Here is a 144179-nt window from a genome sequence, read left to right on the forward strand (position 1 = left end):
TCGTTGCTTCTGCTCAGGGTTGTACAGTTATACAGGGCGGGCACAGTAGAGCAAAAAAAATTGACTTTTTTAAGCCCAGATTTGTTCAACTGAGTTTGTACCGTGGGCAGCAGGGAGGAGCACATGACCCAGAAACCCAGAAGATGGCAATAAAGAGCTCCTTATAATAGAACATCAGACCCGGGAAGTTTTCAAGAAAGAGGTGTATCATGTTCTAAGTGGGTTAGTGGGTACAATTACTGGGGGGCATGCTTGCAGAGTTTATGTTTATTCGAAATTCCTTGTTCATTTTTAAATACAAGGCAATTTTTGCATTTTGCTAATGTTATACCCACACTTGACAAATATGAAACATGAAAGGCTTCATGTGCTAATACTGGAGCAAAGAGGAGCAAAACTATGTGTGACTTGTAGTCTTTAAAATGCCATACAGAAAGAGCTTGTACCTTTTTGCACTTCTATAACAGAGCCCTGCAGCAATATGATTGTAGCACTTGCTCTGGTGCGTGAGGTTTAAGGTGGAGAATGCTCTGCCACAATGGAGTTCAGATCCTAACACCTGCCCTGACCAGGATTAAAGTACAAAGCTCTCTGTGTTTATAGGGGTTTGAAGTCCAACTAATGGAATAGCACACAACTGAACCCATACAAGTGTCTTGCCCTTGAGTCCTTGCCATACATTCACAAATGATGCCATTTTATGCAAATGATCGGACTGAGTCAGGTGTAATCACTTTGGAATTCGGGGAAAAATTACGCATTGCTGGTAAAAATATGACATATTGTGCTAATATATTTGTAGTTTTCCCTCCTTTCATACATGAGCCCATAAATGTTCTAATGCTAAGGTCTATGTCAGTGAGATAAAATACTGTATGTGCCATATAATAATTTGGATCTTATTATGTGATTCATGGATAATTCTTTTATTTACCTAGCATTTTATACAGAGAATAAGACCTACATAGCAACCATTTTTGTTTCACTTGGGGTACTGTATAATAAAGGAGCAGATGATTATGAAAACACAAGAATGAAAACAAATGTAGATTAAAGGGATCATTTGCAGGGTCATCTCTAGGGCTGCTGCCGCCTGCTTTTTGCTGTCCCTGGTAACTGGTCACTCATCTTATTTACTTTACCTCATGGCAGAGGAGGCCCTGGTCATTTACATCTGGAAAGACCATTCTTAGCATCCTGCCTTCTCTGAGCTCATTTTCATCCTTTATAACAAATGGAAAGTGAGAATGTTGGATACTGTAGGTAAGAGTAAGGGCAAACAGGTAAGGAAAGGTACAGGAAGTAGTAACAGTCCTGAGAGTGATGGCGACAGGTAACATACAGTAACAGAATGAATGGGAATGATGCAGACACTGGATAGATGACTAGGTGAGTGGGCTACAAATAGATAGGAAGATAGGAAGTTATTTTTTCAAATTTTAGTGAAGAAGCACCAGAGTATGAAAATGTACCCGTTGTGAAGTGAATGAACACAGGTGATTGTTTACGTCAGCACAGGCACGTCCATGTAATGTCAATTATTGGTCACACATCTTGAAGTATATTTGGCAGTGTTCCTTCAGGGCAGCAATCAGTTTTTACATGGCTACAATTGTATTTGGGACCTAAAAAACCAATATTCAGTATTTTTCAGCTGCTCCTAGTGGGCCCACATTTCTGATGGTGGCAGCGACTGCCTCTGCTGTGACCCCTCACAGTTGGTACAGTCCAGGTTGATGGTTTCAAAATTTGAACTTGCTCAGGACTTTAACCTGATGCCCAGCACTTCTACAGTGCAAAATACATAAGAGAGAAAACAAATGTACAGCATTTTAAAAGTGTAAGTTTTACCACAGAACTTGACCATTGCCCTTGCACATTATTAATGACAAACTTCAAGGAGTATTGTGCATGTAATGTGAATAATACTCAAAAAAAACAAATTGATGGGATTCTTATAGACACAAACAGAGGAAATATTACATACACGGTTACATAGTTATATTGGATTGTCAAGTTAAGCCCTTCCAAATGAACCCCAGTGCATATATTTACATATACAGGTATGGCACCTGTTATCCAGAATGCTCAGAACCCTGGGTTTTCTGGATAACAGATCTTTTGGGAATTTGGATCTCCATACCTTGAGTCTGCTAACATACCTCCCAACATTCTGGAAATAAAGAGGGACAAAAATGTTGGCGCGCATAGCAACATTTCTTGACCACGCCCATTTTTGTGGCCACACCCCCTAATTACCATGATCATTTTACACAATTTGGCAGCTTATGAAAGTTTGAACATATTTCTGTGTTTTTTTCAGTTATTAAAGTTTTGCTAATGAAGGTGAATTGCCCTTTAGGCCGCGAGTCTAACTTTTCCCAAGGGACCTGTTATCTTATATTGTTACAATTACTTACTTACAAAAGTATCTTATCTGCTGCTGTGGCTGTTCTGAGCTCTCTGCCAAAAGCCAATTAAGTTAGAAACATTGTTTCTTTTTCTGGCTGTTCAGTGCAGAGAAAAACGGGACTTTCCAGTATGAAGGAGGGACTGCAGGTTGAGATTTGGGTTTGGGATCCATTATCCAGAAACCTGTCTTCCAGAAAGCTCCAAATCACGGGAAGGTCATCTTCTATAGGCTCCATTTAAATCAAATAATATACATTTTAAAAAAATATTTCACTATTCTCTGTAATAATAAAACAGTACCTTTTACTTGATCCCAACTAAGATATAATTAGTACTTATTGCATACAAAGTCATTCTATTGGGTTTAGATATTGAAATGATGTTTAGCACATACCTCCCAACTGTCCCATTTTTAGAGGGACAATCCCGATTTTGACAGCTCAACCCACAGTCCAGAATTGTTACTGAAATGACCCGACTTTATCCTTGATCTCCTGCACTGAACGGCCAGAAAAAGATACAATGTTTCTAACTTAATTGGCTTTTGGCAGAGAGCCCAGAATAGATACTTAGATACTTAACAATTTAAGATAAGCAGGTCTCTTGGGGAAACTATGATTGGCAGCTTAAAGAGAAATTCACCTTCATTAGCAAAACTGTAATAACACACTGTAAAAAAACACAGAAATGTATTCAAGCTTTCATACATAACCTGCCAAATTTTGTAAAATGGTAATTAGGGAATGTAGCTACCAAAATGGGCGTGGTCAAACAATTTTGAAGCGTTTTGTGCAGCAAATCTTTTTGTCTTTATCTATTTTCAAAATGTTGGGAGGTATGACAATGGCATGTCAGTTTGCTGGTACTAAAGGTAATTAGGGCTGCCGCTGGGACCAGAGGGGGCCTAGTACAGCTCTCAGTCCACCACTGGTTTGTGGCTCGTGGTTAGGGAACCCTGTGCTAAATAAACATTTAAACAACGAAACACCAGTAGGATTGTATTGCCCTCAATGTGGATTCATGGTGGAGTTTAGTTACGGTCAGGTACAAGCTACTGTTTTATTATTGCAGGAAAAAAGAAAATCATTAAAAGAATTTGAATTATTTCAAACGTCAACTTTTCCATGAATTGGTCGATTTCAGATTAAGAAAATCTGCTTTTTTTTTGTGAAACCCCTTATTATTCAACGGTGCAATGACTTTTTTGCTTTACATTTCCAGGAAACTTCCCTGATTAGTTGGCTTCATTGGTCTATCCTGTGTGTCACATTTTTGTATCTTTTCAAAGTCTCTCTAGTTAGGTTTCACCTCAAGGTTATTCACCTGTTGAATACCAATAGCTCTTTAGTTATTCCCGTAATAAACCGGAGAACTGAACGTTCTAAAAATGTTTAATTAACATATAAATATGCCCAAAGAAGAATACAGGTATGGGATCTGTTATCCAGAATGCTCAGGGAATCCAAATAATGGATCTTTCCATAAATTGGATCTTTATATCTTTAGTCTACTAAAAAATCATTTTAACATTTAAATAAATCCAATAGGCTTGTTTTGCCTCCAAAAATGATTTTATGTGTCAGTTTGGATCAAAGTATAAGGTACTGTTTTATCATTACAGCAAAAAAGAAATAATTTTTAAAAATCTGAATTATGTGGATAAAATGGGAGTCAATGGGAGATAACCTTCCCGTAATTCGGCGCTTTCTTGATAACAGATCCCATACCTGTATTTTAATTAAAATTATGAGTTAATGAATAAACAAAGTTTATACCTCAACTGGAAGAGCAGTTTTCCTTGAATTATGTGAAAGTGAGTGTAGGACTGGCCAGACCGGGAGTGACTTTGATCTTTAAATTTGAGCTTTAGTTATACAGCAATGAAGATATGGGATCCCCTCTCTGGAAACCTATTATCCAGAAAGCTTAGATTTATGGGAAGGCCATCTCTCTTAGACTATTTCAATTTTTTTAAAATGATTTCCTTTTTCACTGTAATAATAAAACAAATGAACTGATCAGGCCCTCCTCGTGGTGCCCAGCATTCAACCAGAGCTTGCCCTCTTGCCAATATACTGACTTCCTTTATAAGAGCATTTCCATTAGACTTTGCTGATCTTGTACATTCATTGTGATACATCTCTTATATTGCTGAGAACTGATGTTTATAGGATTTACTTGACACATTGGGGCCGATTCACTAACTTCGAGTGAAGGATTCGAAGTAAAAAAACTTCGAATTTCGAAGGTTTTTTTGGGCTACTTCGACCATCTAATGGGCTACTTCGACCTTCGACTACGACTTTGAATCGAAGGAGTCGAACTAAAAATCGTTCGACTATTCGACCATTCGATAGTCGAAGTACTGTCTCTTTAAAAAAATCTTCGACCCCCTAGTTCGCCATCTAAAAGCTACCGAAGTCAATGTTAGCCTATGGGGAAGGTCCCCATAGGCTTGCCTAACTTTTTTTGATCGAAGGATATTCCTTCGATCGTTGGATTTAAATCCTTCGAATCGTTCGATTCGAAGGATTTAATCGTTCGATTCGAAGGATTTAATCGTTCGATCGAAGGAATAATCCTTCGATCGTACAATCGCAGTATTTGCGCTAAATCCTTCGACTTCGATATTCGAAGTCGAAGGATTTCAATTCCTAGTCGAATATCGAAGGTTAATTAACCCTCGATATTCGACCCTTAGTGAATCAGCCCCATTATGTGACTGGTTAAACTGGAAAAATGCCCTTTGCCATCTATTTCATTATCTCTGAAAAGAAACATATTGGGAAATGTGTACTGTGAGCTTTAGACTTTGCTTTGACAACCTTACCTGTTTTCACAGTTATGTAACTAAGAATAAAGCCATTTTATTGGTGCTTGATGTAGAACCCTATCTGACTTTTAAACTGCTGTCTTAAAAACAGATTTCAACAATGAAGCCCAAAAACTGAAACAAACAGAGGCTTTCTGAAACAGATTGTGAAACAAGATGCAATCCAAAGTTTGATTTATTTGGCTTATTGTTAACATCCCCTACATGCCATGTTGTTGTGTGTGTTGTTTCCTTTTTAAATGTCTGCATTAAATACCATGTGGGTCTGTAATGATTTTAGGGTTATTTACAAATTTAGTGCCATGTGAAAAGTGCATCAAGTGCCAGAAAGAGGTTGTTTGCCTTTAAACTAACTTTTAGGGGCAGATTTACTAAGCTTGAGTGAATAATTCGAATAAAAAAATATTCAAAATATGAATAGGAGAGGCCTAAATAGAAAGATGAATACTAAAAAATAGTAATAACTATACATGTGTAGCTTTACAGAGCATTTGTTTTTTAAATGGGGTCAGTGACCCCCATTTGAAAGCTGGAAAGAGTCGAAAGAAGAATAATTAAAAATCTATAAAAAAGAAAAAATGAAGGTTAATTGAAAAGTTGCTTAGAATTGGCTTTTCTATGATATACTAAAAGTTAACTTAAAGGTGAATCACCCCTTTAAATGAATCGCGTGCAGTATGTTTGTAAATAGCCCTTTAAATGTTTGTGCATATGTTGAAACATTTTTCATTATTTATAATGTGAATAAGATTCATTCACAATATTATTTAATAACACACACAACAAGAGTAATTTACAAATACAGCCACAAGTGTGGTTGACCCAAATGTTTCAAACATTTGTACTGCCTCTTCTCTTAAGCAGTTTATTGCCAATAGATTAGCCACAATGGTGCAAGCTATAACACTGTATTTATTGTAAATGTAAAATGCTTTACCACAGGGGTCCCCAACATTTTTTGGCCCAGGGACCAGTGGACCGGGGTGGGGGGTCAGGAGGGGGTCGGGGGGTTGGGAAGGGGGCAGGAGAGGTCAGAATCCATTTCTGGAGCAACAACGTCTAATTCTGTAGCGCCGGCGTCCAATTTGCCTGCGCCGGCGTGCAATTTGGTGCACTGTGTTAATTGTCCCCTAGGCTCGGCGGCCCAGTTCAAGACTGTCCGTGGCCCGGTACTGGTCTGTGGCCCAGCGGTTGGGGGACCCCTGCTTTACCATACCCGAGTAAACAGTTCCAGAAGCGCTCTGTTTGTTTAGGATACAAGTTGCCATATAAGCTTGGTGTAACATCTTGTCTGAGTCTCTCCCTGCTCACTCATAGCTCTGGGCTCAGATTACAGCAGGGAGGGGAGTAGGGAGGGGGAAAAGGGAGGAAGAGAGGAGCAAACTGAGCATGCTCAAGCCCGTGGAGGTTTATGCTGGAAACAGGAAGTCTGATACAGAAGCCCATGTGTACACTATAGAAGGAAAGAAATGCTGTTTCTTTTGAGGACTCAGATCAGCGTTACTTTTTTGAGGGTTTTGTATTTATATAGATTTTTCTGATAAAGCTTAATTAAATTTAGCCTTTCCTCCTCCTTTAAATTGAGTAAATGTACACCTTCTAATGCTGGGGGACCCTAGAGCTACTGCCACCCTGAATGTGCCAGTAATTCCAGCTGGGTGTGTGAACAGAGAAAGCAGATGTGTGCTGAAAGAATCACATGCTAAAGCTGTTTTAACACTGCACTACTGAAGTTAACACTTTGAAAGTGCTAGCCAAAACATGCGTCTGATTTGCACTCCCATTGATTATTGTGTTCATTTTGAAGTCCAAGGAAAATGTGCAACAACTCATGGCCACACTTATGTTGGAATTCTGGGGAAAATGCTACAAATAGTACCTCAATATTGTACTGTATATACTGCACTAGCTTCATAAATTACCCTTGATGTATTTTGTGATTAAAAAAATAATGTTCCAGCAAGTAAATTGCACCCATTGATGCATCACATTTTCACCTCACCCTGGAGCAGAGCAAGAGCACTCTAGTGCTTTGTGTTATTTGCACAAATGCAAGTGAATCTGGTGCGGAGCATAGTGTACTTCAGCACAAGGGAGACCTGTACTTCTTGCTTGAGCAAGTGGTGTGTATATGTTTTCTTTCTAGACCTGTGGAATAGCATATTAGAGAGAAGCCAAACAAATGTTGCCCTTCCATGATTGGCACAAGTTGCTTGCCAATCACTGTCAGAGTCAAAGATTTGTGACTGGTCCATTTAGTAAATGGGTTTGATGACTGAGATAAGAATGGTATTAGGCATTAAGCAGGGGAGTTTTGTGGCATTCTGTAAAACCTGGTCACCCCAAATTTGACTGCCATACCCTGCAAACCGACCTTACCCCTTTTGTTCAATTTGTTAATGGTACTACTTCACTCTCCAACAATAGATGGACTTCCTGCGGGGGGTAGATAGCTATGTCCTGTCCCTAAACAAGTGCCACCTGTGTAGAGGTACGTACTTTGCCTCACAAAACATTCAACCCTGGATTTAGGTGTTTAATTTCATTTAAGTGTTTAATTTAATTTAAATTTAAAGTATTTTTTTCAGAGAATTTTGTAGTGTATAGTCTTTGACACATCTTTGACACATCCTCAATTGAGTACCAAATTATTCTTTGATGCTTTTGGGAGATGCAAGGCCAAACACATAAAAATAGATTACATCTGGTACTGTGTGGATGCACCATATGTATAAAAGAAATAGCAATAAATATAATTGTCAAGTAATGTTAATCAAGTACATGTATGGCACCTGTTATCCAGAATGCTTTGGACCTGTGGGTTTCTGGATAAGGGAACTTTACGTAATTTGGAGCTCCATACCTTAAGTCTACTAAAAAAATTTTTTTAAACATTAAATAAACCAAACAGGCTGGGTTTACCTTCAATAAGGTTCAATTATTTCTTAGTTGGAATCAAGTGCAAGGTTCTGTTTTAGTATTACAGAAAAAAAAAATCATTTTTTAAAAATGTTTATTATTTGATTATAATGGAGTCAATGGGAGATGCCAATCCCTTAATTTCTAGAGAATGGATCCCATACCTGTACAAAGTTTTCACTAGGATTAAGCGCCCATAACAACCAGCAGATATCGTTCACTGATTACCTAATTAAAAGAACACGTGTATTTGCTTATTTTAACCAGATTCCCTTAAGGATAAAATTTAATTTTAGGTCAGATTGGTGCAGTCATAGAGGTAATTGTATGTTTGTGTGCTTCTAGTGAATAAAGATTGAAACAAGCTGATTTATCAGAACAGGGTGGTCTACAGTTGGAAAGGTAGTCGCTGGGAATAAATCAGCTTCTCTCAGTGTCGGACTGGGACACCAGGGGCCCACCAAAAGACCTTAGATCAGGGGCCCACTCTCAGTACTATTATAATTCCTCTCATCAAACAAACTCTATTCTGCTAATCTCTTTTCTTTACATGCTATAATCTGTTATCCAATCTATTTAGTCTCTTTGTTCTCATGGAAATAGGGAGTCTCTGCTCCTGATTCCCTCCCCATCCAAAGCAACGTGAGTCATTGATAAGGACATGCTGTGGTCGTTAGACTTCAGAAGACACGTCAGGAACGCCACGCAGTAAAGGGAAAGTCCACAGTGCTGCTTTATGGTCAGAAGCCTGCTATAAATAACAAGAGGTGGCACAAGCATCTATCTCACATACAGATACCAAGTGACCAGGTAAGAAGGGGACTGGTAGATTCAGCTCTTAATGGGTTGTTGTTCAATGTTACTGGCAATCATAATGTAAAACATTTATTTGTTGCCATATTTAAGTCTTTACAAAACTTTAACATGACCAATGGAGTTACAATTGCAAGGCTACGTTTGGGGCTCACGTTGCTCATTTTACAATTATAATTTATACAAAATTGGATGTCATGTTTCAGTTTAAAATGTGTATATTTGAGGTTAGGAACCTGTTGTTTTTTCATCTTTCAATAGACTTAAGCACTAGGCAACTAAGTAATGGAAGTAATAGTTTGCCAAAAGATACAGGCTGGCTTTTCCTGGTCCAGAGGAAACTATGTTTTTTTTTATTATTGTGATATTTACATACAATTACATATCTATATATATGTTTGTAGGTGTGTGTTCAGCTCTATTTATCTATAGTACTGGCCCAGTCTTACAAAAACCCTCTTAAGGTAAAACCTTCACTCCACTTTTTACACAGAATGATAAATAGACCCCCTTTTAACTTCTTGCTGATTGGCTGCTTTTGGTCACTGCACTTGGGCAAACTTAGGGGTCTATTTATCAGTGTGTGTAAAAAGTGTTGTGCAACATTACCAGTGATGTTGCTCATTTCAACCAATCAGTTCTTTGTTTTTGTTTTCTAAATGTTGAAATCTAATTGCTGATAGGTTGCTCCGGGCAACATCACCGGTAATGCTTCACTCCATTTTTTACACAGAATGATAATAGGCCCCCTTTTGTCTTTTAAGCCCAATATAGGGAAAATATACACCACTGCGTATTTTCTATATATATATATATATATATATATATATATATATATATATATATATGCACAATATGCACATGTCACTTTTGGATAAATTGAAGTACATGTTACTGTATGTAAGTAAATGTTGTTGGCATAAATAGGAACATCTCATTTGAGTATAGGTTATAGACTTTACTTGATAAATTATTTATTTTTTTAACGATTGAGAATTATTGGCATGCATTTTATTATTGTAATGTTTTAAAAAATGTATATTATATTAAATTAGTTTCCTTCACTCCTGTTTCAAAACTTTGTATAAAACCAAATAGATTAGGTAATGTATATGTAATAAAAGTGCATCAGTTGTGATGATTTCGTTATGGTGATCATTGACCCTTACTTTCTTTCCCTTTTCCATATTTTACTTAATAGATCTGACCTACCCAAGGACTCAATATGCTGTTGAAGGTGGCAACCCTCGCTTTGGTTTTATGTGCCATCACAGGTATGTAATGGGGTAGAAATATAAACAAAGGCAGATGATAGATGATAGATGAACATGAACTGCAGAAATGAAATACATTTGAGAACCAAATGCACTGAACAAATGGTGTTGCATGTCATCTTCTCACTACTTTTCTCTCTTCTTAGGCTCTCAAGCTGATGTTAGAACGGTCCAAGTGGCCAATGGTTTTTGGGACTATGTCTCCCAGCTGCAAAGTAGCACCAAGGATACGGTGGAGCAGATCCAGCAGTCGGATATCAGCAAACAACTTAAGTAAGTGAATAATCCTGAGAGTTACAGTTAGTATAAGAGAAAGACAGGGACTAGACTATAACATGGACTATAAGCATTAAGATCCAGTTTCTGTTTAATGTTCACTAGTGCATACAGTTAGGGTTTTATTTATGTATGGCAGATATACTACAGCATTTGTATGGATTTTGTCTAATGTGTATATCATATTGGGAAGGATTTTCAGGATGTGAAGCCTCCCGCATGGGTAATTAATCCATTAGCTGGTGTTAAAAAAACGGCACAAGGGTCTTCATGTTTACTTTGATACATTAGTTTCCCTTTAAGTTTTATTTTGTAGTGAACCTGCTAGGTGGTCATTTCAGTTAATTTTGGGATATTCAGTGGGTTAGACCCATGGTTTAAACTGGATTAAAATATTGATTATGATTTATATTTAGAAGTATGACCCATATGTACTCTTCCATGGTCATTAACTCAATTCACACTTTGATGGGTGTCATAGGGTGAAGAGGTTTCTTTGTTATTAGTGATCCCCTTAATTGCTATAGAGTGCTAGATGATAGTCTAAAGACATCTCAGCATAGATAACTTCCACGTTTTCTTATTGTTCCTTCATGTAAATTTAATACCCTGTTAGCTGAATGTATTTCTTTCTTGACCCTTGCCTTGTTGCCTATTCATTCACTAACCCCATTTTCGTCTTAAAGTGGATCAGCTCCCCACCTCATCGGCAATGTATTTCATTGACCTTGCCCATTGACCTAATAATACCACTATTATAAATGTAATCTCAGTAGATTAAAATTTTTGCAATCTTATGTTAGTGAGTAATATTTTTCTTGTCCAGAACTGGCTCTAACCCACGTGATAGACATAAGCACATATTACATACTTCTGGCTCTATGTAATAGATGTTTAAATAGCTCGCTACCAAAGGTGTCAGTAATTGATTTCTCTCTCTTTACATTTGCAGTGTTCTCATACAGGAAAATATGAAAAGTGTGAACCTTTATGCTGGAGAACTACAAAGCCAACTCATTCCTCTTGCAAAACAGATCCATGACCAGCTCACACAAGATTCAGAGAAACTTCGAGAGCAGATACAACAAGAGCTGGAGAAACTCAGGGTGAAGATTTCTCCTTATGCAGATGAAGTACACAAACAAGTGAGCAAGAATTTGGAGGAGCTGCAGCTCAAACTGACTCCTTATGCAGAGGAGCTGAAAAGCCAACTAGAGAAGAATACTAACACAATCAGTCAGCAGCTTAGGTCTGTTGTACAAGAAATGGATGCTAAGATAAGAGAGAATGCAGGAAATTTGCAAGAGTCTTTGGCTCCATATTCAGAAAAACTCCAGAACAAAATAGATGAGAGTGTAGATCAACTTAGAAAACAACTTAACCCTTACACTGATGAGGTGAGAGAGAAGATTGGCCATCAAGTACAAAAGTTACGTGAGAGCCTGAGTCCTTATGCAGAGGAGATGCAGGAGACTTTAGCCAAGCAGATAGAGAGCATGGAATTCCAAATGAGAAAGAGTGTTGATCAAGTGGACACCCAAATAAGAGAGTTCACAGAGCAGTTAAAAGATCAATTAAGCCCCTATGCAGATGAGCTGAAAGTGAAACTCCAAGTAAATGCTAGGGATGCAAAGCAGACACTTGAGCCATATCTCACTGAGATCAGCCAGCAGATGGACCAGAAGATTGCAGAATTTAAAGTTAGCATTACTCCCTATGGAGATGCTCTCAACAAAGCCCTAGTGCAGAGGGTAGAAGACATGAAGCAGAAATTAGGAAAATACACAGTGACTGTGCAAGATCAAATGGAATACCTAGAAAAAGATATTAGCGAAAAGCTTAGCGACTTCGTTAATAAAGGTCTATCTACTGAAAACACTTTATAGGCCCAAACTATTATCAGTCCATTACAACTTGCACCACCTGCATGTCATATCAATCTAAAAAAAACTGAATCCAGCTAGGAATCCCCACACCAAATGTGACTGCCAGCATACTGAAAAGAAAGTAAAAAGAAAATATAAAAGCTAGGAGAATGTGCACTGTAACAAGTTTTGTAATAATAAAGATTTGTGTCTGTTGGGACTGTTAACTAATGTTTCATTTTCGGAATAGGTTTATGTTAAAATTATACAATTGCCAACACTAAAAGGTGCCATTTTATTTCTAATTCCGCTGTACTTGTTTCTTTATCATTATGTCTGGTATGAAGCTCCAACAACATATAGCCATGTAATGTTTACCTTTCTTTCCAGAGTTGATATGCATGCAATTCATGAATGTGTCTCAATAAAATGCAACTCAGCAATGCAAAATGAGGACTCATTATTTGTCTGGTACACATGTTTAATATGGGTGAGGGTCACAAATGGGGTATGTAATAAAAGGCACTAAGTTTACCCAGTAGTAGTAACCCACAGCAACCAATCAGCAGGCAGAATTCACTGGTCGTCTGTTTAAAAGCAATCTTATTTGTTGCTATTTGTTACTGCTACTGGGCAAACGTAAAGCCTTTTATTACATATGGGCAAACAGTTTTACTTTTTGTATGACAGATTGTTTACTAGGTACAATCTAACTGGGTAAAAGTACTCTTTTTAGCTATAATAAAAGAAATAAACTGTAATTGCAGATCAAATGTAGTGCTGTCAATAACTGGGTCTCAAGCACTTGTTATCTAGACCTAAGCCCCTTTGAATAATAATTTTCGTTTTGCTGAAGAGAAAGACTGGTGTCTGAAATAAGCATCAGTGTTGCAACAATATCTATACTAATAAATTACCCTAAACCCTGCTAAAGTTAGATTTCAGGTGTGATGTGTCAAATGTATATTTGCAGTATGGCCAATCCCAACTCAAAGTCTAGATTTTGATCAGATCTGCTACAGCATATTTTTTTGCCCTGTGCTGTTCCCTCCAATATAACCAGAACTGTTTTAAGTGGGCCCAGAGGTGATTTCGCCCTCAATGGCACCCTGTTGTAGCCTGTCTCATCCACACTGCTAAGTTTCTCAACTTCTCATATCAGGAGCACCTCTAAATGGGCCCAGGGAAAAGATCTCATTGATGGGCACTGGGCACCCACATTTTACCCAAGAAATTGTAGTAGAAGTATCTTGCTGTGGACCCAGTAACGTCTCCACTTTAATACTCCCTTTGTACTGTCACAGAAATACAGTGAGAATACAGTTGTGCAGAAGACAGGCACATTGATAAACTATTATTTGGCATGAGGTGAAAATTGTATTCCTTTTTTAAAGCAAAGCTGTGAGAATAGTATTCAGCTGCACAGAAACGTATCTCCATAATATTCAAGTAATCAGTAATAAAAAAATATTCTTTTATTATTAGCCATGGATGAGGCAGGTAAATATTAAACGGATCATTTATGAAGTGCAAGTGCCATCAACCTAAAATGGACACAAATGTTGCTCATGTTGACATTTGGCCAACTATTGCCAATTACGGTAGGGGGCAGGTCAGACTGGGGAAATACATTTCTCCACTGCTCCCGAAGATCCCGTCTTGGAAGAGGCATGGGGCAAATTCGCTAAAGGACGAATTTTCACCATCGAACGTTTCGCATGTGCCAGGCCCCTCAAATGTCTGGGGAAAAATGTTAACACAAAAAAAGTTTAATAGTTAGGACTTTTGCAGGCAATCTTGATTAAAAAAAAGTCGCCAGCGTTTTTATAACTTTAATGCATTTTTGACAGACAGGATATAATGTAACTGACATGAGATTGAGGAACATGTAGCTTCATTTTAGCAGTTCGCCTGGTCTGAGGTGGTGAAGGAAACTCTGACGAAAGAGGTAACATTCAGTAAAATTTGCATCTTAGTGAATTTACGGAGTTACGCCTGTTCGCTAGAGCGAAAAGTCACCTTTCAATAGAGTGCAAACGAATGCTAGCGATGGTCCCCTTTGCTACAGAATTGTTGCCTACACCTGTTAGTAAATTGGCGATGTCCCTGCGAAATGTCACTAGCCACTTTGCCCTTTAGTGAATCTGCCCCATGTACAGAAGAAGGGTACAGAGTGAAAAGATGCATGTGCGGGTCCTGCAATGGCAACATTTTGTGGGTTGGGGTTGGGTGCAGGTTTAGGTTTTGCAGGTTACTACTGACTCGCACATCACTAGTTCCCACAACAGGTAGAAGCAATAGGTGGAGCAGACTTGTGCCACATGAATCACAAGTCAGAAGTGACATAATCCTGACTCTGCAAATATCAGCACAGCTTGTATCACATTTATTAGCACACCCATGTAGAATTATGTATTCTTTGACGTATAGGATACAATTGCAATTTATTGTATTTTTGGTAGAGATGTTTACAAATAAAATATAATAATACCATATTTTGTTTAATGTTAACCTAACATACGCACAGGATTATGCACGGTGTACGATTGTGCTTGCTCCTGTACATTTCATTATAGTAACTTTCTCTAAACTGGCACACTGGAGGTGCTCTGGCATGCTACCACATTTTTGTATAGTTGCCTATGCTTTATTAAAGTAGATTATGAGACTATTTATTATGACATTTTGCATGACACATGAATATCAAGTATACAGTATATTATATGGACTCTCATACATGAATAAATCCAGGAGACATGATTAATAGGTTGAAGCATTAGTAGGAATGGATTTTCAGCATATTTCACCAGGTATTATGTCTAAAAATAATCTATCCAATAAGGTTCAAGAGGGTGTTTTTGACAAAGGTCTGTCTTTCACTACAATCTTCAAGCATAGCATTTTCCATAGATTAATATGGCAGTGGTTAAAAGTAGGAAGAGGCGTTTATGACCTTATTGCAGTGGCAGTCGAAATGCTTTGTATGACATTAAACCTAAAGTAGATATTTAACTAGTCTGAGAGGTGTCTATAACCAGAACAAAGAAAAAGGGAACCATGCTTTTGTTTTTTAAAGCAAAATGCTATGTACTTTAGAACCTACAGCCTCTAATTCTAGGTAACTTATCTTCCAATTATTTTCCCATAATAGACAGTAATAAGGCAAAGTTCACCATGTGCAAAGCAAATCCATTATCTGCTATTTACCTTACTATTCTGGAGCCATTATATCAAACAGGTAGTTCTAAAGATATTAGAGGCTTTTATAGATATAAGAAATATGGTAGCTTAATAGGTGTCTGTTTTATGGAATAGGTCCATATTAATGAGCAAAATTATTGTCATCATAGCTTTTCCTTACATAGATGTAATTTATTTGGTTCAGCAGACATTGTAACATTTAGGGGGATATTTATCAAAGGTCGAGTTGTGTTTTTCCTGAAAAATTCGAGTTTTCGAGGGTAGTTTCAATAAAAACTCAAATTTTACGGGTTAAAAAAAACCTCAAATTTTTCGAGATTTATTATGCCCCAAAGCTGGAAATAGCTCAAATCCGAAAATAAACCTATCGAGGTCATGTAGAAGTCAATGGCAGAGGTCCCTTGAACCATTTAAAGAAGTTTGTATCCTTCATGATAAATGTGTGTGATTCAAGTTTTTTCCATCAATAACTCAATCAATTTGAATAATCTATTCCCCCCCCCATGATTGCACTGATTCGAGTTTGTTTACATTTACGTTTTTTTATAAATAAGCAAACATTCGAGTTGTGAGTTTATTCGAGGTATAAAAAACCTTTGAAACCTCACAAACTCGACCTTTGATAAATAACCCCCTTAATCGGACCGCGTCTATTTTGCTGATTGCCCAAATGTAAAAAGGAAGTATGGTTCTGTACATAGTTACATAGTTAAGTTGGGTTGAAGAAAGACCAAAGTCTATCAAGTTCAATACTTTAAAATGAAACCCAGCATCCATACATACAGACAATGACCCCTCCATACACTCACATAAGCTATATATGCAAATATCTATACTAATTGTAGATTTTAGCATCACTATAGCATATGATATGATGTCTGTCCAAGAAATCATCCAAGCCCCTCTTAAAGACATTAATAGAATCAGCCATCCCAACATCTACCAGCAGTGCATTCCACAACCTCACTGTCCTCACTGTGAAGAACCAACTATGCGGAAAAGTTCTGTTGCTGTAGTCTGAAGGGGTGGCCTCTGGTACGGTGATCCTCTTTATGGGTAAAAAGATCCCCTGCTGTTTGTCTATAATGTCCTCTAATGTACTTGTAAAGTGTAATCATGTCCCCTTTCAAGAGTCATTGCAAGAGAAAAAAAACCCAACCTTGACAGTCTATCCACATAATTTAAGTCTTGCATCCCTCTAACCAGTTTAGTTGCACTTAGTCTCTGCACTCTCTCCAACTCATTTATATCCCTCTTAAGGACTGGAGTCCAAAACTGCACTGCATACTCCAGATGAGGCCTCACCAGGGACCTATAAAGAGGCAAAATTATGTTTTCATCCCTTAAGTTAATGCCCTTTTTATGCAAGACAGAAATGTATTTGCTTTAGTGACCACAAAATGACACTGCCTGGGATGAGACAACTTGTTATCTACAAAAACCCCTAGAACCTTCTCAGTTAAAGGAGAAGCAAACCCTTAAAGTTAAAAAACCCTTACCCCCCTACCCTACATAGACCCCCCTCCCTCTTTACTTACCCCTCGGTGCAGATTCTCACGGGTGCCATCTTCTTCTCTTTGGTAATCTTCGGGAAGTAAGTGCCATATTGGCGCATGCGCAGTTGGTGAAATTTTCTGTTTCGCGACAACTGCGCATGCACCAAAACTCATTGAAATTGCCGGGAGAAGACCCGAAGATTACCAAAGCAGCTGAGGATGGCGCCCTTGAACTCCGCTGGACAGAATTTGCACCAATAACAGCTGGTAGATATAGGAATAACACTTAGGGGCCGATTCACTAACTTCGAGTGAAGGATTCGAAGGTAAAAAACTTCGAATTTCGAAGTTTTTTTTGGGCTACTTCGACCATCGAATGGGCTACTTCGACTTCAAATCAAAGGATTCGTAGTAAAAAAAGTACTGTCTCTTTAAAAAAGACTTTGACCCCCTAGTTCGCCATCTAAAAGCTACCGAAGTCAATGTTAGCCTATGGGGAAGGTCCCCATAGGCTTGGCTAACTTTTTTTGAGCGAAGGATATTCCTTCGATTGTTGGATTAAAATCCTTCGAATCGGCCCCATAATAGTAAAAATCAAAGTCCCAATGTGACTCCTTCAGTTACATTGCCTATCTGAAAGTGGTTCCTTCATGAAGTGCTGACTCTTTCTGAAAGCACAGGATCAGGCACAATGACATGAGATAGCTGTCTACATACCAATGTTACAACTAAAAAAAATATATACTTGTTGGTTCAGGATTATAATTTTATATGGAAGAGTGAATTATTTGCAGTGTAAACAGTGTAATTTAGAAATAAAAACTACACCATAAAAATCATGACAGAATCCATTTAACTTGAAAAATACATCGCTGAGAAATGAGAGTAAAATAAACCAAACATTATGTTTAATATATGAATAGTAAATACAATAAGAAGGGGGATTTGGAACCTTGGACATCAGAGGCAAGTACATTGGTTGGTGGAAAGAAGGAGAAGTCTGAGTCACTTTTTTCTCCTGTTTAGACCAATGAACCGAAGGTTTCCTTCTCTCGGGACTGCACCCGACCCGATGGCGGCGCCCATGTTGAACACATGGGTGCAGCGTCGCTGCATGATGACGTCATCACTAGTGCCGGGATTTTGTCATAAAAGGGCGCCCTGGACATTGAAACCCTGCCCAATTATAGGTTTCTTTTACTATAAAACCTGGGTGTGTTTTTGCTATTGCTATCCTGATCCCTGCCTGAAACTCTGACTTTGAACCTGATCTGCCTCCTGCAACTTTGCCTGGACTTTGACTATTCTCTTGTTTAACCCTTTGGATACCACGATCTTGGACGCTAGTTCCTGGCTTCCTCCTAAATCCGAACTACTCCCTTAGGAAGCCACTAGGCCCCCTGACACCTTCTTACTAGACCTAGTTCAGTAAGTGTATGTACAGGTGGCTTGTAGAAAAGTGCTCATAGGCACAAAGTCATGTGTTTTCTGTACTTTTCAACAGGATTCAGATTAGGCCAAATCCAAGTGCTTGGTCAAACTGAAACATTCAAATCATGAGACTTTTCTGCACACAAACAAGGAAATTTTATGGTTTTTTCCACGGGGGTTCTTTTGAACCATTCCTTTGGCAAAATCCTTCATGAAAGATTAAGGGATTTGGTGAATCCCAAAATAGTGTATTCGGTGCATCCTTAAATGAGATGATCCTTAAATGATTAAGCACCTCCTATACAGACACAACGCCATATGTTTTCTGTACTTTTACATAACAATTTGCCAGGCAGAACACAGCCTCACAACTGCCACTGTGAAAAAACATTAGCATTGTTTTAGATAAAAATATTTATAATACATCCAGGATTTGGTTTGGGATACTGCCCTTTTCAACAGGATTCGGATTAGACCAAATCCAAGTTGTTATGTTTTGGTAGCCGAAGATTAGTATAACAGTGCTTTATTAGCAGACTCATGCAGCCATTACACAACAGTAACTTCCAACTCTATCACTCTTAAGCAGTATTGATAGTACTATCTATACACAATATAACTCATGTGCACAGTAACACCTGCAGGCCATTTGAATAAAGACCACACAAGTGGTTGACAGAACCGAATCCTTAAAATCATGAGACTTTTCGTCACATAAACAAGGAAATTGCATGTTTTTTCCATGTAGTGTATTCATAGTTACATAGTTACATAGTTAAATTGGGTTGAAAAAAGACAAAGTCCATCAAGTTCAACCCCTCCAAATGAAAACCCAGCATCCATACACACACCCCTCCCTACTTTTAATTAAGTTCTATATACCCATACCTATACTAACTATAGAGCTTAGTATCACAATAGCCTTTGATATTATGTCTGTCCAAAAAATCATCCAAGCCATTCTTAAAGGCATTAACTGAATCAGCCATCACAACATCACCCGGTGCATCCTTCAATGAGATGCACTGATTTACAAGCACCTCCTATTCAGGAAAAATGCAACTTTTTGTGCCTTGTTGTATTCATTTTATTAATTTAGTTGCAGGACTGTACATTGTGCACTTTTTCTAGCTCATTAAAGGACAAGAAAAGGCAAAAAAATAAAATCCCATTTTTACTTTCTTTAATGAAAAAGAAATCTATTTCCAATATACTTTAATTAAAAAATGTGTACAGTTTTTTTATAAGAAACCTGACTGTATGCAGTCCCTAACTGCTGGGCAGGGAAACAATCATACTTATGAACAGCAGGGGGAGCCCCCGCTTACTTCCCAGCCACGCAGAACTCAAGCAGCTTTGTTTGTTTCCCTGTAGAGCAGTCTGCGACTGTGTAGAGATTTGTATTGGATTTTATTTTTGCCTTTACATCCCCTTCACAGTTTGCAACTCCAGATGCAGGGACAAAGATCATGGAGCCAGATTTAAACAGATAAACTGGGATTCCCTTTTTATAGGATACTTTTCTGCAGCTACTGGTTATGGAGAGTTGGATAAAGTTTATATTAAAAGACATGTAAACCATATAAACCCTTACCATGTCTTTTGGTTGGGCACAGTTTCCCTACACTAAATACATCATTGTCTCTGTATTGGGTCAGGTAGTATCTGTATCCCCTCCGTTAGCCTGCACTGTAGTGTTTTCCTGAATGCAAGATGTGCTTCAACCAGGCGGCCATTTCATCATTTATATTTGCATATCCAGCCAGGCCTGATGACCTTGCTCAGAAGTTTTTTTTTGGAAATGTAACTTTATAAGCAAGTATGTGTAATCCCACTCACTCCTACATGTAATCCCACTCACTCATATGCATAATCCTGATCACTCATCTGCATAATCCCACGCATACTTGTAATCCCACTCATGTGTACATGTAATCCCACTCACTCATATGCATAATCCCAATCATACTTATAAATATACATACTCATATGCATAATCCCACTCACTCATATGCATAATCCGACTCATACTAACAATCCCACTCACTCATATGCATAATCCCACTCACTCATATGCATAATCCAACTCATACTCATAATCCCACTCACTACATGTAATATGCATATGAGTGGGGTTATGCATGAGTGAGTGGGAGTGAGCAGGATTATGCATGAGTGAGTGGGATTATGCATGAGTGAGCGGAATTATGCATGAGTGAGTGGTATTATGCATGAGTGAGCAGGATTATGCATGAGTGAGTGGGATTATGCATGAATTAGTGGGATTATGCATGAGTGAGTGAGTGGGATTATGCATGATTGAGATTATGTAATATGCATGAGTGAGCGGGATTATGCATGAGTGAGTGGGAGTGGGTGGAATTATGCATGAGTGAGTGGGATTATGCATGAGTGAGTGGAATCATACATATTCCAACTCATACTCATAACCCCACTCACTCATATGCATAATCGCACTCATACTCATAATACCACGCAATCATATGCATAATCCCATTCATACTCATAATCTCACTCACTCATACATGTAATATGCATATAAGTAGGGTTATGCATGAGTGAGTGGGAGTGAGCAGGATTATGCATGAGTGAGTGGGATTATGCATGAGTGAGTGGGATTATGCATGAGTGAGTGAGTGGGATTATGCATGAGTGAGCGAGATTATGTAATATGCATATGAGTGGGGTTATGCACGAGTGAGAGGGATTATGCATGAGTGAGTGGGATTATGCATGAGTAAGTGGGAGTGGGTGGAATTATGCATGACTGAGTGGGATTATGCATGAGTGAGGGGGAGTTGGTGGAATTATGCATGAGTGAGTGGGATTATGCATGAGTGAGTGGGATCATACATCCTTACTGTTAACCTTTCAACAACCAGAGTGGCAGATTTCAAAGAGGCCGTTCACTGGTTACATTTTTATTGGGGGGGGTTTACATGTCCTTTAAACAATACAAAAACTATAAAATCCACATTAGACTACATGACAACACAGGACCCAGTGCAGTCTGCATATTCTGATCAGTCTTGCTGTATTGGCTTCTGGCAGATATTATTTGACTTGTGCTCTTTCGATAATTTATGACGATTCCTAAGCAACCCAGACCACACTGAGTCTTGTCTTGCAAAGATATTTAACAAAGTTACAAGATGACAGCCCCCTGTGGCCAACTTTGAAAGCATAAATCATTTGTTTGGTGCAGTAAATTCATGCTTATGTTTAGTATACAAAATACAGCATTTCTAGCATTATTCTATTTTAGACTTTGTCCTTTAAGTTATTCCTATGGACTGGTTCCAAAAATTGCATTGCATACTCTAGGTTAGGGATCCCCAACCTTTTGAATCCATGAGCAACATTCAGCAGTAAAAGGAGTTGGGGAGCAACACAAGCATGAAAAATGTGGTGCCAAATAAGTGCTGTGATTGGCCATTTAGTAGTCCCTATGTGGATTATCAACCTACATTGAGGCTCTGTTTGGCAGTACACCTGGTTTTTATACAACCAAAACTTGCCTCCAAACCAGGAATTGAAAAATAAGCTCCTGCTTTGAGGCCACTGGGAGCAACATCCAAGGGGTTGGAGAGCAACATGTTGCTCACGAGCTACAGGTTGAGGATCACTGCTCTAGGTGAAGTCTTACTAAGTGAAGTTTTTCTAGAGTACTAAATTATGCATCAATGGCAGTTTTATACATGGCAGTACTTTATTAGGTTTATTAGACAGTGACTGACACTGAATGAGTTGCAAAGTCTGTTATCATCAGGTGAGCACAAACCTGGTCCTGGTGGCAATGGAATTTGATTAATCATTTGATACATATCCAGACAAAAGGTTATTGGTTAAATTAAGCAATATTGGCTTAGAACATACTGTTTCTACTTGAATAAAGAACTGTCTGAAAGGCATATCACAAAGAGTGGTGATAACTGAAAATGTAAATGACTCCATCAGGGTGAAAATAACCACAATGTCGGCATATTATTGATATTTTGTATATACAATAGAGAAAGGAAATATTGCACATTTGTTAAAGGGTGGTTCACCATTAAGTTAACATTACAGAATGGCTAATTCTAAGCAACTTTTTAATTGATCTTCATTATATATTTTTTTTATAGTTTTTGTAGTGTTTGCCTTACCTGACACTTTCCGATTGGGTCATTGACTCTGCAAGGCTACACATTAAACAAAATCGAAATTTTTCTTATTTTTTAAATTTGAAAAGTCTGACCAAACTAGAATCCACAATTTGACCTTATTTATTATAAAAAAAAGTTCAATTTAATTGGTTTGTGTAAAAACTGGATAAAATTGAGCGAAAACCAGGCTTTTCCCTGAAACGCCCTAATTTTTCATTTTTTTGCCCAAAAAGGTCGGTTTTTCAGGTTAATTCCAGCGCAGACCACAGAAAATTCAAACAATTGTGTGTTTTCAACCTAATTTAGTTAGACAAGAATGGAGTGTAACTGTTTGCTCTTCCTACAACAGCTTGGATTGTTTTTGGAGCTAGTATGAAATGATTTACTATAAATTCAGGGTGACCCACGTGGCAAGGTGATAACATTGAAAAGATCATCTTACCCATTTTACCCAGGTGATTGTCATAAAAAAAACCTGGAAGCAGCTAATGCAAACCATATAGTTTAAATATGTAATTTATAAGTCACTGCAGTCCCAATTGACATTTAAATCTGATCAGGAAAGATACCTTGAGATCTACATTGTAAATTAGCAATGTAAAATTTCCTAATACTGAGAAAAACTATTATCTGAATGCAATGCCCAGGGCAGAACACTTCACACCTAAGCTATACTATAGACTTTTGCATTGTAAGGAAAGCAAGGAATTCTGAGGTTTTAGGAGAAGTTCTGCATGTCTGTTTCTTATTGTGATAACAAGAACTGCTGTTACATGGCCGTAATATGGTAAATCTCTTTTAACAACATCAGTAATTCAGGAGGACCCTTCTTTGAAAGCATTATTAAAAGAGTCTTGTAGGATGTTGGGACTCTATCAGGAAAGGCAGAGTTGATAACAGGAGGATCTGTAAGCCCTGAAAGGTTAGAAATGAATGCAAAATGAAGAGTCAATATATGAACACATAGTGGCACATTCAATTAAAATATTAAGACATGCCATATGCTTAGCACTATCAAACAGCCCATGCCATATTACAGACTGATGTCATTTGAAGTTTGTACTTACTGGCATCCAAAACAACACATTCAAATGTGATGTTATCATTTATGATGAATATATGAAATTATGCAACAAACATAAAAATACTTTGCCACTAGTTCAACAATCAGCTGGCAGCCCCCCTAGTAATATGAGTCATTGACAAGGACTTGCAGAAGCAATTAGACCTGACACGTCACTAACTCCATGCTGGAGAGTGAAAGTCCAGGATGCAGAGCAGGGACACTATAAATAACAGTAAGTGACACAAGCATCTCCCATCCAGATACCACAGGACCAGGTAAGAAAGGATGATAACCTTTTACTGCAACTAATTTTATACGGGTTGTATTAACTTTAATGAAAATATGGGCCATTCTTATTAAAAAGGGGACCTGTAACCCTAAGAAATAATTCCAAATTATTTTTGAATGCAGGCAACACTGTCATGGGGGGACGGTGGTCCAGATGTGCAATGTGTTTAAAACATGGCAGTTTCTGTTTTTTTGCATTCTGCATCCTACCCCTCCATCAGTAAATGACCCCAATGGGGACTGCCTTGTGGATATGCTTCCGTTAAATATGATTCCATTTTAAAGGGATTCTGTCAATATGTCTGTCAAACATGTTTTTTTTTACAAAATGTATCAGTTAATAGGGCTCTTTCAGCAGAATCCTGCACTGAGTATAAAAGATTGTTTTATTTTTAATTTTGAAATTTGACATGGAGATCAGGCACAGTGGCTGAGATGGCTGCCTACACACCTAGGGACAGATTTATCAAAGGTTGAATGAAAAATTAGAATTTTTAAATTAGAATTTTGAGTTTATTTTAGTGTAATTCGACTAGGGAATAGTCCAAATTCTATTTAAGTTTATCATGTACAGTCTCTGTAAAAATTCACCATCTAAAACATGCTGAATTGGTGTTTTAGCCTATGGGGGACCTCCTACAATCAATTTGGAGTCGTCTGGTGGACTTTTGAAAAAAACATTTTTTTATTGGGTTAAGGAAGGATAAGGAAGCAACATCAAATGGAAACAAATAAGGCATACTGTTTTCTGGGCTTTAGGAATTGCATTAAAATTAAATACAGTTAGTTTAGCCATACTTTAGATTATCTGGTCAGCATTCTAAAGGACAGGATTCAGGCAAAGTGCTGCATTTTTAGCAGATTCTTACAGGAAACACCCATACTAGTCAGGGAATTTCTGATTCCACTATATCTCCAAAGAGAGAATAATCACCCTGGAGGATTTCCCCTTTAATAAATATATGGCAGATTTAGTAAAAACAAAATTGTCCACTTTGGAGTTTTTTGAGGGAAATAATCATGCAATAAACCAGTTAGAGTTGGTGTAAACTGAAGATGAATGTTGCTTTGCTAACATAGATCGAAGGCAATAATTATTATTCCAAGAGGAAGGCAAGTTAGGTCAATACTTTTAATACAAACAGCCTAAGGTATGCTATGAGTATCACTGTGATATATGCTATGAGTTTAAACCTCTTTTTCCTCATAGGTGTGATCTTTCCAGAGACTCATCATGTTGGTGAAGGTTGCAGGGCTTGCTCTGGTTCTATGTGCTATCACAGGTATGCAATGTGCAGATACATCACCTGGATAAAACCACATGGGGATAAAGCAGAATGAGAGACATGAGACAATAGATAGTGGAACAAAATGTGAGAATAGGCAAGATGAACTAGATAGAGGAAACCTGAGAGAAGGGACAGTGGTAATGAAGAAGATGAAGTTTAAAATCAAATAGAGAATAATCCTTGTACTGCACCAACTGCATAAAGATAGTTATAGGTTTTAATTGATATATTTTTAAATTCTCATGCTAATATACATTGCACAAATGGTATTGTATGTCACCCTCTCACCGCTTTCTTTTCTTAGGATCCCAAGCTGATGTCAGAACAGACCAAGTGGTCAATGCTTTCTGGGACTATGTCTCCCAGCTGCACAGCAGCACCAAGGATACGGTGGAGCAGGTCCAGCAGTCGGATATCACCAAACAACTTCAGTAAGTGAACGGGTCCATGAGAAATCAGAGAACACACATACTACCACTGTTTTAGTAAAGACAGTAATGTTGAATTGATAACTTGCTGATATTATCATTTGTGAAAATCGCATTAATTATGGCATTTTTTTTTGCTCCTCCAAATTCTTTAAGAATTATATTTTATGAAAAATAAATAAAAACGTATGATAAAAAAAAAAAATCATGAGGGAATGTTTGTGTTCTCTATAATTTCCACATGAAGCAAGAGCTGTATTTGCCTTTGTACATATACATTTGCTATGTGGCATAAAAATATATTGGGGGAATGTAACAAAAGTCGCAAAAAGAATAACAAATTTGCACAAATAAGAACAAAAATTTGCATTTCACAATGTAATATTCTTCCTGAAACTTAAGAAGTTTTGTTACATTCACTTTGGGCAGATTTATCAAGGGTGGAAGTGAAATCGAGGGAATTTGAAATTCAAAGTCATTTTTGGATACTTCGACCATCGAATAGGCTACTACGACTTCGACTTTGAAAATCGTTCAACTATTCCACCATTCCATAATCGAAGTACTGTCTATTTAAAAAAACTTTGACTACAATACTTCGCCAACTTAAACCTGCCGAATTGCTGTTTAGCTTATGGGGGACCTCAGTGTGTTTTGCTAAGTTTTTTTAAGGACAGGATTTTTTGGAAAAATCGTTCGATTCGAAGTACGATTGGAGTACGATCGTATGATTGCACTACGATCGTACGATGTATAAAATCCTCCGACTTCGATTGTTGGAGGATTCTTTTCGATGGTCAAATTTCAAAGTTTTTTCTACTTCGAAATTCGACCCTTGATAAATCTGCCCCTAAGCATTGGCACAAACTATAAAAACTTCCACTGTTGGAAGAGGTCGCTAAACAGGTTCCAGGTGTTCCATTACAGACTTTTATTACATTCCCCCATCGGTGTATTATCTAAGATATAATTAAAATGTTTGCAGCTGAGGTATATATGTATTTTTTATCGATATAGTGATAATTATTTACATAAATCTGTACAGTAGAACAATAAAATATTAGAACAAACAGGGGTCATTACAATAATAAATACAAATAAACACTTACATGTTACAGTATGTATTACAATTACAGTTACATTAAAGATTAATGGGGGAATGTAATAAAAGTTGGTAATAAAACTTCTTACTGAAAAAGTTGTTATGTTTGCTTTCAAACATTACGACCCCTTCAAGCACTTATAAATAGTGTGCAATGTGCAATTAAAATTCACAATGCAATAACAGTTTAAGAAAGAATCTTACATTGCAAAATGGGAATTATTCTTATTTGTGCAAATTATTTTTCTGTTTGCACCTTTTATTACATTTACATTACATTGCCCTAAGAGACAAGAGTAAGGAGATCCCTGCCTGTAGAGCTTACACTCTAAGTTGCTGTGCAGGTATGGAAACCATTATCTTAAACCCCATTTCCAGAAAGTTCAGTATTAAGGGAAGGCTGCCTCCCATAGACTCCATTTTATCCAAATAATTTACATTTTTTGTTCATTAATTGAACTGAATAGTGTCCTTAAGACATTATTAACATGTATCTATAGAGCGCCAATATATTTTGCAGTGCTGACATATGGAAGATATAGCCAAATCATACCCCGGGAACATATAGTCCTTGTTTTGTGAGCTATGAACCTCCAAAACAGATAAAGGGGAAATTCCTGGGTCAGTTTGCAACCAGCAAATGCTTATAACCAAGCAAGTGACATAAAAAGTAATATATTCTGGAAACTATCTTGGTACTATCATGGTAATAAACATATATCAGTATATTATTTCCAAACTAACCCAAATATTTGAAGCAATGAAACATGTATAACAAGGAGGATTGTTAGCTACTTTGGGAGTAGAAGTGGTACACAGTGGTGTAATGACCTATACAGCATCGTAGCCTCAGCCCCTCCCATACCTAAATAGCGGCACAGTGAGGGCCAGGAGGTGCAGCACAAGCAGATCAATATAATTTTGTTTTGTGGGGGGGGGAGGGCCCAAGTTACAACACTGATACTGTACATTTCTTTGGATTCAGTGACTAAAGACACCAAAAAGTCACCCGAAATATTTTTTGATTTGATTTGTGTTGTATGCTGGGCTGTCTCTCTGTCTGTTTATCTATCTGCAGATGTTAAAATAAGTATTTTATACATTTTATCTTATGTTCTTCACAGTGATCTTATTCAGGAAAATCTTAAAAGTATGAACCTTTATGCAGAAGAACTGCAAAGTCAGCTCATTCCTTTTGCAGAGCAGATCCATGAACAACTGACACAAGATTCAGAGAAACTTCAAGAGCAGTTCCAAAAAGAGCTTGAGGAGCTCAGAATTAAGCTTTCTCCGTATGCAGATGAAGTCCATAAACAACTGAGCAAGAATGCAGAGGAGCTGAAGCTCAAACTGACTCCATATACTGAGGAACTGCAAAACCACTTGGAGAAAAATACCAAAATAGTCAGCCAGCAGTTAAGGTCTGTCATCCAAGAACTGCATAATAAAATAAGAGAGAATGCAGATAACCTGGAGGTTTCCCTGGCCCCATATTCACAAGAGCTACAGAACAGAATTGATGAAAGTGTGGACCAACTTAGAAAACAACTCATTCCTTACACCAATGAAGTAAGAGAGAAGATTGAGAGCCAAGTACTCAAGTTAAGCGAGAGCCTGAGCCCTTATGCAGAGGAGATGCAGGCGAATTTAGACAGACAGATGGAGAGAATGAAATTCCAAATGAGAAAGAGTGTTGATCAGATGGACAACAAAGTAAGAGAGTTCACAGAACAGCTAAAAGGACAACTGACTCCTTATGCAGATGAGTTGAAAGAAAAACTTGAAGGAAATGTTAAGGATGTACAGAAGACAATTGAGCCATATCTCACAGAGATGAGCGAGCAAATGGACCAGAAGATATCAGAATTCAAAAATGCCATTACTCCCTATGGAGAAGCACTCAATAAGGTGCTGGTGCAGAAGGTAGACGACATAAGGGAGAAGCTGGGCACCTACACAGTGACTGTGCAAGATCAACTTGAGTACTTGGAAAGTGACATCCAAATAAAAGTTCATGATTTTCTCAATAAAGGTATGCCCACAAAGATATGAAATCCATGCATCTGAAATGTAACATTAAATCAAAGATTAAAATTAAAGATTGCACAGATTAGAATTAAACTTAAATTCTTCATACAAACAAAAGAAATTTCATATCTAGCTTCAATTTGCATGGGCCATATATAAAACAAATGTACCTGTCAAGATCATGGCTTTTGTCAAGACTGAAAAGGAAAGCAGCAGACCAGTGTTTCATGGCACATACTTCCTACTTTTCTGTGTCCATTGATTCTTTATTGAAGGTAAAGGAACTTTTCCATGGACATTTCTTCTCAGGGTGAAATAATTAGAAAAGCAGTATTTCTGTTGTTTTTTCAAAGTGTTTATCTCACTTTCGTAACATCTAAAGGTGGCCATACACGGATAGATGTCGCCAAACGAGCGGATCTCCCTCCGATATGCCCACCTTGAGGTGGGCAATATCGGGCTGATCCGATCGTGGGCCCTAGGGCCCAACGATCGGATCCTAGCGTTCGCCAAACGGGCGGTCGGATCGCGGGACCGCATCAACGAACAGATGCGGCCGCGATCCGACGGGATTTTTAATCCCATCCGATCGAGATCTGGCCGACTTTCGGCCAGATCTCGATCGGGGAAGCCCGTCGGGGGCCCCCATACACGGGCCAATAAGCTGCCGACACGGTCTGTCTGCAGCTTTTATCGGCCCGTGTATGGCCACCTTAAGGTTTTGTCTCTTGCATTACCAACAATTGTAAACTGAATTGTCAGCTGTTTTTGCTCTGTTATTATTGTGTGCTATTGTTTTTTACAGAATGGCCTATAATCCCTATCTTTTAAAAACTGTAACTGTAAATGGCTGCAGAATCTTTTATGATTTCTTCTCAATAAACCTCAGTTGATTTCAGAAAGTGTTTTCATTTTTCTGTGGCTAGTTTAGCTATACTATACATAGACAAAGCAGTATATTATTTAGAAATATTATCCGAAAAAGGAATCAATTGTTTATTTTAAATATGTAAATACATTTATGCAATATAGTAGGTTTAAACCAGGTGAACTGATAAGATGAAACTACATCCTCCTCAATCTTATGTCAGTGACATCATTTCCTGTATACTGGCATTTTTTCATATTTTAAAGTGGGTTTTGCCTCCCAAAGTTCTAACTCTTAAAGATTTTTGTTTTAACATTTTTTTCCCAACCATTTGAGGGGCATGTCACATTTGTTTTAGGGTGGGCTCATGTCTATGGCATTAGAGGATCTGTTTAATTATGCTTCCTTGGTCATGTGTAATAATAAGTGGCCACTTCAAGCATTTGCACCAGCATCTCTAATAAAGACATATATATGACCTATATGTATCCGCCCTATTCAAATTGACCTAAGCGTAAGAGACAGAAATAAAAGCTATCAAAAGTTTGCTATGAAATGCTCGCTCTGACGAATTAACGACAGCGATACTTCGCCAGTGTTCGGCTACAGAAATGCAAGTTTGCATTTTAGTGAATTAGCGTAATGAATTTACGCTTGGCGAAGTAGCAGGAAGTGTAGCGGAAGCTTTTTTGCTGCCAAAAAATCACCCTTTTTCCCATTAAAGTGGACCTCTCACCCAGAGACAAAAATCTGTATAATAAAAGTCCTTTTCAAATTAAACATGAAATCCAATTTCTATTTTTTATTAAAGCATTCATAGCTGTTGCAAGCTCATTTAAAAATCTCAGCTGTCAATCAAATATTGTCTGCCCTTCCGCTTACACAATTAAACGGTGAAGAGAACGGGCGAATGTGGGGAGTGCAGTGACATCTAGGAAGTGCTGAATGGAAAGTGAAAGTAATTGTCTGCGGGGCAGACAATTACTTTCACTTTCCATTCAGCACTTCCTAGATGTCGCTGCACTCCCCACATTCCCCCGTTCTCTTCACTGTTTAATTGTTTAAGCAGGGCATGGGGATGGACATCGGGTCCTCCATTCTGGTGCATAAACAAGATTTTAAGATGATGCAAGGCTTGCCTTAATAACAGTGCCCACAAAATGGCTGCTGCCTGCTTGCTATCATTTTGAAATCCCAGACTGAAGGAAACAAGATTCAAATAATTTATATAGTGTAATTAAAGTTCATTTTGCTTGACTAATGTGATAAAATCAGATTTTGAGTAATTCTTTTGGGTGAAGGGTCCCCTTTAAGGTGAGATATACTATAATAAAAATGCAGTGTTTAGTTTGTATCATGGTCCTCAAAAAGCTCCAGTAGGACATACAGTAAGGGGGTTATTTATCAAAGTCCGAATTTATCTAAATTTTTTCTGCTTCAAACTCCGATCAAATCCGCTCAGGATTTTACTCTTATTTATTATTACATTTTCCAGAAAATTTGCTTTGCGGGTAAAAGTCAGATTTTTGCATATTTTTCTGATTTTTTCATCCGATTTTTCAGTAATCTTCAACCAAAAAATGCGAAAACTTTGGGGTATTGCCCGAAACCCAGCGCACATCAAAAAATCATTATGACTTCTCCCATTGACTTATATGCAACCTCGATAGGTCTGAGATGCTGGATTTTTAGATTCTGACTTTTCCATCGGGGTTCAATAAATTCCGAAAAATTTGTGATTTTTTAAAAGTCCAACTTTATAAAAAAAATCACGAATTTTTCGTGATTTTTGCATTTGGAGTTTAGTAAATAACCCCCTATATATGTGAATAGTTACCATGAAACAAATCTTAAAATGAATCTTAAAATAATCTTAAAATTGTAGTATACACACAAAGCAAATAGCATTTTTGAAAGTGATAAAACGTTGCAAAAGAAACACTTTTGCAGATGCAGAGATTGGAAGTGGGTAAAAAGCAACAGTGAAGCCCGGTCTGTTTTAAAGAGATACTGACACCAGAAATTAAACCTTTTTTTACATCTACCATAAAACTGACTTTGCATGCTACTTATAATTTTGCCATAAAGTATTTGCCCAATGCATGCAATGCAATCAGCATGACCTATAGGTAACTTTTAATGTACATTCATATTTTAAAAAGTAATTTTTTAGTGCATCTGCATATGCTCCAGCTGTCCTTATTCACTTGCATCGTATTAACCCCTGTAACATAATTGTTCTGTTACCAGTATAGTTGCATCTTTACTTGAAAGATAAGAACCTAAAAGGTCCTTTTAAGCACATATAAGTTTAACCCTCAGCTGTATCAGATTTATACAAAACAACCTGCTTATCTTGTTTTGCCTAATTTCTTTATGTATTTTCCTTTCAAGGCTTCATTATGTTGGATATTAGTGAATCCATTGGCATTAACTACTTTGCCTGATGAAACAAAGAGAAATGTCCCAACATTAATATTCTTCACAGCACAAACTGTAGAAGCCTTGATAGACTGCCCAACAATTGCATTATTATATTCCATTCCATACTAGATCCCAAACCTGAACCCCAAATTTGAGATACATTTTTAAGGCTATAGGCACCTGAAATGCCTCTAATAACCTTAATACCTAATCATACCTCCCATTAATAAGCAACCTTTTTTATTTGCCAGCACTATCAAATAAGTGGGCCTGTCATAAGGCATTGTGTGATCAATACTACCTGTAACAGAAACCTCAGTACCCCACCTTTTCCTGTCATCAGTACCTCTAACATTTCTTGTGTCACATTGCATGCCCCTGACAGCCTTGCCTGTAGAACTCAGGCTTCACTTTTGTTGCCAAGACCCCATTTTGTGCCTTTGCTCCCGTTGTGTGGAAACACTGCGACTATATAAAGTTTCTGTCATATTCCTGTTTTAAGGCACTCACTTCTTTTCCCCCTGCATTCCTTTTCCATACTCTCCATGTAGACTTGTTTGGTGCCCACTAGAGCTGTACCTTTCCTCTCCCTGCAGGCACTTATGTGGCTGTAATCTTTGCAATGATGCTCTTTCACCTACTTCTGGGCCTATTGACTGGTAATGGACTAAGTCACTCCAAAGGCCAAGCCCTGCATATGCACATGACATTCAGAGAGGGAAGGCGATGAAGGAAGAGAATATGAAAGAAAGAAAGAGGAGGATTTGGCAATTTGAAGTGAATATGAAAACAAAATCATGGCCACTCTTTTGTGGCCAGTACAGATACTTCAGACTAGTAACTTTCCAAATTTTAGAGCAAAGTCATGTTTTTAGCTGAGCATATACAGTCATTATTTTTTTTTTTAAACATTATTTTATTTGAATTTTAACAGACAAAAAAAAAAAAAATACATAACACAATACATTACATCCTCCTGTACTCGGTAGTGCGCATAGAAGTTGAAGGAGCTTCCCACTATACATTTCACAACCCTTGTGTATGCATCCAATCCCGTGAACCCTTCCGTGTTATTAATATTAACCCATCCTCGGGTACGTTACCCATAGGCTACTGTGTGTAGCTACATATATTACCCCCCTATGCGATTCATTATACATGTGCTGTCGCATTAACTCATGTCTGTGTCCTACCTCCCCCTTAAACCAGAACAATATAATGTGAATAAGTTGTAATACCAATCCCATTAGGTTATACCCTTACCAAAACAATCCCAGTGTTTCCCACTCGATCATATCTGTGTCCTATCTCCCCCTTAACCACAGCAATACCATATAATAATTCTCAATATCCTTCCCATTCGTTTATACCCTTATCAACACCAATCCCAGTGTTACCCCTCACCCAATACCATTACCCCTTGAATGATCAACTCTATTATAGTGTGGTTCCTACCAACCTCTCATATTCACTACCACCAGAAGGAAAAAGGAAAAGAGAGAGAAAAAAAAAAAAAAAAAAAAAAGGGGAGGGGGAGGGGGAGGGGGGGAAGGAGAAAGACACAACACAAAACCTGGTTCACAAATACAAATTCAAATTCAGTTATCCACCAGAGTACTGATTGATTAATTCGCTTAAATCATTTAAATGTTATCATAATTCACAGCATGTTATACCCAGCGTCCAACCTGAGTTTAGCTAGATTATAGATATAACTTTCTACAATTTTCCCAAACCGTTTATCTTCAGCCATGGATTCCATATTTTCTCAAATTTCTCCGGGCACCCTCGGGCCCGATAAGTAAGCTTAATAGAGGGAAGTATTTTATTAACTAGAGTAACCCATTGAGTAATGGTCGGATTGTTCTTACCCATCCAATTCATTATCACTAATTTCTTGGCATAAAACAGTATAACCCGCATGAGTGCTCTAGTTTTGTTTAAAGGTACTAAATCATCTACCAGTCCCAGTAAACAGGTTCCTGGGGAATAACCACAGGGAAGTGCTAAGTTGTCACCCAAATATCCAATCACTTCCCTCCAAAACCTTTGCACTGGAGGACAGTACCATGCCATATGCAAAAAAGATGCGTCTGGCTCCTGACATCTTGGACAATTTGCTTCAGTTTCTCTACCCATTTTCTGCCTCTTTATAGGAGTTATATACAACTGTTGAATGAACTTATATTGAACAAGTACAGTCATTATTAGGTGGAAAATTGCTGTGGCAATTATTTAGGGGCATGAAACGCGTCAGTGGTGATCACCATGCACTGTACCAAAGCTGACAAATTTTAAATGGAACTAATAAAGTAATACATTTTATAAATTGGAAATCGTGTTGAATATATCCGTATTTGTGATGCAGATTTATTTCGGTATTTCGAGTTTTCAAATTCATTGTTTTGGTCAAAATTCAGATCTTCGGGTTAAAAAAGAAATCATGAATTTTTCCAGATGTATTATACCCCGACCCAGGAAATAGCTTGCATCCGAAAATACAGTACACCGTTTAAACCCTGTTGAGGTCATGTAGGAGTCAATGGCAAAGATCCCTTGAACTATTTGTAGATGTTTATAGTCTTCATGGTTTGATTTTTTCGGGAGGGTTTTGCCCCAAAATTCGATCAATTTGATCAATCCGAGTTGTTAAACCTGAATTAGCTGATTTGAGTTTTTTCCATTCGAGTTTTTTTTAATTAGAAACCATTCGAGTTGTGAGTTCATTCAAGGTGTATAAAATTCGAAAATTCGTCCTTTGATAAATAATACATTACTGGGTTCATATTAGGCTTACAAACAGGGGCGTAACTATAGAGGAAGCAGACCCTGCGGCTGCAGGGGGGCCCAGGAGGTATAGGGGCCCCATGAGGACCTAATTCATATACAATTTCAATAAATATTGGAGAAACAAGTCAACCTCTAAACATTTTGGGGGCCTGAAAAATAATTTGCTGTGGGGCCCAGTAATATCTAGGTACGCCACTGCTTACAAAGTATTGCTACATACCATTATATAGCCGCTAAGTATTTGTAATATAATTAAAAGTTTGGTCACCCCTTAAAGGGGATCCGTCACCCAAAAAATTATTCAGAATTCTATTTTATCACATTAGTCAAGCAAAATGAACTTTAATTACAAATACCTATATAAATTATTTGAATCTTGTTTACCAGTCTGGGAATTCATAATTATAGCAAGCAGGCAGGCGCCATTTTGTGGACACTGTTATTAAGGCAAGCCTTGCATCATCTCAAAATACAATTACTGTATTTTTATAACTATAATCAAGTTCAACTCTATCTTTATTAATAAAAACATCAAGTTCCCATGATAACAAGTTAAATTTTAGCACAAAGTTGGAGGTCTTTTGTTTATGATTAGGTATTATTGACCAAACTAACAAGGTTCAGCATTTTACTTCTTTGGTGACGTTATGAAGGTCCAAAATTCAAAACAAATGTTAAGAGAGTGGCTGATAAAGCTAAGGTTATCTTCACTGAGCAATAAATCACACATTATGTGGTTCATTAGCTACGGTAATATGGAAGATTAATTGAAAGGAAAACACAATCTCTACACTTCTTCTATTTTTCAATTATCTTAAAGCTAAAAGCTAGAACCAGGGGCGTAACTACAGAGGTAGCAGAACCTGTGGCAGCAGGGGGCCCAAGAGGTATAGGGGCCCCACGATGCGCTAAATAATGGATAATTTCAACAAATATTGGTAAAAAACAAATCAATTATTATGGTTGTTAAGATATTTGAGTGGGTATGCGTTAAGGCCCAGGGATCCACTCAATCTAAGTACACATCACTATATTCCCGAGGTGCAATAGGAAGGGACGCAATGTTTCATAGTAATAGTGTAGCGAGATAGAACCCTGGAGCCCGAAAAGCAGGGAGACAATTGACAAATTAAATTAAACGATGAATTATGAGACAAATTATTTATATTTAGGCAATTAGGTGAAGGGAATCTAGATTGCTGGACCTGTAGTAAATGGGGTGGAAAATTTTGAGTAGCCCACTATTAAACATTTGCTCAGAGATTGACACATTAACAACTAGGTTTATATAGTTTATGTTTAGGTGTTACGATATTGATTAATTCAAGATTGCTATTTTGTATCTTGTTTTTAAACTTATGTACTTATCGATGAACTGTAGAAATATGGAGTTTTATTAATGTCCGAAAGTAGGCATGCACTCACAGGTCTTATGCAAAAAGAAAATAGTGTTTATTCAGCAAAAAAAATTTATTTTTTATTTTTATTAATAGGTATGTATTGAAAGATATATGTTTGTATGTTGTATGTATTCACAATGATAAAGGTGGTCGCTTCACTATGACGGTGATAACACTTCATGGGGAATGCTGCTGTTTTCCCGCCATAACATAGATTTAAGGCATGTTCACTGTTGATTTGGCACTTTGAGAAAAACCTAGGTTTTGGCTGAAACACCTTTTGCTCTACAACAAAGTCCTGTAAATCTTCTGCCTCTCTTACCAGTTTAGTTGCACTTAGTCTTTGCACTCTCTCCAGCTCATTTATATCCTTCTTAAGGACTGGAGCTGAAAACTGCACTGCATACTCCAGATGAGGCCTTACCGGGGTCCCATAAAGAGGCAAAATGAAGTTTTTATCGCTTGAGTTAATGCCCTTTTTAATGCAAGACAGAACTTTATTTGCTTTAGTAGCCACAGAATGACAGTGCCTGGAGTTAGACAACCTGTTATCTATAAACAGATCTATAAACTAGATCCTTCTCAGTTAAGGAAACCCCAAACACTGGCATTTAGTGTATAACTTGCATTTATATTATTTTTGACAAAGTACATAACCTTGCATTAAAATTCCAATTTATATATATATCCTAGAATGATGTGCGATTAGGTATGCGTTCCTTTGAATACGACTCTTCAGCAAACACAAGTGCAAAAGTATTTAAGGACAAACCATTTTGCCCTTAGTGCTAAAATACAGAGCACTTGTGTTTGGGACAATGGCTGTAATCTGCACCTTGCATTAGATAAGAAAATCAAAGAGTGAAGTGCTGTTGACAGCCCCTAACACACAGGATAAAAAGACACTGAAAAAGACCTGCTCAGTAAAAAGCCTGTAATTACCAATAACGAAATAATAATAACTAATAATAAAAACAAAGTGCTAATAACTAAAAACAGAAAAAAAAGAAGTAGAGGGTCTGTCTTAGTTAAATACATTAATTGACTTGATAAACTAACATTTCATCTTTTTTAGCCGGTGAAATGATGCTGTAGACTTTGGTCTGAACACAAATATTTCTGGTTTGTTGGAACTCAAGAATTGCCCGTTGTACTGTTGATCTAATAGACTTCTACAGACAGGATGACAACAGGCAGATAACAGAGGGCACAAACTCCCAGAAGCAATCAACTTTAACCTAATTAAATGTGTTTGTACACAACACAGCCAGTTATCACCTCATACGTATAGAAGTAATGTTCAAGTCCATGCTGCTAATGCAGGACTGATTAGATTTTATCACTTACTTGCACAAACCATTTTCCATAAATATGCTTCATTAACCAGTCTACAGCAGCCACCTTTGGCTTTTAGGTCTACTCCTCTGTTCTCCAGTTACTGCCAGATCTTAATTCTAAGAAAATATAATGTCCCCACAAGGCCCAGCAGTAATGCCAACTATAAAATAAAGGAGGAGTTAGGTAATTAAACATTATACAATGCAAGCTGTCAGCATAAGAATTGCTGTGCCACAGAGACCTGCACCTGGATACTTACAAGCTAGATCTACAACTAGCAAGGGAGAAGACCTGGACTGCTTGTTAAATATAAGTATTGCTAGGAAGTCTCTAGTGAGCAGCATCCAGTGATAATTGGAGAAGATTAGTGTAAGAAACATACCTGGTGGTCTAGTGGAGGGACGGCAGGGATGCCCGCCGCGTCGTGCGGCCTCAGCTAGGCCGCAGGGCCGGATCTCTAGGGCGCGCACTAGGCCGCAGGCGCCGAATTTCTAGGGCCCGCGCAATGGCGCGAATCCTGCACAGTATAAATTGCCCATTCTGTCCACAGCACCTTGCCCGTGATAGAATATTGATTCTAATGGTTCCTGAAGCCTTGTGCTGTCTGTTCCTGTAAGGTTTATCTGTTATTCCGGTTTTGATCCCTGCCTATTCCTGACAATTCTGATATCTGAACTCTGACCTTTGCCTGCATCTCAACTACTCTTTCTGCCTGATCCCATCTGTTTGATTACCCGGTTTTGACCCTTGCCTGCCTGACGATTCTTGATATCTGCCTGCCTCGACCCAGCCTGTCTGACGATTCTCTTGCCTGCTCCATTTGTACCGTGACCTTCGGCCAAAAAGACTCTGCTAACAGCCGTGCCCCTTTGCCAGCCAGAACATCTCACCTTGCACCTCTCGTTAAGTCCAGATGGCCCCCAAGTAAGCTGAGGGCTCCTCCCGAAGCCCAACGGTGGTCACACTACTGGTGAAGCCGAGCCAAGACCAGGGTGCTTGGCACTTGTTCTGGTATTGGGTGCTGGTCGTGACAATTAGTAGGCATATGTGTGGTAATATGGACAGCATATCCAGAGTCCGTGGGGGAGCAAGGAGTATAGAGAGGCCAGTAGGTTCATGAGAAATATGTAATTTCAGCACGTGTGAAAGTGGTTATCTTCTTCATGGTTTGGCACCCTAAAATAATTTCCTGTGGAGCCCAGTAACATCTAGCTATAATTCTTGATGGAGGATAATTGTTTGAGCTAAAAAACATTTATATGAATCACATGAACCATGTCACGTCCCTAGTCTGGTGGGAAAGCCAAATAAGCTATATACTGCAGAACCAGAGTCCAGTCCTACTAAAAATGGGTACTGGGAACATAAAGTAGTTCCCTGGTTAGACCCCATTTGTGAATATAGAAAAATTTAATTAAATGGGATCAGTGGCAACAGTGGTAGTGAAACTGCAGATATACAGTGGTATCAATCTCTTCCCTTTATGGACTATGATATGTAGCTTTATCAAAGTAACAACACAGGATAAGCATTATCAAATCTTTGCCATACCTCGCCTACATAGCTACACTTTATATGACAACTACAGAGAAAAAACATTAGCTCACATAACCTAAAATGACAGGTTGATCCTGTTCAAGTGCTCTCATAGTGCTGCAATAAATATAGACTGTGTCATTTCTGTATATTGTGGACACCAGTTATCCAGAAACCCATTATTCCAGGGGTACAAAATGTTGCAAAGCCATTTTGCATACTATAATATTAATAAGTCCTTTTGAAAGGAACAGTAACACCAAAACATTTTTTGGAAAGACAATATAATGTACTGGTGCCCTGCACTGGCAAAACTGGCATGTTTACTTTAAAAACACAACTATAGTATATATAAACAAGCAGCTGTGTAGCCACGGGGCAGCCATTCAAGCACAGGATACACAGTAGATAACAGATATGCTCTATAAAATCCCATTGTATAATACAGAGCTTATCTGTTATCTACTGTGTATCCTGTGCCTTTTCTCCTTTTATCAGCTTTGAATGACTGCCCCCATGGCTAAACAGCAGCAGCTATTTTATATAAACTATAGTAGTATTTCTGAAGCAAACACTCCCGTTTTACCAGTGCATAACAACAGTACATTTTACTTTAATTAATTTAGGACACTTTAATTTTTTGGTGCTACTTTAAATGTTTTAAAAAACTATACAGCATGGTGGTCAATATCATGCAAATAGCTCCAGGGTCGGACTGGGCTGGCAGGACACCGGGATAAAACCCGCTGGGCCAACAGTCCTCATGGGCCCCGCCAGCCCAGACCCGCTTGCCGCTGGCAGAGCCTTGCTTCTTGCTGATCTCCCCCCCGCCGCATGAAGAAATAGCGCGTACTGAAGAAGGTATGCACTGTCGGGGGGGAAGGGTACATAGTGTGCAAGGGGATTTGTTAGCAGGGCCCAAGTGGGCAGAGGGATTTGCAGTGGAGGCCCATGCGGATGGCAGAGGGGGGGAGTCTCGGGCTCGTGCGGTTGATGGAGAGTGGTCGGAGGCCCGTGCGGGTGACAGGGAGGAGGGCCGTGCGGGTGACGTGGGGGGTCAGAGGCCCGTGAGGGGGGGGGCGGATGGGGGTTGGAGGCCCATGCAGGTGACGGAGGGTGGTCAGGGACTGAAGGGGTGCAGACCCCAGATGTGGCAGCCCCGGTAGGCCCGCCCCTCCCCAGTCCTACATAGGAAACAGCGACCCCTATCTACTTCCAACTGGTATCATTACGTTGGATTAAAATGCAATGATATGAACTGTACAATGGGTTGATACCTAGATACCAGTTTATGTATTTATGCCATAATTTATACTTAACAGAAACTGAAGTCCAGACCTTAAAGCCCAGCTCCTACACCACAACATTCATTCATTCTGAGAGTTGTTTAAGAAGATGGAAGCCCCTGCTTCAGACCCTAATGACAGAGTCTGCATTATAGGGATGGCTGAAGATTCAGAGCTCTTGGTTAGTGAATAAAATGGGTTAATTCCCTGTGCCTCCTTGTGGTGATATCACAGCTGTTACCTAAACACAAATATCTGTCAGTATGTGTAACCCACAAGGTCACGTGCAGTGATGACACATGAGTGAAGTGCAATTCGCCCACACCACATAGAGGGTGTCACCACAAGCCCAACACTTTTTCAAGCAATCTATAAAATGTGAGCAGGGTTTCCACACAGGAACGAGCCCCAGACAGAGTGGCCAAAGGACAGCAGGGTGCTGTGTTATACCACATATCTGGTGTCAGCAACAAAAACAGCAGAATCTCATTTACTATTATATAGGTAAGTCATTGCATTACCCATGCACTCCTGTACATAACAATACATGAACCTATCTCACACAGGCATACATACATACATCATATTGTGCTCACATTTATCCCGCGAGAACATATATAGACACACACATTTATTTCTTCATATGCATGTTATAGCAGTACACAATAGGGTGGGACCTATTATCTGGTAACCTATTTTCCAGACAGCTCAATTTTTCAAGCAAACAGATTTGTTTTATGATTTTATTTTCCTCTGCAATAATAAAACAATGCAAAGTACTTAAATTAAAACTGCACAAAGCCATGGCGGTGCCAAAACAATTGTATTTTTGTTTGTTTCTTTGTTTTTGCATGATTTTTGGCATGGTGCTCTACATTATGGAAATATCTACAGGTCCAAGCATATTGTTAGTTGTTTAAGAATACAGGTATGGGGTCCATTATCCAGAAACCTGTAAACCAGAAAGTGCCAAATTACAGAATTATGTCTCCCATATACTTGATTTTATGCAAATAATGCAAATTTTTCAAAATGATTTCTTTTTTTTTCTATAATAATACAACAGTAGCTTGTACTTCATCTAAACTAAGATATAACTAATCCTTATTGGAAGAAAAAACAGCCTATTGGGTTTATTAAATGTTTATATGCTTTTCTAGTAGAATTAAGGCATGAAGATCCAAATTACAGAAAGATCCATCATCTGGAAACCCCAGGTCCCAATCATACTGGATAACAGGTCCCATACATGTATTTATTTGTTTTTATTTAGCCTTTGTGGGAGTGGGAGTTTTTTGAAGTGATGAGGTCCCACTGTATTCCGGTTCCCCACTTAACTCTAACCCATACCTCCCAACTGTCCCTTTTTCGGAGGGACAGTCCCTCTTTTGACAGCTCAACCTGCAGTCCCTCATTTGTACTGGAAAGTCACTATTTTATCTGCACTGAACAGCAAGAAAAAGAAACAAAGTTTCTAACTTAATTGGGTTTTAGCAGAGAGCACAGAACAGGTAACAGGTGCAAATAAGATAATTTGTAACAATTTTGAGACACAAAAAAAACTATTATGATAAGGAGAAATATTTTCAAACTTTCATAACCTGCCACATTTTGTAAAATGAACATGGTAATTAGGCCCCACAGAAAGGGGCATGGTCAAAAAAATGTTGCTGCGCTATGTGCGAAAAAAAACTTTTGTCCCTCTTTTTACTTCCAAAATTTTGGGAGGTACTGTATGCTCTAACCAAAGATAGTTGTACTGATAGGGAATTAGTTATAGGGTACCGCTAATATAGGCTGCTACAACAGCAATGTTTCCATGTAAAAATGACAAGGTTTCACACTGCTGATAAGTAAAATAAACAAATAATATGTTTAATATTCTGTATTCAATATAACTTCTTCATTATCGCATTTTCCCAAGTGATTCCATTTTCAGATATATACTAATCAATAACTTGTGTTCAAGAAAGACTGACAGCTCTGTTCAGTTATAAACACTCATGCAATTGGGCATCTTTTCATTTCCTAGAAAGGCATGGTACACCCACTCACAGTCACGTGAACACACTTATGTAACTGTTCATGTAATCTTTTACACGTTTACATTAGCTTGCACAGATCTTATCACTGACATCCAGGTACATATTACGTAGGCTTTTACATACTGTAAATAAATAACATGCACCTACCTGTACAATAACAGTCTGCAAGTACAATATTTGAAGGGTCTCTGCCCTTTAATTCAGCCACAGAATACAGAGGCCACCTGTGAAAAACCAAAAGCAGCTTTTGAAAACACAGCATTAGTCTATACAAACTCATTGTGCAGTTAGTCAGTTTAAGTGTAAAATTGATATACTGATTTAACTAATCACCAATAGATGGCAGTAAAATAGTTTTAAATAGTTTACTATCTAGTAGTTTACTATTTATATTAAAGTAGTAAAAAAACATTAAAGATCTTTAACAATCTGTGAACTTATTGGCAACACTAACATATATCACATAAATAAATGCAAACTGTAATATAGTAACACAAATCAGGTGTGATTTTGCCTGTGACCAGCAGATGGCAGTCTTAATTAAAAAAACAGTATTGTGGAAAGACTTGTATGTTTATATGTCTAAATTCAAAATTTGTATTCCTATAGAAAATCTATATAGGGTTATCTAAAAATCACCACAAAACAATTTAGCCTTTGTGAAGTATATCCCCTTTTCTTTACAGTTACATAATTAAGATGGTTTGTTTCCCTTCTTTCTTTTATTGTCTTATGTGTGCAATGTAGGCTATAATGTTGATTAAGTGATATATGTTCTTACCTTAAATTATTGTTCCCCATGAATTATGTTCTTCCTCAAAGAGTCTGTATGGACCCTATACAGTGCTGTTCTATGTTTGCATCTCTTTAAAGGGGTTGTTCCCCTTTAAATTTACTTCAAGCATGATGTAGAATGTGATATTCTGAGACAATTTGCAGTTGGTTTTCATTTTTTTTTATTTGTAGTTTTTGAGTTATCTTTTTATTCAGCAGCTTTATAGTTTGCAGTTTCAGCAGTCTGGTTGCTAGGGTTCAAATTACCCTAGCAACCATGCATTGATTTGAACAAGTTACTTGAATATGAATAGAAGAGGGTCTGAATAGAAAAATACACCTAAAGCATAGCCACTTTGTAATTACTTGGTTATTTCAACTGTTGCAGGTTCTGAAGATTCCCTTTTGTCCATTTAGCCTCAAGATGGTGAAAACTAGTTGGTTGTTCCTGCTGCTCCTTGTGACTCTGACAGGTATGTATAAAAGATAAAACAACATCTTTACAGCAGAAATGTGACAATATCAGCCTTCTATTATTATTAGCAGTAGTAGTAGTAGTAGTAGAAGTAGTTACACATAGGGGCCTATTTATTATGCTGTGTAAAACCAAATTTGCAGGAAAAAATAAATGGTGATCTTATCAAGGTGTGTGATATTTTACACCATGTGAACGCCAGATTTTCTGCTATTTTACACTGCTTTAGACCTAGTAAGTAAGTTCGGCAAGCCACTCAAAGAAAAAGTGCATAAAAAAATTTACGTTATTTTTACTCTGTTTTTTACACCATATAATAACCCCACCCCCCATATTTACAGTTACATTTCAAAAAGTGATGGTTGAATATGTATTCTCTTATAGAGAAACAAAGGTTTTAACCAGAAAGCCACTCTGGATAAGAGAGTCATAAAAACCAATTGAGCCTCTAGAGATGTTTTCTTCCTTGATAAGACATCATGGGTATCCTAAAAAGAATCATATTATTCATAGACATTGTTAGTATTTACAGTGTTCATAAGAATAAGTCTACTGGTCCACTGAATTAATGGGATAGGTATTTATCTGTATCACCCTATCCATTGTTTTCAATGCAACCCAACGCAGTGTTTTACTGGGACCTCTATTTATTAAAGTGCAATAGAGTGTGCCAAAATGAATGCCCCTGAGAAAGAAAAGTAGCAGGACAGTAAAAGAAAAGTAGCAGGACAGTAAGCCTGAGGGTAGCACCAAGCCTAAGTCAACCCTTGTACTTCTACTCTACCACCTTAAACTGTGTATGTCATAAAGGTCAAATCGTAGAACTGAATGTAAAATGCTGTCAAAAAAGGTTAAACTGCAAAGATCTCTGTTTGAAAGATAATGGTTTAAAGTCTGCAGTGCTGACAATATTTAGGGGGTTATTTAGAAAATCCGAAGTTATCTCATATTTTATTTAAAAAAAAGCAGGACCAAACTCACATGCCAATTTTAGTTTATTTGTTAATTAAAAAACTCGATGTAATTGTATTGTGGAAATCTCGATAAAATTGAGCGAAAACCAGAATCGCTCACTTCGGCTTTTTTACTATATTGCTTATATTTTTCAAGTCGTATTCCCGAATACCCAAAAAAGTAGGATTAAACCCTGAGCAGACTGCAAAATGTCAAATTGAGTGCCTCTCCCATCGACTTAAGATGGCCATAGACGCAAAGATCCGATTGTACAATGATTTTCCCATCTCCCGACCTGCCACTAACCATTCCGATCAAATAAAGTACAAAAGAACAGATCAGCCGATGTTTTGCCCCTGACAGCAATCGTACGAAAGTTATGTCCAACAAAAGCTAGTGACAGTCTCCCTCTGAAAATCGTACGATCGGCAATACATGCAGAGATATTATCGGCAGCCGACAGAAATCTTTTAACCTGGCCAATCTCAGACGGATGAAAAATGTCGGGACTCTCCACACACGTTCCGAAAATCATACGAATCCTCTATTTGTACGATCAGATCTTTGCGTCTATGGCCAGCTTAATACAGTACCTCGTCAGGTCTGAGATGGAGGATTTTCAGATTTGGGCTTTTTACAGCAAAGGGGTATAAAAAAAAATGTTTTTTTCCCCTCTAAAATTTTGAGTTTTCTTCTGAAAAAAAAACCTAGAATTTTTTGAGATTGTAACATTCGGATTTTTTAATAAATAACCCCTTTAGTGGGCACATTCATTCTTGCCCATAAATGTAATTGTGTCAAATGCATTGAGTGAAATTACATTTCTACTTTGTTTAAAGGGCATGTAAAGGCAAAAAAATAAAATCCCATCTTTACTTTCTTTAATGAAAAAGAAACCTATCTCCAATATACTTTAATTAAAAAATGTGTACTGTTTTTATAAGAAGCCTGACTGTATGCAGTGAAATTCTCCCTTCATTTACTGCTGAGGATAGGAATTTTCAGATGGTCCCTAACTGCTGAGCAGGGAAACAATCATACTTATGAACAGCAGGGGGAGCCCCGGCCTTACTTCCCAGCCATGCAGAACTCAAGCAGCTTTGTTTATGACGATCCCTAAGCAGCCCAGACCACACTGAGCATGTGCACAGTCTTAGTCTTGCAAATATGTTTGACAAAGTTACAAGATGGTGACCCCCCTGTAGCCAACTTTGAAAGCATAAATTATTTGTTTGATTAGGCTTGTGGTGCAGTAAGTTCATGTTTATATTTATTATACAAAATACAGCATTTTTAGCCTTATTCTATTTTAGACTTTACATGCCCTTTAATTGTTTTTTTAAGGCAGTAAGGCTGAAAATACCCGCAGTGGCTTCTGGGAATACTTAAGCCAGCTGACCAGCGATAAGGACAAATGGGACCTACAGCAGAATGCAGCACGAGAGATAAAGTAAGTAAATAAACAGGGAGATTAACTGAAAACTTCCACAACATTTTTCGTGGAAAAAAAACCTAACATTTTTAGAGATTTATTATACCCCAAAGCTGCTAAAAATCTGAATCCAAAAGTACTCCATCTCAAACCGGTCGAGATCATGTAGAAGTCAATGGCAGATGTCCCTGAAGTTGTTTCTTGACATTGTGATCTGCTCTGGATAATCTGATAAAGTCAGGGTTTTCGTCCGAAATTGCAGTGAAAAAATTTTGTCAATCGCACAATACAAATTTACTTCATATTGTTGCAACGTTTTTTTGCTACGACTTTTTCGAGAAAAAATATTGCTTAATGAGTTCAATTAGTGGAAAGGAGTTTGGCTAACTTTGTTTTAATAAAAAAAAATAGATTAGTTTGAGTTTAAGTAAATAACCCCCCGAAATGTTGGCATATTATCCACAAGTCTTAGCAGTCTTTTGTTAAGGTTGGCTATTGTGGTCTTGAGTGATACAGGTAACTCCAGTTACAAGTATGCAAGGTTTGGGTGCTACAGGCAGACAGGGGAGTTACAATAAAGTATGGCTAGCATATTTTATCTTAAAAGAATGACAATGTAAAGTATGCATGGGAAAATAAAATTAATGTAAAGAAATATACATGTGTAGTTTAAATTTTCAATTGAATTTGAATTTTTCCTACCCATGTATAACTCCATTTCTCTCTTTTCCCCTTAGCACTCTGAAGAGCAGTTTCCAGAATGGAGTTAATTATGTTGGCAAATTCCTAGGACCACTGAAAAATGGGTTTCAGCAACGGTTGTATCAGGACACTGATGGTCTTCAAAGACTTATCAGCAGAGAATTGCAAGAGCTCCGCAGGAAGATATACCCATACATGGATGAAGCACACCAGAAAATCAGCAAAAATCTGGAGCAGCTACAAAGTCGCTTACTACCATACACAAGTGAACTGAAAGACCAGGTGGAATGGGGAGCACAAGAGCTGCACCTTCAACTCAGACCATATAAAGATGATCTGAAAACCTGGAAAATGGATAAACTAGCTGAACATTTACAAGACCGTATTATTCTCCATACCGGAAGAGTTAAGGAAGGTTTCTACCCACTAGCTGAACGATTAGTGGAAGAGATCCATCATGCCGCAGAAGAATTACATTTAAATCTTTTGCCTCATACACACACAACACAGGATAAGCTGAGCCAACAGGTGCAGGAACTATCTCAAAAACTTACTAAAAATGCCAGGGATCTTCATGAGAAAATTCACAAGAATCTGGATGAGTTAAAACAGCAGTTGGTGTCCTACCCTCATCAGATAAAACAACAATTCCCTAATGGACACAGCGCAGAACATGTAGCCCCTTATGTGGATGAGATGGCTGCTCAGGTACAGAAAGAGGTGGAAGAATTCCAGAGAAGCACTAAGATGCAGATAGAGGACTTTACAAGAACCATCAATAAAGAGGCTGAGGAAATGCAAAACAAGTTATCCCCTGCATCTTGGGATTTTCAAGACAGTGTTAGCACGGTAGAGGATGTGCAAGAGAAACTGGATTCCTTGTGGAGGGACATAGCCCAGAGTCTGGACTAATAATGTGACTTTGAGGCACTAATAATCCACCAATGAAATGTGAGATCACAGTAACATTAAGGCACTTGCTACTGCTACAGTATCACTAAGCAATTATGTTCAGTGGTCAAAGTATGATGGTACCTATTGGTACAAAATAGCTCAAGGTTTTGTTTACAAATCAGGGACATTCCAATTTTATAATTAAGAGATCAAAACACCACTGTATTTTTTATTTGAATTCATCCATATTTCTAATGGGATTAGGCTTAAAGCATTCTGTTTTATATTTATATGCTTGTTCATAAACTTGTTATATTGTACATAATAAACTGTTTTTGTAAAACCCCTGGAGGTCAGTGTGCACAATACAGATAGGGTTGTCACCCTTTCTTTAATAAACAGGAAAGGTCTTTATCCTCTATAAATAACAGCAACATTTTACTGGTCAGGCCAGTAAAATTCTGGCCGGCTGGCAACTATAAATGCAGATGCAGCATATGTATATACTCAGCCTATGCTCACTTTGAGCAAAAATTGTCTCTTTGACTCTATGTTGGTAACATGTGCTGTGTATAACATATGGTAACATACAGTATGCTGTGTATATATATAAATACAATATATAGTGAATAATGTACCTCCTGTTGTAAAATATAAGGATAGTAGTCACATGACCTTGGCCTTTGGCCCTGTGCCGAGGTGACTTCTAATATCCTCTTGTTTTTCAACAGGGGGTACATATTATAATACACACATTTCAGTGCCAAATTTGACTGAAATTACATTACTAAGCACTGTTTATATAGTGAATGAAGTACCCCCTCTTGTAAATTATAAGGATATTATAAGTTACCGAGGAGTTTCATGACCATATAAAAACACGAGGCCACTCGTGTTTTACACAAATTTCAGTGAGTCATGTGACAGAAACTACATCAGAACTCACCGTTTATAACTGATGACATCAGAACTCACTGTTCATAAAGATATAATTTACAAGATATTCATGGCTTTTGTGTATTATAAGGATATAATTTACAAGGCATTCATGGCTCTTGTGTATTATATACAGGTATATACAGGTATACAGACAGTGGCTAAGGCAAACAATGTTATAGTATCACTGTTACAAGAGGTCTTTATGCCAGTATCAGTAGTGATCACTTCCCATTGACGTTAACGGAAAGTGTTATTGGTCACATTGTGCAGAAGACTATTGCATGAAAACCCTGGCAGTATACAGTATCTAAAGCATAACAGCAAATACAACACTTTAACAGGGCTGGATTAAAAATGAATGCACCCCTAGGCCATTTGAACTCCCTCCCCTCACACACCACCACCCTGCTTGCGCCTCCCCTCACGCACCTCCACCTGCTCTCATACCCTCACACTGCTCACCTCCCTCACCTACTCCCTGCTGCTACTGCTGTTTGACGGCATTGGGGACTGGGTGGGAGATTCAAACAAATGTCAAAACCTACCAATTTCCCAATTCAGATGTGGCCAGTGGCTACAGTATACGGTACAGTGGGTGGTTGATAATGGTACATTCTCTACTTGGAGTAAGGTTCTTATTGGGGTCCCTCAGGGCTCAGCATTGGGTCCACTTTTATTTAACTTGTTCATTAATGAGTTAGGGGAGGGAATTGTAAGTAATGTATCAGTGTTTGCAGATGACACAAAACTATCCAGCCCAATTAATTCCATCCAGGATGCGGCATCCTTGCAACAGGATCTTGACAAACTGGCAATCTGGGCAGCTAAGTGGCAAATGAGATTCAATGTTGATAAATGTAATGTCATGCACATGGGATGTAAAAATATCCAAGCCACTTATACCCTAAATGGGACTGCACTAGGCAAATCCTTTATGGGAAAGGACCTTGGAGTCCTTGTAGATGATAAACTTGGCTGTAGCAAGCAATGCCAGTCAGCAGCATCAAGGGCAAATAAGGTCTTGAGCTGTATTAAAAGGGGCATAGAGTCAAGGGAGGAGGGGCCGCAGGCCCGGACTGGCAATCTGTGGGTTCTGGCAAATGCCAGAGGGGCTGCTATAAGGTCCCATAGAAAGTCAGTATTTAGTGGGCTGGTGGGAGTGTACGCCTCTGTGTACCTGAAATGCCAGGGCCTATTTTAATTCTCAGTCCTGACGGTATGGAAAAGGTATGGAAAATCTTAGCTATGAGGAAAGATTGGCCAAATGTTCACGCTGGAGAAGAGGCACGTAAGGGGTGATATGATAACTATGTATAAATACTGTATATAAGAGGATCATATAATAATCTCTCTAATGCTTTATTTACCAGTAGGTCTTTCCAGTTGACACAAGGTCCCCCATTCCACTTAGAAGAAAAGCGGTTCTGCCTAAATATTCTAAGGCATTTTTTACAGTGAGAGCTGTGAAGTTCTGGAATTCTATCCCTGAATCAATCATACAGGCTGATACATTAGATAGCTTTAAAAACGGGTTGGATGGCTTTTTAGCAAGTGAGGGAATACAGGGTTATGGGAGATAGCTCATTGTACAAGTTGATCCAGGGACTAGTCTGATTGCCATTTTGGAGTCAGGAAGGAATGTTTTTTCCCTCTGAGGCAAATTGGAGAGGCTTCAGATGGGGTCTTTTTGTCTTTCTCTGGATCAACTAGCAGTTAGGCAGGTTAAAATAGAGTTCAAAGGTTGACCTTGATGGACTTGTGTCTTTTTTCAACCTAACTTACTATGTTACTATGACTACAAACCCTTAAAATAATTTGGACAGCTGTTGTATCTACATCATATTGTTAAAAGAAAAGTAGCTATGGATCAGAATGAACTGTTTGATTTTGTTTACTGTTTCCTTATCCATTTTGTGTTTTTGTATGTTATAACTACAATACCACAATACTGCAATACCACATACCTTCCAACTGTCCCGTTTTTTGTGGGACAGTCCTGATTTTGACAGCTCGTCCCGCAGTCCCAGATTGTTACTGAAATGTCCCGTCTTTCCAGTGGCGTAACTACCGGGGGAGTAGGGGGTGCGATTGTGCCAGGGCCCACACCCCCTGAGGGCCCCACGGCAGCTCGTTCACCACTGACTCCGGCGGAGATCCGGGCTGATTCCGGGCATGCGGAGGGGGGCGGGGGGCCCGGCTGCACGTCCTGCACCAGGGCCCACCCCCCTCTAGTTACGTTACTGCGTCTTTCACTTTGATCTCTTGCACTGAACTACAACTTAATTGGCTTTTGGCAGAGAGCCCAGAATATGGGCATGGTCAAAAAAATTTACACGCTCCACACGGCAGATCTTTTTGTCTCTCTTTTCATTTCCAAAATGTTGAAAAAAAAGGTATGATACCAGCTTTGTGTGGGACATTGGCATGGCCGAAACTAGGGGTAGGCAGAAGAGTAGGATTGCCACTTGGCCGGTATTTTACCGGCCTGGTCTGTAAAAATGATGGTTGATCCCAATTTATTTATAGGGAAAAAAGATAAATATATAGGAAGGCCGGTATTTTTTTCTGGAAAAGGTGGCAACCCTACAGAAGCAGGGGCGCTTCGCCAATGTGGCGACTTGAGACTGTTGCCTCAGGCGGCCCCACTAGGTACCCGGGGCGGCAAAAATGCTGCTCCTGGTACTTTAAGAGCCGAATTTCCGGTTTTCAAACCGGAAATTCAGCTCTTGTAGCGCTGAGAGCGCAGTTAGGCTTTCTGCGCTAGTGCACTGGCCTTCTCTGCTGCCCTGGTGGACCCCCTCAGTCGCAAAAAAAGTAAGCGCACGGGGGAGGGGGGGCGGCAGCAACTTCTGCTGCCTCGGGCGGCGGAGGGGCCAGGATAGCCCCTCTACAGAAGAGGTACCTGCCTAGGTCAGAACGATAAGGAGGGGTGGGGCGCTGGGAAGGTACCTTTTTGAAGTCTACTGCCTACTCCAGTCCAGGCTCTCTTGCTCCAGCTGTGGCTCCCTCAGCCTTAGGGTTGCCACCTGGCCAGTAAAAATTATGGTTGATCCCAATGTTATTAATAGGGGAAAAAAATATATAGGAAGGCCGGTATTTTTTTCCAGAAAAGGTGGCAACCCTACTCAGCCCCTATGTGGGTATTAGCATCCTCACCTGCCTGCACGCACAACTAGTGATGGTTGAATCTGACGAAAATGTATCGCTCATCACTACCCATAACTAGAGTTATGGGTTGCCACCTGGCCAGTAAAAATTATGGTTGATCCCAATGTTGTTAATAGGGAAAAAAGATAAATATATAGCAAGGCCGGTATTTTTTCCGATAAAGGTGGCATAACCCATTTGGGTGCAGGCACACACTGCTGATTTTAGCAAAGATACAAGAGAATGCATTCTCTGCAGTCCACTGTGTCAATTACAGAACTGATCATAAAAGATTCTTTATGTAAGTTCCATTCCTCCCTACTGTCCCGTTTTGAGCGGGACAGTCCCACTTTTGACAGATTTGCAGGATTTGTACTATTTCCCTTGTTTCTCATTGATCTGCTGCATTGAACAGCCCAAAAAAAAAGGATACGTTTCTAACTTAATTGGCTCTTAGCAGAGAGCCCAGAACTCATAATTAAGATACTTTTGTAACAGTTTTAGATAAGAACGAAGACTTACAGCTTAAAGGGCAATTCACCTTCATAAACTATAATAACATATACAAATCATAGAAATCTGTTCAAACTTTCATAACCTACCAAATTTTGTAAAAACTAAAATGGGAAATAGGGGGTGTGGCCACAAAAATGGGCGCGGTAAAAATCGACATGGTCCACATTGACTGAGTTATAAAGCAAAATAGTCTTATTCTATCTGTCAAATATTTTAAGTTGGGGCAAAGAGTTGTAGAACTGCATTACTTTTGTACCTGGTCCTGCACTCAGCTTTGTCATGTGATTGTGAAGGACCCATTTAGTCTTAACCTGGTTTTGTTTATTGCAACCTAGCAGCACATAATAGCAGCTAATTGCAAATTGTGTAGATTTCCCACCAATAGAAAATCACCCTGAGCTTCCAGGTGGACGGAACTATTGAGGAAGACGGATGATGCTGGGCGGGGCATGCTGACAGCGACTTCCGGGTTAACCGAGACACGTGGTACTTGGGTTAGGAACCGAGAGGAGTACCGGAGGCGAAAAGGTTACCGCGTGTGAAGGCGCAAGAAGAGTATTTTGAAGGGATAAGTGTAGGGTGCCCTTCTGAGCGACAATAGGCGCAATGTCTGTCATTCATGCTCCCGGAGTGCGAGAATCATCAGCGCTGTTCCGCGATATCAATGCGGATGATGAGGAACAGCAGCCGGCAGAGATCGAGTCGCTGTGCATGAACTGCTACCAAAATGTAAGAAAGTGGAGAGATTGCGTGTGTTAGTGAGTTCATACACTGAGGTGTAACAGCCGGTCAGGCACATCTCTAGCGTGAATTTGGTGTCTAGTTTGGGAAGATGAGCACAGAGCTGGATTTATGTTAGGGGCCCTGGAGTGGGGATGTTTATCTGGAGCCTGAAACTGAGCAGAAGCCACTGCTGCTATTTAGGCCATGAATGAAACCTCACTATACAGTGTCAAGGGACACTTGGTGCCACTCTCTGTTGTAAAGGCAATTTTGGGCATTCTTCTGTGATTTTCTTCTGGATTTGGCCATCTTCAGGGGTTCTACATAATGTCCTGGGTCATCAGGCTGCCCAGTAGCATCTGACCATAAATCTGACCTTACTGTTGTTGCCAGGTGCCCTCAGAAAGTACCTGGACTGAACAGCTATACAAAATTGTCAGAATCGCTGGGTGGCATCAGTGGTAAAACTGCCTTGAGTAAAAAATGAACGGAGCGTTGGAATTGAGAGGTTGGTAGGATCAGTGGACTTGGAATTGAGGGGTGATAAAGGAAGGGTCCTGCACCCGGCCCTTGGGCCCTGGTTTGGAACTGCATTTTTTTCCACTAAGTACTTTCTTTTCTGCCAAATTAATTCCTGGTCTTGATCTCCTGTGTAGGGGTTTACGCGAATACTGCTGACCAAAGTACCTTTCTTCAAGGAGATCATTGTCAGTTCATTCACATGTGATTCGTGTGGCTGGAGTAACACAGAAATTCAATCTGCTGGTCGTATCCAGGAGCAGGGTGTACGATATTCATTAAGTGTCAGGAGCAAACAGGTACATTGCTGGTGATTTATAAATAAACTATTGTCAGCACGTTGGGTTTGAAAGTCAACGCAGTCATCCCATAAATTCTTCTAAACAGTCCTCCTTAACAATGGGCCTTACAGCAAAAGGATTTAGGGCATCCACATAAAAATATCTATTAGTTGGTGCCCCACTTGGCCCCTGTACTTCCTGCTCCCCCCACCCCAGCAGTTGCATCGTCTGCCTTCTCTACCCTCTGCCCCAATATAACAGCAATTTCTCCCCATGGTAAATGTAGTAAAGGTATAACATATGCACTCCATATAATATGTCCTCATATTTGTGGGCTAGAGGGTAGTTAACCTTTCTACAGCATCAATGAAATAAAACCACCACCTAAAAGAACCATATATATGTATATAAATGTATATATAATTCAATAATACAATAATAATATCAAACAGCATGAGTGAAAGCAGGAGAAAAAAAGAGTATTTTTCGGTGGCCACCCCCCCTACGGTCTCAGTGTTGACTGGTACATAGTTATGCTACTGGCACCAAGTCACGTGGATTACTGACTATACAGGCACTTCTGTGGTTGTAGATAATTAGCCTATTCAGCTTAGTATTAGTGTTTTCATATAGCTAATTATATAGTGAATAATGTACCCCTTATAAGTATAAGTCTCAAGAAGTTTCATCACCATATGGACTCACAAAGCTGAAGTCCTGATCAACATGTTGAGGAAGTGAGAGGCGCTTATTGCATTTGGCCTGAATAAATGGTACAGTGTTACTCGGTCATGGGCTTGTCCTGTTTATGGCCACAATACTCGTGTTGTGCCTCATTAGATCATATAAAACAGATTCTGATTTCTGTTTTTCTTCTGCATCTTTTCATTTTGCAGGATGTAAATCGTGAAGTGATTAAAACAGACTATGCAACAACGCAAATTCCTGAACTAGATTTTGAAATTCCAGCTTGTACACAGAAAGGAGGTTTGTGTACACAATTTGGAGTGTATGGAATATAGTGTTGTATGTATATTTAGAGTAAATACTTTTTTGTTTTCCAGCACTCACTACAATTGAGGGAATTCTTGAGAGAACGATTGCGGGCCTACAACAGGAGCAGCCTCTTCGCAGGGTAAGAACTGGTAACCTTCCTTGAAATTAATAGCAAAGATTGCTGTGATATTTTAAATTGCAGCTGTTCCCTATGTGTAGCTCACACTGCAGCAGTTTTACCTCTTTTCTACTAGGCACTTATTGTATTTGTTTACTGCTTATGGTAATACACATATTATGGGAAACATAACAGGGATACTGTCATATGGAAACATGTTTTGTTTTATAACACTAAAGTGCTCCTCAAGTTGAATCTTCTACTGAAATCCATGTTTCAAAAAAGTAAATATATATTTTTCTGTACTGAAAACTATACTATTAAAATCATGCAAGTATCCTTTTAACATAAAAATCCTTTTGTATTAGAAGCTTGAGCAAAACAAGCTGCTGTATTATATATTTTTTAGTCAAATACAAGGCCTGGATGATATTTGTTAGTGCTTTGTATGTGTTTTATTTTCTCTGGGAAAGTAGCAGTTACAAAATATTAGTTTATTGTTTGTTGCTTCCCACTGAGCCAAACCATGAAACAAATGCACAGTGGTTGCCCTACAACATGGCTGTTGTTTTTCAGGTGATATTTGGACAGGTAAGCCCTTCCTTTTGGTGATTCCATTGCTTAATTATGTTTATTTTTTGTGTAATAGTCAACATTTGTTATGTCTCCTAAGGCTGAAAATGAAAGTGTTGCAGACAAAGTTGATGAATTCATTAAAAAGCTTCAACGATTGAAAGATGGGGAAGACCAATTCACTTTTGTAAGTAATATTTGCTTTGTTACAGGAGTGAACACATATACTCTGCTTTAATAAAATAATAGAGTTCCCAAAATATATATGATAAAAAAAATTGGACACATTCTGCCCTCAAAGCTTTACATGTATATTCCAAGAGTTCCAGAAGAGCAAGACATAGCAATTAATTTACTAACACAGGTGCCAAATTGCAGTAGTGCCGGTACTAGGGATTTACCGAATCCTATTGGGCTCAAACCAATATGAAACTGAATGTGAACATTCATTTTTATATACAGACTAGAAGACCAATCAAATATTTGCATTAATGCTCTCATTTATAGTAGTATAGAACTAATTTCTGATCCAAGCTATATGCAGCAGTGTTCTCCTCAGTCCCTTTTTGCTGGATGCATTGCCTGGCATTTTTCCCCATCCCCCTACCTGTGTCCTTCGCTGTATGCACGGTGTTATATTTATTAATTCTGAAGCCGGTAGGAATGCATGCTTTATTTGCTGACGTTGACATTCCTATCCGTGTCCCAGTACTTGCTACTTTTTTTTTCTGGGAAGAACACTGTTCAGTTTATTCTAGGCATGCACCGAATCCACTATTTTGGATTCAGCCGAACCCCCGAATCCTTTATGAAAGATTCGGCCAAATACTGAACCAAATCCGAATCCTAATTTGCATATGCAAATTATGGGTGGGAAGGGGAAAACAATTTTTACTTCCTTGTTTTGTGACAAAAAGTCACGTTATTTTCCCTCCCGCCCTTAATTTGCATATGCAATTAAGGATTTGGATGTATTATGTATATATGTATGTATGTGTGTATCTTTTATTATAAGCTATAGGGGAAATTTAGATGCCAATGTCTTTAATTTATTCTCTTCAGATCATTGATGACCCCTCAGGGAACAGCTTTGTGGAGAATCCATTTGCCCCTCAGAAGGATGAAGCACTTTTGATTACTCATTACAAGAGGAGTCCAGAACAGGACAGGTTACTAGGGCTGGAGGTATATATATTTCTCATAACCGGTATGGGATCCGTTATCTGGAAACCCCTTATACAGAAAACTCCAAATTACGGGATGGCTGTTTCCCATAGACTCCATTTTATCCAAATAATCCAATTCTTTAAAAATTATTCCCTTTTTCTCTGCAATAACAAAACATTACCTTGAACTTGTTCCAAACTAAGATATAATTAATCCGTATTGGAAGCAAAACCAGCCTATTGGGTTTATTTAATGTTTACACGATTTTCTACTAGACTTAAGGTATGAAGATCCAAATTATGGAAAGCATTCTGGGTAACAGGTCCCATACCTCTGCTGTATATGGGGAACTTACAGCTTGTAAAAATCTACAAGAAAGTAGGTAAAAGGTACTAGTATACTGACATTTATTGGATCGATCAGGAGACTTATATGATGTTGTACTTATGCTCCTATTATATTGTAACTGTATATTGTAATGCTCTCATTTTGTATAGATTGGATGATTGAATATTGTTTTGTTGTGCTCCAACTTAACGGTTTGTTGTAAGGGGATTTAGGTTTTCTGGCAGCCCAGACGTTTTCATATCCTTTATTATTGACATTATTTATGTTTAGCCATAGTTATTTTATATTCTTGCTACTTCTTTGTTGGTGAAAAGTTACTCCTTTCTTAGGAGATAAGGCTACTAGTGATGTGTGGGTCGAGGAAAAACTCCCTAAACAGTTGCTCCTGCACCCAACCCTGACTCTAACCCGGCGTGCTCTTTATATACCAATGCCCACCCTGCTGTAATGTCAAGAAAGGGGACTGGGCCTGCTCAAATATATAAAAAGTTTTGTGCAGAGGCGGAAGTGGGGCAGAAGAAGACCGCAGGCGGGGTGAACGGAGGCTAAAGTTCAGCCTGAACCCGACCTAGGATGTCATGTGGAAGTCGGGCCAAACCCGCAAGTCCCATGTGCTTCGGCTGACTCGCACATCATTAAAGGCTATGTATTGTAAACCATGGGTTTCTTGGGATTAGTGTCAAAAGGTTCTTAAAAAGATACAGGTACTGAACCTGTTATCGAGAATGCTTGGGACCTGGTGTTTTCTGCATAAGGGATCTTTCCGTAATTTGGATCGCCATACTTTAAGTCTAATAAGAAAGTCATGTAAACATTAAATAAACCCAATAGGCTGGGTTTGCTTACAATAATGATTAATAATATCTTTGTTTGGATCAAGTACAATGTACTGCTTTATTACTAAATTATTTTTAAAAATTTGGATTATTTGGATAAAATGGAGTCTGAGAGATGGCCTTTCTCTAATTCAGAGCTTTTTGGATAATGGGTTTGGGATAATGGATCCCATACCTGCATCTTGAATCTTAGCTTTATTCCAAGAAAGGAAACATCTGAGTGACGATCTACAGCTACAAACTGTCACTATTAATTTTCAAAAATATTTACTTTTTTCATGCACATCTCCCATTTCAAACATTATGACAGAGCACATTTAACTGTGTCCTTTCCATTTAGACTGACACGAAGGTGTTTATTTACCCTTCTCTTGCTGCATATTCATATATATATAGATAGATAGATAGATAGATAGAGATATATATATATTATACACATACACTTTTTGGCAGTGTAGGAGGGCCATATATGCACAGATCTTTTGACCATTTATTCTCTATCTTAGATATTGGCGATACTAATATGCTTCATAATTCACAAGTGAAGCTGACCATGCATAGGCCAACATTAGCCATTTCCATGGCTTCTACACAGTAAGGCGGCAGCTTATTGACCTGTGTATGGGGCCAAAAGCTTGACTGATATCAGATTGGAAAATCCTATTGGGCTAGGACTGCATCTGGTTGTTGATACAATTATCTATGTGTCTGTATCGATCCCTTTCATGATAAATCTGCCTATTTGGCTCAGCACCTGGGTGGCAAAAGCAGACCCAAAGCAGATGTGGCAGCAACAATAAATATTTCCCCACATTTTAAGAAAACAAGGCTATGAGCAATGTTGGCATTCCCTGTAAAAGTTTTAGTTCATTGTCAGTTTCAACATTCCTTTCTTCAGAACTCATCTACCAGTCTGAAACAGGAAGAGACACCTATGCCAACCAGTGAGGAACTGAGAGATGAGGTACATATTTTAAATCAGCATTATGACTTTAATGTATATTAAATATTATTTTTTAGATGTTGTTGGATGTACTGTTGGATTTTTATTGCAGGTTCTCCAGTTTCCAACAAATTGTCCAGAATGCAATGTTCCAGCAGAGACTAACATGAAACTAGTGCGTATCCTTTGAGGCTTACCCAAATTTTGCTTGCAGGAAAAGTTCAATCAATTGTATTTGGTTTATGATGATGCCAACACATAATTCTTCATAGGTAATCAGTTCTTAAAGCTAAATCTTTGACAAAATGTTAGAAATCCCTCATTTCAAGGAAGTCGTCATTATGGCTACAAACTGTGATTCCTGCGGACATCGAACCAATGAGGTGAGTCATCTACATCTTCTTAACTGGTGTATATGTGTTCATAAACAGGTTACAGACATTTTCCTCAAAGCAAGTGACCTGCAGACCAGCCAAGGTTATGACTGATATGATTACCATTGACCCCATCAAAATGTATGCTGTGCCATTATCCAACTAGGAAGGTGATATGCCTGTGATTAAAGGGGAACTCCGGTTTCAAAACCAAAATTTGATAGAGGCCCACATAACCCAGAAACCCGTAATATACCCATTACAGTTACCCATTTCTTCAAAAAAGTATGAATAAATGCCATTTTCTATGCTGAAATCCAGCTGTTTAACAGTTTTCTTTCTGCATCATTTGAAATCCTGGCAGGGAAAGAGGGACTAAACACTGATGTTACAAAAATGTATCCGCTTCTCCACAGCTTACAGACACCATGCAGGAACTACATAACCCACAATGTATTGCACTGTAATGTTAAATTTGTGTGCAGGGAATTGTGGGGTTTGGAGGATGCATGCTAAGCTGGCTGTTGATACAAAGTAACTGTAGCCAGCCAGCTCAGAGTGCAGGGGGCTAGGCTTAGTGAACTTTTCCAATTAAAATCATGAAAAGTCTGCATAATTTTTAATTCATGTATATTGCAAAGTTGATTGAAATTATGTCTACTTTTCAAAAAGCTTAAGTTATGTTTTTGTGGAGTTTGAAGCAAATAAATGAAGCTTGGTCTCGTGTTGGTAATATTGCCCTGACTGAATCAGTCTGTGTGTTGATTGGTGACTTTATTTGAGTTTGTCCATATTTACTTTAAAATGCAGTTATAGGTTGGTCAATGGCTCATAAATTATTTATGAATGGCACACACCTTTAAGTGGGTGAGCTCTGTAGTACAGTCCCTTAAAATATTAATTATGGTTTCTCTTGTAGGTGAAATCCGGAGGTGCCATTGAACCTCTTGGGACTAAAATAACCTTGCATATAACCGATCTGTCTGATCTCACCAGAGATGTGTTGAAAGTAAGTAGCCAGTAAAAAGTGGGTTCTGTGGTGTGAGTGTAAGTGTGTGCAGATCTATATATACACACGCACACACACAAAGAGATTTACACTCCATAAATTCCTGGGTGCAAATAAGAAAACTAAAAAAATAGTCCTGTATAGTAATGAAGAGCAAACTCGGCTTTTAAAAATAGCAATTTATTAAGTGTCCAGTGTTTCAATCAAGCTTGGTATCCTTTGTCAAAGGAAAAACTTCCCAGCATGTGAAATGCTATACACTAGATACATTTATGGGCGTTTTAATGGAATGGTATACCGCATATAATCCAGCAATTAAACAACCACATTAGTCTGACACCAATAATATCTATTTGTATTTTACAGTCTGAGACGTGTAGTATTGGCATCCCAGAGCTGGAGTTTGAGCTGGGAATGGGTGCTCTTGGTGGCAAGTTCACCACTTTGGAAGGACTTCTAAAAGACATCAAAGACTTGGTAAGAATAAATGCAATATCATCCACACTCTTTTTTTTATTTATTTATTTATTTATTTATTTTCCATTCACATCCCTACCTCTTCCCATTTTTTTATATTGTAACTGTATTACCATTTTTTTACCTGCAATGCTCTCTTTGACATTTTCCTTTAATTTAGTAATGACCAGTAGTGGCAATTATTCTTAGTAATGTTTCATTTAAGAGTTTATAGAACAGAAAAGGATCGGCACACAGGCATTCAAATTGCAGTGTTACCTGCTCGTTTATTGTGCGGACTGCAACGTTTCGGGGTCACGCCCCTTTGTCAAGCATGTGGAAACCATAGTGCTTGACAAACGGTCGTGACCCCGAAAAGTTGCAGTCCGCACAATAAACGAGCAGGTAACACTGCAATTTGAATGCCTGTGTGCCGATCCTTTTCTGTTCTATAACATATGTGAGGCTGCCGGATGCTTTGGGATTGTGCACCGGGCTGATCTGGTGAAGGGTGTGCGTAGGTTCCTTCTACTTTGGTCATTTAAGAGTTTAGTCATGCAACCCCTGACCCTTTAGGTAGTCTTTAAATTAGTGTTGTATAGATTTACACAATATTAACTGTTTGCTTCTTGCAGGTGGTGGATAAGAACCCCTTTACAGTTGGTGACAGCTCTACGTCAGACAGAAGGGAGAAGTTGGAGGAATTTGGCAGGACAATTGACCAGGTATGAAGAATATGCAGACTAATGGCAGACCAGGGAATAAAGGAGTGGCTAATTAAATGTAAAACTTAAAGGCCAACAGCTGTTGTAGGTTTGTGTTTTTGTTTCTCCCTCTTCTTGGTTGGAGGAATAGGGACACTAAAATTGTTACTTTACTATGGCTTTTTACAGTATATGCAACAGAAAGTACATGTCAGACGATACCCCAGATGCTATGCCTCAGCTGTATTTATTCTGTATTCTGCGTACAGTAGATACATTTAAAAGGAAGGCTTTCGGAAGAGTTATGAAGGATTATGAATAAGGGTCAAAACAATGACAGAATGAAAAAAAAACCCATTTATTTGTGTGTAATCAAACAGTTGTTCATTTAAGAGTTTGTTTCTTTATTGGCTCTATGCCCTCCTGCATTCATCTCACACTGTCATGTACTCTCTCCATTCAGATTCTGGAGGGACATATAAAGGCACATTTCATGCTTGATGACCCAGCTGGGAATAGCTACCTTCAGGTAACCTAAAAACCCTATTCACTTGACAGACACGTAATAAAGAAATGCTTCAAACAGTTGTGCCTTTCAAAGTGAAATGAGTTACTTTGAGTCTCTGCTTACTGTCTCTTTATTTTTAAGGCATTGTTAAAGATTATAGGCAAATATTGTATTGTTTAGGAATTTGCTTTTTTATTTCCTCTTAATGTACCAGTTGTGTGAGAAGGCATAGTTTAGTGTGTGTGTATATATATATATATATATATATATATATATATATATATATATATATATATATATATATATATATATATATATATATATATATATATATATATATATATATATATATATATATATATCTGTAGTTCGTGCAGAATTTTTTGTTCAGTCCCCTCTTAATCAAATGCATTTTAGTGTGTGCATTTCCTGAATTTTATGTCTCATTTTATGCCATAATATTGGCCCATTTTTTTTTTTTTTTACACCTTTGTGCCAGAGAACGTTACTTTCTGTGTAACAAAATGTTATACTTTCCTGCATTTTAAAGGGGAACTCTGGCTTCCAAACCAAAATTTGATAAAGAGGCCCACATAACACAGAAACCCCTAATATACCCATCACAATTACCCGTTTCTTGAAAACGTATAAATAAATGCAGTTTTCTATGCTGAAATCCACCTGTTTAACAGTTCTTCTCTTTCTGCATCATTTGAAATCCTTGCAGGGACTAAACATGGATGTTAAAATTGTAACCACTTCTCCACAGCTTACAGACAGCATGCAGGAACTACATAACCCACAATGCATTGCACTGTGATGGTGTGTTCCTTATTGAAATCATGTGTGCAGGGAATTGTGGAGGATGCAGGCTAAGGACAGCTGGCTGTGAATACAAAGTAACAGTAGTCAGACAGCTCAGCAAAGTAGTCTGAAAGATCATCAGAAGAGTAGGGGCTAGGTTTAGGGAACTGTCAGAAACCATTAAAAATCATGAAGTCTGCATATTTTTAAATTGATGTATATTGCAAAGTTGCTTGAACTTATGTTTACTTTTCAAAAAGCTTAAGTTATGTTTTTGTGGAGTTCCCAATTAAGTACCTTTTCTACAGTCAAACTTTGATTTGAACCCCCCCCCCTTTTACATTATTTTTGGTCCTTAAAAAAAACCCCTTAAAAACAGGGTTTTACTGTAATGGTAAAAAATGAAGTATGTGGTCACATTGTGTTCTGTTAGTAAGTCCTATATTTCCTCTCACAGAATGTATATGCACCAGAAGGCGACCCTGAAATGACAGTAGAAAAATATGAGAGGACGTTTGAGCAAAATGAGGATCTTGGACTTAATGACATGAAAACAGAGGGATATGAAGAGAAGGCTTGATGGCTGCTAGCTTTACCAAGATGTTATACCGTGTTTTGTTTTGTGACTTTTTGACTCAGAAATGCCTGCAACATCTTAGTTTCTTGGAAACATAAATGCTGCGTTATGAATGAATGACCAGTAAAAAATACTAAAGTATGCAAATAATTTCTGGCACTGCACATTTAGCTGGTTTTCCTGTTCTCCAGAAGAAGAGCTGAATCTCCGTAGTGAGAGAGTATAGTATTTTTATGTGGGAAAACATTGTTTTGGGGGAACACAGGAATCCTTATTAAGTGCCTGGAGAAAAACCAATGACCCCATTTAACATGTTTAACCGCTGTTAATAAACAGTGCTGTTCTTCAAAATCACAAATGGTAATACACCCACTACTTTTAATGTAATGAATTTATGTAGCACAAGGGTGTCACGCTTCTAGCCACCTAATTGGTTCTGATCCTCCACACCAGTCATCCAAAACCAGCACCCAAGTTATACTTCAGTAGTTTTTAAAGTCCAGGGCATACTTGCTGTTAGGACATTTTGTGTAACAGTAAAGATTATTCAGTTTAAACCTGTATATTTTATAAGTTTAAGAGAACTTTGTTCTGCCTTATACAAGGCTATATTGTTTTTTCAAAGGTGATGTGTCACCCACATCACCCTGGCTCAAGTGGAGCTATAGGTCACTTTTGGCAATTAGCCATTTTTAAGCTGCAACCAGCATTTTATGTTGATTACAAAAATTGAAAAAAGAAAAACAAAATTGGTGACCCTTATTTTATGTTCTAACGATAAATAAAATTTGAAATGTACATGCACAGTCTTTATTGTTACTGTAGTTAATAGTTTATTAGAGCTGGTCCATAAATAAGATTGTTGTATTATAATGAATGCACACCTAAAAGCAAATGGTAAAGGAAAGTAGTTGTTTAATAAGCTTACAACATTGGCCTGTATTTGGGCTTTGCTGTCTCTGCCAAATAACAGTTTGAACCTACTCTGAGAACTACTGCTTAAAAATCTAAATAAGTTTAGGTGAGTGCTTGCTCATTATTTTTATACTTGGTATAACATCCAAACTCACCAAGATTACATTTGTGTGTTATGCACAAAAGATGGAAAGTCCTGTTAGATACAGGATCTTGAAAGGTTAAAGGGACTGTTCATCTTTGAATTCGCTTTTAGTGTGATATTTTGACACAATTTGCAGATTGTCTATGTTTTTTATTCTATGTGCTTTTGAAATTATTTAACTTTTTGTTCAGCGGCTCTCCAGTTTTAAATTACCAATTCACCCTAGCAACCAGGCAGTGGTTTGAATGAGATGCTGGAATATGAACGAGAGATACCAAAAATAAAGCAAAGTAATTAAAACTAACAAAGCTGTAGCCTCACAGTGCAATCTGGTTTTTGTCTGCTCATTTGTGAGCTGGTCGAAGAGGAAGGCAAATCATTTGATAACAACAACAATGAAGATCAGTTGGTAAGAATACATTCTATAAATACTCTTTTAACTAATCAGAGACCAGATGACCATGTTAAGGGATCATCTGGTATCAGCAGCTGAGGTAGATTACAGTACTGGTTAAGATAGTGTTGTAAAGACTATCTTTAAAGTGTTCTTATGATAATTTGATCTCCAAATAAAATACAAATCTTACCTCATTTCATATGTGTGGGCTTTCTTTCTTTCCTCATTGTGCTCTTTGCGTACATTGTGAACAAGGGATATGCCGAAAGTGAACAAGAATCCTTTTTTTTCCTTTCAAGTTTATATTGTGCCTGCTGTTGCTGATCATCGCCAATACAGTCAAGTATTGTGATCATGAAGAGATGATGATGATGCATAAATATACAAGGAAACCATACAATAAGCAGATACCTTTATTACAAAAAGGTCATTCATGCAGACACATTCACATAAAAAAAAAAAAAAAAAAAAGATTCCATCTTAACATTTGAATAAACGCTGTTTACAGTGAGAGCTGTGAATGAGTGGAATTCTCTCACTAATGTGGTTGTACTGGCAGATACATAAGATAGCTTTAAGAAAAAAAAGTAACTAGTAAAAAGGCATTCAGTGTCGAGTGCAGTAGCTGAAGGGGTTAAAGGTGGCCATACACGGATAGATCCGCTCGTTTGGCGATGTCGCCAAACGAGCGGATCTCCCTCCGATATGCCCACCTTGAGGTGAGCAATATCGGGCTGATCCGATCGTGGGCCCTAGGGCCCAACGATCGGATCCTAGCGTTCGCCAAACGGGCGGTCGGATCGCGGGACCGCATCAACGAACAGATGCGGCCGCGATCCGACGGGATTTTTAATCCCATCCGATCGAGATCTGGCCGACTTTCGGCCAGATCTCGATCGGGGAAGCCCGTCGGGGGCCCCCATACACGGGCCAATAAGCTGCCGACACGGTCTGTCGGCAGCTTTTATCGGCCCGTGTATGGCCACCTTAACTTACCCAGAAAAAAGGGGGGGGGGTCCAGATGCTCAAGCCCCACACCTTCAGCTCAGGGAGGCAATTGATGCAAATAGATAATGAAGTCCTTTTGTAAAATGTATAACGAAGCAATAGAATTCTTAATGAATCAGATGAAAATTGAGAGTAGGACTGGCCAGATATGGGATGACTTTGACGTAGTTGGCCAGCTTAAATATATTGCAATATATGGACAAACAATCCCTGTTTTGTTTAAAGGGTAAGGCATTTTTTAGTAGCTGTATGCACAAAATATCTTAATGTCTTAAATATATTGATAATGGGTTGAGTGCAGAGGACCTCTTGTGTACTTTATACTTATCCCTCGCTGCAGATTCTGGCATCGGAGTTCCACGCAGCCATCTTCCGGGTCTTCGGCAAGCTGAGTGGGAGATAGGCATGTTGGTGCATGCGCAGATGGAGCAAATTGTCGGTTTGCGTCAACTGCGCATGCGCTGAAACTCACGAAAATTGCAGAAGCGCCGGAAGAAGACACGAAAGATGGCTGCGTGGAACTCAGATGCCAGAATCTGCGTCGAGGGGTAAGTATAAGGTATGGGGCATTTCCCCAGGGGAACACTTAGGCTGGGTGGAGGAGGGAGGGGGTCTCCCTGGGGTGAGGAGTATGGGTTTTTTTCTTAAAGGGTTGACTTCTCCTTTAAGGCCACTTAGTCATTGGCTGACTATGACTAAGTACCCTTAAAGGGCATGTAAAGGCAAAAAAAAAATAAAATGCAATTTTTACTTTCTTTAATGAGAAAGAAATCTATCTCCAATATACTTTAATTAAAAAATGTGTACCGTTTTTATAAGAAACCTGACTCTATCATTTACTGCTGTGGATAGGAATTGTCAGACGGTCCCTAACTGCTCTGCAGGGAAACAATCATACTTATGAACAGCAGGGGAGCCCCCCTTCCCAGCGATGCAGAACTCAAGCAGAGCAGTCGGCGACTGTGAAGTGATTTGTATTGGATTTTATTTTTGCCTTTACCTCCCCTTTACTGTTTCCAACTCCTGCTGCAGGGACAAAGATCATGGCGCCAGATTTAAACGGATTCTATTTGGAGGATTATTTTGCTGCAGCCACTGGTTCTGCAGAGTTTGAGAAATTTGTATTAAACAATACCAAAACTATAAAATCCACATTAGATTACTTTTTACAGGACCCAGTGCAGTCTGGCTATTCTGATTATTAATCAGTCTTGCTGTATCGGCTTCTGGCAGATATTATTTGGCTGTTTTGATAATTTATGATGAACCCTAAGCAGCCCAGACCACACTGAGCATGTGCACAGTCTTGGTCTTGCAAATATTTTTAACAGTTACAAGATGGTGACCCCCCTGTGGCTAACTTTGAAAGCATAAATCATTTATTTGATTAGGCTTGTGGTGCAGTAAGTTTATGTTTAGTATACAAAATACAGCATTTCTAGCCTTATTCTATTTTCACTTTTCTCAGCGCCGTTTCTGTGTACATTGCCGCCTGAGACGGCTCCAGTAATGCCGCCCCCCCCCAGCCCGATTCCATTTCCGGGGGAGGCAGCAACGCTAGTTTGGAGAGCGCAATTGCGCTCTCTCGTCCTAGTAAAGCCGAATTTCCAGTTTTAAAAACCGTAAATTCGGCTCTTAAAGGCACCAGGAGCGGCTTTTTGCCACCCCTGGAAACCTAGCTGGCGATGCCTCCTGAGGCGAGCGCCTCAGCTCGCCTCATTGGCGGATCGCCCCTGACTTAACTTCCCCTTTTAGGCACGAAACGCGTAAGGCTTTGCTGTGATAATTTTTTGCTAAATAAATACTTTTTTTACTACATCTTATGGAGTGTGGTCTGGTTTATGCCAGCCCTTCATTATCTATAATAAGACATTAGCAGTACAGACCAAGTGAAGGAGAGTTCTCTTCCACGTTTATTAAAGCACTGTATACATTCTAGTCATTGACAAATACTGTATGCCGAACACAACGGTCTGTAATTCAGTAAGAGGTGAAACCCCTCATGTTACAAGCTCTTGTATTCTGCATTTGTACAAATGTACTCGTTTAAATTCGATACCATAGACAGAAAATCTCGCTGAGACACGGACATGAAGTTTTTACACACCCTCGCTCTCACCAGCGGAAGCTGGGCTTACTACCGCTTCCGGTCTTGCAGTTATGGCGGCGCCCGGTGGTAAGGAGAAATCTCAGTCTAAAGCCGAATACCTGAAGCGGTATCTGGAAACAGGCGGCGACGATGGGGGCCCGAAGAAAAGGAAGAAAAAGAAGAAGATTCCAGAGGGAAAGGGGTAAGTCGCGACACGCGCTTTTGTTTCCATGTAGCTGTGATTATATAATCATACTTCTATTGATATAATCTCAGGATGGCCACTATTGAACGTGCACCGGAGGAATGCAAATTGTGCCTCTCTTGTGACCTTCCACCCAGATGTCTGCTTGTGTCCACACAAACTGAATTCAAAATTATAGCAAGCAGGCAGGAGCCGTTTTGTGGACACTGTTAAGACAAGTCTTGCATCATCTCAGAATCTTGTTTGTGCACCAGAATGGGGGACCTGATGTCCATCCCCATGTACTGGCTACACAATTATATGGTGAAGAGAACGGGGGAATGTGTGGGGAGCAGTGACATCTAGGAAGTGCTGAATGGAAAGTGAAAGTAATGCTCTGCCATGCCTCTATGTCCAAGGCATAGAGGAGGGGCAGACAATATTTGATTGACAGCTGAGATATTTAAATGAGCTTACAACAGCTATGAATGCTTTAATAAAACATAGAAATTGGATTTCATGTTTAATTTGAAAAGGACTTTTATTATACAGAATTTTGTGTCTGGGTGACAGGTCCACTTTAAGGAGTCAAGTTTTTATTAGCATCAATATGTCCCTGAGGACAACTGCAAATGCATAGTTTGCCTTTTAATTAACCTTTATGAACAAACGTGTGCATTGTACGGTTCATTTCAATCCCCATATATTACGGAATGTTGTAGAGTCACCCGGCAAAAGGTTCACAGGCATATTTTGATTCACTTTGTAATGATGGCTTAGTATTCCCATTTTCTAAATCTCATGTGGTCAGTTCTTTAGTTGAAAAGCCGAGTCCATGCAGGTAAAATGCATTATGTCTGTATTACCAAATTTTCTAACTTTCTTAATTTTCTAAACATTGTTAGGATGCGTATAGTTGATGATGATGCTGAAGACTGGAAAACGATACATAGCAAACAAGAGCAAGCAGCAGAGGTGGAGGAGGAAGAGGAGCCTGTTGTGAGTATTCTGTCTATTAGTAATCGTATGTTAGTGAACTGCGCTAGGGATGCTACAAATCTATAATTAATGGATTCAGCCACATCCTCCCTCACGGTTTTGAGTAGATACCAAACAAAAGCCAAACCCTCATTTCCATATGCAAATTTTAGAAAAAAATAATATTGACAAAATTCTTGAACAAGAAATTGTAGCTTTCTGTTTTACGACCTTAAAAGTCATACAACGTTAAGGGGATGATTTATCAAAAATCGAGTATACTCGAGAGTATTCTTTGTAACCTCGAATAGGAGCCATTAAACTACCAGAAAAAACTTGGCAAGTAAAAGCTGGCTTATATAAAAGTCAGTGGGAATGTTCTCTGACAACATTATTTTGTCAGTTTTTAAAATCATTCGAGATTTTCAGCCACGTTTAAAATGAACGGGACAATGAGATTCTCCCTGGCATTAGATTTTTTTGTTTCCTTCAAAAAAAAAAAAAAAATACTCACAGGAATATTTTGTCTCGTTTTTCTCTTAAATAAGCTAGGATTCAAGAAAAAAGTTGCACAAGTGTTGTCAGTGTTTTTTCCCCTCGTTTTTGCGAACTCAGATTTTGATGAATCTGCCCTTAAGTGCTTTGCATTAAGTTTGGCCAGGCACTCAGGATTTGGGTAATCAGAATCCTACTGGGATCTGCCCAAATCCTGAACTGAATCCTAGATCTGTTGCAGTTTTGGTATGTTATAAGCAATGTTTGTATTTGCAGTATAATCCAACTTCAAATGTGCAATAAAATCAAAGTCTGATTTTTGAGTTGAGCTTTCAGTTAAAGGATTTGTAAAGTTGCCACATAGTAAAATATCCAGGATAATTCATATATGAAATGGAATAAACAGCTTCAAGGCAGTAGTTTCAAACGGCAAGTGTTCTTTTTATTTAGCATTGTACAAAATATAAAGAACATTTTCCTAAATGAATTATACTGACTACTTTGGGAGGGTGATTCCTGGAATTTACAGCTGTACAAACGTGAAACAAATACACTAGAACCAGCAACTTGTTTGACCTAACTAAGTAATAATTGGTATGTATTACTTTTCCTTTTTAACTGCTTTATTCAGAATTATACGTTTTAAATACTAAAACATTTTGCTATTATTGTCCCTTTATTCATATGACCACTGAATTCCAGCCAATTCTATCAGGTTGCCCAAAGGACAAGGAAAGGAACACAAATGAGTAAATGCACATAGACCGCTAGGTCTCTTTTCTTGTTTTAAGATGAAAAGTAAAGTTCAGACCTAAAGTTCCTATTCATTATACTATTTGTCTGCCATCTTGGCTTGCCTTGTATGATGTTATATGTTTGTTACTTGACGGGTCAATATTCATTATACTATTTGTCTGCCATCTTGGCTTGCCTTGTAGGGTATTATATGGCTGTGCCTTGGTGGGTCAATGATGACATGCAGGCATCTCATATAACCCTCACATCATCAATGAAGTAGAAGGCATCTGGAAAGGGTGGGGCATGCACAAGACTTGCACTTAAAATATGTATGCTCTCATTTAGTTTCACAAAAAATAATTAGGCTGACATCACCCAGGTCTTAAGAAACCTCAATTTTACATAACCTGATTTTAAGTTCCCCCTCATTTTACATTGGTTTTTACATTTACAAATATTCATATTTTTGCAAAAAGAAGCATTTCAAATGTGTTCACAAAATAAGTTTCATTGTTTCCTTGTTTTGATAAATTTCTTTAAAATTGTAACATGGTAACCCTTTTGAAATAAAAAATAACAAAGTGGTATAAAGTTATACCTTTATTGGCTAACTAAGATAATCATAGAAAGCTTTCAGAACATTTTAATGACCGACACAAAGGAGAATACGAATCTGTGTGTAAAGGTGGCCATAGACACACAGATCCGATCGTACGAATCGAGGATTCGTACGATTTTCGGATCGTGTGTGGCGTGTGCCGACATCTTTAGTCCGGCGGAGATCGTCGTTTGGTCGATCGGTCAGGTTTGATTTTGACCCGACCGATCCCGCCGGAGCTCATAGCACATCGTAATCTGATCGTTCGGCCATACGGCCAAACAATCAGATTACCCCTGCTATAGCCATGCCTGTTAATGGCATATCGGGGAAAGATCTGGTCGTTTGGCAACATCGCCAAACGAGCGGATCTTTGCATCTATGGCCACCTTAAGGTGTCTGCAATAGACAAGCAGATAAAGGTACAATAAGCTGAATATAAATTAGGACTGAATTAATGGAGTGTGGAATAAAAGGAATTCCATATGACCTCTGAGTCCAGATCCACACATTTATATTTCTGTCCTGGTGCAGGCCTTTTTTAGTCCACATAATTAGCCATAAATTCAAGGCCCAGGTTTAGTGCCTTTTCAAGAGCTTTGAAGGTTTCCATTAATTTGTACTCCCACACATTTTTTTCATTGCCTGTATTAAACATTGCCCCTAAGAACCAAACTTTACCTTTAAAATTGTACATATATATACCCTAGATACAACACCATAACTTATACCACATAACCTTCAACTCGAAACTCCAAATTATATGCACTTTCTGTTAAAAACATATAGTCCACCAATTGAAAAAAGCCTGTGAATGCCACTTTGTACAAAGTTGTATATAGTGCCTGTCCCATGTTCTCCTTAGTCACACATTGGACTTACACCCATAGCCATATTTAGCACTTTTCACAATCTACAATTTTCACAGCTTATTTCAGCTTGGCCAGTACTCTTGCAACTTTCAGGCACATCTTTAAAACCCAAATGCATCTAAAAGCCAAAGCTCGTCTGAGGCCATTTGCCTTGTTCATAGAGTATTCCACAATGTCCCGATTTAGCTCACAACAATAATCCAGAAGTGTGGAATGTGGAATGATGTGATTGAGGGTATTACCAGCCCTACAGGGCGACAAACGGTGATCTTTACAGATTTCTTAATTTTCCATCAGGTTCTGGAGTTCTTGTTGCAACATAGCATTTCTTGCTTGTGAGGTCCTCGGAAGCATTTAGATACAGTTGCTTACAATAAATGATTAGTAACGTTTAATTACTTTCTGTGCAGATCTATTTGTAATTGTCGTCTTTGCTGGTTTTTGGCATTTAGGTGGCAGAATTTGTAGATGAACGGCCTGATGATGTGAAACAAATGGAGATATTCAGGAACAGCAACAAATGGAAACTAATTCAAGGTGAATGAATACTATAAAAGCTTTGACCTTTTGCAACTTTGTATGAAGAATGTACAGTTGGATGCTAGTACAATTTAGCACTATTTTCAGCTAAATCAGTAGTGACAGCAGTGTAATTCATACCAAAGCTGGAAAAGTAGTACATTGTGTTAGTGCTATGCAGTAGTTATGTTGTAGTTACAGAGAATGTCTTATTTCAGTTCTCATTTACAGAAGCAGAGATTTGTAATCAGGGTTATATTGCTATATTTTTTTTTTTACTTTTTTAATGTCCTGTTACCTGAAAAATATTTTTTGAGATGAGATACAGAAAAGGTAGGTATGGCATTTTTTCAGAATTAAACTATTACATATAACACTTTTAAAATGTTACCTTTGCTGCCATATTGCTGTAAATACTTATGTGGTTGTATTATATACCTCCAAGCTAAAGCTCATCTGTAATGGATGTTACACAAAGGGGGAATAGGGCAGTCAGAGTATAGCATACATAGAGCATTGGGCAGGAAGATTATGGCATACACAGGGTGCATAGGGTAGGCAGATTATAGCATGCATAGGGCAGGCAGAGTATAGCACACAGGGAGCATAGGGCAGTTAAAGTATGGCATACACAGGGGGCATAGGGCAGGTAGAGTATGGCACACACAGGGGGCATAGGGCAGGTAGAGTATGGCACACAGGCAGCGTAGAGCAGGCAGAGTATTTCACACAGGCAGCATAGAGCAGGCAGAGTATGGCACACAGGCAGCATAGAGCAGGCAGAGTATGGCACACAGGCAGCATAGAGCAGGTAGAGTATGGCACATACAGGGAGCATAGGGCAGGCAGAGTATGGCACATACAGGGAGCATAGGGCAGGCAGAGTATGGTACACACAGGGGGCATAGGACAGGTAGAGCATGGTACACACAGGGAGACAGTATGGTACACACAGGGAGACAGTATGATACACACAGGGGGCATAGAGCAGGCAGAGTATGGCACATACAGAGAGCATAGGGCAGGCAGAGTATGGCACATGCAGGGAGCATAGGGCAGGCAGAGTATGGCACTAAGGGAGCATAGGGCAGGCAGAGTATTGCCCACATAGGAAGCATAGGGCAGGCAGAGTATGGCACACACGGGGCATCGGGTAGGTAGAGTATGGCATACACAGGGAGACAGCATGGTACACACAGAGAGACGGTATGATATAGGGTGCATAGGGCAGGCAGAGTTGGGCACACAAAGGCAGAGTTTGGCTCACTCAAGGAGCATAGGGCAGGCAGAGTGTGGCACTCAGGGAGCATAGGGCAGGCAGAGTGTGGAAGCTCTCCACTGTTTAGGATAGCAACTGCAGTATTAGCTTGGTGTGACATCACTTCCTGCTTGTCTCCCCTGCTCTCTCATAGCCCTGGGCTCAGATTACAGCAGAGAAGGGAGGGAGTAGGAAGAGGAGCAAACTGAGCATGCTCTTGCCCAGGACAAGGAGGTTTAAGCTGAAGGCAGGAAGTCTGATACAGAAGCCCATGTGTACACAATAGAAGGAAAGAAGGGAGAAACAACAGCCTGCCAGAGAGCAGTTCCATCCTAAAGTGCTAGCTCTTTCTGAAAGCACATGAACAGGCAAAATGACCTGAGATGGCTGTCTACACCAATATTACAACTAACAAAAAAGTACACTTGCTGATTTAGGAATGACATTTTATATTGTTTAGTAAATTATTTGCAGTGTAATTTAGAAATAAAAACATCATAAAAATCATGACAGAATCTCTTTGAGTCCATCAGTCCCAAACCAACTGGCTAGCTCAATGTGCATTTTACCCACTGCATAGGCATATAGACTGCTACATAAGCAAAATTTTACGCTAGTCAGAATTCTTCAGCCCGTGACATCAATTCCTGTTTTGTCATTTTGATGGGAAAAATATATGATTATATATATCATTTCCAGTTTCAGCATTATGATGCAAAAATATGTACTAGTATGGAAATTATCTTATTAAGCGGTTAATGAGCCTAGTTTGACTTGCAGTGCACCTGAAGAATCCTGTGCAATGGAAGAGTGGGGTTCTTCTATTTTCCTTTTTTCCCTGGCATGTAGCAAATTGCCTGTGGTAGGTTCTTGCCTTTGTTACGATTAATACCATTTGGTTCAATAGCATGTGGTGTGCATCATAGAAATTTGGTGAATTTTTATTTTTACTTATCCACCTATGTCTCTATCTTCCTTTCCTCACGTTGTTTTATTATAGCAGTATAATACTACTGCTGCTACACTATTTTTTGTTTATTATTGACATGCTGATGATGTCATTTTAAGGTTGTAGACTTAATGCTCTGTGGTAGTAGTCTGTATTACTATTTTTTTCAATAAACATCATATTTCAGGTTATTTCAGGAATGTGCTAAAAAGTATTGCATTTTTGGCTTTTAATGTCAAATAATGCATTCTCCATTACGAATCAGGATAGAAAGCCGGTATAGCTAATCAATATTTGTGTTTTATTTCAGATACTGGAAATGAATCATCTGGAATGGAGAGTTCTTCAGCTCTTGCATCCAAGTATGTTATTAAATAGTCTCCTCTTCTGCTGGTCACGTACTGTATTCTAACTGACAGTTAAACGATAGTGTATGTTATGGTTATGTTCTGGTAAAAATGAGTTGTATTACAGTGCCAATATACACGTATAATGTGAAGCTAATAACATGATGCCAGTAAATATGTAATAAATTGACTATATGGCAACATTTATTTTAGCACCATCCACACACATCTCAAGGGAAAGCAACATTGCACATGATCAATATTTTGATACCGAGACTGTAAATTAGATAACATGAAACACAGAAGTAAACCTCAGTATTGCAACAGCCCAATAAGTAACAAGAATAAAATTATATAAGGAGAATTACCTCCTTTAAAACAATCTCGAATAGAGATATATAATGTCCTGTCTAAGTAAAGCTTTGAAAAGGATGTTTGCTACCAGTATCTTTTACCTCAGCATTCTCTTGTCCCTTACCTTGTTTGCTGCTCTTATGGTATCACTCAATATGCTCATGAAAACACTCCTTTAGTTAATGTGATTAACATGAAGTAAATCTGAGAGAAGATGAGACCCACATCAGAGTGCACCTGATGCATCTTTCCCAACACAGAGATTTTTCAAAGGTTTTTTGGCATGTAGATAGCTATAACTAGAGCAGTAGTCTTCATGAGCATAAAGCCTGTTTTTGTTAGTGCAAGATGTCAATATTGTCAACACTTTCTATGTTTACTTTCAAATTGTGTTGGCTAATTGTCAGCAGGTTGTATATATGGGACTAGCCTCCACTGCTATGCTGCATTTAATTAACCTCTGGTTAGACTTGTGATTCCAAATTGTCCTTTGTGCAGAGACAGCAGCCCCACTACTTCACAAAAAAGAAATATTCAGAATGAGAAAAAAGATGACTCTTCTGATGCTTCCCCACCTCGAAGAAGTAGACATGATTCTTCAGATACATCGCCACCTCCAAGAAAAACACAAGATTCATCTGATGGATCACCACCTCGTAGAGGGAGGCACGACTCTCCCGACACGTCTCCGCCTCGTAGAGGGAGGCACGACTCTCCCGACACGTCTCCACCTCGTAGAGGGAGGCACGACTCTCCCGACACGTCTCCGCCTCGTAGAGGGAGGCACGAATCTCCCGACCCGTCTCCACCTCGTAGAGGGAGGCACGACTCTCCTGCCCAGTCTCCACCTCGGAGAGGGAGGCACGACTCTCCTGCCCAGTCTCCACCTCGGAGAGGGAGGCACGACTCTCCTGCCCAGTCTCCACCTCGGAGAGGGAGGCACGACTCTCCTGCCCAGTCTCCACCTCGGAGAGGGAGGCACGACTCTCCTGCCCAGTCTCCACCTCGGAGAGGGAGGCACGACTCTCCTGCCCAGTCTCCACCTCGGAGAAGGAGGCACGACTCTCCTGCCCAGTCTCCACCTCGGAGAGGGAGGCACGACTCTCCTGCCCAGTCTCCACCTCGGAGAGAGAGGCACGACTCTCGCGACCCATCTCCGCCTCGGAGGAGGAGGCACGTCTCTCTCGACCAGTCTCCGCCTCGTAGAGGGAGGCACGACTCTCGCAACCCATCTCCGCCTCGGAGAAGGAGGCCTGACTCTCGCAACCCATCTCCGCCTCTGAGAAGGATGCCTGACTCTCCCGACCCATCTCTGCCTCGGGGAAGGAGGACTGACCCGTCTCCACCTCGGAGAGGGAGGCATGACTCTCCTGACCTGTCTCCGCCTCAGAGAGGGAGGCAAAATTCCATTGAATCTTCTTATTCTAGAAATAAAAGATGTAAATATCCTTCTCCTGATCCTTCTGCAACTAGTAAAAATAGGCAGAACTCAAGTAAATCTTCTCGCTCTCAAAAGGATTATCAAAACTCTTCAAAAAGCATCCCTCTCCACAAGGATCCGCATAAATCTTCTGCACACTCATCCTACACTCAGGATTTCTCATCTCATCACAATCAAAAATTTAATTCCCAGGAACTTTCCAGCACCCAATCTGCGAAGGACCATAAAAAACCTAATAGTTCCAGTCACCGTTCCTCTGCTAGACACGATTATGACTCAGAATCCTCTCATTCAAAGAAAAGAGACAAGACACAGAAAAGAAGGAAAGAAGGTACTGTGAATAATAATTTGAACGCATTAACAACTCTTATCAGAATTATAAACATATACTTTAACACCGCTCCTTTGCCATAACAGCCCATTTTGTAACACAGCATACACATGTAGAGTTAATTTTTAAGCAAGTTAAGTAACTATAATATAAGCAAATTAAATTAGTTGTGGAAATAGCTATATTTTTAGTTAATTTATGTTTCAGATGCAGGCAGGGCCAATATCATCCTATCATATTTTCTTTTTCACACCAAAATGTTTTATTGTGTAGCAGAACAATTAAAGGGTTTGTGACAGAACGATGTGTTAAAATACAGCTTTAATTGTTGCCATAAAGCAGAACAAAATTGCTGCATTTTTAGATTTCATTTTAACTCCTTCATATAATGGAAATTTGTGAAACTGGTGTCACAGGCACATATTAGGGTAACACCTTGCACTCCATTAGATGGGAACCTAATATAAGGGTATAAGTTCACTCCTTCCTTGTGTCTTGTGTTAAAAAGCAATCTCCAGTTTAGTATACTTTTGTCCATGGAAGATAGTAGATTCTGCAGGAGATTAGCCACCCTTCTAGAACATTTATTTATGTATAAAGTGCATTGATTAAGTATGTTTTACAGAGATATTTTAGGTGATATTAGTGAACATTTTCCTCACATACTACTGAGCATTACCAGGGTTTGATTCTTTTGGTGGAATTATGGTATTATCCTGCTTCCTAGCTCTATGCCCCTTTGTTAGTAGCCGGTCCTTGTTTGTAAAGGATACGATTAATGCTTCCAGTAGCAAAAGCAGTTACCACTATAAAGGTTATAGTTGTGTCCCATACTAGTGATGCATGGTTGTATCCGATACGGCAGGTTCTACATAGTAACATAGTAACATAGTAAGTAAGGTTGAAAAAAGACACATGTCCATCGAGTTCAACCTTTTTTTTTTTTTTTTTTTTTTTGTTTATTAACTACCTATCTGCCAGTTGATCCAGAGGAAGGCAAAAAACCCATCTGAAGCCTCTGCAATTTGCCTTAGAGGGGGAAAAATTCCTTCCTGACTCCAAAATGGCAATCGGACTAGTCCCTGGATCAACTTGGACTATGAGCTATTTCCTATAACCCTGTATTCCCTTACTTGCTAAAAAGCCATCCAACCCCTTCTTAAAGCTATCTAATGTATCAGCCTGTACAACTGATTCAGGGAGAGAATTCCACATCTTCACAGCTCTCACTGTAAAAAAACCCCTTCCGAATATTTAGGCGGAACCTCTTTTCTTCTAATCGGAATGGGTGACCTCGTGTCAGCTGGAAAGACCTACTGGTAAATAAAGCATTAGAGAGATTGTTATATGATCCCCTTATATATTTATACATAGTCATCATATCACCCCTTAAGCGCCTCTTCTCCAGCGTGAACATCCCCAATTTGGCCAGTCTTTCCTCATAGCTAAGATTTTCAATACCTTTTACCAGCTTAGTTGCCCTTCTCTGTACCCTCTCTAATACAATAATGTCCTGTTTGAGTGATGGAGACCAAAACTGTACGGCATATTCTAGATGGGGCCTTACAAGTACTCTATACAGTGGAAGAATGACCCCCTCCTCCCGTGACTCTATGCCCCTTTTAATATAGCTCAAGACCTTATTTGCCCTTGATGCTGCTGACTGGCATTGCTTGCTACAGCCAAGTTTATCATCTACAAGGACTCCAAGGTCCTTTTCCATAATGGATTTGCCTAGTGCAGTCCCATTAAGGGTATAAGTGGCTTGGATATTTTTACATCCCAGGTGCATGACTTTACATTTATCATCATTGAATCTCATTTGCCACTTAGCTGCCCAGATTGCCAGTTTGTCAAGATCCTGTTGCAAGGATGCCACATCCTGGATGGAATTAATTGGGCTGGATAATTTTGTGTCATCTGCAAACACTGATACATTACTTACAACACCCTCCCCTAAGTCATTAATGAACAAGTTAAATAAAAGTGGACCCAATACTGAGCCCTGGGGGACCCCACTAAGAACCTTACTCCAAGTAGAGAATGTCCCATTAACAACCACCCTCTGTACCCGATCCTGTAGCCAGTTTCCTATCCATGTGCAAACGACTTCATTAAGCCCAACAGACCTTAGTTTAGAAAGCAGTCGTTTGTGGGGCACAGTATCAAACGCTTTGGCAAAATCCAAATAGATCACATCTACTGCCCCCCCACTATCCAGAATCTTACTTACCACATCATAAAATGCAATCAAATTCGTCTGACATGACCTATCCTTCATAAAGCCATGCTGATTGTTGCTCATAATGCCATTCATTAGGACAAAATTTTGAATGTGATCCCTTAACAAGCCTTCAAATAATTTGCCCACCACAGATGTCAAGCTTACTGGCCTATAATTGCCAGGCTGAGATCGTAATCCCTTTTTAAATATTGGAGTAACATCAGCTTTTCTCCAATCCATAGGCACCATACCAGATGACAGTGAATCTGAGAAAATCAGAAATAAGGGCTGGTCTAAAACTGAACTAAGCTCTCTTAGAACCCGGGGGTGTATGCCATCAGGCCCTGGAGCCTTGTTTACATTAATTTGTATTAAAGCTTTTTGAATCATATCCTGAGTCAGCCACTGACTAGATTGAGCTGAACCATTCGTGCAGTTATTAAGTGAGCCTGTGAACCCAGACTCCTCTATTGTATACACTGAAGAAAAGAACTGATTTAGCACATTTGCCTTATCTGTATCTGTTACAACCATACTGGTACCATTATTTAATGGAGCAACACTCTCAACCTGCATCTTTTTACTATTAATATATTTAAAAAACTTTTTAGGGTTAGTTTTCACCTCCACCGCAATTAACTCTTCATTTCTTTTCTTAGCCTTCCGGATTGCTGATTTACAACATTTATTACAGTGTTTATATTCATTAAATGCAGCTTCTGTCCCTAAAGATTTGTAGTTTTTAAATGCCTTTCTCTTCTTTCCCATTAACATCTTTACCTCTGTATTAAGCCACACAGGATGATTCTTAGAGCTTCTACGTTTAGTCCTTAAGGGAATAAATTGAGAACAGTAATGATTTAATATCATTTTAAAGGACAACCATTTCTGTTCTGTGTTTTTAGCTGAAAACCTAATGCCCCAATCAATGCTCTGTAGGGCAGCCCTCAAGGCACTAAAATTAGCTTTGGCAAAATTCATGGTTTTTGTTGCCCCAGTATATTTTTGTTTTTTGCACCAGACATTATTAAAAGATATAACATTATGGTCACTATTAGCCAGGGGTTCAATGACTTGCACATTTGCTATAAGTTCTGGGTCATTTGAGATCACTAAATCAAGAATAGCATTTTTTCTGGTAGGCTCCTCAACAACCTGTGCTAAAAAATTGTCGTGCAATAAGTTTATAAACTTGTTCCCATTAACTGATCTAGCAGTACCGTTGCTCCAGTCAATATCTGGGTAATTAAAATCCCCCATTATCTTTACTTTACCTAAACTAGCAGCCTTTTCTATTTGCATTAGGAGCTTTGTCTCTTCCTCCTCACTTACATTAGGGGGTCTATAGCATGCTCCTACAATTAATTTGCTGGATTCTTTACAATTGGTGAAGAACTCCACCCATACGACTTCTGGACCCTCATTTTCTAACACAACCTCCTCCTTTATATGAGCTTTTAAATCCTGCCTAACATACAGACATACCCCTCCTCCTTTTCTATTGCCTCTGTCCCTCCGAAACAAAGTATAGCCACTGATATTTACTGCCCAGTCATGCGACTCATTCAGCCATGTTTCGGCCACACCAATCACATCATATTTTCCTTCCATCACCAGCAGCTCCAGCTCTCCCATTTTACCAGTCAGACTTCTTGCATTTGTAAACATACATTTAATACTGGCACCATATTGAACATATGACATGTGGTCCTCCCTATCCTTAACAGTATCCCTAGCCAAATCTCCTCCCCCATTTTCCCTTTCTTTGCCCACTATCTCATCTAACCTGTCTACCACTGAATCTTTTACTGAACCCTCCCCCCCCCCACACCTAGTTTAAAATCTCCTCCAACCCTCTAGCCATCTTCTCTCCCAAAACAGCTGCCCCATCATCATTGAGGTGCAGCCCATCCCTAGCAAAGAGCCTGTAGCCGACTGAAAAATCAGCCCAGTTCTCCAAAAACCCAAAACCCTCCTCCCTACACCAATCTTTTAGCCACGCATTAATCTCCCTACGCTCCCGCTGTCTCCTTAGCGTTGCTCGTGGCTCAGGTAATATCTCTGAGAAAATTACCTTGGAAGTCCTCGCCCTCAGCTTTGAACCTAGTTTTTTAAAATTATTTTTGAGGACTTCACCACCTCCTCTAACTTTGTCATTGGTACCTATGTGTACCAAGAACGCTGGGTCTTCCCCAGCCCCTCCCAATAATCTGTCAACTCGTTCCACCACATGCCGAGGTTGCTGATTTATGTTCAGATGGGTTGTGGGTCCAACTGGTGGTATTGCCAGACCTCCCACTTTCAGCCCCTCTGTCTTTCATTCACTGTAGCCTTTTCTTTTTGAAGCAACACAGCAGCAGAACTCCGACTCAGATCTATCTCCGCCACGTCACACAAAGTCAAGAGGCTCGGACTCGGACCTGTCACCACCACGGCGTACACAAAAGGATTCCGATTCAGACCTTTCCCCACCACGTCAATCCAAAAAGAAGGGATCAGAATCTGACCTTTCCCCACCAAGGCGCAGAACTGATGGCGCCAGGGGCTCTGCAGTGGGTCCCATTCACAAAGGGTCTGGAGTAAGTGTCTGCACTGAGCTGCTATCTAGGCATGCACTTTATTGCCCTTTAGAATGGTCTTAATGTTGGTCAATATCATGCATGGTGACTAAAAATGGGACATGTTTGTTGAGTGCTTTTCAGTATTTACTGTGTGGACATTGAATTTTGAGGGGCAAAGTGGTAATGGTGGCGGAACCCATGGGCAAGTACCTAATGATTTATATACTTATAGAATGCTAAAAAATCATTACCTTCATTATAAAATTGGTACATACGGTGTTAAATAATATTAATCAGACTGATACCCTGTAGATGCTGTCTGGCGGCAGAGCTGGCCTTGTGTCTTCTGACGTCCTTAGGCAGGAAAAGGAGGAGCTGAAAAAGGGACTAAAAGATAACAAACATTTGGAAGGTAAGCAATGAATGGAGGCTTTGAAGCATAAATTAGATCTGTATAGCAAAGATTCAGTACATTTTACATGTGGGTGCTACTAACTGAAAGGAGCAGGCCAAGATGTGATTGTGTTATGGAGAACCATGAAAATCAAAGAAATTGCTTTAAGCATGCTGCTGTGTTTTGTGTCTTCAGATGAATCCAGAAATGCAGAAACTGTTTTCAGAGACAAAAGTGGCAAGCGCAGGGACCTGGATATGGAACGGCAACAACAGCAACAGAAACAGGCAGTTCAGGACAAGAAGGATGAGATGTATGCACAGTGGGGAAAAGGGTAAGTTAAAGTCATAGTGTGAAATAATCATGGAAAGTTACACAGGAACAATGTGCCATGTTATGTTTTATCACTATATAAATCTAAATACAGTTTAGTATAGCCACATCTTTTTGTTTCTGACCCACACCTACAAAAACACTGTGTTTCTCTCTCTTCTAAAGTTGGACTTGATACAGGATTTACCCCACTCTTCATTTCATGAGCAGATGGAGTATGGGAAACTTTCTTTAATTAAAGTAGTTGGCAGAAGCACAGAAGACATATGTGTCTAGACTTCTGATGTAGATAATACTCGTTATTTTTCTAATCTCTCACCGACTGCACTATTATTGTGGCGAAAATATGGGTTGGCTGCGTATGCAGGAAGCTTTTCTTTTTAGTAATTAATGTTTCCTTTAAGCTTGTTTTCAAGTTGTGACTTTATCTTATTCTAGCTTGGCCCAAAAAGCGCAACAGCAAAAAAAACTGGTGGATGCTGTAAAAGAAATGGAAAAGCCGCTTGCCAGATACATTGATGACGATGACCTAGACAAAATGTTGCGAGAACAGGAGAGAGAGGGTGACCCAATGGCCAAATTCCTGCAAAAAAAGAAAGATAAAAAAGATAGTGAGAAAAAACGTGAGTTTACAAACAGTGGCAGTTAAAGTGATACTGACACTAAAAAACTACTTTTAAAATATGAATGTACATTAAAAGTTACCTATAGGTCATGCTGATAGGTTTGTCTTTGTAAGTAATTGTTGGTTGAAGTTCCTAAACCTGACTTTTGCCAACCTGACTGTCCCATCCTTAGCCTGTCAGTTAGAGATTCTAATGCAAACGGGCTCCTGCTGCACAAATATGGCAGCCCCCTCATAGGTGATAACAGGGAGTCAAATAGGTAATGTAAAAGCATTGGTCAAATACTTTATGGTAAAATTATAAAAAGCATGCAAGTCAATTCTATGGTAGATGTAAAAAAAGGTTCAATTTCTGGTGTCAGTATTTCTTTAAAAGACGTTTTGGTTTAAATCATGTAAAGCTATAGTATCCAAAAAAAAATACTGCATCCATGTTGGTGCAAATTTTTGTGGTGGTTGTAACTAGAAGGTTCATGCTGTGCAGGTCAAGCTGTAACATATTTTGTAGTGCTGTAGCCTTTGAATACTCTTGTTTTTAGAAAAAATTGGGCACTAGAAATCTCTTCAAGGTGGCTTAAACTTTCAACAGAAATATTAACTGCAACCTTTAGCTCTTTACAGTGGGTTCCCAGACATAAGTAAAGATGCAAGACAATTCATCTGTGAGAACGTGCTTATCAGCACTGCAGCTCATCTTGTATATGACTTTAATGTAATTGTTCTTCATACATTGTAGAATGTCAAAAGCAACCAGTAACAGTAACTATTCAATATGATACAACCTTGGAGTTTAGTAGCATTTAGTAGTCAGTATTCCACAGCTTCTCTCTGGTTTATTTCTCCATTCTATAGTGTTTACAAATGTAGTGGAAATGTGGGAAAAATAATTTAAATTGCAGGCATATTAAAGTTATGTTATTTCACCACAACAAATGTATACGTGAACTTCCAACAAAAATTTTATTATTTATTTCTAGCTACAATTGTAAGAACAATGAGTAGTTCATTTTACACAGGTGAAGGGTTCTCTAGTTTTCAGTTTTCTGGAGGACTGTGGAAATATTTTGTTAAATAATGCTGCTCATTTCATCTATTATATTGCTGGACTATAGTTCCAACGTACTTTAACCCATGATTGTTTGAGTATTGTGACATTTTTAGTCCAGCACAGTTTGGGTAGTGGATTTGTTCAGCAACAGTGTTTACATCCCTATTAACAGTTCAGAAAACTGAGTACAGTTTATAATTGTAGCAAATAGTCTTCAAAAAAGTATATATACACCAGGAACATCCCTTAACCATAAATTGAAGTATGGGGACAATCGGGGGGTTGCAGCCTCCTTTCTGTATGTAAATAAGGTAGAATGCTTGCGACCACTAAGTTTTACTCGGCTATACTTTTATTGGATTCTGTATGTTGTAGTGTGTAATATATTTAACCTTAATTCTTTTGTAAGTCTATTCTAGGACAACTTTGTATAGTGTAACATATTAAAGCATAGGACAATTATGTTTTCAAATCTAAAATTTGATCTCCCATATCCTGTACAGAACGTCCGATGTATAAGGGTCCCAATCCCCCGCCAAACAGGTATAATATCTTGCCTGGATATCGCTGGGATGGTGTGGATAGGTAAGTAGAAACATATTTAATTTGCTGTCAGGTAAATTCTCTTTTGCAATATCTTTAATGCTGGGAGCTTGATTTCTTTTTTTGCATAGGGTTTGTCTATCTCATTATTTTTAAAGAAAGCAGTTAAGCTGTTGAGTGCTACAACTCTCACCATTCCCATCCAGCTCTAATTGTAATAAAACACCAGGTTACCATGGTAACAGCGCGTTCCAGATCAGACTATTTAAAGAAGGCGTTGTTTGCCCCCATGACAACGTCAAGTATCATTAAACAGCATTGAGAATATTACTCCATTTTACAACCACGCTGCACATTACATATTCATGTATTTGGCTGACTGAGTGTACATTTCAGTTTTCATATAATAACTGCCCATATTGAAATTTTGTAATTGGTAAGATTGGAATCCCTCCAGACAGGCCATTTACCCATGGTTTTAAGAGTTAGGATGTGGTTTTAACCCTGCTGGGCGTAAACAAGAAAAATCTTTTATTGTCTTTGTATATCTGTAATTTCTTACCTGTGTCACTTTGCTATTAACATCCATAGTGGGGATGAAGTCTCCTATAGTTTTGTAATTTTCATTCATGTTCACAGTTTGGAGACATCCACCTGGCTTACTAAATATAGTACTTTTTTTTAGGTACTATGCTATCAAAATTCATGCTTGATATAATCAATATATACTGTATAAGGGCAGAACTCCACGGGCGGATCTGACGCTCTGTGCCAAGATGCAGGCGTCAAATCGGATGTGATGAAAAATAAGGTAAGAAATACAAATGTTGGATGTTGTCGCAACGTTCATTATTTCCGTCACATCCGACTTGACGCTGGCGTTTTAGCGCATCAGATCCGCCGGAATCACCCATGGTGTTCTGCCGTAACACCGAGAGACAATCTGCTGGTTTTGCCTGCTTTGATAAATTACACTAAATTATGCATTGCTGCATTGTGGGTAAAACACATGCCATTTGCATGCTATTTGCTTATTGTGCTTGCGTTTAAAATACAATGAGGATAAGAGATGGTTTGCTGTTACAGAGTCGTTAAACATGTAATGTGTGCATAATTAGAAAAATGATTATTATCCTTCATAACCACACTAGAAATTGTCAAAAAAAAATCATCGGTGGTGGGAAACTGTTCATGTATATCACTAATTTGAAGGTGGATTTATAAAGTATGCATGTGCAAAAGTAACCAGGGTGCTCCCCTAGCCTGAAAGGAAAAAGTGTTAATATTACCAAGGTTGCTGCTTCAGACCCTGAAGAAATTCAAGTAACATTTTGTTATTCTCTCTATGCTAGGTCCAATGGATTTGAAAAGCAACACTTTGCAAGGATGGCAGAAAAGACAGCTGTACAGCAGGAAGCATACAAGTGGAGTGTGGAAGACATGTGAACAAGATGACAGACTTTATGCAGAGCAGGGAAAAAGAAGTCCATCTTGTGTTATGTCTTGACAATACATTACCAGACTTGCAATTAGCATCTTGATTCCTTCAGTTAGGTAGACCTGTCCTCTTCTCAGGGCTTTCTCAGTCAGTACTTGTTTTTTTAAATACCCAGCAGCAACCCTTGTGTACCACTTGGTGACCATGGACAGAAATACCTATATACCCTGTGGGTAAGCATTACTATATATTGTACATTTTCTCCAATTCTCCTCTGTATTCCAAGGTATCCACCTTGATTTCAAGATGTTTTATTTGTTTTCATGAACAGTAAGATATATTAAGTATTTCCATTTTCTATTAAAGTGCTGTAATTTGTTTTCTTCGTGTCCCATTTTTATTAAAACAACAAATGGGAGACATATTCAGGCATTGTACATAGCATTTTCAGATTAAAGTGGTCCAAATTTTAGACGACTACAGGTTGCATCTATAAGTTAAATGCTAGCAGCTCTGGGTTAGTACCCCTTGTATGCAGAGATTGTGTTCTTGTTTTTAGGTATGGATCTTGTCTCATGTTTGCCAGATTTTATCATACTTATTAGGGCTTTCTCGCTAGAGATAAGTGAGTTTAATTAAGGATGGCACTAGTGGCTACTACCTCCTTCCATTCTTTTAGAGTTGGGGTTGAAGTGCCCAGCCATTTTGAAACTTTCTTAAAGGGAACTATCTCGAACATGAAAATGTAATATAAGCTTCATCATACTGAAATAAGAAACTTTCTAAATATAATGAATTAAACATTCTGCATTGTTTCTGAAATAATCAAGTTAATCTTCACTATTCCTCTTTCAGCATATGTTTCTCTTCATTCTATCTTCATGCAGTTGGGTGTCAGATATTCATTGACAGTTAGATCCAAGATATCTTATAGGGGTCTCCTTTTGCCTAGAAGATGTGTGCCTAGATGGAAATATCCATTACCCGGAAAGCCGCAGGTCCCTAGCATTCTGGATAACAAGTCCCATACTTGTATAATGAAATTTTTTGCCTTGCCTTTTATAGCTCCAAATTAGAAACACTTTATTTATTTTTGTTTTAACAAAGACAATGGGCACAATAAAACATTAAACTGTTTTTCCAACAAAGATTTGATATCAGGGCAGGCGACCACTTGTATCTGCAACCATGATCCCCACCATTAACCACTTATACTTTATAAAGAACTTTTATAGAGGTTACTATACTAATGTGTTTCAATTATTGGATGATATCAGTTGGCAATGTGCAGAATCTTGTCTAATGTCTCTTTGGGTTCTCTTTGCCCTCTAAAGATGCGTTTCCCTTCTGTTGTTGGAGATAAATCTGCAGTCGGCATTGAGGAAGTTGCGGTATCCTGTAACAGATGGGAGCAGTCCATTACTTTAACAGAAATAGAGACATGCTTTCCTAGCATGACACTAGCAGAGCCACTAAGTTTCCCAAATACATGTACCCCTTTCCTCAAATTAGAAGTAGTTCTGTGCATCATACGAAATAGCTGAAAATAGCTCAAATCCAAAAATAATCCAGCTAAAACCTGTCGAGGTTCTGTAGAAGTCAATGGCAGAAACTTGAACAAATATGAGGATGTTTGTAGCCTTCGTGATGTTTGGGTATTTTTCAGTGGGTTTTACTGAAAAAAATTGAGCAATTCTGTTTTTTTCCCACAGAAAACGCGATAAATTTGAGTATTCAGGTTTTCCACCCCAAACTCACTAATTCGTGTTTTTTTTGGGTTTTTTTCAGAAATTAGAAACCATTTGAGATATAAAAAACCTCACAAACCTCTAAAACTCTACCTCTGCTAAATAACCCAGTTAGTGTGACGTAGATATTCTGAGACAATTTGCAGTTTCATCTTTTATTATTTGTGGTTTTTGAGTTATTTAGATTTTTATTCAGCAGCTCTCCAGTTTCAGCAGTCTGGTTGCTAGGGCACGAATTACCCTAGAAACCATGCAGTGATTTGAATAAAAGACTGGAATATGAATAGGAGAGGGCCTGAATAGAAAGAAAAATATAGCAATAACAATACATTTGTATATAGAGCATTTGTTTTTTAGATGAGGGGTCAGAGACCCCCATTTGAAAGCTGGGATAGAATCAGAAGATTATTTAAAAACTATTCCAAAAAAAAATAAACAATGAAAGCCCATCAAAAAGTTGCTTAGAACATACTAAAAATGAACTTAAAGGTGAACCATCCCTTTATATAAATCCAATGGGGTTTTGCTTCCAATAAGGATTCATTACATCTTAGTTTAGATAAAGTACAAGTTACTGTTTAATTATTACAGAGAAAAATGAAATAATTTTTAAAAATGTGACTTATTTGGATAAAATGAATTCTATGGGAGATGAGGGGTCAGAGACCCCCATTTGAAAGCTGGGATAGAATCAGAAGATGGCAAATTATTTAAAAACTATTCCAAAAAAAAATAAACAATGAAAGCCCATCAAAAAGTTGCTTAGAACATACTAAAAATGAACTTAAAGGTGAACCATCCCTTTATATAAATCCAATGGGGTTTTGCTTCCAATAAGGATTCATTACATCTTAGTTTAGATAAAGTACAAGTTACTGTTTAATTATTACAGAGAAAAATGAAATAATTTTTAAAAATGTGACTTATTTGGATAAAATGAATTCTATGGGAGATGGCCTTTTATAATTAGGACTTTTTTGATAATAGGTTTCCGGATAACAGGTACCATACCTGTAATTACATGTCCCTAGTGTACATAGGTAACGGCTTCTAATAAAGTGGCAACTAGCCATCATCATTTGTCTTCAAGATTGCATTGGTCATCTAATTTTAATATATATCTTTATAAATACCTGTAAGTCTCCCTGTGAACGGTGTTGAAGTCGCTTTCACCTGTTAACTCTAAATTACCCTTCTTAGGTTTGCAGATTCTGACAGTCTCTCCTTTTTTGGGCACAAATGTGCTTCCAGTAGTTGTCTCACTTTCCAACTTGACCTGCAATAAAAATGCGGCACTCTATTGTTGGATTAAAATATAAAAACCCTGAAACCAACATTAAATGAAAAATACTTATAAGTTTCTTACTTGCAGAGAGAAGCATATTGCTGTAACCGCCCACACTCTTATACAGCTTAAAACTGTTGAGCCAAGTCAAATCAATTGTTGCCGTTTGAAGAGTTTACAACACATCATCCATGCCACTTAATATTTTATTTTTGCATTTCCAGTCATTGTATTGAAACAGATATTGAGCAGTTATTACATTGCAAACCTTGCTCCTGTTTAGAGTTGACACTGATGAAAAGCAGCAGCATCAGTGGGTATTTCGGAATTGATTCAGAACTGTGCTACCTCTCCTGTATATATTCTTGCCAATGCACTTTTTTTTTTTTTTTTGAATCTTTGCACCATGCTATCACTCCAAAAAAGCAAAAACAGGGCCGCATCCACTATATACACTGATACACTGATGTATTTGGTTGGGGTGCCACCATTTTTTCAGCTTCCAAGTATTCTTAGCTTGAGCTGGGCGCAAGCACAATATAGGAATGCACATGTACCTACCCCAAGCATGTGCAAGGAATACTTGAGAGCAGAAGAAAAAATTGATTATTTATAAGAGTTTTATATTTGATAGTCCGATATTGGAACATAGGAATGCTCATTATAAATGTCTGCTGTGGACTGAGCGTGGAAAAAAAAGGGATGGTCTCACCATAGGTCTCAATGAAATGCCATCTCGAGGGTCTCCGTGTCGCCAGTGAGGTTGCACCACCCAGTTTTTGTACACAGTCTTGTTGTGTGTGGAACCATCAAATGTGGCATTTAGGGGTTTAAGAATAGAACGTGGACGTCGATTGGGCTCTCTGGGCAGCCATGCTGGTGTGGAAAATGCCAGCTGCCAGAAAAATGATACAATATTATATAATGGAAAAAAAATCTAGCTGTTGGTACAACATAGAAGAGAGAATAACAGCAGCATAATGGGAGAAAAGAGAACAGTAAGGGTTTAGGTTATCTTTAGTAAGGATAATTCAGATATTTTACGTTGGTGATATTTAAGCATAGTCCAATAGAAGAAGGAAAGGAAACAAGCTATGGTAAGTTAAAAATCTGATCAAATACATCTAGTGATTATAGTCAAAGCAGCTGGATCCTGCCCAGAAAAACTAAGAAGGAAACCAGGTAACTTGAGGGGATTTAGGGGGGGTACTGGACAGAGTAAATTGTGAAACAAAGTGACTTCAGAGCCACACTTTCTGGGAACTGCAATGAAAGTCATTGTTCATTAGGTAGTATTAATACGATGACCATACATTCCAAAATGTGCCAGTTTTACCACACTGCCTGATCATCTACTCAGTGATCAGTTTCGACAATCATCCTGCAATCCTGTTCAACAGCAGAGGATCCAAACTGACATTTAATTATGATGCCGGCAGGTGTATTGGCAGATGGGGAAGAGAAGAAGATCACCAGCTTTAATCCTTTTAATCATTTGGGCTGTTGAACAGAATTAATGTAACAATAGAATGTACCCATACCTATGTATCGCCAGCTAAACAGTAACTGTCTCAACTCATCATGATGGTTCACATAGTGTATGACCACAAACTGGGATTCTTGTGGAAACATAACCTGGTAATAAATTATGTATGTCCAGGATATTTCATCCAATGACTTTATAGGTAAGTACTCCCAATGTCAGTTACTTGCCACATACTATTGCTGCCATGCTATTTAAAGTGGCAGAATTTGATTGCTTATTATTAACACTGAATATGGGGTATGGTCACATAGAGAATATGTATATAGAAGATAGAAGTATGTGGTTTCCCTTTGCCTTTTCTGGGTTGACTGTATCTACAGCATGCACCAACGTTTCCCATACCCATCTCCACTAATAAAACAATAAAGGTGGTTGAAATTTTTATTTTAAGGAAGGCTAAGGTTGGAAGCAAAAGAAAGTCTGCCTATGACCTGAGGCCTTTATAAAAACAAATTGAAATAGGTCTTACATGCCTTTACCCAAAGTGGGGGAAAGCATCATGACAATGTTAGGGAAAATATATGGAGATAAACAGAGTAGGAGTTTACAAGAGTAGTATTTGGAGAGTATGTTAGGAAACAAGGGATGGGTACAGATTTATCTAAGAGACAAAATATTACCTTGGTTACTGTGTTCCCATCCACTTGCCCCCCTCTCTCCCGGTCCATAACAGTGAGCTCTTCCTTCAACTGGGCTGGTTCTGGCCGTGGGTGCAGCAAAGGGTCCCAACCAGGGAAAGTTTCTCTCTGGACTGTCTTAAAGTCATTTCTTAGAGAAGAACATATGGTTCCAAATTCATCATACACCTTTTTCCAATCTGTTTTAGTTTCTAGAATTTTTTTTAACGACTTATCTAGGATAAACAAAAACCATTATTTTTCTTACCTGAGGTGGGTATTTACTCCGAGGTTATCTGGGGGTGGCAAGGCAGCTCTGGTTTGTTGTGGAAGGCTGTGTGGTGTTGGGAAGTCACTCTGGTATTTGGTTGTTACTTCCATTTGTGGTCGTTTGGTGACTTTCTGCGTTACATGATTTTTAACTGTTCCTTTCTCCAGTGGCAGAGGGTGATATGTGGACTGATGGGTAGTTTCCATATGATGTTCCCCTTAGAAAAAAACAGTTAATTATAGCAGAGTCTAAATTATTATAAAGTGAAAATATTAGTTTTATTCGATTATGAAAATCACATGTATATGTAAGGCTATGTTAACATTTTACATTCACCAATAATTGTCCCGGATGAAACTTTCTTTCTCAGGTTTGAGCCCTCACATAAGTTGGAGACCAATCTATATATCTCAGGTTGAGATAGCAATAATGGGCACCAGTTGTTCTTGAACTCAAACAACAAGGTTTTATTTAACTTGATTCACAAAGGAGTATTTGAACATCAATATGGCAGGGCATACACATTGCACAGGTGTCAGGCATATACTCACAGTTACATCTTCACACAATATTCTCAGGGTCAATCTATACACAACGGATTAGCTCATTAATTATGGGTCACCCCCGGCTTTCAGAATCTTCCTTCAAATGGAACCTAGAAGAACTATCTAGTCCCTGTAGTCACAATGCTTTAGGTGATATCCTTGCAGCGTTTGTATCAATTCGTGTCAGCTCTCAGACAGGGTGCCTGACTCCGCCAAGTCAGGAAATCTCATAGATCAATGAATAAAGCTTACCCTGGAGAACCTTCAAACAATAGTATTGTTTATATCAAAATAAACAATACTATTGTTTGAAGGTTCTCCAGGGTAAGCTTTATTCATTGATCTATCTAGTCCCTGTGCCTATGCACTTAAAACCTACCTAATTCATATGAATGAATAACTACATTTCCTGGTGCCAGGATTTATATTTACAATAATTGACTCCAGTTTGGAGCTTGTTTCTAACCACCCTATGCCAATCAAATAATGGCATGATTAGAGAGCTGTGTCCACCACACTAACATACATATGTACCTTTACTGAGCCCTACCTTCCGTGACAAGATGACACTGAGCTGCTTTTACTAGGTTCACTCTCCTTGTCTTCTTTTCTACATAATGGTCTTGGGTTGTTGTTTTCATCTCATTGGTATCACCAGGAAAGAGCAGAGACCCTGTAGGAAGAGAACAGGAAACAGAGACCAAACTACATGAGTTCTGCATAATCAGTCTAGGGAGCTTCTTGATGGTACTATTTTCCAATAAAGAAGGGACAACTTGAATTAAACAGCCATGGTGCCCCTTTTATAATTTGTAATAACCAAACACCAACAGTTAACTGGGATTATACAATAAAGACTTGGTTTCCATTAAACCCATGATTCTGCAGATAAAATGAGGGTACTGCTAGAATATAGAAATCCTTTACTTCATCTCTTGCTTCATTTGTTAATTGTAATGATAGCTACTCAATGAAACTGTCCTCTCTTTCTCTGTTGTTTTCTTCAAAAAAACATTTTTCATACTGTATATAATGTTTATTCCACTGTGGAAACAGGATGCAAATCTGCTCTATGTCCAGTTGTCCCTTTTTCTATTACTTTTTCTTATGTTTCAGTTACCTGCAAGATCTGGTAGCTCTCCAAACTGAGGCTGGCACTCTGCCTTCCACTCTTTGTACTCCGCTTTAGTTGTGGTGGTGTGGTTAGTACTAGATGGGGGCAACACATGCAGATTGTCTTTAGGTCGAGTGCCCATAGTCCTCTCTGCTTCTTTTGGAGCATAGTGTAGACTGTAAAGAGTTTTGCTTAACAGAGGTTCCTCTGGACTCTGGTAATAACCTTCCTGTGTACAAATAATGCAGCAGTATTCAGATTAAAGCTTTCTTCTTTCTATCAATTTAGGATAACATAGTTATATAGAACAGAAACAGATTTTATATGTTTCATATATCCAAATATGCTTTGACTTCACGCATTGTAAATCTGTTTATAACTTTTTATTAAAGCTCTTGAGTGACATATGAGTCACATGACTGGGGAGTTAATATCAGCGGCTATACTTTGTTTCGGAGGGACAGAGGCAATAGAAAAGGAGGGGTATGTGTCTGTTTGTTAGGCAGGATTTAAAAGCTTATATAAAGGAGGAGGAGGAGGTGATGTTAAAAAATGTGGGGACGGACGTCTTATGGTGGAGTTCTTCACCAATTGTAAAGAGTCCAGCAAATTAATTTTAGGAGTATGCTATAGACCCCCTAGAGTAAGTGAAGAAGAGGATGCTAAGCTCCTGATGCAAATTGAAAAGGCTGCTAGTTTGGGGAAAGTAATGATAATGGGGATTTGAATTACCCAGATATTGACTGGAGCAACAGTACTGCCAAATCAGTTAATTGGGAACAAGTTTATAAACTTATTTCATAACCATTTTATGGCACAGGTTGTTGAGGAGCCAACCAGACAAAATGCTATTCTGGATCTAGTGATCTCTAATGACCCAGAACTTATAGCAAATGTGCAAGTCATTGAACCCCTGGCTAATAGTGACCATAATGTTATATCATTTAATGTCTGGTGCAAAAAAACAAATATACACTGAACAACAAAAACAATGAATTTCAGAAAAGCTAATTTTAGTGCCTTGAGGGCTGCCCTTCAGAGCATTGATTGAGGCATTACATTTTTAGCTAAAAACACAGAACAGAAATTGTTGTCATTTAAAATGATATTAAATCATTACTGTTCTCAATTTATTCCCTTAAGGAGTAAATGTTCAAGCACTAAGAATCACCCTATGTGGCTTAATATAGAAGTAAAGAAGTTATTAGGAAAGAAGAGAAAGGCATTTAAAAACTACAAGTCTGTTGGGACAGAAGCTGCGTTTAATGAATGTAAACACTATAATACATGTTGTAAAACAGCAATCCTGAAGGCAAAGAAAGGAAATGAAGAGTACATTGCAGCTGAGGCTAATACTAACCCCAAAAAGTTTTTTATGTAGATTAATAGTAAAAATATGCAGGTTGAGAGTGTTGCAACCCTACTGGTACCAGTAGGGTTGTAACAGATACAGAAAAGGCAAATGTGCTAAATCAGTTCTTTCCTTCAGTGTATACAATAGAGGAGCCTGAATTTCCAGGCTCACTTCATAGCTGTATATTCATAGAAAATCAGATGGCACACACTAAAGCATTCGTGCTAAATAGTTGTAGTTTTATTGAGATCCCCAATGGGGATCTCAATAAAACTACAACGATTTAGCACGAATGCTTTAGTGTGTGCCATCTGATTTTCTATGAATATATGGAATAAGGATACCAAGGATTGCAGCAAGGATCCCAGATAGAGCACCACCCAACAAAGTAAGCAGATTCTGCAATACTATATATACTATATCACTTCATAGCTGCACTGATAGCTCAGCTCAATCTAGGCAGTGGTGACTAAGGATATGATTAATAAAGCTTTAATAAAAATGAATGTAAACAAGGCACCAGGGCCAGATAGCATACACCCCAGGTTCTAAAAGAGCTTAGCAGTTTTAGACCAGCCCCTATTTCTGGTTTTCTGAGATTTGCTTTCATCTGGTATGGTACCTATGGATTGGAGAATAGCTGATGTCATTCCAATATTTAAAACCGGATTGTGATCTCAGCCTGGCAATTATAGGCCAGTAAGTTTGACATCTGTGGTGGGCAAATTATTTGAAGGCTTGTTAAGGGATCACATTCAAAATGTTGTCCTAGTGAATGGCATTATGAACAGCAATCAGCATGGCTTTATGAAGGATAGGTCATGTCAGACACATTCAATTGGTTTTTATGATGAGGTAAGTAAGATGCTGGACAGTGGGGGGCAGTAGATGTGATCTATTTGGATTTTGCCAAAGCTATGATACTGTGCCCTACAAACGACTGCTTTCTAAACTAAGGTCTGTTGGGCTTAATGAAGTTGTTTGCAAATGGATAGTAAACTGGCTACATGATCGGGTACAGATTTTAGGAGTATGCTATAGACCCCCTAGAGTAAGTGAAGAAGAGGATGCTAAGCTCCTGATGCAAATTGAAAAGGCTGCTAGTTTGGGGAAAGTAATGATAATGGGGATTTGAATTACCCAGATATTGACTGGAGCAACAGTACTGCCAAATCAGTTAATTGGGAACAAGTTTATAAACTTATTTCATAACCATTTTATGGCACAGGTTGTTGAGGAGCCAACCAGACAAAATGCTATTCTGGATCTAGTGATCTCTAATGACCCAGAACTTATAGCAAATGTGCAAGTCATTGAACCCCTGGCTAATAGTGACCATAATGTTATATCATTTAATGTCTGGTGCAAAAAAACAAATATACACTGAACAACAAAAACAATGAATTTCAGAAAAGCTAATTTTAGTGCCTTGAGGGCTGCCCTTCAGAGCATTGATTGAGGCATTACATTTTTAGCTAAAAACACAGAACAGAAATTGTTGTCATTTAAAATGATATTAAATCATTACTGTTCTCAATTTATTCCCTTAAGGAGTAAATGTTCAAGCACTAAGAATCACCCTATGTGGCTTAATATAGAAGTAAAGAAGTTATTAGGAAAGAAGAGAAAGGCATTTAAAAACTACAAGTCTGTTGGGACAGAAGCTGCGTTTAATGAATGTAAACACTATAATACATGTTGTAAAACAGCAATCCTGAAGGCAAAGAAAGGAAATGAAGAGTACATTGCAGCTGAGGCTAATACTAACCCCAAAAAGTTTTTTATGTAGATTAATAGTAAAAATATGCAGGTTGAGAGTGTTGCAACCCTACTGGTACCAGTAGGGTTGTAACAGATACAGAAAAGGCAAATGTGCTAAATCAGTTCTTTCCTTCAGTGTATACAATAGAGGAGCCTGAATTTCCAGGCTCACTTCATAGCTGTATATTCATAGAAAATCAGATGGCACACACTAAAGCATTCGTGCTAAATAGTTGTAGTTTTATTGAGATCCCCAATGGGGATCTCAATAAAACTACAACGATTTAGCACGAATGCTTTAGTGTGTGCCATCTGATTTTCTATGAATATATGGAATAAGGATACCAAGGATTGCAGCAAGGATCCCAGATAGAGCACCACCCAACAAAGTAAGCAGATTCTGCAATACTATATATACTATATCACTTCATAGCTGCACTGATAGCTCAGCTCAATCTAGGCAGTGGTGACTAAGGATATGATTAATAAAGCTTTAATAAAAATGAATGTAAACAAGGCACCAGGGCCAGATAGCATACACCCCCAGGTTCTAAAAGAGCTTAGCAGTTTTAGACCAGCCCCTATTTCTGGTTTTCTGAGATTTGCTTTCATCTGGTATGGTACCTATGGATTGGAGAATAGCTGATGTCATTCCAATATTTAAAACCGGATTGTGATCTCAGCCTGGCAATTATAGGCCAGTAAGTTTGACATCTGTGGTGGGCAAATTATTTGAAGGCTTGTTAAGGGATCACATTCAAAATGTTGTCCTAGTGAATGGCATTATGAACAGCAATCAGCATGGCTTTATGAAGGATAGGTCATGTCAGACACATTCAATTGGTTTTTATGATGAGGTAAGTAAGATGCTGGACAGTGGGGGGCAGTAGATGTGATCTATTTGGATTTTGCCAAAGCTATGATACTGTGCCCTACAAACGACTGCTTTCTAAACTAAGGTCTGTTGGGCTTAATGAAGTTGTTTGCAAATGGATAGTAAACTGGCTACATGATCGGGTACAGATTTTAGGAGTATGCTATAGACCCCCTAGAGTAAGTGAAGAAGAGGATGCTAAGCTCCTGATGCAAATTGAAAAGGCTGCTAGTTTGGGGAAAGTAATGATAATGGGGATTTGAATTACCCAGATATTGACTGGAGCAACAGTACTGCCAAATCAGTTAATTGGGAACAAGTTTATAAACTTATTTCATAACCATTTTATGGCACAGGTTGTTGAGGAGCCAACCAGACAAAATGCTATTCTGGATCTAGTGATCTCTAATGACCCAGAACTTATAGCAAATGTGCAAGTCATTGAACCCCTGGCTAATAGTGACCATAATGTTATATCATTTAATGTCTGGTGCAAAAAAACAAATATACACTGAACAACAAAAACAATGAATTTCAGAAAAGCTAATTTTAGTGCCTTGAGGGCTGCCCTTCAGAGCATTGATTGAGGCATTACATTTTTAGCTAAAAACACAGAACAGAAATTGTTGTCATTTAAAATGATATTAAATCATTACTGTTCTCAATTTATTCCCTTAAGGAGTAAATGTTCAAGCACTAAGAATCACCCTATGTGGCTTAATATAGAAGTAAAGAAGTTATTAGGAAAGAAGAGAAAGGCATTTAAAAACTACAAGTCTGTTGGGACAGAAGCTGCGTTTAATGAATGTAAACACTATAATACATGTTGTAAAACAGCAATCCTGAAGGCAAAGAAAGGAAATGAAGAGTACATTGCAGCTGAGGCTAATACTAACCCCAAAAAGTTTTTTATGTAGATTAATAGTAAAAATATGCAGGTTGAGAGTGTTGCAACCCTACTGGTACCAGTAGGGTTGTAACAGATACAGAAAAGGCAAATGTGCTAAATCAGTTCTTTCCTTCAGTGTATACAATAGAGGAGCCTGAATTTCCAGGCTCACTTCATAGCTGTATATTCATAGAAAATCAGATGGCACACACTAAAGCATTCGTGCTAAATAGTTGTAGTTTTATTGAGATCCCCAATGGGGATCTCAATAAAACTACAACGATTTAGCACGAATGCTTTAGTGTGTGCCATCTGATTTTCTATGAATATATGGAATAAGGATACCAAGGATTGCAGCAAGGATCCCAGATAGAGCACCACCCAACAAAGTAAGCAGATTCTGCAATACTATATATACTATATCACTTCATAGCTGCACTGATAGCTCAGCTCAATCTAGGCAGTGGTGACTAAGGATATGATTAATAAAGCTTTAATAAAAATGAATGTAAACAAGGCACCAGGGCCAGATAGCATACACCCCCAGGTTCTAAAAGAGCTTAGCAGTTTTAGACCAGCCCCTATTTCTGGTTTTCTGAGATTTGCTTTCATCTGGTATGGTACCTATGGATTGGAGAATAGCTGATGTCATTCCAATATTTAAAACCGGATTGTGATCTCAGCCTGGCAATTATAGGCCAGTAAGTTTGACATCTGTGGTGGGCAAATTATTTGAAGGCTTGTTAAGGGATCACATTCAAAATGTTGTCCTAGTGAATGGCATTATGAACAGCAATCAGCATGGCTTTATGAAGGATAGGTCATGTCAGACACATTCAATTGGTTTTTATGATGAGGTAAGTAAGATGCTGGACAGTGGGGGGCAGTAGATGTGATCTATTTGGATTTTGCCAAAGCTATGATACTGTGCCCTACAAACGACTGCTTTCTAAACTAAGGTCTGTTGGGCTTAATGAAGTTGTTTGCAAATGGATAGTAAACTGGCTACATGATCGGGTACAGAGGGTGGTTGTTAATGCTACATTCTCTACTTGGAGTAAGGCTGGTTAAAAAAAGAGTTAAAAGGTTGAATTTATTGGACGTGTGTCTTTTTTCAACCTAACTTTCTATGTTACTATGTTACTATGACTCTTCCACCTTATCATCCCTATGATGTTCTTTCTAGAACCATGGCCAAATCTACCTCTTGTTTCCTTCTAAAACCAGAGCAATGAAAGAGTACATGTGAGACAATATTCATGTATGGGTATAGTACCAGTACTTGGTAAATTGTTTAACGAAGACAGGGTTCTGTAGAAGCGAAGGCAGCTTACGAACCGTAAATATTGGTTACTCATTAATGTAGCCTGAATAAAAGGCAACTTCCACCGAAAGGTACCCCTTGAGACTCAAACCCAGGCCCTTTGAAGAAAGAAACCAAGCATTTTCATGCCCCATAGAACAACCACATGGGGATGCCGATTTTGCCCACTCCAAAGTAGCAGTCCCTCTTGAATGCAGCCTGAAGAATGAAGAATGCCACTGACGAGCTTGCATAGAAGAGATGGTTCTGTACAGGCATAAACAACCCTGAACCCTAGGCCTCTTCTGCCTAATAGAATCAATATGAACCCGAGGTATGTCCCTAAAGGAGGCCTCCCGTCTTTTGGGTGTGTGCCCTGCAGTCCAAAAGGTCATGAGTTAAATTCCCACCTTTGCTAAAAACTCAGTGCCAAAGCAGCTCTGGTTGGCTGTGCTTCAACCAACTCTGGAGAGAGATGGAACGGCAAGTGCCGGAAGTCCATCATCCACCTTCCATTTGGCTGCCATTTTGTCTTACAGGGTTGCCCATCTAAGCTACCCAGGTATCTACTTCAGGCCATGAGTTCCCCATCTTGCCCTTACCTTGCCCTTGCATCAACTTGGGTCTTTTTTCCCCATACAGAACCCTTTTTGGGGTTTGCCTAGCATCAGCCTGAAGTTGACCTCGGCAAATTGCTTAATGAGGACAATGTTCCATACCAAGCTTTGAAAAAAAAAAAAAAAAAGGATTTGAGAAGCTGATTAGCAAAGGTTGGTTACTCATTAATGTAGCCTGAGGAAAATGCAGCTTTGGTGATTTTCCGAAGTATCTGTCACGAGGAAAAGGCAAACAGTGCCTTTGTGTTCAACAGACAGGTACCAAACAGGCTTGGAACTAGGGGCAGCAAACAGATGATTCGCCACATAGGCTATGATTAAGGGATTTGATCCCAAAATGCGTTAGGCCTTTCCCAGCAGTTTTGCCAAAATAAATTCTGTCCAGAAGTGCAGTCTATTAGCTGAGTTTTGTCGTTTGGGAACAGTGGGGACACTGAAGACTGAGCACCTGGCCAGTGGAAATAGTGGTGAGCTTGAGCGTTCTTTTTTTTTTTTGTTTTTTTACTGACAGTACTCATTAATGTAGCCCAAAGAAAAGGCAACTTCTGCCGAAAGGTACCCCCTGGGGCTCGAACCCCTGGCCCTTTGGGGGGAAGAAATCAAGCAATTTGTTGCATGCGCCATAGAGCAGCCACATGGGGATGCTGATTTTGCAGACTCCAAAGTAGCATCCTCTCTTGAATGCAGCCTGAAGAAAAAGCAACCGACGAGCCCGTTCTGTACAGGCATAAGCAACCCTGAAAGGTCTGGGAAATCATCCACCCGGGATTTGACCAAAATAAAAATTTTCCCTTTGTGCCTCTGCATTGACTGTCAGTGCCGGAAGTCCATCTTCTGCCTAATAGAGTCAATACAAAGCCGAGGTATCTCTCTAAAGGAGGCCTCCTGAATGTGGTTAGGGCACATGCCCAAGGCAACCACAGCCCTTTAACAGGGATTATCTGTGTCTCCAAAGATGCCCCAGCAGCTCCCCATTTTATTTTCTGCTAATTCACTGCACATGCTCTGTGCTGCTGTCAGTTACTGCGCTACACATAGAATATAAATGTCACAATATAAGATAAGACTGATGATACAGATAATTACTACATGACAGCACAGAAATCAGTAAAACTAGCCTCAGATTTTAATGATCAGCCCTGTAGCACCAGCTTTTATTACAGGCCAACCTCATTTTCCGCTTGATAGTTTGCAATGACCCCTAAGCTTAGCTTCTCAACAGCTGCTCAGAGCCCACTGAGCATGTGATTGTCGCAGACACTTTCCAAGATGGTGACCCCCTGTGACAAGTTTGAAGTCCTGGATCATTGCTGCTATTGAGAAGCTGAAACTTTAGGCTGGTGCAATAAGTTCAGTATATAAAATATGGCATTTTTGGCCATATTCTTTTTTAGGGTTTAGTTCTCATTTAAAGTGTCAAAAATGTTTTTCTTGGCTTTATAATCTCCAAAGAAGGCTTTTAGATGGATCTGGCTTATTCTTTACAGTTCAAGACTCCTTCTTACCAACAATAATGTTATTCAGAGATTTATTGGCTTTAGTATTATAGACAATTTATCAGGGGCTTCTCCTCTTGTACTTTTTATAGGGAAAGCATGTCAGCACTGGTGTGGCTAAAAGGACACTTAGGACCGAGGTTCAATGCTTGAGTATACTGTAGGTCTTACTTTGTATTTACTTAATTTGTTATTATATGCTTGACTGACTATTCTGAATGCTGCTTGCCATAACTTTTCCCCAATATTCAACTAAAAAACCTGTTAACCCTTTAGATAACTGATATTGATATTTGCCTGCTCTCCTGTATATGGCTTTCTTGATGGCTCCCCACTTTCCCTGGCTGCTGCTTAGGTAAACTGGAATTTCATTACACATAGGGGTTTAAATGTGAGGAAGATTGTATTAACCTTTCCTTCTGCAAAGAAAGAAGGGTCCTGTGTAAAGTGAGATTAGTATTACATTGCACTGTTCAACCTTTGAAGACAAAGTTAAAAAGGGCTAGCATTATATATGGCATAACACTCACTGGAGGAACAAATGGCTTTGCCCTTCCCTCAAGTGGCCGTGGTATGAATTCAGCTTGCTGAGTTGTGACCAAATTCATTGGAGGTAAGTTGGCATATGCTGGTGTTCGGGGTGGTCTCTTACTGCTCCGGGCAGCAGCATCTGTGACAATAATAGGAAAAAGTTAATCGGCACAAACTAACTCATTCCCATGACTCCTTTGAGCTATAAGCACCTTACCTGATTATATTAATCTGCCAATTCGCTGAATGAGAGTATAACTGAATCAGGGACAAGACTTTGGAAATAAAGATGCAGATTTCAATCAATATGAGTGATCATATGGCTACACATATCTTAGACTGATCTCTTAGGGCATAATTATTGCAAAATGACTTGTTAGCTTAGCTCATGCTGCAGTTTATTAATAATATTTATTAACTGGTTTCACAAGTGGTGTAACTATATTGCAGGGGGCCCAGGGCACAGGGTCTGCTTAAGCTAAAGTTACGTGTAAATTTCCCCTCTGAGAGCTGGTGGGGAGAGCGAAAACCTTCAGATGGGTAGCTGGTGGCCAGGTGGATGAGTAGCGGGGGTGGGTCAGTAGTGGCTGTGCCTGCCAGGTCCCTCTAAAGATTTTTTTAACTGGGGGGTCTGACAGCAAGTTGTTATGTCACTGAGTTTTGCCACAATTTGCTGTACATGATTCACATCAAAACACATTTAATCAGAACAAGACATTTACCTAAACTAAAGAGGGTAGCTCTTTGCGGCCTCATAAGAGAATGTCAGCTTGGACAACTATCACAAAATACAACTACCTGCATTTCTTTGCTGAACTGTATTGGGACTGGGGGAAATCTGCTTGCTCGGACGGCTTTATTGGCCATCAGTCTGTAAGTAACAATAGGGCCAGTAGCTGCTCTGCAGACCAGGAGTAGAGGCCCAGTGGCATTCCTATAGGGTTGCCACCTCCCCCCTTTAAAACCAAAGACATATAGAATACCCAGCCTGCATGGCTAATTAGGAATTCATTTAGATGCATGCTGCAGACTGAACTGATTTATGTGCATCCATGCATCATGCATCTAAATGAATTGCTAATTAGCCATGCAGTCTGTGTATTCCATATGTGTTCGGTTTTAAAGAGGTGAGGTGGCAACCCTACATTCCTTAGTGATATTTATTTCATAATACATTTGCAACACAGGTCATCTTCTAGAAGGTATTTTGCTGCAGGGACCAATATCTTATAGTTTATGCTACTGCATCTATTACATGGTTGTACTGCACAACTTACTCCTTGGTGCCTCGAAGGTCGCCTTGTAGTGGGAGATGAAACAGTGACCCTTTATCTCTCTGCACTGAACACTTTGCTGTCTCTTGCAGTCTTTGTGATGTTTGTGGCGCCTGCAAATAAGATGCTAGTAATATAACCAGTCTCTGCACATCTCTATAACGCCTTTAGCTCACTCTTGCTCCATCAGTTACTGTTGTAACTCCACTGTTTCTAAGAGATCCAGGCAAGGGCACATTTGGAGTCCCCAGGCCCACCAACAAATTTTGGCATGCACACAAGTATGGACCTGGGGAAGAAATGTACAAGATTTCGTATTTCCATAGCCTTAAAAGGCCAGGCAATCCAGTGGCCACTGCATGCATCCAGGGTAAATCTACAATGCCACTGCCTGAAACTAGAAATTCAAGTAATATGAATGCAGCTAGACAGAACCAATAAATAGGTAATTAGTGATGAGCAAATCCGTCCTGTTTTGCTTCATCAAAAAAATTTGTGAAACCGCAGAAAAATTCTCAAAATGGCAAAAATAAATGCAATGCAATCAATGGGAAGTTGTGATATGGTTTTTTTTTTGTGTGCAAAAGTCAATAGCCATTTTTCTGAAGGCAAAAAATGCATTGGAGTCAATGGACGTTTTTTTTTTCTTGAATAATAGATCAGTGAAATATAGGGCAGTTTGAACAACCGACCCCAGATTTCCAATACTAACAACATTATCATGGCCTCATTCATAGTCTGATGATGCAAAGATAAAAAGCATCACAGCCAACAAAGTACAGATTTTTACCAACAAAACATTACTTTTTGCTGCAGTGAGATTATAACACTACTTGTAATGGAAATGCACTTCCCTTAGGCTTAAAGGAACAGTTCAGTGTAAAAATAAAAACTGGGTAAATGGATAGGCTGTGTAAAATAAAAAAATGTTTCTGATAAAGTTAGTTAGCCAAAAATGTAACATATAAAGGCTGGAATGACGGGTTGTGTAACATAATAGCAAGAACACTACTTCCTGCCTGGTAACCAATCAGTGGAAACCAAGAGAGCTGAAAAGCAGGAAGTAATGTTCTGGCTATTATGTTTCACATCCAGTCACTCCAGCCTTTATATATTACATGTTTGGTTAACGAACTATATTAGAAACATTTTTTATTTTGCACAGCCTATCCATTTACCCAGTTTTTATTTTTACACTGAACTATTCCCTTTGAGTCTTCGGGAAGTACATTTCCATTACAAGTAATGTCATAATCTCACTGCTGCAAAAACTAATGTTTTGTTGGTGAAAATCTGCACTGGCCCACAGCCCCCGTCATGAAATTAATAATAATGCGGCCCGCCAGCACAGTGCGATCAGGATCATTCACGCCCGGAGATGGAATTGCGTAGCAATAGACACGTACTGGCACATAGTGACGCGCCACTCTCGCATATTTCTTTAATTTACTGTACCGGCACATCAGTACGTCTATTGACACCTTCAGCCCTAAAGAAGTATGAGAGAGCAGCGTGTCACTACGTGTCAGTAACACCTTCAGCGGCACGTCACTACCTGCCAGTACGTGTCTATTGCTAACACTTTCAGCACACAGGCAGCAGTATAGACCAAATATCAGATCATTTCACTAATGTGCCCAAATATGACTGCTATGGTATGAAATTCTTCGTTTAAATGAGGCGCAGAGAATAATTTCACTTCCTAAACGCCGTGTATGTGTCCATCTCTGGGAGTGATTGATCCTGGAATGATTTCGATTGCAAGCTAGATACCTCGGAAGGGAGGAAGTGTCAGGCTGAATGTCAGGCTGACTGGTCGGCCTCCACACATTTTCACCTCACCAAATCTGGCCCTCGAAGCAAAATGTTTGGACACCCCTTTCCAGAATGTAGCACAATGACCTGTGTTGCACCCATTAATACAGTGTTGTCTACCTTTGGCAGCATTGCAGTCAAGAGGGTCAGGCAGAATGAGGCACCTTGGTGTTCTGCAGAGCAACAAGATACTGAAAACTAGTATTTTGCACCATATAGGGCTCTAGCACATGAGACTCGTACAGGGTGCTTTAGAATGAAGCTAAATATGGGGCCCGCATTTCCATTTACTGTGTGTGAAATCTATAAATCATAAATTTCAAGCTCAATTAATTTTCCTAAAATGAATTTATATCAGATATAGAGAAAAAACTGCCAGCTCTTCTCCATTGATATTTTATAAATGGAGTGCTAAAACTTCATTTTTGCTGGTAACAAGCATGTTCAGCGCCACATTAAGTGTTTATTTTTTATTGGAGTTCAAATAATAGCAATAGGTATGTGCCCTATTTTATGAGCCCAAACAAACACATCTGTACATTAGTGTACGAACCAATAGGAGCCAGTAAAACATTTATTTTCATTATTGCAGCTGCTAATCAAAGCTAAGTATTGATTATTTGCAATATTTTACTGCAAACTTCCACCTGTATAACATCAATATATGAAGCAAAAATTTGATTGTAAGGTCAGCTCACCCACAGTCGCACAGCTCACAGATACAGGAAAATGAGGGGAGCTCCATGCTCTGAGCCTGGAGTCTGATCTGAGTGCAAGTTTCCTGTGTTTTGTTTCCATGGTCCCCCTGCCAATCATTCCCCCCTCTCTCAGGAGGAGTTAGGCATAAATAAGGCATTTAGAATATGAAAGCCCGTTCTGCCAGTGGAGACCGAGCCTATTCATTGTGTTGGTGAAAGCCTGGGATTTGTGTACCTAACAACCTTTCAGCAAACAGTGACACAGTGCAGAGCCAGACACCCGGCAGTCACACAAATGAATAGTATCCAGCTGCAGGTTACAAATTGCATTTAGAACCTAAAATTTTATAATCTTACTTTGCTGCGGTTACATTAGATTTTTGTTTCTAGAATATTATTATTGTTGCCAGCTAAAATATACCATCCATTCAGCTTTAATGATATTTATCATTGTCCAAGCCTTTAGTTGTTAAACATTGCACACTGTGTCCCCATATATGTGGGACTTTTAAAGTATTTTTCTAGAAGCTAAATTACTTGAAAATAACTCTTTCTTTATTTAAAACAGTGGGGCTGTTGGGCTTCCCCCTCCAAAGATTTGCCCAGAACCTTTTCTAAGGGGCTCAGAAAAAATTTCAGTTAGAAGAAATTAGGGAAGATTATCTATCGTCTCTATTAGATACTCCTGGATACTTGTGACTAAAGTTTAGTTAGAGTTATATTTTAAGCAAAAGCTTATTTGTTGTACAGGCACTGTGCCAATGAAGTGAGCTGACAAACTAGCCTCAGACGGCAATGCTCCACTGGTTACCAAGATTGCTCCTGTATAAAAGCACTCGGCCTTCTGTACTTTATTCACTTTATACATATATATGTCTGTAACCTTGTTATGGGTGTAAGACTAGCTTGGCCCAGAATGCATGTCCTAGCTTAGTCTGGTAAAAACAACAGTTACACTGGACTCATTTTCTGAGCTGGGGCCTTGCAAAGTGCAGGAAGAAGAGTGAGGGTGTTATGCAACTACACCTTTCAACTGCTGCAATAAAGTAGACAGGACAACAGAGGTTCTTAAACAGACAAGCAATGTATATTTGGAAAAACCACATGGTTCTACTCACAGCACTTGATGGTAACCAATATATTAAAATACAGAGCAAAGACACCCTTATGGAAATGGCTAGATAGGTTGAAGTCTACCAGCTAGTTGCTTGGATCCTCTCCAGTAGAAATGTTCAATAAATAAATGCTACTTTAGGCCAGAGATACTTAGGGGAGAGCTACCTTCGCTATCAATCTTTAGGTGGAGTCTCACTATGTTAGGCTCCTAGAATGTAGTATGACAAAGATATTCCTATATCTGTCTAATCCTGGGTCTTGGGACCCCTGTTCTCCACTTTAAAGAGGTTGTTAGGGCATTTAATGGCACCAAGCTCCTCAGCAGGCATCCACCTCAGTCAGAAGACGGAGGCCAATGGGGAATTAAAGTGTAACAGGAAGCAGTCTTAAACTCCATGGGCCAATGAGGAATACTAACCCATTCAGGTAATGAGACTTAGGAACAGAGAGAGAGATATTATATAGGGGATGAACCATACCATATGGGGGAGCATCAGCTCAGGGAAAAGACACAGCAATTAATTTTACTGCAGAGTGCCTAACATTTTGGCACCCACTAATGAAATAGGCTTTCCTTGTGCTTTAAGCATTGTAGGACTTCTTTTCCACCTACTAAAAAGATAGGAGCCCTGGGCAGATACGTGGGATATAGTTCCAGGGTTCTGAATTGTAGAACTCTACTTGAGTAATAAACTATAACAACAGCTAAAAGATAGGGGTCCATGGATTATTACTGACCCCCACTGTTCAGTATATCCACTGTACCATTCCAATAAAGGGCAGGGAGTCCAATACATGCCTTACCCTCTGTACAAAGTTGAAAGCCTTAGGCTTTGCTCAACAGCACTGTAAATATGTGACATACAAGGCTTAATACACCTCTGAAAAATGAGAAATCACCAAGGTGTCCCATATAAAAGTACAAAGCAACAATGAAGCACTTTCGGTTGTGTGAGCTATTTTCTCTTTCTCTATTTTTTAATATTATTGCCTTGTGCTTCCATTGTTACATTTTCATTTTGTGAGTGACATGAGTACCCTATATTTGTTCTGCTATCATCCAAGAATATAAATTAGCATCCACTTCTAACAATCATTTTAAATGGTGCCCAGGCTGCCATCCATCTACTTCTTTGGGCTCCCTAGAAGGACCTCACAATTTGGGAAACTATGTTGTACACAGATCATGTGTATGCACTGGGCCAAAGCAATCAGACAGTCTTGTTAAGACTCCTGAGTTCTCTAAATATAATTAGTGTGTTTGTAAGGACAGGCATATTTGTGAACGTTGTGATGCTGACCTGTACAACTCCTTACACACAAGAGCTTGTCAATAATTATGCTACCTGCTGAGCACTGGATTATATTAAAATATTGAGTATGAGGGAGATAGAAATTCCATGGAGGACCACATCCACACTACAGACTTCCATTTATAATATACCCATTCATGTATGAACAAAGTCATTTCATAAGATTTCCCAAGGACTGTTTTGATTGAGTTTATCTATTTTCTTGTCCTTCTGCCTACAGTACAGGTACATTTGATTGCTTTATATTATGTGCAATTGAATTTTTCACCTCGTCCTACTACTTCCCATTTAGCCGTGCTGTTGTGACAATCCGATCAATGGAATAAAACACAAAACAATTCACAGAGGAATAGAGTAGAGCTTGATGGCGTCCCGTCCTGGTCTATTTTCATTTCAACGAAAAAAAAAAAAACCATGCTTACACCAGCACGAGAGTTAAACAGAAGCAAAATGATTTGCCATGTACTTTGCTTGATTGATTATAAAAACTGCCTGCGGTAAAGCTCCTTTAAATTGTCAACTGAAATCTGAACTGTGTGACTTCAATTGCCTGTTCAAGAATGGATGATTTAACATCTACTTCATGCTGAGGTTAGGTGACACATCAAGCCAGGGACAGCCCCACTGACATAAAAATTGCTCTTTCAAATGACTGTTGCAAACCTAAATTAGAAATATTGATTCCAACCTCTGATAAATGTATGAAACCATGCCAGTAGGAGCTCTTACTGTCTCCTTTCAGATCTGTGTTTAAATTAGGTACCTTAGCAGAACCCTGGCCAGTATTGTCATATACCGCCAAAGGTTGCCTTTGCCCTATAATTAGGAATGTCGTTCCAATGAATGCAATGTTACATTTGCTAAATCCCTTCAAATCAGGTTTATTAACTTTAGTGTTCCCACAGCCATGGTCATTTTCTCTATGCATCTGCAATTACAGTAGGCTGGGCCAGCTCTTTGTACCCCTACGAAATTGGCAACCTTGGCAACTGATTTTGTACTTGTTAGAAGCAAGCACATAAAGGCAAATTATAATTATCTTTTACTCAGACTCTTCCTTCTGTTAACCATTTAATTGGAGAACAATAGCCTGCCTGTATTATGCCTCTCCTTGCTAACAATGTGCAGCAGGAGTTATATGAAAGCATTACTGTATCTCCATGTGTGTCTATTGATCTAAGCTGTCAGCATATTCAGATCAATGTCCCACTAACTTAAGCGCAATTACCTGGAGATGTGTTTTGAGAAACCAGATCCTGCCTCACAGTGTATTAAGTGAAGAAGGATGAGGGCGAATGCCAGCAAAGACAGCTGCATTTTATCTCATAAATTAGCCCAGGCTAGGGTAAAGAGATTGCCATAAAAAGAACGCAATTTATATTTTGTAATAGGAAAGAAAACCCCCTTAGTATTTTTAATTAACTTTCCGAAAAGGAGTTAGATGTGGTGGCTTGACAATGGAAAGAGCTACTTCTCTGTAGCCCACAGCACTGTCATCTGTTTTGATAAAGTAACATATCATTCCACAGTTCATATTTGTTAGGATTACATTCAGTTTAGCAGAGAGGTAGTGGTTTCACAATCCTTTATCCTGTGGGCAAATGTAAAACAGCATTTAACAGAATACTTGCTGTCATCCGGGTTCTACTGAAATCATGTTCAGATAGTATTTGTACCAAGACTGAATGATAATGTCTATAGTCATAAATTGGGCTAAAAAGTCAAAAGTCCTTCTAGCTCAATCTATCTATAAAATATACACCTGTACTAAACTTAACTACAGATCTTTAAACCACTATAGTGTTGGCTATAGGTTCCTTCTGCAATATCTTACACTTCACTGCTTCTTGCTGCTTCTCTAATATTCACTCTTGGCCAAGCACCTAGCAGCTAGCCAGAAATAGTGTGCTGCTCCCACCAGGAGTCCCAGCCTAGCCACTTTCTTCAATTGCTATGATACAAGTCCTAGACTTGGCCTACAGGGCATTTTGTCGTTACTTTATATTGCAAATAGTAGTAGCCCACAGTTGTCCTTGTCTGTAGGAAGTTTTTTTGCCTGTGCTGAAGGATGTTGAGTACAGGTGACAAAAGAAAATTCTTTGAAGCAGGCACTCAAAAAAGGCAAACTTCCACCAGGCAGAGTTTTCAAAGTACCACATATGGGAAGTGGCCCAGGTGCACTGTCCTGAGCCCTCAGCATAGGGAGCGGACAACTGGAAATTTTTTGAAGCAGACACTACAAAAAGGCAAACTTCCACCAGGCAGAGTTTTCAAAGGTGACAAAAGGTCCTGTCAGCCTTCACCTGAACGGTGGAATATTAAACCATTGTTCAAATTAAAAAATTGTGCAATGAAATACATGGAAATCTACTTTGTACTCAGTGGTTCCTTACTGCTCATAAGTAGTCATGGCAGCTATATGACCGTGAAGGGCTATAGTCACATATTACTCCCCTTGTATAACTGCATGTGTTACTATTTATTATTATTTATTATAGGTATGGGATCCGTTATCTGGAAACCCATTATCCAGAAAGCTCCAAATTACGGAACGGCCAGCCACTACAGTACATTGTAATTGATACAAACTAAGATATAATTAATCCTTAATGGAAGCAATATGAGTTTCTGATAGACTTAAAGGAGAAGGAAAGGTTAAAACTAAGTAAGCCTTATCAGAAAGGTCCACCTAAATATACCAGTAAACCCTCAAAGTATTGCTGCTCTGAGTCCTCTGTCAAAAGAAACACAGCATTTCTTTCCTTCTATTGTGTACTCATGGGCTTCTGTATCAGACTTCCTGTTTTCAGCTTAAACCTCATTGCCCTGGGCAAGAGCATGCTCAGTTTGCTCCTCTTCCCCACCCCCCTCCCTTCTCTACTGTAATCTGAGCCCAGAGCAGGGAGAGACTCAGGCAGGAAGTGATGTCACACCAAGTTAATACTGCAGCTCCTATCCTAAACAAACAGAGAGTTTCTAGAGCTTTTTACTCAGGTATGGTAAAACATTCTACAGAATAAATATAGCATTCTAGCTTGTACTATTGCAGCTAATCTATTGGCAATAAAATGCCTCTGTAGCTTTCCTTCTCCTTTAAGGTATGAAGATCCAAATTCCTTGGTAAACTCCTTGGTAACCTATAATATCCTTATAATTTACAAGAGGGGGTACTTTATTCGCTATATAAACAGCACTTAGTGATGTCATCGGTTATAATCGGAGATTAGTGATTAGTAATTTCTGTCACAAGACAAACTTAAACTTGTGTATTATAATAAATAAAGTACCCATGTTTCAAAATATGAGGATATGAGAAGTCACCTTGGAGTTCCATGGCCTGTATAAAAACTCGGCCTTTGGTATTGAGCTTTTGAAAACTCATGAAACTCCTCTGTAACTTCTAATGTGCTTATGTTTTACAAGAGGGGGTAGTTTATTCTCTATATTATCATTTAGCATTACATTATCACAACAGATTACTCTCACTATATAGCTTTAAGTACCATTATTAGTAGTAGTATTATATCAGTGTATTCTTATATCATTATCTTTTGATGGCATTATAATATCACAGGATTATTATATTATCATTATATTCTCACACACTATATTATTATTATCATTATTACCTTAAGTTGTAACCGCTGACACAGACACTGTGGGTTAAAGACAACACGTCCATAGGTGGGAACTAAGTCAGCGATGGCCTATTAAACCATTATGCCAGTGGTTTGAATTAGCCCTGCCTTAAAAATATCTGCTCTCTGACGTTTATACTAAATTTTTAAACTGGGTGGCAGAAGTGCTGATTCAGTTCTATGGCAGTATTTGAGACCTCAGTGTATGGTGTTTAGCAACTATCCTAGTATCTAACTAATAGCCCTGCCTGTGAGCTTAGCTACAGTTTCTCTTTGATGTTCTCATCTGAGGCTGCTACCCTTGACACATTAAATTGCAGTTACATAGTTGCATAGTTAAGTTGGGTTGAAAAAAGACTAAAGCCCAACCCCTCCAAAAAAAACCCGGAGCACAGATATATACATAATTATACAGACCTATCAATACACTCAAAGGACATTCCAAAACCTCATTGACTAATCGTGAAGAACCACCTACACTTCTTCAAATGAAAGTTCTGTTCCTCTAGTCTAAAGGGGTGGACTCTGGAGTGTTGATCTTTTCTATGGGAAAAGCAATCCACCACTATCTGTCTATAATGCCCTTTAATGTACTTGTAAAGAGTAATCATGTCCCCTCGCAAGCACCTTATCTCCATAGAAAACAACCCCAACCAAGACAGTCTATCATCATAGTTTAAATCTTCCATCCCCTTTACCAGTTTAGTTGCATGTCACTGTACTCTGTCCAGCTCATTTACATACTTCTTAAAGGAGAACCAAACCCTTAATTGTAAAACCCCCTACCCTACCAGCTCCCCCCCAGCCGAGGTGACGTGTTACACCCAGTAAATTCCGCCACCTATTTACTTACCCTTGGTGCAGATTCTGTGCAGCGGAGTTCACGGGCGTCATCTTCTTCTCTTTGGTAATCTTCAGGAAGAGTCAAGTTAAGTAGTTATTTATTGCCTTTTGTACCAGGAGTACATAGGCATTTCTTTTGCAGCACAGTGCAGTTTGCAGGAGCGCTTCCATGCTGTAGGATATGTGGGGGGGTGAAATTTAGTGTCCCTGTCGCACGCTTGAAGCGCCATCTTGTTGCATCATGAGCTGCATATCGGAGCAGTTTGCGACAAATGCGCATGTGCCGAAAGTGACCAAAAGTACTGAAAGAAGACCCGAAGAGAAGAAGATGGCGCCCGTGAAATCCGCTGCACAAAATCTGCACAGAGGGGTAAGTAAAGAGGTAGGGGCATTTACCGGGGTAACACCTAGGCTGGGGGGGGGGAGCAGGGAGGGGGGTCTATGTAGGGTAAGGGGGGTAGGGTTTTTTATAATTAAGGGTTTGGTTCTCCTTTATGCACTGCATACTCACAGTGAGGACTTACTATAAAGAGGCAAAATGATGTTTTCATTTTATTTTGTCTCTGAAAGCTCATACAAAAAGGTACTAATTGACTATGCTCCACTGTTAACTGGCAATCAAACTGACAGGATTCATTAATGTAGCAGTGAGTATGGTCTGTAAGTTGATGATCAACGTGCACAAGAAATGTAGTACTGTCTCTATCCTTGTATGCTCCGCTTCGTGAACAAAGGGATAATGACCTTTTATGTCAGTATCTGTATTTTCCATATTTCTTATTTTCAAATTCTGAATTCCAAAGCTCTGCAGAATATGTTGGTTCTTTCTGAATGAACAACAATAATTATATATGGTCTGACACCCACTGTCTTAAATTATAACACATGCAAAATACAGATTTGTCATTGCGCTTGTTATTTTTTTTTTTCTTTTTCTTTTAGATGCTGAACTCTTTCAGTAGAATTTAATAGGATGATTATGACAAGCCTGCGACCCGGCTTGGCCTGCAAATAAATAATTTATCCAGTTTTGATTTGCCTATTGTAAAAGCAAGACAAATTACACAGAGCCAATAGGGAGGTAGTCATCAAAACACAACAGAAGCTGGGACTGAGAGGGGAAAGAATGAGTGCAATCAGAGTGAATAGGCAACAGAATGCTGATTCAATGTCTGGCTTCACTAAGAGGTGCCTCTGTCTGACACAAGCCGAGACCCACAGAAAATATACACATGAAAGATGCTTTAATGATATGCAAAAATATGTTTTTTGCAGAGTCTGTGGGTTTTGTTTAACCTTTATTTTGAAATCTTTTAATGAAAACAATATAAAAGAGAATGGCCTACAAAACAGACAAACAGCAGGAGAAAGGTGAAGCAGGACAGAAAGGGAAACTTTCCTATTCAGGCTCAGAGCAATTACAGATTTATTATTCCAGTACATTATCATCTGATTGAGGAGACACAAGCCCGTGTATAGGTTTCACTGCAATTTCTGTATCGTAGGTTGCCATACATGCAGTTAATCAAATTTCCTAGGTAACTTTACTCTCACACTGTGGAGAATGCTCAGTCCCGCTGGGAGCTTGGCTCAGCAATACTGTCTCATGGAGCATTCTGCTAATGCATTGTCATTATTTATTTGTTTTTATCCTGCGGAGATTCAAAATTCACTTTCACACAAAACATAAACTTTATGTTTTACTCAGCACGTTATTCTGAAATCCAGCTGAAGATCAGTCACATGATTACCATACATACAAGAGGAGCTCTTCAAAAATATATGACAAGGGCAAAACAATATGTTTTTTTTGGCAGCAGGTACATAGCAACAGAGGAAGCAGACAGTAGCGGGTTTCTTACTGAAATGTCCCGACTTTCTCTTTGATCTCCTGCACTGACTCGAGAAAAAGATACAAAGTTTCTGAAACTCAATTAAAATAAAAGCCCAGAACAGCCAGCAGTTGCACTTGGATACTTCTGTAACAATTTAAAATCAGCAAAGATACAATTGTAACTATTTAAGATAAGCAGTAGTGATGGGCCGAATTCGCAAAACAGCGAAAAATTCGCTAAAAGCATTGAAGTCAAAATAATTTTGACTCTCATCAATTTTGACGCGAGCGACAATGTTTATACGTGCGACTATTTGGTCCAAATGCATTAAAATCAATGGGTGTCCTAATAATTTTTACAAAAATGTCTTTGCGTGCACCAATTTTGACAGGCGACATTTTTTTTGACGCAGCGGATTTTTCGCTGACGAATTGCTGCTGCAGTTTCGCAAATTAATTTGCTTGCCGCGAAACGCACAAAACCATGTGCCACAATCCTTCACTTTGATATACAACAAATGCCAAGCATCTCAACAGTCATTCTATATTAGTCAAGTGAACTATAACTCCCAAGTGAACTATAACGCTCTTTAATGAGCTAAGGGATAAACTTTTCCATGGGAAAAGCATTGGGTGGCAACCCTGCAGGTCTAGCATTGATCACACATGGTGTTTTTATATTATTATATATTAATAAATATGGTTTTAAAAATGAATGAAGGTTGTGTTTGCATGATCTAGTGCACCATAGACCACCATAGTAAATTTACAAATCCTGAAGGTTGTCAATTTATTGAACTGAGTACCGCTAGTTGGATCTTTGGTTTCTTTATTTATAATATTTCAATTTAAGTGTTGTTTGACATTCAACAGAGCACCGCCCCATTCTTAATTTGTTCATGAATGGGGTAACTGTTCACATTAGATCAGAGGTGCAGTACCTTCCTCTATAATTGGTTATCTAAAGTTGTGTTCCTTTTCTATCACTGAGAAAAGAGGAAATTCATAGTCTCTATTATACACACAGACCAACTGAGCTGCCAGGACAACGGGAAAAAAACCAGTGGGTCCATACTGGCCTAGACCCACTCCCCTCCGCCTGCCTGAAACTATGTGGCCCCTGACCTTCCCCCACCCTGATCGAAAGGAGAAAAGCAGGTAGGTGCTGGCAAGGGAAATGTAAATGGAGGGGATGTCGGGGGCCCAAGTGTGTGTGTGTAGGCCCCTGTTGCGGCAACCAAGTTCTGGACCCCCCAGGCAGGTCTGGACTGAGAATAAAAATAGGCCCTGGCATTTCAGGTACCCAGAGGCCCCAACAGGCCACACAGAGGCCCAAACAGCCCCCCACCAGCCCACTAAATAGTGACTTTCTATGGCATCTTACAGCAGCCCCTCTGGCATTTGCCAGAACCCACAGATTGCCAGTCCGGGCCTGTCCCCAGGTCTGACATTCCAATATGATTGTACATGCTCTTGGCTGAGAAGTCAACTGCAGTTATCACGTGGACAGAAGAATCTACTACAAATCCAAATGAAACTATTCAGCTTATTTTTTCAATAATTTAATAATTCACATAAGGAAACATATTTTTCAAAAATGTTCAAAATGTTTCTCCAAATTCAAAATCACCATGCCGTGGCCATTCAGCAATCAGTACCAAGTGGCCTTTGTACAAAGTGCTTTCCTATAAAACTTGTATTTGCAGGAGGATCACTGGCACTGATCTGAGCACCAAACCTAAATGTAAATATGACAGATAATATATCTGATTAAATGGCACAGAACAAAGCTCCTTTTGATATTTTCTACCTAATTATGAATATCTGGAAAACATTTCATTTTTGGACTTTAGTGTCCCTTTAAATGTAGGAAAAGCAACTGTTTATAAGCAGAAACTGGTTGTACTGAGCTGTACATGATGTGATTCAATTAATACCTGTTTATTTCACTTGCATTATCTGGAGCTACATTTCAGACATTTGCTAAAACATTACATTTCTATGTCTGCCCAGAAGATGGTGCTATTGCCCAAACAGAAATTCAATGAAATCTTATTAAAAGCCTATTTCTGATATCTACAGCCTGGGCAGGATCCAGGGGGCATTAATGTATTTTTTTTAGTGAGAACTAAGAACATGTGGAATAATCATATATTTATTTATATACCTACAAGATATGTACATGCATGTATAGGGCATTTTTTTATGAGTCTCTCTTTATGACATATTTTCATGATACTTAACTGAATGTATGGGAATTTGGGTAAAGAAAATCACTTAAATATGACTTTATTAAAGAAGTACAACATCTCCCCCAAAAAGTGCAGTTTGTAAAGTGTTTACCCACCATGCAACACCCTTTCCCAGAATTTCAGCATTATTGCACCTCCCACAGTCATGTACAAAATTCTGCAGAGATACTGGAGGTGCAAAAGCAGCTGCCAATGGAACAAGGCTGTGCACTTACACCATCTTCGGTCTGTATGATTGAACAAGTGCAGCATCACGTGCCTATAGTGAGCCCCTGCTGTTACCACCTGGATAAGACACAAGTCCCATACAGTTCTGCGTTGCATCTGATTAAGCCAAACATTGTGCCTCACGCATCAAAGTAGGTGCAGCTGTCATGAGCATGCATAGGATGTTTTAATGGGAGCAGTCCTGCTACACCTATTTTTTATGCTAATAAACAAGGCCCCTGTTTGCATTTTAAAGTGTTTTCTGTCTTTAAAAAATTAGAGTAGTATATCAAAAACAAATGAATTCAAGAATGGCATTTGGTTAACATAATATAGAGCAAATGAAATCACTATTTTTCCGTGTTATTTAAAATTCTGCAATGCATTATTCTGGTAGGATTACTTGATCGATTTGTCCACACACACACAGTCCTAGCTGCTAGGACTATTATACTAAGAAATTATCTTATTTCTACTCCTGGTTTACAAGTGACTCTTTAAATTATGCCATTGATCTAATCTTTATTTTGCCTACATCATATATGCAATGAATCCAGGTTCCTAAATTGATTTTATATTGCCAGTTCATTTATTTTATTTGTGTCTACTCCCACACTTTCCTGTAATATAATAAACTCTCGCCCTAGACTTTCCCTGACACCCTTGACCCTTAAACTTTCATTATCACATGCACCCCAGTATTTCTTTACCATGTCCTACTACTGTATTAAGCCTTTTTCTCTTCGTATTTCTTGGCTCCCTTCCTAACATCTGATCTGACCCATGTTCCTGTCCTGTTTTACTCCCAGTATACAGTGATTTCTGCTTGCCTGTCTAAATTTCACCTACCTACCTCTAGGCTTGTGCTTTACAGACTAAACACTGAATCAGACCTGTGTGTCCTGTGTAATGATTAGAAAGCTGCTTGTCCCTGTTTGCCTATTAATTGCATCCCATTATTTTCCTCTCTTCGTCCGTTTCCGTTTTGTGCTTTTGACAGCACCGCAATTACTGCAATAATAGGCTTACATAGGGTAATAGGCTTATGGCAGACATTATTTATGTCAAGGACAAGCAATTAAGCTAGGCCTGGCACATAATAATTAGATTTGAGCTGATGAGCTCATCTGTAATGTGTTTAGTTCAGATTAGTAGCTTATTTTAGGATCCTCCCTTCAATAAGATTCACTAAGAGGGTTCTACTCATTACTCTTGTTTCGTGCAACTGCCTTGGCCTCAATCTCTGTTAGCATTCAGACTCTCAGATTTGTAAGACATTATTGAGAAATGAGAATAAGTTAATAAAAGGCAGACACATTGGGGGTCTCTGACACCTAAAATATGACTTTGTCTCCCCACTTCACAGTATAACACATGTGGAGGAGACCTATAAATTTGAGAATCTGTCACATTCCTTCTTAATGGATGACACAGACAATAGGGGTCAATTATAAATGAATTAAGTCTACATCCCTCAGCAGGATACAAATTACAGAACAAAGCTTTTAGATACAGAACATGTCCCTTCAACAGCAACACCAGAAAGCTATAAAATATGCACTCTGACCCATAACTTATGCAAGTAGTGACTGACAGGAATGGAATTTTAACAAGATGCTGACTTCTGTTTATATTGTTATACAGGTAATTAATTTGATTAAGAGGCCTACATAGCACAGAAACCCCTAAAATAACCATCACAGCTAACTGTTTTCTATGCTGAAATTCAGCTGTTCTTCTCTTTCTGCATCATTTGAAATCCTCGCAGGGAAGGAGGGACTAAACACTGATGTTACAAATTGTAACAACTTCTCCACAGCTTACAGACAGCATGCAGGAACTACATAACCCACAATGCATTGCACTGTAATGTTCCGTTCCTTATTGAAATCACGTGTGCAGGGAATTGTGAGGTTTGGAGGATGCCGGCTGAGAACAGATGGCTGTTAATACAAAGTAACAGTAGTCAGCCAGCTCAGCAAAGTAGTCAGACAGATCAGCAGGAGAGCAGGGAGCTAGGCTTAGGACTCTTACAGACGAGCATTTTTAGCTGCACTCGCCTGCATTCTGGTTTCATGCATTCAGCCGCAGGGGAGCGCAGGAGTAGACGCATTGAATTCTTTTCAATGGGGCTGTACTCACACAGACGCATGTAAGCGACAATCGCAGGAAAAATGCAACAGGCTGCGTCCCAACCTGCGTTCTGCATTTACATGCCTATGTGTGAGTACAGCCCTATTGAAAAGAATTCAGTGCGTCTACCCCTGTGCTCCCGTGCGGCTGAACGCATGAAACTGGAACACAGGGGAGCGCAGCTAAAAACGCTCATCTGTAAGAGCCCTTAGAGAACTGTTCCAAACCATTAAAAATCAGATAGACTTAAGGTATGAAGATCCAGATTACAGAAAGATCCATTATCAGGAAAACCCAAGGCCCCAAGCATTCTGGATAACATGTCCCATACCTGTATATTGCTTCAGTTTTTATCTTTTATGAAAAACGATTTAATCAATTGATTTGAGCCCAGCCTGTGTCCTTGACTACACTTCTGGTTTCTGATTCTGTACTGCATGGTTCCCTTATCTGCCCAGAACTCTCATCTTGGTTCTCTCACTTTAAGACATGACAGCATCCGAATAGCGGAGGGCTCCTTTCAAAGCCAAAGCGAAAGGCGTCTGTTTTTGGTTTTGGGAAACTATACGTGATATTTTTTGCTATAGCATTGTTAAAGGAGAACCAAACCTTTTATACTAAAATCCTCTACTTCCCTACCCTACATAGACCCCCTCCCTGCTCCCCCCAGCCTAGGTGTTACCCTCGATAAATGCCCCTAACTCTTTACTTACCCCTCGTTGCAGATACAGCACATTGGAGTTCACGGGCACCATCTTCTTCTCTTCGGTAATCTTCAGAAGTAAGTGCCATATCGGCGAATGCGCAGTTGGAGCAGTCTGCCGGTTTTTTAACAACTGCGCATGCGTCGAAAGTCACGGAAATTGCCGAAGCGATGGAAGAAGACCCAATGATTAATGAAGAGAAGAAAATGCCACCCGTGAACTCTGATGCGCTGAATCTGCAACGAGGGGTAAGTAAAGAATTAGTGACATTTATCGAGGGTAACACTGAGGCTGGGAGGGGGGGAGCAGGGAGGGGGGTCTATGTTGGGTAGGGGGGTTGGGGATTTTTATATAAAGGATTTGGTTCTCCTTTAACTCTTTCCTGAATCAGCAGTAAGTTTTGCAAAGTTCAGTATAGACCAGAGCTCAGGGTTCCAACCCCATTGGCATGGTAGGTCCTCTCTGAAGTCCCATCTATAATATTTTACTTGATATTAGTTCTGCTGTAAAGAATTTTACAGACATTGTTGACTTGGCTCATATATGGACCTGAAATCACATCTTGCTTGAACAACTTGCTCTGTTTGTTAATTGGCCATATATAGACATATAATGCACAAGAACCATGAATATCTTGTAAATTATATCCATATAAATAGGACTTAGTGATGTTATCAATTATAATCAGTGCATAGTGTTGTAATTTCTGTCCCATGATATGTCTCACAGAAACTTGCATATTATAACAAATAATATTGTAACATATGAGGATATTAGTAGCCACCTCTGCGTTCCATGACCTGTATAAAAAGACCTTCAGCCTTCTACATTTATATCCACACTATTCACAATTTATCAGCCATGTTTGAAAATTCTGTTGCATCAGAACAGCATTGAGACCTTAAAGGGATACTGTCATGGGAAAAATTTTTTTTTCCAAAATCAATCAGTTAATAGTGCTGCTCCAGCAGAATTCTGCACTGAAATCCATTTCTCAAAAGAGCAAACAGATTTTTTTATATTCAATTTTGAAATCTGACATGGGGCTAGACATATTGTCAATTTCCCAGCTGCCCCAAGTCATTTGACTTGTGCTCTGATAAACTTCAATCACTCTTTACTGCTGTACTGCAAGTTGGAGTGATATCACCCCCCTCCCTTTTCCCCCCCAGCAGCCAAACAAAAGAACAATGGGAAGGTAACCAGATAGCAGCTCCCTAACACAAGATAACAGCTGCCTGGTAGATTTAAGAACAACACTCAATAGTAAAAACCCATGTCTCACTGAGACACATTCAGTTACATTGAGCAGGAAAAAACAGCAGCCTGCCAGAAAGCATTTCTCTCCTAAAGTGCAGGCACAAGTCACATGACCAGGGGCAGCTGGGAAACTGACAAAATGTCTAGCCCCATATCAGATTTCAAAATTGAATATTAAAAAATCTGTTTGCTCTTTTTGAGAAATGGATTTCAGTGCAGAATTCTGCTGGAGTAGCACTATTAACTGATGCGTTTTGAAAAAAACATGTTTTCCGATGACAGGATCCCTTTAAGAATCCTTTCCTTTTACCTCTGGGGCCAAGCTATAGAGTCAGCCCAATATGGCCCACTGACTGGCCCAATTTAGTTGTGAATGTAATACTATTGCTTTGCTATATTGTGCAGTTAGCCAGTTTAAATTGTACATTAGAGCAACACAAGAATATTACAGTCACAACTAAAGCTACTATATAGCACAATATGCAATTAACAATATTAAATTGTAAAATATAGTAACTTTATTTGTGAGTGTAGTACTCTCACATTGCTCTACTCTACAATTTCATTTGTTTTATTGCATAATATTATTATTGCTGTTAAGCATTCCTTGTTCAATAAACCTTTTACAAAACTACAAACATTTCCAGAGGATAAAAATATTTAAAACCACTGCCAATGTGCTATTCAAGATGTCAGGCCATTTGTATAATGTTCTACATTGAAGGGTCATCCATACCAACTTAAATACAGTTAAAAAGCAATGTTCTACATGCAAATGCAATTAACTTTATTATGGATATTTATATTGCTGACTTCTGGATTCCCGAGCCAGGCACAACTCTTGCCATGCAGGCCTGCTGAACGTCGGCACATCTGTGCCAGAAATATCTATTAATCACAGAAATCCATTATTTCACAGGCAATGATATTTTGTGGGGAAATTTCTTGTGTCTCAGGGTAACAATATTTTATGCTGCAAGAGAGTCTCTAGCACTTGGTAATTACTCTCAGTGTGTGCTGGATAAATGTTAGCTCTGGAAGTATTTATATGAGTCTTGATAAATAATTCATTTGTCTGATGGAGATAATTATGTATTTGTTTTTTTAGCAGCCATGAAATCAGGAAAACCCCACGAGCTGGATTTTATTTCTTACTTATAATAACATTAATTAATCGGATTCTTTTCAGTGATCTGACGCAGGAAAAATGCAACAGGCTGCGTCCCAACCTGCGTTCTGCACTTACATGCCTATGTGTGAGTACAGCCCTATTGGAAATAATTCAGTGCGTCTACTCCTGCGCTCCCGTGCGGCTGAATACTTGAAACTGGAACACAGGGGAGCGCAGCTAAAAACGCTCATCTGTAAGAGCCCTTAGAGAACTGTTCCAAGCCATTAAAATTCATGAAAAGTCTGCATATTTTTTAATTGATGAATATTGCAAAGTTGCTAGAAATTATGTTTACTTTTCAAAAAGTTCCCCTTTACATGATTTTCCAGTAGACTTAAGGTATGAAGATCCAGATTAGAGAAATCTGTATCCACAGCACACCACAGCACAAGGGACCTTCCTGCTGTAAAGAGAGTTCCAGCAAAAAAAAGTCTGTGGGTGACGGGGAAGAATGTGTGGAACAGTGAGTATTGTACTTTTAAGGACCCTGCTACAATAGCCTGACTGGCCAAGTGACTTAATAATCAATTGATTTGAGCCCAGCCTGTGTCCTTGACTACACTTCTGGTTTCTGATTCTGTACTGCACGGTTCCCTTATCTGCCCAGAACTCTCATCTTGGTTCTCTCACTTTAAGACATGACAGCATCCGAATAGCGGAGGGCTACTTTCAAAGCCAAAGCGAAAGGCGTCTGTTTTTGGTTTTGGGAAACTATATATGATATTTTTTGCTATAGCATTGTTAAAGGAGAACCAAACCTTTTATATTAAAATTCTCTACCTCCCTACCCTACATAGACCCCCTCCCTGCTCCCCCCCAGCCTAGGTGTTACCCTCGGTAAATGCCCCTAACTCTTAACTTACCCCTCGTTGCAGATACAGCACATTGGAGTTCATTGGCACCATCTTCTTCTCTTCTGTAATATTTGTGAAGTAAATGCCATTTGCATGTAGAACATTTGCTTTTTATTTCTTACTTATAATAACATTAAATAATCTGATTCTTTTCAGTGATCTGACTCTGTATGAAAAAGACGAGTTTCGGAGCCATGTGACTTTACCCTGGGTTTTAATATCTGTATTAAATATACCCTATGGGGCAGTTCCTGTGGCTGTGACTGCAGAAGTTGCTGGGAGTTGCAGGTGTCTTCAAATATTATGCAATACTGATAATGAATGCAGATCTTTGCCTCACCATTGAGCTTAAATCGCCCAGCGACAAATCTCCTCTTGTTCTGTCGACTAATCTCCCTGAAATGTGAATTGCGGGCGTAATGGCACTTAGATTTCTTCAGTGTTCCAAAGTGGCCCAAAGTTGCCTCATAAGGAAATTTCAGGGAGATTAGTAGTCCGAAGAAGAGGATATTTGTTGCTGGGCGACTAATCTCCCTAAAACGCTACATGTGCCACCACCCTTAAAGGAGAAACAAACCCATACTAGAAAAAAAACCCTACCCCCCTACCCTGCGTAGACCTACCTCCCTCCTCCCCCACAGCCTAACTACCCCCAGGGCAAATGCCCCTAATTTTTCGGACATTTTCGTGACTTTTGTCGCATGCGCAGCTGTTCGGGACAGGAGATCTACTCCAACTGCGCATGCGCCGAAACTCCGCTCAGATTCCGAAGAAGACCGAAAAAAGAAGATGGCGCCCATGAACTCCCGAGGCCAGATCTGCACAGAGGGGTAAGTAAAAAAATTAAGGGCATTTGCCTGGGGGGGGGGGCAGTTAGGCTGTGGGGGAGAAGGGAGAAGGGGGAGAAGGAGGGAGGTTGGTCTACGCAGGGTAGGGAGTTTTTCTAGTACCAGTTTGCCATTATAACATGACTCTTCAAATGTGCCACATCATATTGTATAGTAGACTGCACGGATCTATGCAATCCATAATTTGCTCTTCACCTTCATAGATGATTTCTTTGATGAAAAGTTTGCTACTCAGGAAAAGTATATGCTCAACCCCATTAAACAGCACTAACTTTAGGACCATCTCTAAGGTGTCTTTTTACAGGGCAAAGGATTTTATAAAATCTGGACTTTTTAAAGTAGGCCAGCTTGACAGACAGATTTAACATGGTCAAAAGCTCTTTGAAATTCTTGTGACCAGACTACCTTTGTTGGAGCACTTGTCTTTGTCCGGTTAGTGAGTGGGGACTTGATTGTAGAGAACTGGGGAATAAAATGGAAGTAGTTGGCAACACACCTAAAAAAAGACTGTATAGTATGATTTATTTAGTTTTCTTTAAATTTATATTCTGTTATGTGACCATTTTGTTGTGTATTAAAAAACTGCAATAAAAAATTATTGTTGGAAAAAAAAAGACCTTACCTTTTTTTTCTTTTTGGAACTGGGTGGGGTTTGATTAAGAGTCCCTAATTTGTCTGCAACAGGTTTCAACTGCCCTTTACCTACTATGTATCCCAGGTATTTTGTCTTAGTTTTAACTAATACACACTTCTTGGGATTTGCTATCAGGCCGGCTGCAAGACCTTAATTGGTTCAGATGACCTTAGTAAGTTTAACTGTAAACTACAATGTCATCAAGATAGGCAGCATCATACCCTGTTTGAGGGCAAAACATTATTATATATATATATTAACATTGGAGACAAACATTATGAGTGATGAAAAGAATTTGTACTTCTTCAAATTTTCTCTGACAAAGTGACCCAGCAGATCTTGACATACTGGTCAAACTGAACACAGCAAAATCCAGGGCACTCAGGATATTTTTCTTCTTTATTGTATCAATCAAAAAGCAGGACATACTTTTGAGGCTGCACACGAGCCTTTTCTCAGTCAAACACAAAAGTTCAGTTGAACTTTGGAAAGTGGCAATTGTCCTTCAGTGAGCACAGGGTTGATATGATTTGCTGAGTGCTGTGCAATTCCCTATTTGTGATTGAAAATACTAGTCAGCCTGTAAGGAGGTAAAATTATTTTTTTTTTCAAAATGTAAATAGTTCAGACAATATTTAGTTCAGCCACCACAGTACACCAGCCAGTATGGTTAGCCTGAAGGGGGAGTTCTCTTTAAAGGACAAGAAAAGTTAAACTAAAGAAGTAGCTAGAAATGTTGTACATTATGTTTTGTGCTTCTGTACCAGCCCAAGTAAAGAAATTAGTCCAGCACCCACAGTTTCCGATAAAACGGCCTTTATTGGACCAAGGGCATTACAGCTGTAATGCCCTTGGTCCAATAAAGGCCGTTTTATCGAAAACTGTGGGTGCTGGACTAATTTCTTTACCAGTATTGCCAGTGGAAAGTGGCCATTGGAGGACGTGCACCCAGCCAAAGAAGGGAGTGGAAGTCGTGCTGACTACTAATCTGCTAATTGTCTGTACCAGCCCAAGACAACCACAGCCCTCTAGCAGTAAAGATCTGTGTCTCCAAATATGACCCAGTAGCTCCCCATCTTCTTTTCTGCTGATTCACTGCACATGCTCTGTGCTGATGTAACTTACTGAGCTTAGGGACCCACTCACAATATACAGTACACATAGAATAAAAATGTCACAGTATAAGGCTGATTAGTAATTAATACAGATAATTTCTACACGACAGCACAGAAACCAGTGCAGAATTTAATAATCAGCCCTATTGCATCAGCTTATATGACAGGCCAACCTCATTTTCTGCTGGATAATTTGCAACAACCCCTAAGTTTAGCTTCTCAACAGCTGCCCAGAGCCCACTGAGCATGTGAGTGTCACAGACACTTTCCAAGATGGTGACCTTCTGTGACAAGTTTGAAGTCCTGGATCATTGCTGCTATTGAGAAGCTGAAACTTTAGGCTGGTGCAATAAGTTCAGTATATAAAACATGGCATTTTTAGTCCTATTCATTTTTAGGGTTTAGTTCTCCTTCAGGGCAGGGGCACACGGGAAGATTCAGGGAGATTTAGTCACCTAGCGACTAATCGCCTCTTCTTCGGGGCGACAATATACCCAAACTGCCTTCCCCCAGCCTTCCGCATGCTAAAATGAAAACTCGCCTGAGGCAATGCCATCACGGCACTTCAATATCCGAAGTCGCCCGAAGTTTCCTCGTGAGGCAACTTCGGAAATTGAATCGCCGCAAGTGCCATTGCGCTGGCGCTTTCTCATTATAGCCGGCGGAAGGCAGGGGGAAGGCAGTTTGTGGAGATTGTTGCCCCGAAGAAGAGGCGATTAGTCGCCAGGCAACTAAATCTCCCCAAATCTGCCCGTGTGCCCCTGCCCTAAAGGATTCTATATAAGGACGTGCAGGAGCCACACACTTCTTTTTCCTAACATCATCAGCAGGTGAGACAGACAATACTAAGTCAGACCAGGTGGGTTCCAGAGAGACCGGAGATTGTTACTAATTCACTCTAGGTGTGAGAGGTAGATAGGTTAGCCAGCAAGGGACAGCATGTGAGTGAAAAATTGGGGTAGAGCCCAGGGCGATTGTCTGCAAGTTGGTGGCATTAGGAGATTTATTAAACTTTGTACTGAATTGTCATGTTACTGGATGTGCTGTCAATGTATTTGAATGCAGTAATAGCTTTAAAGCCTTTGTGTACAGATCTGTGATAAAAAGATCACATTACAACTGATAGGAACCCAGCTAAGTCTGAGCATGTTATGGCTCTCTGTAATTAGGAAATCACTTTACATCGGAAAGAAGCTCAGCAGTTAGAAAGTCACACAACATTAGATGGGAAGGGTATTATTTCCTGAGCTTATATTGACACTATGGAGCCAGCAGGTCACTGTACATTAGACAGATGCCCAGTGTTGTCTGAGAATGTCTCTGATAACCTAAAATCAGGAGATAAACCTCCAGAAGAGATTAAACCTTCTCTCTATGTTCTTTTAGCAAAGCATAGATTAATAGTCCTTTTGTCGCTCTTTTCAAACACTCAGAAAATGCAATTATAGGCGTCGTGGTGAAAAATTAAAGCTTTCTCTTCAATCTCATTAAAGAGACAGGAGTCCTATTAACAAGGCAAATGACAGAGAGAGAGAGCAGAGAGTGTGCATTGGGGATATCAGGTTTAACCCTCTATGACAATAATTAGAATGCAAAATTCTAAAGAAATACCAGATTTTGGATAACCAGCATTAAAAGAAGCAGATTTACCATTCAAATGTCTTTCTTATTGTGGGTGAACTAAAAAATGTGGGGATTTCTAATTTATGTGTACCGTACCGTATTTTTATTTGTGATTTAATCACTTCTTCTGAACATTTTTGAATGTAACGAGGGCGGGAAGATCATGTCCACATTAATGGTGGTAGCACACCAGAAATCAAATGGTTGGTGGTCACTGCAGGGATATTACTAATTTGTGAAAAATTTAAGTCATGTTAAAACATACCCTTAAATCCATATGCCTCCTAATCCCCTGTGGATAACACAGCGCCCCCAGCACATAATTGTGTGCCCTTAAGGCCCCTAACAACAATTTCCAAATGCTAACAAACCCTCAGAAAAAAACCCTACTAGGCAGAGTAGAGCGGGCAGAGTATGGTACACCCAGGAAGCATAGGGCAAGCAGAATATGGCAAACACAGGGAGCATTGGGCAGTCATGGGGAGGGGGGCACACTTTTAAGGGGAATTTTCTATTTTTTCTTTTTTAACTCCTGATTTGCTTGGCCTTTAATAGTTTTTCAATTTCTAAACCACCTGTTCTATCAGATTGTACAGATTGGGGGCAATATGTGGGATTGGCTTCTGCTGGGTCAGGTACATGAGGCAATATGGTGGCTGCTGGCACAGGTAAACAGATGTTTGTGGCAATATGATGGATTTTTGGCCACTGCTGGCACAGATACAAATTAGGGGCAATAAGATGCTTCTTTTTGGCTACCGCTGGCATAGGTACAGATTGGGGGTAACAATATGATGGATGTTTTGTCTTATGCTGGCACAGGTACAGATTGGGGGCTTGTAGGCAATCTGAGGCATTGGCATAGGTACAAATGGAGGCAATATGATAGGTACATGATGCAACATGTATGCTTGGCACCGGTGTTTCTATCCCAACATCAATTCCAAATTGCTTGCAAGTGCGCCTATTAATGCTGGGGAACCCTGGTGGGAAGCAATACAACACAATCACATAAAGTTTTTTTTTTCAATAATCCAAGGCTTTACTATTGCAGGTCTGGGACTAAAAGTGTGTTGCTGCCTTCAGTGTTGTGGTCCTGTATTCAATGCCAGATTGGGATCTTTTGAGTACTCCAGTTTTCTTCCATACTCCAAAAACACTTGTAGGGAATCAGAGAAATCCTTCTCCTGTTTTTCTGTCTGTGACATCATCCAGCCCAGTTACAGGCTGGAGAGCCAATCCGATTGGCTGGGCACCCCAGTGCATCCTTGGGAGAGAGGGTGTGCCTGACTTTGGAGCCAAATGTCTCCAACAGAGCTTATAAGGAGTTGTATGGTGAACGATCCAGCCAGAACCAAGTCTTGTGAAACTGTCCAAGCTGTTGAATCTGTGGGAATACAGAAAGAGCCCATCCTTTTCCCTGCCAAGCTGCTAGAGACTCAGAAGGAGACAGGTGCCACTGGTGAGATTGATCCTGCTGCAGAGCTGCCTGTAATCTCCAGTGTGATTGCCTCTGAGAGCACCCCGGTGAGTGAGACACCCAAGGGAGGATACTGGCAAGGATACAAGTGTGGGGCCCCAACTTGAAGACAGGTCTGGTGCATTTACCCGCTACGTGGGAGTGGCTGCTAAGTTCCAATGGGAGAGGTACTTTTGGGAAAGGTAGCGCTACCTGGGGTATAAGAGCTCTGAGGAAGGGACATTCTATTTGAACTGAATTGTGTGGTTATTAACCCCTTCCAGAGAATTGGGACTTTGATAATAAAACGGACTGTGTTGGAGAAACAGTAAGGTACCTAATAGTGAGTTAGGTAGTGTCTCACGTGTCCCCAGTGCAGGAGTGCATTGTGTATTAGATTGCCCAAGTTCACTATTGTGTTTATATAACGTTTATATCTGTTTCATTTGCAAACTGTGTGTTTTATTTGTCCTAGTGGAAGTTCCCTGAGGTGGAGGCACTGCGCTGTAAATCCCAGTTCCCAGTACTTTTCATACGCAAAAGGGACTTGGATTGCCAAGGGTTAATTGCAATTTAAAGAGACAGTAACCAAATTAGGGTTACACACTGGTAAAACATACACAAGAAACCCTACATACACAAAAGGTGTGGGGCTGAAAGTATCAGTAGCTAAGTGTTTTGCATTGCTGCCTTCAGTTGGTGTCCTTTATTGAATGCCAGATTGGGAGTATTCCAGTTTCCTTCCATACTCCAAAAATACAGATGAAACATGCAAGAGACCCTACTTTGTTTGTGTAAATTTGAAAGGTATCTGATGTTGTAAATTCTGCTGGGGTAGGGACTGTAAAGAACTTGGAAATGTGTCAGTGATATATCAGTAAGGGATAACCCTTAAAGGTGCTTTTAGGTTGTCAGTAAAAAACAAATGATGAGACCTGGATTATAACGGGATGCTTCAATTGCCACTTTGAGAACCACCAAGTCTGTATAAAACTCAAGTAAAAACATTTACAAGAACAAATTGCAGATTGTTTAATTAGCACAATGTTTAAGGGTGGTGGGACACACTAAGATTCAGGGAGATTTAGTCACCCAGAGATAAATCAACTCTTCTTTTGTCGACTAATCTCCCTGAAAAGCCTAAAATCTAAATTGCCAGCAGGATGGCACTTGGACCGATTCATTTTTCGAAGTCGCCCGAAGTTGCCTCACTAGGAAACTTGGGGCGACTTCGGAAAACGAAGTGCTCGGAGTGCCAACCCGCCAGCGATTTACATTTTATCCAACGGGAAGGCTTTTCAGGGAGATTAGTCGCCGGAAGACAAGGCAATTTGTTGCTATGCGACTAAATCTTCCCGAATCTTAGTATGTGTCACTACCCTAAGGCTGTTTTTAAGACCTTCCTTGGGTGAATGTTTTATGTTTCCTTCCTCTCAACAAGCTCCAAAAACGTCATGTATGATGTTAATAGCAACTTGTCCACAAAAACATGGACATAAAGCATTTGGTGGAAGGTTATAGCACTGCTGTGGACAGAGTGAGGGTTAACAGTACAGCTGTTAGCAAAGTTGATAGATATCCTGAATTAAATAGATAATGTATACAGATCCATGCTATCTTCTCATACCCTGAAATTCAGCTGAACTCTTAGGTGGATCATTTAAATGAATGCAGCTTGTGTGCCTAATAAATGAGCCAATCTGATTGCTGCATAATATGCTAAATCCATGCCCTCTGGTGACCCCTTACTGCGAGATACCCAAAGCCACGTGGGTCCCATCACAGGCAGGAGTCTAGGAATAGATATTTATAGAAGATCAGACCTAGTTTTCAATTACATAGAAAGCTTTTTCTAATGAAGTGCTCAGAGTTCCTTAATGTGAAATTAATACACCTTCCAGGACCATCGCTCTTAATAGAATTAAAAACAGATTAATAATCGCCAGATACTTTGCAATTAGAAGAGATGGGAATTTTCCTTATTTCCGACACTAATGGATCCTCTGGGAAAGATATTTTTTTTATAAAGAGATTTAACATGTTGTCATCTGGAATGTAAAGAAATAAAATTACACTGTTAGGGCTTTATAACACCGTTGTCAGTGAAGGGGTTAACAACACTTACCCTCATTTTGAAGAATGATTATGCACCTGGGACTCTTACTAATGGAAATATAGATGGGATGTTTAAAACTGACTTCTTAGTGCATGATTTAACATGTCTACATAGCAGTTACTAAATGAGCAAAATGTTCATAGATGGTTTTCGTACTTTTTAACTCTTGAACTCCAAGAACTACAACTTCCAGAATCAGTTAATCAGTTGAGCAAGAATGTTAGTCTCAGTTCTGCCTTATGGTGTATTGTAGCCCAAGGAAAAATGTTTAGACTTTGTAATTTAGAGGTACAAGTGTGTATATGTGTGTGTGGGGGGGGAGGGGAGAGGAGCTGCAGGCAGGGGTGGGAGGGAGATGGTCCTAGGGGCACCCCACCATCAAATCAAGGCCGGTATCCACTAAACAAAAATAGAGAAAAATCATTCCATATGAATACCCAATGGATTGTAGTTATGGGAAATATCCATATATATATATTTATATAAATCTAATGGTGATATCCCAATATCTATCTGCCTTTCATTAGCACACACTGGGGGACTGGGTATCTCAGTACTGAGTACTCAAATAAGGAAGAATTGAAGTTACAAAACAGAGGGGAATACTACAAGTGTAGCTGCTAAAAAAACTGAAGCTTGGGAAAAAGTTTTTCCGATTCCAAAGACAAGGTCAATATAACACTGGAGTGATGTGACAGTACTGTATATATATAAATGTATATATAAATTTATAAATTGGGCAATTTTGAAAGTCATGTTGGGCAAGAACTGGATCAGAACATTGATCACCTGACAGGTACCGAAGCACAGCCCTACTCATGTGTAACCAAATTGGGCATATGAACAAGTAACAAGTAACCTTGAAAATATTTCTATAATGTTCTATGAACAGGTTTATTTTAGAGATCTCATCTGCATACTCCAAGTCACAACTACATGTCAGCAAATAATAGGATTCTATAGGGACCCATATGGTTAATATTCCACTATGGCTTTTAATCCCTACACTTCCTTATTTCCATAGTTGCTGGCCAGATGCCCATATGTCTAGGTTTACTATTAAGCATATTTGTATCATTTGCCCATAGGCTTATGACTTTCTGCCACACTTTAAAGGAAAACTATACCCCCCAAATGAATGCTTGAGCAACAGATGGTTTATATCAAATTAAGTGGCATGTTAAAGAATCTTGTCATACCGATATATATTTAAGTAAATATTGCCTTTTTACATCTCTTGCCTTGAACCACCATTCCGTGATGGTCTCTGTGCTGTCTCAGAGATCACCTGCCCAGAAATACTACAACTCTAACTGTAAAGGAAGAAGTGTGGAAGCAAAAGACAGAACTCTGTCTGTTAATTGGCTCATGTGACCTAACAAATATAGTTTATTTGGTATGTTTGTGTGCACAGTGAATCATATGATCCCAGGGGCTGTCATTATTTTTTTATTTATTTTTTATGAAAATGGTTTATTTATATGAAGCAGGGTTTTACATATGAGCTGTTTGTTTGTTTATAATAGAAGCTGCAGTATTAACTTGGTGTGACATCAATTACTGCCTGAGTCTCTCCCTGCTCTTTTATAACTCTGGGCTCAGATTACAGCAGGGGGGGGAGGAGCAAACTGAGCATGCTCACGCCCAGGGCAAGGAGGTTAAAGCTGAAGGCAGGAAGTCTGATATAGAAGCCCGTGTGTACACAATAGAAGGAAAGAAATGCAGTGTTTATTTTGACAGATGTCTCAGAGCAGCATTATTACTTTTAGGGTTTACTGGTATATTTAAGTGGACCTTTCTGATAAGGCTTACTTAGTTTTAACCTTTCCTTTTCCTTTACTATAGTGTTTGGTCAGGGGTGGATCTTCCACTTTAGCCTTCAGTTGCTGACCCAGCTTCCAGGGAACCACCGGCCACACACAAACACAGTTAATGAAGGTTTCCTTCTTAATAGTTCCAATTCTAGTAATACAACTAACGATGCATGGTTCACACATGAGGAAATTCAAAAGAGACTAGAACATGTTAAGATAAACAAAGGTCCGGGGCCAGATGGTATTCATCCCAGGGTACTTAGTGAGCTTAGCTCTTTGATTGCCGAACCTCGTTACTTACGTTTTCAGGATTCATTGAGGTCTAGCATATTGCCGAGAGACTGGCGAATTGCTAATGTGGTGCCTCTATTCAAAAAAGGATCCCGTTCGTAGTCTCAAAACTATAGGCCAGCTAGTCTGACGTCAGTGGTAGGATAGATTATCAAAGGGTTAATAAAGGATAAGATACTGGACTTTATAGCAAATCATAATACTATGAGTGTGTGCCAGCATGGTTTTATGTGTAATAGATCTTTTCCAGACTAACTTAATTTCTTTTTTTGAGAAGATAAGCAGGGACCTCGATTCTGGGATGGCAGTGGATGTGATTTACTTTGCTAAAGCATTTTATACAGTGCAACACAAAAAGTTAATGGTTAAATTAAGGAATGTTGGCCTGGAACATAGTATTTGTACCTGGATAGAGAACTGGCTAAAAGATAGACTACAAAGAGTGGTGGTAAATGGAACATTTTCTAATTGGACCAGTGTTGTTAGTGGAGTACTGCAGGGCTCTGTACTAGGTCCCTTGCTTTTCAACTTGTTTATTAATGACCCGGAGGTGGGCATTGAAAGTACTGTTTCTATTTTTGCAGATGATACTAAATTGTGCAGAACTATAGGTTCCATGCAGGATGTTGCCACTTTGCAGAGTGATTTGTCTAAGTTGGGAAACTGAGTAGCAAACTGGAAGGTTCAATGTTGATAAATGCAAGGTTATGCACTTTGGCAAAAATAATATAGATATAATATATATATATATATAATAATATGAGTATATATAATTTATGTGAAAGTAGAGAAAGGTGTGTGTATGGATGCTGGGTTTTCATTTGGAGGGGTCTTTTTTTCAACCCAATTTATGTATGTAACTATATAACTGTGAGGACTCAGCGCGCATGAGCGTGCACGCCAAGACGGACGCCGGTGCAAACGCATGTGCGTCTTCGTGCGTTGCGTGCCGAAACGGACGCCGGCGAAAAAACGTCCGCTAACGTGAACGTGCGCGGCGTGATGACGCAGGACGCAGGTGTCATTACGTTTGGCGCCAAAATACCCCTTTAAAAGGATGCTCAGGGAAAGGCTCTGTGCTTGTTGATAATTTAACCTGCTCCTGAACGTTTTGGAAACTTTGACTTCTTGATTCTGGTTTTGACACGGCTTTGGATATCGACTTTCGACTGAACTCCGCCTGCATTTGACCCCAGCCTGTTTATCCGTTACAACTGAACTCTGCCTGCATTCGACCTCGGCCTGCTTCCCGATTACGACTGAACTCCGCCTACACTGACCCCGGCCTGCCTCTCGACTATTCTTCTGCCTACTTCATCTGATTACTATTGTCTGCTACATCTTGTGACACTCCTGCTGGACCTCGTCTCCTCACATCTGGACTCTGGACAGGTGAGGCCTGACAGTAACTATGTAACTATAACAGTGTAGCAACATTTTTTATACCTATTTATTTCATAAGGTTTAGTGTATTAATGCCAGCAGAGGTTTTATTGTATTAATTTGAATGTGTTTATGTATTTTAATTTGCACATATTAATATTAAATAAGAATTTAACAAATGTTAACAATTTATCAAATAATCATTTAAAAAAAGTCAGTGAAGGAAAAGTCTCGACCAAACGACTGAATGCCCAAATCTCTTGATTTATTTTGAGTTGTCACCCAAAAACCAAGAATTTTTCACATTATTGTACAAAACCCAGCACGGATCACGACCTCTTCAAATTATAAAAGGCACTTCTGCCACTGACTTTTATATTGCCTTGACAGTTTTTAGCTGGAGTATTTTTGGATTTAAATCATTAGCAGCTTTGGGGTATAATAAATCTCTAAATTCGAATTTTTAGCTTTAAAACTCCAACAGTTTTAACAAAGAGGTGCCTATATGTTGTTGTTACTACTCTAATTTATTGTTTAATCTATGTGCATTTTACTTTTCACCCATATATTTTTATGCGCTCAGTATACACACGTGATTACACTGCCTACAGACTGTTGAGGAATGATTATATAGATATATTATGCACCAGAACTCCACCAGGCCCCTAGAATTTATCTTTATAATTATAACACCAAACACACAAATCAGAATTTGCAGGGAATGTGGTAGTGTTGTTACAGTAATATAGGATAGTAGGCAGGAGGAAACAAACTCAGGGTTTATATTTCCAAAGACAAAAGCAAAAGAGCAGTGGCCTTTATGTATGTGAATATGTGAATATTTGAATCCCTCGTTCTATATCTTTCCCAGAATTCCATGTGCTCTTACTACTTGGTAACACCTAAGTGCCTCATATATTAACTTGTAATTAGAGCTGCCGAGCTCACAGACTAATTGGTGTTTTCTTTATGACTGTAATAAAATCTTTATGTTCCAGTCACTATGTAATTATTTTATAACGATATCTGGGTAGAGTCCTTCTCATAAAGAGTCAACCCCCTTCAGCGCTCTGCAGTCTCTAACTCCCTACAGAGCATTTTGTTCTCTTCACTCCACAGAGATGTGAGCGTATAACTCAGGAAAAGGCAACAAGATTCGCTCTAGGATTAGGCAAGCTTTTTTAGCAGGGGAGTCATTTCATAAATACATACACGTTTCTAGTAAAAATAATAACAATAACGTTACCGTCTATATCATTTTAATAGATGCTTTGTATGGTGCTTTCAGAACAAAGCAATAACACTAGTAAATAATGTATCAGAAATGAAAGAAGGCTAAAGGCTAAGGGGATTGTGACAAATACAGGAAAATGTGATGTGGCTCCATTTCTTCTGCGATATTTTATTTAATAAAATGTTTTAGTGCCACTGGGATGCCTTGCTCATGGCATGGTTTATGTTTTAAGAACCTTTGGCGCCAGCTATCAGTGTTATACAGAGATAGGTACCCCACAAATCACGCACACAAGGCTCCTTTGATATATAATTATGGCCTGTAAGGAGTCAGGAGATGTAGCACATGCACTGCCAAGAGGAACCAGAGGGCACATAGCATAAAGAAGCAACACAATATCATAAGTTCATCCCAATTACTCATTTAGAGTCCAGCCCCTTGTCAGCCTTAAAGGGCATGTAAAGTCTAAAATAGAATAAGGCTAAAAATGCTGTATTTGTACAATAAATATAAACATGAACTTACTGCACCACAAGCCTAATCAAACAAATAATTTATGCTTTCAAAGTTGGCTACAGGGGGGTCACCATCTTGTAACTTTGTTAAACATCTTTGCAAGACTAAGACTGTGCTCATGCTCAGTGTGGTCTGGGATCTTAGGGATCGTCATAAACAAAGCTACTTGAGTTCTGCATGGCTGGGAAGTAAGGCGGGGGCTCCCCCTGCTGTTCATAAGTATAATTGTTTCCCTGCTCAACAGTTAGGGACCATCTGACAATTCCTATCCACAGCAGTAAATGAAGGGAGAATTTCACTGCATACAGTCAGGTTTTTTATAAAAACAGTACACATTTTTTAATTAAAGTATATTGGAGATAGATTTCTTTTTCATTAAAGAAAGTAAAGATGGGATTTTATTTTTTTGCCTTTACATGCCCTTTAAGTTAACCCTCCTAGAAAAACCAAAAGCATATAACTCAAACATCCCCAAATGTGGGGTTGGTCCCTTTAGTTGAAGGTCAGTGGCTCAAAACAGTTAATAGGGGAAGCATTAATACCAGTAAGGGCAGATCACATGTGGAGTTTTTACATTGCGTTTACAAAAACCCGTGATCGAGCATAAATACGCCAATGAAACCATACATACATTTCAGCCTGTAGTTTTCTTTTCCCAAAATGCATTTCTTTTTTTCTCTTTCCCCATAATTCCACTCAGAAGAATTTTAGTAACGTTTTGCAAAAAAAGGCAAGTGGAAAAAAATTGACATGCTGAATGCAGCCGTAATGCTTGTCAATACGCAATGTAATTACGTCACCAGCATACGACGCCGTAAATTGCCACCTGGTGCTCAGTAATGGAGGCTTCAGCGTCCTACTAATAATTTCAGGATGAACCTTGCTTTATTCCTAGTGCGGAAGTTCCACACTGGAATAAAGCAAGGTTCATTCTGCAAACTTAAGCCTTGTGTGCCGGTACTTCTCTTTCTTTAGACCAGTAGCACATTGAATATTTTGTCTGCTGCTGCCACCCAACAGAATACAGTGTCAGACAGTGCAGATCACTGAGTGCTTTCTGGACAAAGACCATTCAGATTTGGAATAACTGCAGTCTAGTTTTCTTCAATGAGCTTACTTATTGCAGTAGGTTGGTATCACAGCATTCAGACAGCAGAGTCTTTAAACACGTTTAGTACATACAGTGGAAAGTCTCTACACTTTAAGATAATTCAGTTAGGTCAGTCTTTGGGGATAGTACAGCCTGTCTTGGTGTTTTCCCCAGCACTAGGGATCCCAAGGAGTATCTTGCTCCTTGGCACTTTCCCTGCTCCTGAGCTCACCCACACGTGTCACTGTCTGGCCGCTTGTTCACCACAATCGTATTAACTGCAACTTGCTGGAGCAACTAGCTGCTCATTAGCTAAACTGATACTAACTTTCGCTTCTAGAGCGACTATAACAATAATTTCTACCTCTAACTAAAACTGTTTCTAACTTGGGCCTGTCAACTACTCAGACCCAATCCTGTACCCACCTCCCCTCCAGGTTGGATCCAGGAAAAGAGCTCTGAGCACACGTGGGCTCTGACTTTTATACTTTTGCAGACTATCACCTACTGGGCAAACACTGAATTCCCATTACATTAAACTTAAAGAGATACTGACATCCGAAAATAACCTTTTTTTTATTATCTATCATAACATTGTCTTTGAATGCTGCTTATAATTTTGCTATAAAAGTATTTGCCTGATGCTTTTACATTACCTATCTTACCATCATGTTCCTCTGTATGAGCATGCCTCCCAACTGTCCCTTTTTTGGAGGGACAGTCCCTCTTTTAACAGCTCAGCCTGCAGTCCCTCATTTGTACTGGAAAGTCCCTCTTTTCTCTGCACTGAACAGCCAGAAAAAGAAACAAAATTTCTAACTTACAAGAAGTCATCTGTAGTGTGGGTACTTCAATGTGGTAAACCACGTAATGGGAAGTGGCCCAGGTGCACTGCCCTGAGCCCTCAGCATAGGGGGTGGAGGAACCGAAATGTAAAAAGGAACAGGCACTCAATGAACACAGACTTCCTGCAGGCATCAAGTGTAAAGATCTTTATTGTGTCCAAAATGCCTAACTTAATTGGCTTTTGGCAGAGAGGCCAGTACAGCTAACAGGTGCAACTAAGATACTTTGTAACCATTTTGAGATAAGAAAATAAGTAATTTTAGATAAGGAGAAATATTTTCAAACTTTTATAACCTGCCAAACTTTGTAAAATGAACATGGTAATTACGGGGTGTGGCCACAAAAATGGGTGTGGTCAAAAAAAATTGCCGCGCTACATGACAAAAAATTTTTTGTCTCTCTTTTTACTTCCAAAATGTTGGGAGGTATGGTATGAGGGGGCTGCCATATTTGTGCAGCAGGAATCGGTTAGCATTAGAAACTCTAACTGACAGGTTAAGAAGGGACAGTCAGGTGGGCAAAACAGTCAGGTTTAGGTACTTCAAGTAACAATTATTTACAAAAGCAGATCTATCAGCGAAAAACGATCAACACGACCTATAGGTAACTTTTAATGTAGATTAATACTTTTGAAAAGAAAAGTTTTAGTGTCAATATCACTTTAAAGGGGTTGTTCGCCTTACAACACTTTTTTCAGTCCAGTTGTTTTCAGATTGTTCCCCAGAAATAAAGACTTTTTCCAATTACTTTCTATTTTTTATTTTTTACACTTTTTCCAAAATCAAATTTTTGGGGAGATCCACAAGGAATGGATGTTAGTTTTATGACAGGTACCACCTTGTTATTAAAACCAACCACTCTGCTAGTCTAGCTATTCATTTTTTCACATAAAAAAGTATTGTTCTCATTAAGTTCCTCTGGTGATTTTGTGGGATCTGCTCGTCTACCAAACCCAAAAGACATTCTTCCGATGTGCTTACCCTAGGTAGAGCTAGTTGCTCTTCCACATACCCCAACATTTCTGACCAGTACTTTGCAATGTGAATACATTCCCACACCATTTGAGCGAAACCCGCATTTCAAGGGGAGGGCTTTACAACCAAGTGTGCCTTATATAATTGGGAAAGGAGTTTTCCATGTTTGGATTCCATTACCTATCCTCCCAAGAAGGCATGCCTGTCTCAAATTTGAGTGATTCAAACTGCACATTTGGGTTTCCTACTTTCTCTTTAAGTGTATCAAATTGGGGAAAACTACTGTCTACAACTGGGTTAGAGATTTCTTTAACTCCTATTTCTGGCCAATATTGCAAATCTGGGAGTTCCAGAAAGTACTGGAAGTTTGATTTCTTCCAAAGGGGCATATGTGGGGAGGGATTTAGACTAATGCTTGCCCTCTGTTTCCGCACCATTTCCCATGCTCTAATAGGGGAGCTGATCATCTCTGGTATAGTAGGAATACCTCTCCTGGTCCTGTAGGGGGCATTTTGTAGTGTCTCGAGGGATTCTATTATATTCCCATGTAACACCGTAAGAGGGTTGTCAGGATTAGAATTATACCAATTATGCAGAAAGGTTAATTATCCCGGCAAGATAGTATAATTACATATTGGGCAATGTCAACCATCCACACTGGTATGGAGCCATGAGTGTCGTCCATCCTACCCTGGGAGCCCATATCAAGGATCTCATTTCACCATTTAGTTTATTGAACCACTTAGCAGCTATTACCACTGGAGAATTCTGTTGGGGGTACAAACATTTTGGCAAGTATATCATTTTAAAAAGATGTATTCTGCCCCACACAGTCAATGGCAGTTTTACCCAGTGCATTGCATCCTTTTTAAATTTGGTTATAATGGGATCTAAATGTATTTCACAGTATTTGGTCAAGTCTCTACTTAGTCTCTAATTATGTGTATACCCAAGTATTTAAATTGAGGTGACCATTTGAGTCCATGCAAGGTACCCTCTCCTCCAGGGTCAGTCAAGGAAAATAAGTTGCATTTTTGTGCCCTGATAAGTGAACCTTCAACATCTTTTAGGAATAAAATAATATCGTCAGCATACAATGCTATTTTGTCCTGTGCCCTATTTACCTTTAGGCCTTTAATCTCCAGATTGAGCCGTAAGGCCACGGCCAAAGGTTCTACCACTAGAGTGAAGAGTAGAGGGAACAGGGGGCATCCTTGCCTGGTTCCCCTACCCAGCATGAATTTTTCGGATAGTATTATGTTCACTTGAATGCATGCTGATGGCATTTTGTACAATAATTGAATCCCAAACCCATCCCGTTTTAACACTGCCCACACAAAATACCACCTCACGTTGAATGCTTTAGATATGTCTAACACTGCTAGTAGTCCCCCTGTGTGAGTCTGTTTAGAATATTGTATATGCATGAAAACCCTTCTCAAATTTAAAGATGTAGTTTTATTAGGCATGAAGCCAGATTTATCACTGTGTATCAGTTTAGTTGTGACTTTCATTAGCCTACTGGCGAGTAATTTTGCCAATATTTTTGCGTCTGTGTTAATTAATGAAATTGGTCTGTATAATTCACATTGAGTTGGGTCTTTACCGCTTTTGTGAATTAGGGTAATAACTGCTTCATAGAAAGTCTCTGGGAGAGTGTTCATTAAAGACCTTGGAGAAAGGGGGTGCTACTTGTTTACATAAAAGTTTTTACTATTTTGCTGGTAGCCTGTCAGGCCCTGGATTTTATTTGCAGGGAGGCTATTTATCATGTCTTCAATTCCCTGGGAAAGAATAAAATTGTTCAAGAAATTACTCTGTTCTGCTGATATTGTCAGCAGAGGGATATTATCTAGGTATCATTCAAGACCCGGTTCCCCTTTGTTATTGTATATATCTGAGTAGTACGCTGTAAAGGCACACGCTATGTCATGTGGGTCTGTGAGAAGGCTCCCTGTTCCATCTTTAATGGCTGGTTTCACTGTTACAGCCTCCATGGTTTTAGCCAGGTAGGACAATATTTTACCATTCTTGTCTCCTGACTTTGCCTTTGATATAGTAGTTTTTTCCTAGTTAAGTTCACTAGTTGCAAGTCTAGATCTCTTTGAGCTTTTAATAGTTCCTGTATGTTTCCTCAGTTTTTCCCTCAGAATACTCATCTTGAGCTGACTGGAAAGCAATTTCCTTTTGCAGTATGTCCTGAATGCTGGCTTTCCTAGTTCTTTTTATTGCACTTATAAGTGTTCCCCTGGATACTGCTTTAGAGGTGTCCCAGAGTATATTACTGGATGCTGATGTGTTACTGTATTTTCATTCCAATATTGGGTATATTCTGTTGTGTAACTGTTTGCTACTATATCGTTTGTCAGCCATAGTGGTGACAGCTGCCATAATGCATGTTTATGAGGCATCCCTAGAGAGAGTTTAATCTCCAATGGGGAGTGGTCAGAGTTAACCCTTGGCATATAATGAGTCTCTTGAAGAAGTTGAGTGAAATTGGCGGACCCTATTGCTAAATCAATTCTTGATAATGTTTTATGTGTCATGGAGTGGCATGAATACTGCTGTTCAGTGGGGTGTTTGCATTGCCATAAATCTCTTAGTGCCAATGTGTCTATCCACCCATTTAGATGTATTGATGCTGCATCAGAGCCTGTCATTCTATCTATTGCTGGGTTCACTGTACAATTAAAGTCGCCTATATAACAGGTGGGATCAGCCGGAAGGGCCATTACCTTTTGAGAAATCTGTTCCAAAACTTCAAGAGAGAATGGAGAAGGTAAATACACATTTGCTAGTATGATTGGCATGTTGTATATTTTACAGTGCACAATAATATATATTCCATAAAAATCAGTGTGTATGGTGAAGAGCTCGTATGGTAACCCTTTCTTTATCAATATGGTCACTCCCCTTGAATGAGTTGAGAAGGGGGCATGATATGCATGTCCCACCCAGTGCCTTTTAAGAGCCAGAAGTTGTTGGCCAGTTAGATGGGTTTCCTGGAGCACCACATCCGGCCTATATATATAATTGAGAAAGAACACCCTTTTAAACTTAGAATTTAGCCCTCTGACATTCTAAGATATAATTTTTACCATAGTAGTTTAATAATACAATGTATTGAGCTTGCCTTAACTGCCATGGTCATTGTGTCGTTGTCATGTCCTGTTTAACTTACTGAGATACATACCAATTTCCGACATAGCTGCATTTCAACCTGCACTGCTTCAACTAAAACAGGCAAACAGTTAGAAAATTGTTGAATCCATTTAGGACCCCCTCAAAAACAAAGTTGTTTTTTTCCCCCTCTTTTCCCCTCTCCCCCATTGAATTACAAGTTTAAGCTACACCTTAACAAGGAAATTGGCAGTAGTAAAGCTGTATTTATTCTGGGAATATCCCAATAGTCAGCATAAAAGTTGTATTTGGTTGTCAACCACGTAAATGCTTGCAGAGTCCACTGTGACAGTACCGAGATAGTCAATAGTTGGTAACAGATCTTATTAGTATGAGCATCTTTACCTCTGCTTATTGATGTGCTGACTGTTCCAGTGCAATCCCTAGAATGATCAGCGGGTGAATGGGCCTTCCCAGCATGGTACTTTCTCCTCATAGTATTTTCTCCGGTCTACACTATTGGTTATATCTGTGACGAGGGTTCTCTGTCCACCATGCCCACCCCCCATCCGCACAACCATTTGCCAGGTTAGTCCTGCCAATGTTCCTTTACTATACAGGCACACTTGTATACAGGTACACAAAAGGGTTATTTGTATTCCATGGTCCCATACCTCCCAACTGTCCCTTTTTCAGAGGGACAGTCCCTCTTTTGACAGCTCAACCCGCAGTCCCTCATTTGTACTGGAAAGTCCCTCTTTTCTCTGCACTGAACAGCCAGAAAAAGAAACAAAGTTTCTCACTTAATTGGCTTTTAGCAGAGAGCCCAGAACAGATAACAGGTGCAAATAAGATACTTTGTAACAATTTTGAGACACAAAAACACAGTTTAGATAAGGAGAAATATTTTCAAACTGTCATAACCTGGCAAATTTTGTAAAACAAACATGGTAATTAGTGGTGTGGCTACAGAAAGGGGTGTGGTCAAAAAATTGCTGCGCTACGTGCGGAAAAAATTTTTTTGTCCCTCTTTTTACTTCCAAAATGTTGGGAGGTATGTGGTCCATTTACTTACACAGGATTCCCTCTGTTTTGCCAAACACCATTGCATTGTGGGCTGTTCCGGCGTGGAGTTTGCAAAACGTTGATCCACTGGTCGGCGTCTTCCGCCGTTAGGAAGAAGTGCGTGCGGTCACCTTGCACCACATGAAATTTAGCTGGGTAGAGCACTGCATAGCCTCCAATTTAACCCCATGGTAGGATGCTCTCTGCCTCTCAACCGCTTGAGAGTAATCAGGTTGTATTGAGATATTTGCTCCGTTGTGCTGCAATCATCACCGTTTCACGATCCCTATAATTCAGGAACCGCATGATCAGCGGTCTGGGGGGGGGGTCCTGGGGATCGTGGTCTAGTGGGGACACAATGTGCCCTTTCAATAATAAACATATCGGAAAATAACTCCTCTCCCAGTGTCTGCTTTAACCAGGCTTCCGCAAAGGCCTCAGGCGTTTCCCTCTCACAGCCCTCTGGCAAGCCCTCCATTCGCAGGTTGTTCCTTCCGTTGCGGTTCTCCAGATCTTCAGCTCGGACTAAGAGTGTAAAGTTTAATAAGTTTAAAGTTGAATGTCCCTGTCTCTGGTGTTTGAGTCTGGCAGCTCAGTAATTCAGGTGCAGATTCTGAACTGTTACAATTTTGCAACATTTAGTTGAAAGATTTCTCAGCAGCATCTCTGGAGTAACCATTGTATCAATTCCAACAGTTGCCTTTAATGAAACTTAGAGATTCTGCTCAAAAGGGACAAAGATAAGAAATGTATCAACATAGGGGCACATTTACTAAGGGTCGAATATCGAGGGTTTTAGGTGGCGAAGTAGGTGGTCGAAGTTTTTTTTTTTTTAAAGAGACAGTACTTCGACTATCGAAT

At 39.2% G+C, this 144179-nt stretch overlaps 6 protein-coding genes across 8 annotated transcripts; 5 read left to right on the top strand and 1 right to left on the bottom strand.

The window, feature by feature from the left end:
• The first annotated feature begins 8946 nt into the window (after positions 1–8946).
• apoa4.L (apolipoprotein A4 L homeolog) lies at positions 8947–12842 on the top strand. The gene is given in 4 exon segments (NM_001094535.2): positions 8947–8974; positions 10179–10251; positions 10398–10524; positions 11480–12842. Coding segments are annotated over 3 exon segments (1110 nt in total). The 5' UTR covers positions 8947–8974; positions 10179–10202; the 3' UTR covers positions 12414–12842.
• A 12406-nt stretch (positions 12843–25248) lies between these two features.
• LOC108697001 (apolipoprotein A-IV) lies at positions 25249–29335 on the top strand. The gene is made up of 3 exons (XM_018226686.2): positions 25249–25323; positions 25634–25760; positions 27984–29335. Exons 1-3 carry the CDS (start codon positions 25275–25277, stop codon positions 28909–28911), a joined length of 1104 nt encoding a protein of 367 aa, XP_018082175.1. The 5' UTR covers positions 25249–25274; the 3' UTR covers positions 28912–29335.
• An 11603-nt stretch (positions 29336–40938) lies between these two features.
• Positions 40939–48148, top strand: apoa5.L (apolipoprotein A5 L homeolog). Its single transcript, NM_001110744.1, is given in 4 exon segments — positions 40939–41033; positions 43737–43821; positions 46122–46227; positions 46947–48148. Coding segments are annotated over 3 exon segments (1032 nt in total). The 5' UTR covers positions 40939–41033; positions 43737–43772; the 3' UTR covers positions 47824–48148.
• A 4688-nt stretch (positions 48149–52836) lies between these two features.
• Positions 52837–64081, top strand: zpr1.L (ZPR1 zinc finger L homeolog; the record flags this gene model as incomplete). Its single annotated transcript, NM_001127750.1, is given in 14 exon segments — positions 52837–53136; positions 53787–53948; positions 54827–54917; positions 54995–55065; positions 55718–55804; positions 56680–56802; positions 58867–58932; positions 59024–59090; positions 59224–59294; positions 60205–60294; positions 60661–60771; positions 61386–61475; positions 61918–61983; positions 63224–64081. Coding segments are annotated over 14 exon segments (1341 nt in total). The 3' UTR covers positions 63347–64081.
• Positions 64082–67918: 3837 nt separating this feature from the next.
• bud13.L (BUD13 homolog L homeolog) lies at positions 67919–86506 on the top strand. The gene is made up of 11 exons (XM_018225889.2): positions 67919–68099; positions 68987–69080; positions 72215–72299; positions 74799–74850; positions 75688–76961; positions 81532–81764; positions 82059–82158; positions 82336–82474; positions 82912–83096; positions 84650–84731; positions 86042–86506. The coding sequence occupies exons 1-11, from the start codon at positions 67969–67971 to the stop codon at positions 86133–86135; spliced, it is 2469 nt and encodes an 822-aa protein (XP_018081378.1). The 5' UTR covers positions 67919–67968; the 3' UTR covers positions 86136–86506.
• Positions 86507–87184: 678 nt separating this feature from the next.
• LOC108696474 (stabilizer of axonemal microtubules 1) lies at positions 87185–105974 on the bottom strand. Of its 3 annotated transcripts, none has more exons than XM_018225892.2 (10): positions 105866–105974; positions 103356–103465; positions 102078–102217; positions 93260–93482; positions 92690–92812; positions 91592–91811; positions 91327–91474; positions 89873–90055; positions 89009–89151; positions 87185–87523 (listed from the first exon to the last, which is right to left on the bottom strand). In XM_018225892.2, exons 1-10 carry the CDS (start codon positions 105910–105912, stop codon positions 87427–87429), a joined length of 1434 nt encoding a protein of 477 aa, XP_018081381.1. In that variant the 5' UTR covers positions 105913–105974; the 3' UTR covers positions 87185–87426. The 3 variants fall into 3 exon arrangements, with proteins under 3 accessions (XP_018081381.1, XP_041425215.1, XP_018081382.1); XM_041569281.1 differs by lacking the exon at positions 105866–105974 and adding an exon at positions 102296–102353 and having other exon boundaries at positions 103356–104174; XM_018225893.2 differs by lacking the exon at positions 103356–103465 and having other exon boundaries at positions 105866–105971.
• Between the last annotated feature and the right edge of the window lie 38205 nt (positions 105975–144179).

Source organism: Xenopus laevis, chromosome 7L, assembly GCF_017654675.1.
Source record: "Xenopus laevis strain J_2021 chromosome 7L, Xenopus_laevis_v10.1, whole genome shotgun sequence".
Taxonomy (NCBI): Eukaryota; Metazoa; Chordata; class Amphibia; order Anura; family Pipidae; genus Xenopus; species Xenopus laevis.

Coding starts and splice junctions, on each gene's coding strand:
- bud13.L (XM_018225889.2), top strand. CDS start 67,969: ATGGCGGCGCCCGGTGGTAAGGAGAAATCTCAGTCTAAAGCCGAATAC. Junction 82,159..82,335: donor AGATAACAAACATTTGGAAG/GTAAGCAATGAA, acceptor TTGTGTCTTCAG/ATGAATCCAGAAATGCAGAA. Junction 83,097..84,649: donor AAAAGATAGTGAGAAAAAAC/GTGAGTTTACAA, acceptor TATCCTGTACAG/AACGTCCGATGTATAAGGGT.
- LOC108697001 (XM_018226686.2), top strand. CDS start 25,275: ATGTTGGTGAAGGTTGCAGGGCTTGCTCTGGTTCTATGTGCTATCACA. Junction 25,324..25,633: donor GGTTCTATGTGCTATCACAG/GTATGCAATGTG, acceptor TTCTTTTCTTAG/GATCCCAAGCTGATGTCAGA. Junction 25,761..27,983: donor GATATCACCAAACAACTTCA/GTAAGTGAACGG, acceptor TGTTCTTCACAG/TGATCTTATTCAGGAAAATC.
- LOC108696474 (XM_018225892.2), bottom strand. CDS start 105,912: ATGGAGCTCCCCTCATTTTCCTGTATCTGTGAGCTGTGCGACTGTGG. Junction 91,475..91,591: donor GGAGTAAATACCCACCTCAG/GTAAGAAAAATA, acceptor TTCTTCTCTAAG/AAATGACTTTAAGACAGTCC. Junction 90,056..91,326: donor ATGGGAACACAGTAACCAAG/GTAATATTTTGT, acceptor TTTTTCTGGCAG/CTGGCATTTTCCACACCAGC.